This window comes from Sminthopsis crassicaudata, chromosome 2 (genome assembly GCF_048593235.1).
Source record: "Sminthopsis crassicaudata isolate SCR6 chromosome 2, ASM4859323v1, whole genome shotgun sequence".
Classification (NCBI taxonomy): domain Eukaryota; kingdom Metazoa; phylum Chordata; class Mammalia; order Dasyuromorphia; family Dasyuridae; genus Sminthopsis; species Sminthopsis crassicaudata.
In genome coordinates, this window is record NC_133618.1 from 660,542,005 (window position 1) to 660,664,416 (window position 122,412).

At 45.2% G+C, this 122,412-nt stretch overlaps 3 protein-coding genes across 5 annotated transcripts in view; all 3 read right to left on the reverse strand.

Annotated features, from left to right (window-relative positions):
- Window positions 1-8,502: 8,502 nt before the first annotated feature.
- On the reverse strand, window positions 8,503-25,638 carry LOC141553028 (protein ERGIC-53-like). The gene is made up of 7 exons (XM_074284883.1): window positions 21,390-25,638; window positions 12,684-12,838; window positions 12,250-12,357; window positions 12,092-12,150; window positions 10,103-10,202; window positions 9,164-9,287; window positions 8,503-8,558 (listed from the first exon to the last, which is right to left on the reverse strand). Exons 1-7 carry the CDS (start codon window positions 21,835-21,837, stop codon window positions 8,503-8,505), a joined length of 1,050 nt encoding a protein of 349 aa, XP_074140984.1. The 5' UTR covers window positions 21,838-25,638.
- A 120-nt stretch (window positions 25,639-25,758) lies between these two features.
- CSK (C-terminal Src kinase) lies at window positions 25,759-62,905 on the reverse strand. Of its 3 annotated transcripts, XM_074296974.1 has the most exons (14): window positions 62,233-62,905; window positions 59,751-59,848; window positions 41,504-41,575; window positions 40,007-40,120; window positions 39,555-39,667; window positions 36,987-37,206; window positions 29,704-29,797; window positions 29,376-29,441; window positions 29,140-29,239; window positions 28,934-29,024; window positions 28,482-28,555; window positions 27,336-27,531; window positions 26,918-27,004; window positions 25,759-26,789 (listed from the first exon to the last, which is right to left on the reverse strand). In XM_074296974.1, the coding sequence occupies exons 3-14, from the start codon at window positions 41,516-41,518 to the stop codon at window positions 26,607-26,609; spliced, it is 1,353 nt and encodes a 450-aa protein (XP_074153075.1). In that variant the 5' UTR covers window positions 41,519-41,575; window positions 59,751-59,848; window positions 62,233-62,905; the 3' UTR covers window positions 25,759-26,606. The 3 variants fall into 3 exon arrangements, with proteins under 3 accessions (XP_074153075.1, XP_074153074.1, XP_074153076.1); XM_074296973.1 differs by lacking the exon at window positions 59,751-59,848 and having other exon boundaries at window positions 62,233-62,904; XM_074296975.1 differs by lacking the exons at window positions 59,751-59,848; window positions 62,233-62,905 and adding an exon at window positions 42,277-42,297.
- A 49,752-nt stretch (window positions 62,906-112,657) lies between these two features.
- Window positions 112,658-122,412, reverse strand: part of CYP1A2 (cytochrome P450 family 1 subfamily A member 2) — a 10,171-nt gene continuing 416 nt past the window's right edge. The window contains 7 exon segments of the mRNA XM_074296977.1: window positions 112,658-113,384; window positions 113,811-113,897; window positions 115,587-115,710; window positions 116,368-116,457; window positions 117,618-117,741; window positions 121,102-121,371; window positions 121,373-121,939. Of these exon segments, the coding sequence (XP_074153078.1) occupies window positions 113,090-113,384; window positions 113,811-113,897; window positions 115,587-115,710; window positions 116,368-116,457; window positions 117,618-117,741; window positions 121,102-121,371; window positions 121,373-121,930 (1,548 nt within the window). The 5' untranslated portion in view covers window positions 121,931-121,939 and the 3' untranslated portion in view covers window positions 112,658-113,089.

Sequence of the window (122,412 nt, forward strand, 5' to 3'; positions counted from 1 at the left end):
TCCTCCTTCTTGGCAGAAGACTGCTTCATTCACTTTGCAGAGAAAATTATTACCCATGGCCAGCTCTCTCTTCCCTCCAAGGCAATATTTTAGATTCCTTCAATATCCTAACTTCCTATTCTCTCCTCCTATGAATATCTGAGTTACTCATGGTTGAACTCTCTGAACTTCCCCTTCTCATCAGCCACCTATGCAGGTACTCTTCCCTTCTGTCTTGTCCCACTAAAATGTGTGCTCCTTGAAGGTAATGACTATTTTGTGTTTGTATCCCTAGTATTTAGCACAGTGGCTAGTACATTCTAAGCATTTAATAAAAATTATCTCTCTCTATCATGAGTCAGACCTTCTTGGCAAAATAATTTCCCTATTCATGTCCTTGATTTTTCTCTCTTTTATCTTCCAGGACTTTGTCCCTTTGATCAATTCCCTCCTCCTAATTTTCAATCTTTCTTTATTCTTTATTTCTTTATTCATTGGCTTTTCCCAGTTATCTACAGACATTCCCAGATCTCTTCCATCCTTCAAAATTCTTCATTTGATCCTGCCATCCCCTCAAACTATCACCTTTAGCTCTTTTCCCATTTATAACAAAACTCCTTGAAAAAACTGTTTACATTCATTGTTTCTACTTCCTAATTCAGTTGCTTCTCTTCCCCTTGCAGTCCGGCTTCTGACCAAGGCACTCCACTAAAACGATTGTTTCCAAGGTAAAATTGCCAACATTTTACCAATGACCTCAAGTGCTTAATCTGGGTATTTTCTCAGTCCTCCTCCCCATTCTTGACCTCTCTGCCTGATATCATCCATCACCTGTTCCTTCCTCCTTAATATTCTTTTCTCCCTGACATGATTCTGTCTTGGTTCTCTTGCTATTTGTCTGACTAATCCTTCACAGTCTCCTTTATTGAATTATCCATGCCCCATGCATGGATATATCCTTGGCCCTTTTTTCCTATATACTCTCTCCCCGGCACCCTTGAATTTAATTATCTTATGTAGATGACTCCCAAACTATGATTCAGCCCTTATTTCATTTCTGAGCTCCAATTTCACATCACTAACTGCCTTTTGGACAGCTACAGCCAGTTTCATAGGAATCTCAAACTCAACATATTCAAAATGGAACTTATTATCTTTTCCCCTAAACCCACTCTGCTTCCTAACTTTCCTAAATTTTTTTTCTTTTTTCCCCTGAGGCTGGGGTTAAATAACTTGCCCAGGGTCACACAGCCAGGAAGTATTAAGTGTCTGAGGGCAGATTTGAACTCGGGTCCTTCTGAATTCAGAACTGTACTTTATCCACCGAACCACCTAGCTGCCCCTCTAACTTTTCTACTTTTATGATGGACTAAACTCTCCTTCTAATCAATTGGTTCAAAAACCTTGGAATCACCCTTAACTTTCCTTCAGCCCCTATAACCAGTTAGTTGCCAAGTCTTGTCCACTGCATGTCCTTTTCTTTCACATCTATTCTGGCTCTCCACCCTAGTTTTGCCCCTTTTCACCTCTTGCTTGGACTACAGCCAGAGCCTCTAATTGGTTTCACTGCTTTTGATCTCTTCCCTCTCCAATTCACACTCTGCTTAGCTGCTGAAGGATATTCTTAAAGTATAGGTCTGACCCTGTTACTCCTCTGTTCAAAAAGCTTCTGTGGTTCCCGGGATAAAAAACACACTCCTTCCTTTGGTGTTTGAAGTCCATCTCCGTGGGACTCCAGCCTGCCTTTCTGGGCTCCTGGCACATCACTCCAAATCCAGTCCAACTGATCTATTTCCTTTTCTCTGCTCCATCCGCCAACTTTGTGCCTTTGCCTGGACTGTCCTGCAGGCCGAAGCATTCTCCGAGCTCCCTTACCCCTCTTGCAATACCGAACTCCATTCAAGAATCAGTTCGTGTTCAACGTCCTGCACAAGGTCTTGCCTGATCTTCTCCCCACTCTGCCCCATTACATCATACTGCGTTTGTACAGATCTTCTATTTACTTATGTATGGATATAGTGGGTCTCCCAGGAGAATGGAAGCTTCTTGAGCGTAAGAGCTGTTTTTCTTTTCAGTCTGATATTCTTTGGGCCTAGCACTGGAAAATTAAGTTTTGACTCATCCTGTGATGTCATCCCTGTGAGGAATTCTCTTATCCGGGTAGATAGGATCCTGGTTTGAAATTTGCAATCTTGGAGAGCTGACTGAGACTCTGAGAAGTTTTGTTACTTATCCAGGGTCATTCAGCCAGTGTAAGTCAGAGACAGGACCTGAATGCAGACCTTCCCTCTCAGACTAGCCCTTTATCTTTATCTTGCTGCCTCTGTTGTTGAGTTGAATTGAACAGAATTCTCAAATCAGGAGCATCAGGAGGACTTTAGCATCTATTGGGAATCCACTTTCCATTTGTACTTTGCACTTGACCCATCCTATGAAAATGCTAGATACCTTATCTCTATAGTTGCTGGAGCTGTAACTAGAATAGGGTGAATGGGACTTTTACCAAGGGTATCAATATGGAGAGGGGAGTAGAGGGAATATCACAAATCCTTCCTGGGAAGGCTCGCTTCCAGACTTTTCCTCAGGGACTGGCATCCAAGTGTCTTACCACATGGTCTTCTGAAATAATAGAGAGAGTTTCCCCCCCTATAGGAGACTCTTTGGGGACTAGTTGCCTCCTGACCTGACAGATTTCTGAGCAGGGAGTGACGCAGACAGACACAGGCCTCAGGAAGATGATTATGGCAGCTGTGCAGGGAGGATGGTGGATGAAAAGAAGGAAATTAGGATAAATAAGAGCTTGTTAATGATGGAACGGGAATCCAAAGGGTGCCGTGGAAGGGGAGAAGAGAGGGAGTGGGGAAGGGCTGAGCTGGGTAGGAATGAGAAAGTAGAAAGAGCTGGCAGCACAAGGAGGTTTTCCCTTTGGCAGATGGTGTCTCTGAATTATAGGGATTATAGCAGGAAGAGGTAGGAGTTTGCTAGCCACAGGACAAGGAAGAATCAATTGAAAGGCATCCCCTTGTCCCTCTTTCTCTGTCTTTGTCTCTCTCACCTTTCCTTCCTCCTTCTATCTCTGTTTCTCTCTCTATGTATCTCTGTCTTTTCCTCTCTCCCTCTTTCTCCCTCTCTCTTTTGTCCCCCCTCTGTCTCCATCTGTCTCTCTCCCCCTTTCTCTGTCTCTCTTTATGTCTCTATGTTTCTGTCTTTCTATCTCTGCCTGTCTCTGTCTCTCCTTCTCTCTCTTTCTCTCCCCCCTTCTCTGTCTCTGTCTCTCTCTTTCTATCTGTCTGTCTGTCTGTCTCTCTCTCATACCATCCTGTGGTGAGAGAAGGCAGCATAAACTTGGCCTCTATCCAAACAGCAACCTGGTCTCTATCTGCCACCAGCAGGTGCTGGAGATCACTGGGCACCCAGGTGGCTGGTGGGTGCCCAGTGATCAGGTCACAGGGAGGTTGACTGGACTGTCATATTCAATACCAATTCCTCTGCCTCATCACCACACGGAGATGATAAGGTCCACACGGAAGGCACCCAGAATTCAGAGCTAGCTTTTGGCTTCTCTTGGGTCTGGTATCAAAGGGCCCAAGTTCTATGTGATATTCTAAAGAGGAGAAGCCTGGTGTTTGACTTCCCAACAGTGATGGAAGACTCATTCATTGAGAAGATCTGAGGTGGGAGCCTCTCCCTCCGAGTCCAGGGATGGAGAAAGCAGGGATAGGTGTGAGCTTCTCCCTCTGAAGTGGATAGAATATTGGACTTGAAGTCAGGAAGACCCAAATCTGAAGCCTGCCTCACACTGTTACTAGCTATGTGACTCTGAAGAAGGTGACCCATCCTTCACACATGACAACAAAATCTATAAAGAAAAGGAAACTACAGTCTTTGAGAGTTGACAGTCCATAAGAGCAGCAAGAGTTTGCCGAAGGATTGATTGCTTGATGTTCCTCATAGCTATAACTGAGAATTTTAGCATTTAGGGCAGGAGATATGAAGGTCAGCTTCAGATGATGGGAGGGGGAAGCAGAACACTACCCTATGGGACATCAGTACGAGACTTCTCTTGGAAAGGAGCTCACTCCAATGCACTATCTGATAGCTTCTTCTTTTAATTTACTGTTCTCATTAGTTTGATGCTCAGCTCTGTTGTTTGCGCTGCTGAAAGACTGCACTTTCTAAAGTTGCCCCATTTGCCCCATCCAGGTGGCAGCTCAGCATCAGCTACCTTTTTCCCACTTCAAACCCCGACTTGGGGTTGCTAGTGCTCTGTTAGAGAAGACCAAACTCAGATCAGAGTTTTCAGCTGATAGGTCACATCACTGATACCACTAAAACTATCCCAGTCTTTTTCACATGATTCCTCTAGTCATGTTTCCTTCATTTATTATTACACAGGTGTTTTCTTTAAATTTCATATAAATATAGGATTAAACCTCAAAGGGTTATAATAAATATTTTATCCCAAGTTCTTCATTTTACAAATGAGGAAATTGAGATACAGAATGAAGTGACTCTCTAGATGCCCCTGTGCATAAGTGACATTATATATATTGCATCAAATTCTAGAACATTAGTGGGTCTCTCCAGTGAGACCCATGGTCACTTAGAAGAGACTGGTCTAACAATCTATACGAGAAAAACCAAGTGGATGAAGAATGCCTCGTGCCCAGATTATGACACTCAATTGGGTGGGCAACCACTAAGTTAATCCATCAGTACATATTGAATCCATCAGTACATATCAGATAGCCAGGAATTGAATAGGAGGAAGAGAATAATGTAGATAATGCATCCAGCACTTTAGCAATCTCATGCTACTCCTAGATTCAAAATCCCACATTTAAAAATTTTAATCTAATTATGTTACGATTCTGTTGCTTCATGTATAGTGAGTGCCTCATGTGATCCGCTACATCTCAGCAAGCCTCAGCCGGGCTTCCCCTTTATACTCTGGACAACTTCTTGCTCACCAGTTCCCCTTGCCCCTGAACCCTATTTTATCTCTTTCCAGTTTGGGTACCATAATCAAATCAATACTGTCATCACTACTCAAAAGCGGCACCCCAATCAACTTTCCTGTGGCTCTGTCACCATCTCTATGACTTTCTAAACCATAACCACTCATCTGTCTTATTAGACACATTTTTTGCCTTATTAGAAGGTAAACACTTTGAAGGCCGGTCCTATCTTTGAATTTGTTTTTATATTCCCAGGGCTTAGCACAAAAGCTCAGTACATGGTATTCAATAAGTGATTTTACATTCATTCTTGAAACAACATAATGGTTAAGAATCAAAACCATGGGTGATCCTAAGGGCAACAGGGAGGCATAAGGTGGGTGTGAGCAGGCTACAGTATGTTATCAGGGCTGACTGGGCAAAAGAAAACAGCCCAAGAGCCATCATCATAGATGTGTATGACTGGAAGCAAAGCTGGGCTGGTCGTACAATAAGAACAAGAGATAATAGAAGGGCAGCTTGAATGCTGTATTTGTTTTCTTGAGCTATTAAAGCCTCCTCCCCAGGGATTTATGGAAATGCATGGACAAGCATCATACAGGAAAGGAGAATCAGGAAGGGCTGTCAGTGAAGGGAATATCCACTCCATTGAGGTCTTTGAAGGATTGGGAAGAGCAGAGTCATTTCTATTTGCGCCTATTAAAATCTGTCTTGATAGATTTAGCCTCTCATTCTGCGTGTTGAAATCCTCTCAGTTCCGGGTTCTATTGTCCCTTGTGTTTACCATCTCACTCAGCTTTGTGTCATTAACAACTTGGAAAAACATACCAATGTAATCATAGGATTAGAGGCACCTCAAGATCATCCATTCCAATGCCTCATTTTACAGGTGAGGAAACGGAGATCCAGAGAGTTTAAGTGCCTTGTCCAAGTCACAAAGCAATTAAATGTCTGTGGTGGGATTTGAACCCAGGTTTTCTGACTCCAAATCCAGTATCCTATCTGATATTCCATGCTGTCTCCAATGATGATGATGGATCTAGATCCATCTGAAGGCCCATGGCACATCTGGAACTTCATCCTGAAGGATAGAAAATAGGCCCAGCTGCATGAAGTCAGTTGCTTCCTCTCCGAGCCTTTGTTTTTCATTTGTGAAGGAGAGGGCCAGGGTGAGATGATCCATAAGGTGTTTTCCAGCTCTAAGTCCTACATTCACCATTTTACCTAAGTATTTATAAGCCAACTGATTAAAAATCTAGTTTTAGAATTTTGCTAATCATCAATGTCAAACTCACGTGTCCAAATTTGTAAACTCCCCTTCCCCTTGAGCCTTTCTAAAATGGGACCAATAAGAAATTCCATATGGTAACATCTCTCCAATTTTCCATGATTCTTCAGAGGGGGTAGATGAGCCAATGATTCCATCGACAAGTTCTTTCTATACTGTGGGATGTCATGTATTCAAGTCAGGAGACTTGAACTCAGAACAGTTTTATGTTTTCTTTCTATCTTCACACCTACTTTGGACCCCAACTTCTTCCAAACTACGTCTGACTAATCTTTCCAGTCTAAAGAATATTCTTCTTGATGGAGACAATATAGGAATTGAGTAGTTCTATCTTCTCTCTGTTATTTGTTAACATTACACCATTTGCTTTTAAGCACTTGGTCTTTTCTTTCCATGTTCTTTATTGTTTCACACATAGATCTTAAAAATCCTTTTTTGTTGTCCTTAACGTTATCCAAAAATCTCAGTTCCTGCTGGACTTGACTCTTTCCAACATTATTTTTATAAATGGCTTTCTTTTGTACACTTCAGAACATATACTCTGTTATGTACTGTATGCCAGAGTTTTCATTTTATTCTCTGCCTTTTTAAAACCTTCCCAAACTGGAAAGACTTCAAGTTTAGGCCTGGAAATGACCTTTGTGTTTGTTTCCTGAGGGCCAGAACAGCCAAGTGTAGAGATCTCTTCAACAAAATGATGGGAGTTTTTTTGATAGGGAAAATCATAACTCTTAACTACTAAAATATAAAAGGATTATAATCTGCAACCACTGAAGAGGAAACAACCATTTATTAAGCAGCTATTATATGCCAGACACGGGGCTAAGCATTTTACAAATATCTCATTTGATCCCCACAATCACCCTGAGCAATAGGTACTATTATAATCTTCTTCTTACAATTGAGGAAACTGAGAAAGAGAAGTTAAGTAACTTGCCTATGGTCACAAAGCTAGTATATATCTGAGGCTTTTTATTTAATTTTTCCTGACTCCAGATCCAACACCCTATCCACTAGGTCATCTAGTTGCTTTTAGGCACCCACCTTGATGAAATCATGGATCCTTGAAACTTTGAAGAAATGGAACCTATGTTTTAAAATAGCCTGGTTTTTTTCTTCAGCAATTTCCTAGCCATCAAAGCACCCAAGAAAAGCAAAAACACAAGAGGCTGGTCACTGTGTAAAGCAGAGTAATATCCTGCTCTACTTAAAAACAGTTTTAAAAAAGAGAGAGATTGTTAAAGATACCATGCTGAACTTTTTATAGTGGCAAGGAACTGAGTGGATGCCCATCATTGGGGAATGACTGAATAAGTGATGGTCTATAATGTTATGGAACATTATCGTTCCATAAGAAACGACCAGCAGGATGATTTCAGAAAGGTCTGAAGAGAACTATATGAATTGATGCTAAGTAAAATGAGTAAAATGAAGAGAACATTATACACAGTAACAACAAGACTCTGTGATGATCAACTGTCATGAACTTGGCTCTTTTCAACAATGAGGTGATTTAAGGCAATTCCAACAGACTTATGATGGAAAGAGCCATTTTATAGGATTATTGAGGCTCAAATCCAGTGAGAGAACTAGACACTGAATGTGGATGAAAACATAGTATTTTCATCTTTTTGTTGTTTGCTTTTTTTTTTCTTTCTTTCTTGTATTTTATTTTTTTCCTTTTTGATCTGATTTTTCTTGTGCAGCATGACGAATAGAAGAACTGCACATGTTTAACCTATATCAGATTACTTGCTGTCTAGGGGAGGGAGAAAAATTTGGAACACAAGGTTTTGCAAGGGTGAATGTTCAAAACTATCTTTGCATGTATTTTGAAAATAAAAAGCTATTCTTAAATTTTTTTTAAAGATATTGTGCTATTGTCATTCTACCCAGGTTACTTTTACCTTCGGAATCCAATTTTAGCGTGCAATAAGAAATTTGGTTTTACACACATATATTGTATCTAGGATATACGGTAATACATTTAACATGTATGGTATTGCCTGTCATCTAGGGGAGGGAGTAGAGGGAGGGAGGGGAAAATTTGTAAAAGAAGTGAATATAAGGGATAATGTAAAAAAAATTACCTATGAATATGTACTGTCAAAAATTATAATTATAAAATTAATTTAAAAATTTAAAAAAAGTAAGGATAATGTTAAACTTGTATAATATAAAAAATGAGATCTATTTAAAACTTTCTAAGTTAAAAATAAATAAATAAATAAATTTCCATCTTAAAAAAAAGAAAAGATATTGTGCTGAGAAGGGATTTCAGGTATATGTGGTGGTGGTGGAAGGATGGAGATGGGGCAGATGATGAGCAGTACCTGCTTTCAATGGGGAGAAGAAAAGGGGAACTTTCAGACCTTTACCAGAGGGACAGAGTTTCAAGGAGTTTAGTTTTATCATTTTTTATTTCCAATTGTCTTCAGCTAATGTATTATAATCTTTCATGCAAATATATATTTCTTTGGGTAATGGAAAGTTAATAGGAAGATCTTAATTTTAATGACAATGAGAGCTGAGACAAATTTGATAAATTCATGGAATATTGCATGATAATCTTCTTTGAACTTTTAACCACAGATTAAACAAAGTAATAGACCCAGGGCAATCTAGTTGCTGTTTGGAAAATACACTGGTGATTTCTTGCATGTACAGGATAGAGGAGATGAACTGGGCTCAGGGTTAGAGATTATGCTCTGAATAGATATTCCAGCTAGGCCCCAAGGAGGCAAGTAGGCCTAATCTGCTCTCCTACCTGTCTTTTTACTTTTAGAGCTCATATGAGGCAGGTATCTCTATAAAGAGTGAAATCAATAATATATTCCTCTATGGTTTCCCTTAATCTCTACTTCCCAACCAAGAATTGGTGGTGGTGGATGGTTTACCTCTTCTTGCCAGTCCCATCATGCTCAGCTGCAGGACTTACCTGCTAAGGTACCAGTGGCTGCTGAAACCCCAAAGTACCCCCCAGCGGGCAGAAGAAGGGGCCCTACTTCAGCGCAGACCTCATCTATTGCCCCTTGAGTGGTGAAGCCATTGCTCACAGATACCTGGGAAGGATAGATAAACAATAGAGATTGAGCTAGACCTTCCTCTGTGTCTTCACTGGAACTCAGAACCTCACTGACTTGACGGCAGGTGGGAAACCTGGACCATGTGCACACATAGGACTTGGCCAGCGTCCCTGTGGTCAATATTCAGAAGTGTAAGATGCTGGGTGTGTTCAGGGACACAAAATTGTTGGTTGTCTTGTTTTTAAAGCTTTGTATTTTAAAAGTAAAATTTAGCTTCTGATAAAATTAAGTTTAGCTGCTTTCTATAACTAATATAAGTAGAGGCTGATGCTGAGGTTTGGCTTTGCCAGTTACTCTTGTGTGAGTTTGGGCAGATCCTTCAACCTGCCTGGGCTTCAGATTTTTCATCTGTAAAATGAGGGGGTTGGACTTAAAATCTAATAAAAGAGGAGGGGAGCCACTCTGATTTGAGCTAAGCTGGTCCTCAAATGACCCGACTGGGCTATTGGACTGCACTAATGGGAGCTTCCAGAGCTCTCACTCTGACATAGAGTCTTTGAGGACCCTAGTGCTGTGATCTCTGTACCCCCAAAATGACTCAGGAGAAGCTTATACTTAGTGCACTGAGAAAGGGCGAAGAGAAGCTAAGAGTTCTGGGTGTTGAGCACAACCTTGCTGCTCAGTTTGCCAGATGGCTTGGCTAGTGAAGTGCACCTGTGCTCCCCGCCCCAGCCAAGCCCACACTTTCCTCCCTAAGGAGCCTGACAGAGTTGGGGCAGGAGGGTGGAGGCCCAGGTGTTGATGGGAGTGAACAAAGGACCCAGGGCAGGTCCCACTCCAGGGTTACTCACCTGAAGCTTCTCCTCCCAGTAGCTAATTCTAGCTCGGAATGGGTACGGTCGGTTCCGGAAGTCCCAGAGACATGAACCCAGCACCTGGCCCCCTCCATCCCTGGAAGACATCCATTCATGCACAGGTCTCATCATGTTGTTCCTTCCTTAAGCCTGTTAAGCTGCTCTCTACTACTTGTCAATTCCAAATCATATTAGTCTGACATTCAAGGTCTTCGTAATCTGGCTCCTATCTGCCAGACGAACTGGGCTACTCAATGTTCCCTGATCTCTTCCTACCCTCTCTTGATCATCTGTACAGTCTCCCCTGTGCCTAGAACATCTCAACCTGTCTGAAATCCTTTCCCTCCTTCAAAGTCTATCTTGAAGATGTCACTTCCTCCATGAAGCCTTCCCAGATTCCCCCATGTAGAAGTGAATCTTTTCAAGTCCTTTAGGAATTTCTATGTGTCCTCCATTACACTCTCAATCCAATTCTAGTCCATGTCCCACTATCTATGTACATGGATATGTATCCTAACAAAGTCAAGGTACCTACCCATATAGGTTTACATTTGTATTCATGTCTTCTTAGACACAACCTCTGTCTGTCCATCTGTCTCTTCCTTCCTTCCTTCCTCCCTCCCTCCCTCCTTCTTTCCTCCCTCCTTTTCTTCCTTCCTCCCTCCCTCCTTTCCTTCTTCCCTCCCTCCCTTCCTTCCTTCCTTCCTTCCTTCCTTCCTTCCTTCCTTCCTTCCTTCCTTCCTTCCTTCCTTCCTTCCTTCCTTCCTTCCTTCCTTTCTTCTTTCCTTCCTTCCTTCCTTTCTTCTTTCCTTCCTTCCTTCCTTTCCTTCCTTCTTTCCTTTCTTTCTTCCTCCCTCCCTCCCTCTCTTCTTCTTTCCCTCCCTCCCTCCCTCCTTCCTTTCCTCCCTCCTTTCCTTCCTTCCTCCCTCCCTCCTTTCCTTCTTCCCTCCCTCCCTCCTTTCCTTCCTTCCTTCCTTCCTTCTTTCCTTCCTTCCTTCCTTCCTTTCCTTCCTTCTTTCCTTTCTTTCTTCCTCCCTCCCTCCCTCTCTTCTTCCTTCCCTCCCTCCCTCCCTCCCTCCCTCCTTCCTTTCCTCCCTCCTTTTCTTCCTTCCTCCCTCCCTCCTTTCCTTCTTCCCTCCCTCCCTCCCTTCCTTCCTTCCTTCCTTCCTTCCTTCCTTTCTTCTTTCCTTCCTTCCTTTCTTCTTTCCTTCCTTCCTTCCTTTCCTTCCTTCTTTCCTTTCTTTCTTCCTCCCTCCCTCCCTCTCTTCTTCTTTCCCTTCCTCCCTCCCTCCTTCCTTTCCTCCCTCCTTTCCTTCCTTCCTCCCTCCCTCCTTTCCTTCTTCCCTCCCTCCCTCCTTTCCTTCCTTCCTTCCTTCCTTCTTTCCTTCCTTCCTTCCTTCCTTTCCTTCCTTCTTTCCTTTCTTTCTTCCTCCCTCCCTCCCTCTCTTCTTCCTTCCCTCCCTCCCTCCCTCCCTCCCTCCTTCCTTTCCTCCCTCCTTTCCTTCCTTCCTCCCTCCCTCCTTTCCTTCTTCCCTCCCTCCCTTCTTTCCTTCCTCCTTCCTTCATTCCTTTCTTTCTTCCTCCCTCCCTCCCTCCCTTCTTCCCTCCCTCCCTCCTTTCCTTCTTCCCTCCCTCCCTTCTTTCCTTCCTCCTTCCTTCTTTCCTTTCTTTCTTCCTCCCTCCCTCCCTCCCTTCTTCCTTCCCTCCTTCCCTCTCTCCTTCCCTCCCTCCCTCCCTTCCTTCCTTCAGAACTAGGAAGGGCCCCAGGTCACTAGTCCAACACCCTCATTTGAGAGATGAAGAAGCTGAGACAGACAGGTGTATGACTTGCTCAGTGCCACCTAGACAGAGAGTGCCCGAGATAGGATGTGAATCCAGAACACTAGTGCCTGAGTCCAACATTGACAAGGAGGAGAGGGAGCTAAACCAGTGGCTTCCTCCTGTTGAGTACAGGGACTGGGCTGAGATGGAAGGGCAAACCCTTACCTGAGGTGATCATATGGAACTTGGCCATCATTTGCCAAAATCTGAATGACAGGGTTGTTCTTCTGTGGGAGGAAGCAGTGAGTGAGTGGTCTGAGTCGTCCTGAGGCTCCAGGGGGGCTCTGGACAGACCAGGTCAGAGAGACTAAGGCACAACTCACCTGAGCGTCATTGTCAAAAGAATCAAAGAGGATCCCGACACCATCCCAGAATGCAGGAGCGCCCAGGGCTGGACCACTCTGACCTCTGTCCCGGGTGTACCACACCGCCTATGGGTAGTGGAAGTACAATCAGCCTGCCTGGCATCTGGAAGCCTCTAACAGCGAGCCTCGTGCCAAGAGACCTGTGCTATTTCAGCCAGCTAGGTGGAGGGGTATGGATTCCTGAGTGCCTCCATCCTGGGCATCCCACCTCCTCTGGTTGGTCAGCTTCAGCCCTTCCCTATCCCTGGCAGTTCCTTCTGGTTCTTTTTTCTATAATGTAACTCCTTCTAAAGTGAGATGCAGCTGCCCCTAGCAATCTAGGGAAACAGAAGCCCCTCAGACAAGGGAGACTCTCCTGGGATGGAAGACAGGGCAGGCCGTTGACTGCTTACCATCCCTTCAGCTCCCAGGTGGCCCAGCCCAGATACACGGAAGGCCACTTCCACCTCCCAGTTGGGAAAAGGGATGGCAGCCCGGGTCCACATGATTCCACTCTTGTTCCTCATGGATGGGGCCAGTCTCACCTCCTCCATCCCAGGAATGGCATCTGTGGGTATTCAGGGATTACTCAGAAACATGAGCTATCCTTCCTCCTCAGGACAGCTGCCCCCTGGGATCTCTGCACACCGCCTAACAAAGGTACATCATTCATTCATATGCCCAGGAATTCATTACAAGAACCATTCATTCACTATTTATTCATTCACTTCACCAATTTATTTATTCACTGAATAATTCATACATTCACTCATTCATTCACTTAGTAATTCATATTCTTCATTCATTCATTTATTCATTCACTCATTTCATTCATTATTATTTGAGGGCTTCCAGTGTGCCCAGCCTTGTACCAAATGCTATGGGAAAGGCAAAAAAAATTATCAAAGAACTTCAGAGCTGGAAGGGACCTCAAGAGCATTCCAACCCAACTCACACTTGAACACCTATCACTCTACCACAACAATCAATAGCATCATCCACCTAGGGGAACAGGGGACCCTGACGGCAGTGATTCATTCCTTTCGTTTTACAGATAAAGAAACTGAGGCTTGGGGAAGTGAACTGTCCAAAGTCAATTAAAAAACCACCTGCCCTTTTCCTTCAGCCGATCCCTGCAGGGGAGGAACTTGCTCTTAATTGCCCTCTTCTGGACCTGCTCCAGCTCCTTAATGCTCCCCCTAAAATATGATATCCCCAAACCGAATATAACTCTCCAGATGCGATCTGACAAAGCCAAACAATGCCTTGTTAACGCTTCCATGTTTTTAGATGTTCCATCTCTTTTATTGACGCTTAAGGTTCCATTCACTTTCTTGATTCCATACTGTGTTTATGGCTCAAATTGGCTTGTAGTTTACTAAAACTTCCAGATATTTTCATTCTCTCTCCCTCTTTTCCTCTTTCCTCTCTCCTCCTTTCCCCTTCTCTCTCTCTCTCTCTCTCTCTCTCTCTCTCTCTCTCTCTCTCTCTCTCTCTCTCTCTCTCTCTCTCTCTCTCTCTCTCTCTCTTTTCTTCCCTCTCTTCCTCCCTCCCCCCTTCTCTCTCTTCCTTCCTCCTTCACTCCCTCCCTCCCTACTTCTCTCATATTAGCTGATATCTATCCATTCTTTCCCTATCTTTCACTTGGGGCATTGCTTTTTTGAACCTAATGGTAAGAATTTACATTTGCTAGATTTGGCCCAGTGTTACAGCATGTCAAGATCTTTCTGAATCCTGGTTCTGTCACCCAGTGTGTTAACTACCCTTCCAAGCTTTGGGTATTCTATAAATAAGAAATCCACAGCACCTATTCCCTTTATTCAAATTGTCCCCTCTAATTTCTCTCTCTTATAGTCATTAAATTGGTATTTGTAAAACAAGAAATTTGACTGTGCTGCTTAGGGAAGCACAAACTCTTCAGTGGTTTCTTACCGTCTCAAGGGTGAAAACAGAAAATCATTAGCCTGCCATTCAAAGTCCTTTACCATTTATTTCCCACTTGTCTTATGGTTTGGTTTCTTCCCTTCATATATAGTCTGATCAAACTATTAATATACAATATTTCATTCTTTTTCCTGTAACTGCTCCAGCAATTGCTCACTCTAGAATACAGACTTGCTTCATCTCTGCCTTGGAAAATCCCAAACTTCTCCAAAGCACAGGTCAAAATCTTTACTGATCTCTACCCTGTCATTCCCCTGAGTCATTACTGTTCTCTCTTACTATTGGAATTACTTTAAATTTACCTTCCTCTGTACAGAATATAAGTTCCTTGAGGGTGGAGACAGTTTTGCATCCACTTTGTGTCTAGCACAACGTCTGGCACCTAATTTGTTGTTGTTCAGTGTTTTCAATGATGTCTGACTCTTTGTGGCCCCATTTGGGTTTTGGGGTGTGTGTGTGTTTTGTTTTGTTTTGTTTTGTTTTGTTTTTTTGGTAAAGAAACTACAGTAGAGAGCAGCTAGGTGGTGCAGTGGATAGAGCACCAGCCCTGAAGTCAGGAGGACCTGAGTTCAAATCTGTCACACTTAACACTTCCTGGATGTGTGACCTGGGTAAGTCACTTAACCCCAATTGCCTCCGGAGGGAAAAAAAAAAGACACTACGGTGGTTTGCCATTTTCTTCTCCAGCTCATTTGATAGATGAGGAAACTGGGGCAAACAGATTAAGTGACTTGTCCAGGGTCACACAGGTAGTGAGTATCTGAGGCCAGATCCTGTCTCCAGATCTGGCCCTTTATCCACTGTGCCTCTAAGCTGTTGCTCATAGTTGCCCATAGTAGGTGATTAATAAAATTCTCATTGTTGATATAATTGAGTAAAAAGTTAAACTGCAAAAAATTAAGCACAGATTCCTAGGTCACTCCACTGGAGACCTCCTTCCAAGTTGACAGTGAACCATTAATAACTGGTTTTTTTGAGACCAACCATTCAACTAGTTCCAAATCCATCTAATTATGCTACCAGTTAGGCTGCAAATCTATCTTTTCTTCAAGAACATGAGAGAGCTTGGCAAATGTTTTACTAACCAACAATACCCGGATCTACCAGTTTACAGCTCTGTCAAAAAAAAAAAAGAAACAAGAGGAGTCTGGAATAAGTTTCTCTCGATGAAACAGTGCTAGTGCTTTGTAATCACTGCTTCCTTCCCTGAGATGTGCGCCATCCATCTCTTTAATAACACGTTCTGGGATTTTGCTAAGAATCAAAGTCAAGCTCCCTGCCAAGCTCCAGTTTGCAGATTACATCTTTTCCCCCTTTTTGAGAATCGTGCCAACAGTTGTCCCCCATCCTTCATGATCTTTCCAAGATCATTAGCAGTGGCTCAGCCATTCATGGCATCTGCCCATTCAGTCAGTACCTCAGCACGCAGTTCACTTGGACCAGGTGACTTCAAGGACAGCTAAGTGCTTCCTTCCTAACTCCTTACTTCTCTCGGGTAACAACGCCTGATCGGCCATTTTTATTCTCTGCTTTCCTGTTCAAGGGTCATTCTCCCTGGCTAAGAAAGCAGGCAAGATAAATCAAATCGAGCAGTTCTACCATTTCTCCACCATCAGTCACTGTCATCCCCTATTCTCTAAGCAGCGGATCTTTCCTTTTTGTTTTTCTTTCTTCCCACAATAGAGCTTCAAAAACTGTGTGATTATTCTTAGCTGGTTTCTTTGCCAATCTCAGCTTATTCGTATTGCTAGTTTTCCTGAGATTATTATTACATCACACCTTTCATCAGGAGTTACCCAGCTTTGTTTCTATTTTGTGTACATGCCTCAAAAAAAAATCATAAAAGCATAAACTGATTAGTGAGTTCTCCGTACGTGGATATTTTCTGCAGACAACTCTCCTTTTCCCTCCCTATAAGGCTGGTTTCTGTATGTGACTTTAAATTCTCATCTGTAAGCCCTTGACTCTCCCACAGAAAGGAAGTTACCCTTGCCCTTCTCCAGACCCTCTGAAATCTCTTCCAATATCTATGATCCCCTCCCCTCTCACAGCTTCTAAGATGAAGAAGTCATTTTCTCCTCAAGGTTTCCATTTCTTTCTATTGCAGACACCGATTCCTCGGTATTAGTTACAATCAGATCCAGGATAGAATTTCCCTCTTGTTGGTTCTGGCACATTATGAAGGATGAAATTATCATTAAGGCCAGGCAAGAAAGGATTAACTGCTCCATTCTTGGCAGAGAATGCTCCAACAGATGTCTGGGAAATGGGAGGGCCCCCCCCCTCAAAGACATAGTTCCAGCTCTTGGGGAAGTCACAGCATAATTAGAGAGATGAGGCTTCCACATGAAATAATGAGGGCAGATCAGGGCTGGGAGGGACCTCGGAGGACATCTAGTCCAAACTCCTTTTACAGATGAGAAAACTTGAGGCTGAGAAAGGGCAAGGACTGTTCAAAGTCACAGGAGGTAGTGGTTCAGAGCAGGACTCAGTAGATCAAAGAAGCAAGGGAAAGAACCCCACTGGTTAGGGCAGGGGATAATTGAGGAGGACTTCCTAGAAGGGGCGGCCTTGAAGGGTGGGTAGATTTTCTGGAAGGGGAGATGAGAAAAGATAGCCTCGTTTGATGGGAATAGCTTGAGTAACGGTTGGTTCAGGGGTAAGAGTCAAACATGCATTTATTGAGATAATCTGTCCATTTCTGGTACTGTGGTCTAGAGTGGGAACATGGCGGCAACAATTAAACAACCTCTTCCCTCAAAGAGTTTACATTCTATTGGGAGGAAAGAATACAGATACAAATTATATACAAAGTGAATATAAAGGGATTGGGCAGGGCAGAAATGGAGGTGGGAGAGAGGATAAGTAATTGAGAGTTTCAGAAAAGTTCTCTTTGCAGGAGGTGACAGCTGACACGCACTTTGAAGGAAGCTAATATTCTGGGAGGCTAAGGATTCGATCTCAGTAGGAGATGGAATGTAGTATACAGGGTCAGGATGGAGGCCATTCTGCTGGAATGTAGTAGGAGAGTCTAGCCTGAAAATACAGCTGGAGTCAGGTTGTGAAGCGCTTTAAATGCCAGAGATTTATATTTCATCCTACAGGGAATAGGGAGCAATCGAAGCTTCTTGAGCAGGGAAGTAGAATCAGAACTGCACTATCGGAATATACATTTTGCAAATAGATTGGCGGGAATTACAGAATCGGCAAGACCAATTAGGGGGCTACTGTAATAATGCTGGTGAATGGATGGTGGGGAGTTTCTGATCTGGGATGGGGGCTGTGAATGGAAAAGAGAGGAGAGGGGAGGGGGAGGAGGTGATTAGAGACAGAATCATTAAGAATCCGATGGGTGAGGGCAGAACAGGATCACTGAAGTGTTGCGTCCCACCTTTATTCCTTCGCAGATGTCCCCCTACCCCACGCTCCACAGCCATATTGAAGTCCCATCCTTCCTCTGAAGCCCACCTGTGGTGACAGGTCCCCTGCAAAGGTGACCTCCCCTTCCTGGCCTTTCTTTTAGTGACGGCTTGGCTCTCCTCGGAATTTATCTCACACAGCCATTCACGAAGGGCTCCTTTTTCAGGGGCAGCCCACAATTAAGACAATTTTCATAAAACTACCAAGATGCTTCTGTTTTCCAACTGCATGTCTGTGTGAGGCTGGATTTCTTCATAAACTTTAATCAGAAGGACGTATTGCCACAAATTATCTATAGAAACAGAAAGGAATATCCCGCAATCTTCCATTAAGCAACTGATGAAAAATGTAAAAAAAATACTCTTCTCACTAATTGACAAAAAATATGGTATTTTAATGAACATATAATGGGCTTTTTCTTAAAATTAAAAAAGTATCCTTTATAATTTCTAAAATAGCAAATATAGATATAACCTACATAAGGAAGATTTTTAGAATATAATGAGATCCTGAGACCAAACATTTGAGAAGCACTGGTTTGGAGAACAGAAGGCTGGCCTTAATGCTGAGAAAAACATGGGTTTCCAGTCCCTGTTCTGACATATCCTGGCAAGACACTTAACCTCCGTGTTCTAGGCAGATGCAGAAAAGGCCCCAGCCTGCATTAGTGTAGGAAATTTCCTCACTTTTCTGTCATGCGATCATAGGTATTGTCCCTATCCCTGTTCTTGGTGTCATAATTATTTCTGCCCTTGTCACCTGCCTCCCCCAACCCTACCCCATCCCTGAGAGTGAAAGGCCCTCAGATCCTGAGCTGTCTAAACTAAGCATCTAACCAGAGCTGTAACTAAGGTGAGGGAGACTGGTTTTGTGCCAGGGAACCAGATTTAGAGGGCAAAAAACTTAAGAGAAGCTGATAACATTTATAGACTTTCAGCAGCAGAGACAATAGAGCTCAGCGCCTAGTTAGCCCAAGGAGTTAATTAAAATAGGAAAATACCAGATGAAGGACTGGAGTAAGCTCTTCCCTATAGTAGCAGCAGCAGCCTCCTTATTGCTGGAAAATATCATCAGTCCTGGATGGGTTAGCTCCCTCCTCCTTCCCCCAATTAAGTGACCTCTATTCTACTTCCTATGCTCTCCCCCTTTGTCACTTTTCTTAGCATAAAGTTCCTGACTGTAGTTCTGTACCTAACCCAGGGCTTTCTACATAGTAGCAACTTAATTAGCAATAACTATTAATTAATAATAATTGCTTGTTTGCTCGTGCAAAGTCTTTGTGGGCAAAGACTATTTATTTTTATCTTTGTATCTCCAGTGCCTAGCACTATGCCTGACACACAGTAAGTGCTTAATAAGTGCTCGTTTATTAATGGATTTTCCTTATGTAAAGCTTTGGTCCTTGTTAAAATATAAATTGCTCTGGGAATAGTAACATGTATGGGAGATACTAATTACATGCACCAAAACATGGTTTTTATGTGTGTGTGTATGTGGGGGGGTGTTTACTGTTTGCTGCTAAAAGAAGAAAAGGCTGGGGGCAGGCTGGCCCAGATCAGGGCACTGGGCCTGGCTCATTACACATTTAAAGAGGGCTAACCTTAGTTGGGAAAGGAGATGTTGCCAGCTGCCAGTGCAACCACAGTCCCCCCTTCCACTGCTCCCTCCTGCCCCCAGCCATGTGCCAACCTGGAAGCTGGCACAAGTCCCAGGTCTCTGTCATTAGTGTCTCCCCCTCCCCCTAGTCCCTGCCAGCCCTTCCTGGAGATCTTATTAATCCCTGTGTTTGCCCTTGGGAAAAGCTGCTGAGAACAAGGGAAAGAATGTCAGTCACCATCCTACAGATGGCTAGACCTGGGAAGAACTCTGAGATCCTGGGGCCCAGAGAGAGAAAGCAGTAAATGAGTGCCATAGCGAAACCAGAATTGGACGCCCAGTCCATGGTACCCCTCTCGGTCTTGGGGAACAGTTTTCAGGAGCTTCCCTGTCCCCTGGGATGGTCCCTGGGCTGCTCCAGCCCTTCCCCTCAATCCAGTAAGGACGCCCTCCTGAGACATCAGGACAGGTATAGAAATCTGGTCCCACTTGAGTCTCCCCCAAGTCAGAAGGGCCCCAAAATCAGATTTCCCTTCTCTTGTCTGGAGGAGAGGAAGAGACAAGAGTGCAATCTTTCTGGACCTCCGTTTCTTTAGTTGTAAAATTTGGATTAAATGATCTCCAAGATGATGTCCAGCTCTAAATCTGGGTGCTGTGTTCCTCTTTGGGGTTCCGTGGGAGCAGGAAGGCACCAACCACCCCAAGGAGGTCCTGTGCAGGACTGCTCTTACCCCTGCTGGAGGAAAAGGTTACTTTTTTAGGGACTCTGAGAAGGTCCTATCCCCGAATATATTCTTGCTCCACAGTTTCTGAAATCCCCCATTAGGGGGAGCCTGCTGGGAGGACGACTTAGTCCCTTACACCTCATCCAGGAGGAGTTCTTGGAGCTTGACCCAGACTGGGGAGAAGGCTGGGAATGAGCATCCCAGGGGGAGAAGGTTGTCAGACATTTCTCCCTGACCTGTGCATGGGGAGGAGGAAGCCAGGCTGGCCGACAGGAGAGATGGTAGCTGGAGACAACCGTGAATGAAACGGCTTTAGCATTACCAGGGGCTAAAGGTTCTAGGGTCCAGACTCCAGGGCTAGGATGTGATGTGATTGAGCCTTCCTAATTGTGGGGGAGCCAGGATTGGCAGGAGAGTAGGAGTTTGGGCCCCTCCAGAGTCCTCTGGGGAGCTGGGTCTCCCTAAAACAACCAGAGGAAGACCCGGACATTAGAGAAGGGGGTAGGGAGGCTGTCACTGGGAGAGGCCCAAGGCCCCGGACTACAAAGCAGCCCTAGAGAGAGGCTTCTGACAGGAAGGGTCTAGGACACAACATCTCCAGACTCCTCTTACAAGCCATCATTCTGTGATCATCAAACCACACTCACTCCTCGCAGGTACCAGAACAGGAAATTGAGGTAGAGGTAGAGGGTAGGGCAGCAGGGAAAGAGGCAGAAAGAAGGGATAAAAGGTGAACTTGAATCAAGAGACAGGTTGGAATCAGACTCTCCTGCATAATAGCTATATGACCTTGACAAGTCTTTTAAAACTCTCTGAGTATCAGCTTCAACCAGCTAAATTACATCAGGTCCCATGACAGCCTATCGGATTATGGATGACGTTGGGAATTGCCAAAGTGAAAAAGTAGAGGCAGGGGAAACTGAGGCTGAGAGTGAGAACGTGATGTGGTCAGCTGGACCTGCAGCTGGCTGGGCCCCAAGTGCATTATGGGTCAGTGGTACAAGCAATATTCCAAGTACGACCTGTAGCCCCTGCCCTATGTCATTTCCTGGTCAAATCACTTGGCTCTTGTAGGAGTCTAAAAAGCTAAGGTCTGGCCCTTGAACACAAAAATTCAGATAAACAAAGTTTGTTTCTGGCCCCTGGCACAGATTGGCAATGCCAGGTGAAAAGCCGAGTCCTGGAATGGCCTTTCACTGAGAATAGACAGCTCAATCCCCCATCCTCTGGCTTCCCCCACCCTTAAGTTAGAGGATTAGAATCCTTCAGAAGCAGAAAAGCCCCCCAAAATTTAGCTCTCGTGTCATGAGAGGAACTGGTGCCAAGTTGGGGAAGGGCTCCCAGGGAGGGGGATGGCCCTCTCAGCATCTTTTCCCACCCTCTCTGAGATTCAGGCCCGAACCCCCCCCCCATCCCTTCCCATCATCCCCTAACCTCCGTGGTGGCTCCAGAAGGGTATCTCTTGCCCGGTGATTGCCAGTCTCGGCCCTTTGAAACTGAATTTGTACTCAAACCTTCGGTGCCAAGGAGGCACAGCCGTGGTCTGGCTATAGGAGGACAGCAGCAGTAAGAGGAGGCAGAGGAGAGGAGAGGGCCCAGACTCCATGGACCCAGATGGAAGGGACCTGCTCTTGTCCTGATGTTCTCTCCAGCAGGCTGGGAGAGTGGATCCAGCATCAACGTGGAAGAAAGGGAGGGAGGGACTCCTGGGGGTTGGCCTGGCCTGGGAGGAAGAAGAGGGGAGGACCAGGAGGAGGCTGGGGAAGTACAGCCCAAGGAAAAGCCAGAACTTGTCTGGCACTGCCCAAGAGCTGGGCCCCTCCCTCTTTCCACAAGTTGTTTGCTCAGGTTGGGTGGGAGCAAATCTGAGCTCTCCTGACATTCAAGGCCCCCTGCCTCCCACCTGCCCACCGTGCCAGCCTCCTCTCCCTGCTCTCTCTGTACATGAAGACTCTGGCCAGGCTGGTCTCCTTGCTATGTTACCAGCACAAGCCTAGCCCCCCGGTCACACTATGTGATCGACTGGGATTTCCTCCAAGTCCTCATGGGGCACTCAGAGAGCTCCCCTCCGGGAACTCAGAGAGCTCATGGCCGCCGAGGGAGAATGGGCATCCGGCAAATTAACTATGAAATAAGGCCGTGGGTCAGTGGACCTTGCATGCTGATGATCATCCCCATTTTACAAATGAGAAATTGAGGCAAACAGGGTAAGGGTCACACAGCAACTAAATGTATGAGATTAGATTTAAGCTGATTCTGGGACTGGAACTTTATCATCTAGCTGCCTCACATTACTTCCTCCTCCTCTTCCTCCTCTTCCTTCTCTTCCTCTTCCCACCCCAAATACTACCCCTACTTCTACTACTATTACTACTACTAGTAACACTACCACCACCACCACTACCATTATTATTAGTACTACGATACTATTACCACTACTACTACTACTACTACTACTACTACTACTACCACCACCACCATTACTACCACTATTACTAGTACTATATTACCACCACATTACTAGTAGTACTACTACTAGTACTACATCACTACCACCATCACCACTATTACTAGTACTACTACACCACCACCATTATCATCACTACTACTAGTATTATTACTAGGACTACCACCACCACCATTGCTGCTGTCAGCAATATCTGTTCAGCGTCTCAGCACCACTCCGGGAAACTGAGTCACTTCCATTTGAATTGTAGAACCTGAAGCTCACCTGGCAGGCTGTTACCAGGCACCAGGTCCTTTCTTCAGCTCAGCGCCCAGCATTTGGACTCTGCTGCAGAAGGCACAACTCCACTGGTCTGGCCACAGTATTTGAACACCCAATGCACACTTGTCCATGAAGTCTAAAAGACTATTTTCCATGGGAAACCACACAGGGTAAGTGCTCATGCGGTGGTCAGGAAAAGGACCCTCTGGAGGTCTCTCTGAAGAACCTGATTGCCTGCCGTGGGAGACACCGGCCCGGGACGCCCGGCATGGCGCGCCCTCGTCAGAGAAGCTGCTCCATGAAGAAAGCAGAGCTGAAGCAGCTCAGGAGAAATGTGAGACGCTCCAATTATCCGCCCCAAGTGTGCACATGGACGGTTTGTCCCGGGCCTTTGGCAGGCCATTCCAAGCTCCTATTGGGCCGATCGGCCACAGTTGCACACACTGTCATTTGATTCTAATGGTGATGTCATTTTGGTCCTCTGAGAATGGACAACAATCACCCAGCACCACAGCAGAACCAGCACCAGCACCACTGAAAAGCATCTGGGTGGTACAATGGATAGTGTTGGGCCTAGAGTTAAGAAAATCTCAGTTCAAATTCAGCCTGTGACATTTAACTAGCAGTGTGACCCTGGGCAAGCCCTTAACCTGTCTGGCTCAGTTTTCTCAACTATAATATAGGGATAACAATAGCACCTCCCAGGTGGTTGTAAGGATCAAATGAGATATTTGTAAAGCATCCATCGCAGTGCTTGGGCACACGGAGGCATTTAATAAACACTATCTTTAGTGCCTCTTTGAAGTGCCAAACCAATTCCAACAGTTGCTATGGCCAGGAGGGGGCAGTTGAACGAGTAGTGATGGTCAGCCAGGGGCTCCCCTCACAATGACCCATTTTATGTCATGGTCCTTGGGTAGCAGCAGGCCCGGGAGCCCACGGATCTCTTCAGACTCATGTTGTAAAGGCACAAAACAAAATACATAGGATTACAAGAGAAACCGAAGGTTGATGAAAATAAAGATGTTATTTCCCCCCAAGGTTACAGACCCCCAAGAACTCCTGTTATAGAGGTACAGTAGGCACAAGATAGGCAGGCCCCGATTACAGGCTGAGCTGGGATTTTATTCAGCAGGCCAGAGGGAGCCACGGAAGGTTTGGGAGTATAAAACTGGCTTGGTTGTGAGAGGTAGGTGTTGGAAAAATCCTCCTGGCTCCCATGCGTAAGCAGGAACACTTGGTTTCTGAGTCCCAGATTTGATAAATAATCATGACATATGACCTCGCCCAGTCGCTTAACCTCGTGGTACCGTAATTAATTGCAGAGAAGGCGCCGCTCCGCCATGACGGAAAGAATGTGCCCACCTGGGAAGTCCCTATACCAGCCCTTATATCCTTACCATGGTTACAAAAAATAGAAGGCAGGCTGACCAGGTAGGAGGCTACTATAATAGGCTGTGCAGGAGGAGGAAGAATGGAGGGAAGTTTGGGAGCCGTCTCTGGAAGCAGCGATCTCCTCTACACCCAGAAGTTGGGTGACCGTTTGCTAGAGACAGCCTGGGGGGTGGGGAATTCCTATTAGGATGCTTAGTTGGCCCAGATTCCAATTTAAGTTTCTTTTGTGAACTCTGGGGTGAAGTCGGGAACCAGGGCGAATGTGCTTGGTATGATTACAATCAAGCCTCTCATCAGGTGTTCCCTAAGGAGAGAAAGGTTACTTATTGGGCTCAGGAGGCCATTGGATCGTGGGGGAATTGGATGAGTGAGCCAAGGTTCACGTGTCTGTGTGGGCTAAGTCCCCAAGCCACAAATAACGCTCCCGGGCAAACATCCCCATTCTCTGGGGGTCACAAACAAGCAGATGTGCTCCCCCTTGGGAATAAGCCCTGGGGAGCCTGTGTAGTGGCTGGGACAAAGAGAAAGGATCGGGCCCTAAAAAGGGGGAGATAACTGGGGCTTAGGTGTGGATGACCCCCAAATTCAAGGGCTGTGTGTGGCCTCTGGGACCCAAGTAAGAGTTACAAGGTCAGCAGTACGGAAATGCTGTGGGACCTAAGGGGTGTCCAGGGCCGTTCCCAATAGGAGCTGGTGTGTTAGCGAACTTCGCTGGTCAAGGGAGACCTTTCTCCACCCAGCCTTTCAGCCTGGACCCTTCAGAGGGGTGCACAGTGAGGCCCCTCCCTGCCCACCTATCCTCTACTTTTCCCAAATCCCATCAGTCTTTAGGACCCAGTTATGGTCACTCCTCCAGGAAGCCTTCCCTAGCTACACCAGTCTCTCCACTATGGGACACAGCATCCCTAAGACTCATGTCCGCATTTAAGCCCGTCGCCATTATATTCCAAGAGCCTTGTCTTCCTTCATGAATCCCCCCAGCCTGGGGCGGACACACGGGAGGGGCCCCATCCATGAACCCTCCAGCCTGTGAGTCTCTCCTAGGGCTTCTGCCTCCGTCCCTAGCCACCTACCAGGGAAACGGTCCCATCGCCAACCCGGCCCCAGAGAACATTAGCCCTCCTCTCCTTCCCCCGCTTTCCATACTCTACAGCCTCAAAATAAAGGGGGTTTGAAAGGTCCCAGACGGCTGACACCTTTTTCCATCTGCGCTAACTCTGACCAGTTCTGACCTGGGGCGGAGAAGGGGTGAGGGGCTGGGGGCAGGACAGGGGAGGTACACAGCAAAAGACACCCCCCACCCCCAAGCTACAGAGCCAACAGCACGAGAACTCGGGCACCCATCTGCGACTTCATCTTCACGGGCCCGACCCCCACGGAACGAGAGGTGGGCTTCCCACTGAAGCGGGAGGGAGGCCAGAGCTCGCTGATGGTGACGGACACGAGACACTCATGCAGGTAACAGAAGGCAGCTGACATCTCCCCACGAAGCCCCCCGCCGCTCCCCTCACTCGGTACAACGGGACAAGCACAGTCCTGCTCGTAGAGACAGGGGAATGGACAGGATGACAGGGAGAGTGGCGTGGGGGGGATCCTCTCAAGCCCCAGCTGGGTTCGGGAGGGGCCCCCCCGGGGTGGGGGTGTGGAGGGAGGCGGGCCCCCAGAGAGGACGCAGGGATGTTGGGTGTCCTCATGGAATGGTTTATTACAGTTTCATCTCACAGGGTGGGCAGCAATACATGAGATTAAAGCACCGGACAGAAACGCAAAGGCCTCTGGGATCGGCATGCAACATTGAGACAGGGTCAAGCGCAAACACGAGGCCCGAGGCTGGGAGACGGGCAGGGGAGGGCACGGGCTGCTTCTGACTAGGGCCGGAGGGGGAGAACCTGGGGAGAGGGGCGTTTCCTTTCTCTCCGTTCCCTTCCCCCTCTGCCCTTAATACATGAAGAATGAGATTCGTACTTCTTGTAAAATGCCCAACGTGGGGTATTTTTTTTTCTCCTCAACTTGAAAATTAAAAAAAACCACAAAAAAATTATAAAAAAAGGAGAAGGAAGAAAATGAGAAGGAGAGGCAGGCAGGAGCCAGGAGGACAGGGGGAGACAAGGGAGTCCGCCCCTTCCTCCCATTCAGTGCGGTCCCCCAAGCCCCTTTGGTCCCCGCTCGGCTGACCTGTGAGAGAGGGACAGGCCAACGTGGGCCTCCTGTGATGGAGAAGAGGTGGTGGGAGGCCGGGGGGGTATTGGGCGAGGGGAGCCAGGACAGGGCCGGAGGCCGCGTCACTTTGGGATGAAGGACCTGGCGGCTGCTCCCCCTCCCCCAGGACCGAGTCCCGCCCCCTGCCCCCCGCCTGTCCTGGGGGGAGGCCAGAAAGATGGGCACAGTCTTTCCCAGGATGGGGCTTCAGTCTGAGCTGGTCCAGTTCTCAACAGCACCTCAGTCTTTGTGTTGAGGATAGGGGAGAGAGGTGATTGAAGAGGGTGGCGGGGGACGCCCATGGGGTGCCCCCACCCCCAGCCCGGCGTTCACAGGTGCAGCTCGTGGGCTTTGATATGCTCTAGCTGTTCCCTAAGCTGCAGGAAGGTGGGCCGGTTGGCGGCGTCCAGATGCCAGCAGTTCCTCATCACTTCGTAGACGGCGGCTGGGCAGCCATCCGGAGCGTCCATTTTGTAGCCCTTCTCCACTCTTGGGACCACGTCCTTCAGAGGCTGGGGGGAGACCAGGGAACGCTGGAGCCTCCTCGAGTGCCCACCCTGCCCCTGAGGCCCCGACTCTCCTCCTGAGGCCCTGACCCTCCCCTGAGCCCCCAACCCGCTCCCTTCGCCCAGCAACTTACGATTCTCGGATAAGGCACTCGGCCGAAGGAGTAGATTTCCCAGAGGAGTATCCCAAAGCTCCACACGTCAGACTTGGTGGAGAATTTCTGAGTGGGAGGAAGGAGCAGAATCTCAAAGCCAGGCTGGGGGGGGACGGACCCCAACCACAGTGACCTGCTTGGGGGGGTGGGGGGCCCTGGGACTGAGCCGGGGGGAGGACTGAACAGAGGAGGGAGCTCGGGGCCCAGCACTCAGCCCGAATGGTCGTAGATGACCAAGGGAGCATCTGCTTGGAGCCAGAAGAGGCCCGGGGACCAGGGATGGAACCCCTTTATGGAGGCTGGGCTCGGGGAGAAGTGCCGTCTTACAGAAGGCCCCAGTCAACGAGCAGCCGCCCATGGGCCCCCGAGGCTGGCCTCCCGCTGCCTCCACTCGTACCTTTTCTCTCAGGGCCTCGGGGGCCGTCCACTTGACGGGCAGCTTCCCCGTGTCCTGGGTGCTGGAGGCCTCCTTGGTGAGGCCGAAGTCGCTGACCTTGGCGATGTTGTCTTCGGACACCAGCACGTTCCTGGCCGCCAAGTCCCGGTGCACAAAGTTGTTGGCCTCCAGGTACTCCATAGCCTCACACACGTCCCTGGGAGGGAAGGAGGTCAGGGGTGGCTCAGGCCGCTTCCCGTACAAGCGTCTCCCCCTCGTCAAGTCTGCAACAGACTCAGTCCCAGAGCCCTCCTCCTCGCCTCTGAGTGGGTTCCCCCCCCCCCCGGGCCTTGTGGAGCCTCGGCTTGGCTCAGACGCCACCTCCTATCCCAGCGCAGCCTTCCCCCCCCCCCCCCCCGAAGGGTGCTGACTTCCTATTCAGTCATGGTGGCCATCTCCTCCCCCCCCTCCCCAGAGCCCAAGCTCCTTGAGGACAGGGGCAGTTTCGTCTATTTTCCTTCCTGTTCCCCTGCCTAGCATGATGCCGAATCAATGAGTTTCCTTGAGAGCCTCCGTTACCCAACAAGCACTAGGATCATCCTCACCATAGCCTCGTACAGTGCTTTAGGGAAAAGGGTTATTGACCCATTGGCTCTCCCCCACTACCAAGGGAGATGAACGAGAGATATCGTTATCCCTGTTTTTCAAAGGAGGAAACGAAGTCTGAGTAAGACTGACTGGATTGCCTGGATTTTCAGCAGCTACAAGTGTCTGAGCTGAGGGTTCCACTTGGGTCTTTTCAAGGGGCAGCTGGGGGTTAGGGCAGTGGATAAAGCATTGGTCCTGGAGTCAGGAAGACTCCGAGTTCAAATCCAGTCTCAGAAACCAGCTGTGTGATCCTGACTCCGATTGATCCCAACCCCCCAACCCCCTCAACAATTGAGTCTTTTTGACTTAAAATCCATCCCTTTTACAACAAACCCTGTGTCCCCTCAGACAGGAAGCTCCCTGAGGAGGAGGTGGAGGACAGACCATGGTTTCTCTCCCTCCAAAGTGCCTAGTACTGGGCTCCACCCACACGGATTCAAGGCCTGCCCCATCTTTGCTTTAAAAAAGACAATCCTCGGGGATAAAAGCCCCCCTCCCCCTAGCTCTGAGGGTACTCACAGGGAGAACTTGAGGAGGCAGTCTCCGCCCAGCACCGACCTGCCCCTTGATCGCAAATAGTCCACGAGGCTGCCCTAGGACAGGGAAATAAATCCATGAAAATTCATCAATTAAGAGCTCTTGGAGACTGACCCCTCATTTGACAACCCAGGACACAGTGGGTGTCTTGCCCGAAGTCACAAAGGTAAGTAAAAGGGCTGGATTGAAACCCAGATCGATCCCATGTCTCTTTCTCAGAGACTGTCAGCTTCCTCCTTCCCCCAATATTTCTCTGGGTCATGGATTCTATTGGTGGAGTTGGGAAAATTCTGAAGTTCTTTGGGAAATGGGGAAGGGTTGGAAAATGTCACCGTCCCCTCCAAAACAAGACTGCGGATAAGGAGGAATGATAGAAATGAAGTGAAGAAAGGGGGAATGACATGGGAGCGAGAGGGTGGGAGAGGGCTGCTCACCTTGGCCATGTACTCTGTGACGATATAAAGGCCCCCCTTCTCCTCCACAATCACCCCGAGTAGCTGCACGAGGTTGCTATGCCGGAGTTGCCTGGGGAGAAGGAAACCATTGGGGCCGCTCAGACGCTGGCTCCCAAGTCTTCCCCCACCAGCCCCCCGCCCACTTGAGTTTCCTCCCCAGCCTCGGTGCCCCTTTCTCCACTCACGTCATGACTGAAGCTTCTGCCAGGAAGGCCTGAGCGGTGGCGTCGTTCTTAATGCACTTAACGGCGACTTTGTTCCCCCGGTAGTCCCCGAGCATCACATCTGGAGCATGACAGCTAGGGGTCAAGACCCCCACTCATCTCTCTCACCCCAGGGGTCCCCCACTACACTCTGGATCCAGCCTGGGATGCTCTCCCTCCCTAACCCCTCTGGATCCCAGCATGGTATCATCACTCACCCCCAAACTCGCCCTTGCCAATGGTTTGAAGCAGCTTGAGGTCTTTCATGTTGAGAGCCCAGCCACCTGTCAGAGGGAGGAAGCTGAGTGTAAGGGAGATGATGGACTGGAGGGGAAAGGGCACAGAAGTGGGCCCAAAGGACCAGGGTAAGCCTGGCAAGAGCTAGGAGCAATGAGAAAGAGCCACCCGTGGGTCCTCAGGGAGAAGGAGCAGGGCTGGGCCTGGGACTGGGGGAGGGAGCTCAGCGTGAGAAGTCGGGGATTGGGGCTTGGGCAACACCTCCAGAGGGCGGTGGGGAGGGTGGAGGCAGGAGCAGCAGGCACTCACTTCGGGAGAACTCGTCTTGGGCTGCAACAGTCCCCTCCATGACCTTTGGTTTGATGAGGCGAGTGCAGAGTCCATCGGCATCGGTGGTGTAGTGCTGAGGGGAGAAGGGGTGGGGGGACATGAGACAGGGCCCTTTGGCACCCCAGGCCTACACTCTCCCTGTGCCTAATTCTGTCAGTCGCAGCTCTCATCACACTCTCCAAACTTTGAATAAAGTTCTAACTTTTTAGTTCGGCACTCAAGGCTCTCCCCAGCCTGATGCTGTCCAGCCTCTGGCCTTCTTCATGTTATCTGCAGGATTACAGTGTTAAAGCTGGGGCAGACCTTAAAGCCCATCTTGTCCAACTGCCTTCGTTTTTATGGATGAGGATCTGAGATCCACACAAGTTAAATGACTTGCCAAGGTCAAACAAAGTATCTGAAGCAGGATTCAAATCCAAGTCTCACTACTGTAGGAAGTCACTAAGCCATTCTAGAGCTTCAGTTTTCTCATCTGTAAACAGGGGAAGATAAAGAGCCCTTATGTTGCAGAGCTCAGAGAGAATAAGGAAAAGCTATTTGCTCAACAGATCACAGATTTGGAGCCAGGAGGAACCCTGGAAGCCTTTCAGTTCAATCGTCTCACTTTCCAGATGAGGAAAGGAATGCTTTGCTTTACTAATACCTGAGGTGGAATTTCCACTCATTTCCTTGGAGCACAGAGCCAGTGTTCTTTCAACAGCTAGCATTTATACAGTGCTTCACAATTATTCTGTCCAGCACAAAATGATAATTTTGATTATATTAAATGAAAAAGTTTTTGCACAGACAAAACCAATGCAACCAATATGAGGAGGAAAGCAAAAAAAAAATTTTTTTACAGAAATTATCTGATAAAGGCTTCATTTCTCAAATGTATAGAGAACTGAGTTAAGTTTATAAGAATCAGTCATTCCCCAATTGATAAATGGTCAAAGGGTATAAATGGGCAGTTTTTAGCTATAAAATAAAATAAAGGAAATAAAGCTATCTCTAATCCAATGAGAAGTTACCTCAACCTCTTAACGTGGGAAATAGCTGCTATGAGGAGCCCCATTTTACAGGGGAGGAATATGTGGCAGAAAGTGATCAAATGCTGGCCCAGGCTCAGAGCTGGTAAATGAGTAAAGCTCAATTGGTCTTCCTGACTCCAGGCCCCGCACCCTGTCACCACCTAGTTTAAAACAACTATGTAAACCATAACAATATTATCAATAAGTGGTGAGCAAATGGCTGTCAAGTGTTCTGGGAATTTGCTGATGGAAACAGAGGGTGTACAAAAGCCTTCTGGGAGCAGGCTGTTGGGACCTGAAGGTACAGAGGAGGATTCGGGACCTGATGTCGGGAAGGTCTTAGCCCCCGATCCAACGTGTAAGTGCTAAGCCAGGCGTCAGGTTCAAAATGTCCTTGGGAAATGTTTTAACAAAATAAGTAAAAATATGATACAACATAGATAATGTTAATATGTGTTTTTCTAAATCAATATACTTTGTAGGGATCTGACCCTTTCTGAGTTTGAAACCACTTTGCCAGGGGATGAAGAGGATGCAGAGAAATGGGCGAACCTATGTAACAATGATAACAAAGATAACAATAACAGCTATATATATAAGCTATGTTAATTCGTGTGATCCTCACAACGTTTGTAAAAAAATGCCGCGCTAATTCTCTAGCAAGACATAACCTGGCCACTAGAATTATACCTCAAAAGGTCCCAATCTCTCATGGATCACATGATCTTGTCCTATAAATATGTTCTGTGCACCAATACCCTGGGCCGGACTTAACATCATCACAGACCGAACCAGGGCCCCACAATTACACAATTATACGATGACACTAATTGGGAAGAAACCTCTCTTCAATGTCATCCTACCAAACACGGAAAATGTCAGCTACAAGGGACGAAAAGCTTTTTAATAATATGAGAAGCCCACGGGAGGGTGTCTCGCCTGCTGGTTGAGCTGCATCAAACACACTCCCGGGGAGGACAGGAGGGACCTTCTTTCTAGTATTTTTATCCAATTTCAAAAAGCAGCTATTTTGTCCACTGGCACAGCAGGGTAGCCACTCGTCGCAGCGCCATGTCTACTGGAACTCCATAAAGAAAGGGAAAAGAATGAATGATGGTAATAATTGCTAGCTTTGCTCCCTGTTCTCTGTTCCTAGAATGGCTTCCCTCCCTGTCATCTCTTGGAGAAGCAGCAGCTTGATACGGTTTGGGATGCTGAATCTGGATTCGAATCCTGTCTCTGAAATTGACTAGTTGCGCCTCCACAATCAAGTGAGTCACTCAACTTTTCAAAGTCTCAGTTTCCTCATCTGTCAAATGGGGAGGATGCCTACAGTGCTTATTTCACAGGTAGTGGAAAAGGCTTTGCAAACCTTGTCAGTCACTATGGTTATCGTTTTAAAATCACTTTTTTATTTTTTAATATTCTTTTTTCTTAATGCTATTTTTAATCTTCCCCAATTACGTGAGAAAAAAAAAAAAAACTTTGGGTGAACATTCATTTTTTCCATATTTCCATAATGATCATGTTGAGGAAGAAAAATCAAAACAAAAGAGAAAGCCCATAAAAAAGAAGGGGAAAACAAGGTATTTACATTTTATACAACGACTATATTATATAACATAGTATGTGTTGATCTACCACAGTTCTCTCTCTGGTTGCAGATGGTGCTTTCCATGCAAAGTTTATCGGGACTGCCTTGGACCGCTGAACTGGTGAGAAGAACCAAGTCCATCATACTGTGGTTATTATTGTTATGGTCTTCCCCTTTTCCTCCCTGCCCCCTCACCCCCCATGCCGATAGTAACTTTTCTCACCTCAGACCACAAAAACACTGCTCTCTATTTCTGAGGCATCTCTGTATACCACAGAGTGAGTGAGTGTGTGCGAGACACAGAGAGAAGAGACAGAGACAAAGAGAAAGAGAGACAGAGAGAGAAACAGAGAGAGAGAGACACAGAGACAGAGAGAGAAGAGAGAGAGGAGAAAGAAAGAGAATAAGAGAGATAGAGAGAGAAACAGAGATAGAGAGAGACACAGAGACAGAGAGAGAAGAGAGACAGAGAGGAGAAAGAAAGAGAATAAGAGAGACAGAGAGAGAAACAGAGATAGAGAGAGACACAGAGACAGAGAGAGAAGAGAGACAGAGAGACAGAGAGGAGAAAGAAAGAGAATAAGAGAGACAGAGAGAGAAACAGAGATAGAGAGAGACACAGAGACAGAGAGAGAAGAGAGACAGAGAGACAGAGAGGAGAAAGAAAGAGAATAAGAGAGACAGAGAGAGAAACAGAGATAGAGAGAGACACAGAGACAGAGAGAGAAGAGACAGAGAGACAGAGAGGAGAAAGAAAGAGAATAAGAGAGACAGAGAGAGAAACAGAGATAGAGAGAGACACAGAGACAGAGAGAGAAGAGAGAGAGAGAGACAGAGAGGAGAAAGAAAGAGAATAAGAGAGACAGAGAGAGAAATAGAGAGAGAGACACAGAGACAGAGAGAGAAGAGAGACAGAGAGACAGAGAGGAGAAAGAAAGAGAATAAGAGAGACAGAGAGACAGAGAGAGAAACAGATAGAGAGAGACACAGAGACAGAGAGAGAAGAGAGACAGAGAGACAGAGAGGAGAAAGAAAGAGAATAAGAGAGACAGAGAGAGAAACAGATAGAGAGAGACACAGAGACAGAGAGAGAAGAGAGACAGAGAGACAGAGAAGAGAAAGAAAGAGAATAAGAGAGACAGAAAGAGAAACAGAGATAGAGAGAGACACAGAGACAGAGAGAGAAGAGAGACAGAGAGGAGAAAGAAAGAGAATAAGAGAGACAGAGAGAGAAACAGAGATAGAGACACAGAGACACAGAGAGAAGAGAGACAGAGAGGAGAAAGAAAGAGAATAAGAGAGACAGAGAGAGAAACAGAGATAGAGAGAGACACAGAGACAGAGAAAGAAGAGAGACAGAGAGGAGAAAGAAAGAGAATAAGAGAGACAGAGAGAGAAACAGAGATAGAGAGAGACACAGAGACACAGAGAGAAGAGAGACAGAGAGGAGAAAGAAAGAGAATAAGAGAGACAGAGAGAGAAATAGAGATAGAGAGACAGAGAGGAGAAAGAAAGAGAATAAGAGAGACAGAGAGAGAAACAGAGATAGAGAGAGACACAGAGACAGAGAGAGAAGAGAGACAGAGAGACAGAGAGGAGAAAGAAAGAGAATAAGAGAGACAGAGAGAGAAACAGAGATAGAGAGAGACACAGAGACAGAGAGAGAAGAGAGACAGAGAGACAGAGAGGAGAAAGAAAGAGAATAAGAGAGGGAGAGAGAAGGTAGGGACAGAGCTCAATCCGTGGGAGGGGCTGGGCCTAATTCCATCATTCTCCCAGGCCTTGCAGAGTGCTTCAGATACAGTTGGGGATTGGAGATGAAAGCTCCCAACTCCGAGGTGCACTCCCACTCTTGGCCACTAGAGGGTAGAAAAGGACCAGGCTGGTTTAGCCCTGGCTCCTTTTGTGAACATTTAAGCTCCAAGTGGTCTGAATTTTTTTTTTTTTTTTTTGGGGGGGGGAGGAAGGATATGATGGGGAAGCAAAGAGGGAGGAAAGTTAGGAGATAAATACTGGAGAAAGTTGGTCTCAGTTTTTGGAGTTCCTCAGCCGGTATCATTTCCCCCACTGTCCGAAACGAGGCAGAAAGGCTGGAACATCCGGGGGACCCCTTCCTTCTTGCCAGGGGATGCTGGGGGCTTCGCTGCCTGAGCTCATCCCCATGGCCCCCTCCCCCACTGTGGGTAATGGAATAAGTTACTCTGTGGGGGCGAGATGGGGAGCAGAGTTTCCTGCCTCAGCCGGAAATACTCCAGTCCCTATCAGGCTGAGGCAGCCACAGGCTTGGGGGGTTGTGGGTGGTATGGAGGAGGGGAAAGAAGAAGAGGCAGCAAAGATCCCCAAGTGACTGGGCTACAGCCACCGGAGGGGCTACAAGGCAGGGATGGAGAGCAGGGAGAGGGTTTCTGTAAACAAGGGATGCTGAGGAAGGCCCCGCGCTCCAGGGTCCGCCTCGGACCTCTTTACAGAGTTGTTACAGGGTTATTAATATTCACATGCTTTTATTTTGGCTTATACACCCTGGCTGAACTCACAGCCCTAAGAAGCAGGAAGTACAGTTATTCCCGTTTTACAGATGGGGAAACTGAGGGCCAGAGAGTAACTCAATAAACATTTACAAACATCTACTATGCGTCAGGCACCGAGTTAAGAGCCGGGGCTACAAAGAGACAAAAAGAAGCTCCTGCCCTCAGCAGCCGATGTAATGAGTGCCGGAGTAACCCTGACATTAAACCAGCCCCTGATTTCAAAGCCAGTATTCACGGGCGCGTTTGGAGTGGAGGGATGTGCCATATCATACCTGAGACTCTGGGGAAGGTACATGCGTGTCATGGGACTTCTTGGTAAGAGAACTCGGTCTCCCATGTGTCTGATGATGTTGCATATATAAATGTACACCGAAGAGGAAGACAGTGTACGGGACAAAGGGGGACTGGCCGGGAAGAGGGGGCATCCAGCTCTAAGCCCCAGCTCGGCCACGGAAACGCGAGACCACCGTGGGACTCTGGGGCGGGCGGTTTCCTCTCTCTCAGGCCTGTCTCTCCACATGTAAAGGTGGCAGCTGGACTGCCAGCTGCCAAAGCCTCCTCAGGCCTCCTGCACTTGCACACTCATCTGGTTTCCCACAAAAAAGGTGTGTCCCGGTGCAGAAGCTTCCAGCTGGGGGGAGGAGCAGGGCTGGCTCACCCACCCATGGGGCTGAACCAAAGCCCAGCCCAGCACACTCTGGGGTGTCAGTCAGAGAAAGGAGGCGGGTCAGGCTGGAGGAAATGCCTTTTGTTAAAATTTTATTTTTAACTCTGAACATTAACACCCAAAAGAGGTTCCTCATACACAGCAAAATACTGAAAGAGGGTTGTACGTGAAATTGTGCTTTAAAAAAAGTCTAATCAATTTCACCTATTACTTTCAAAACTGTCCTGTTTTTCTGTGCTTCCTTCTGTCCTCTCGTGCATTTAAAAAGGTTCCAAAGGCCTCTTTACTGACACAGCAGCCTGACTGATCATAAGGTACACTAAGAGAAACAGTGTGCAAAATGAGGCAGGGAGACCATCCTCCTGTCCCCCACCCTGGACACAGCATGTCTAGATTTTTTCATATTAAATCCTGTGAAGTGCCACTGAAAAACAGCCCCCAGAAGGAAGCCAAGATGGCATGGGGCAATAAACATGACAACAACAATTAAAAAAAAAAAATCAGGATTTTCAGCCGGAGAGGAGTTTCAATGACCACTGTCTTTAAAAAATAAAATCTATAGGGCTGTCTTGCAGAAAGAGGATGACTATTAGAGTAATAATACTATCAATATCTGTATGAATCTAAGGTTTACAAAACCATTTTACAAATATCTCATTTGATCCTCACAACAACTCTGAGAACCAGATGCTGTTACTACCCCCATTTTAAAGATGAAGAAACTGAGGTGAAATGACCTGGCTAGTCTAGTAAATCTAGTAAAATATCTGAGGTGGGATTCCAAATCCAGCCTGTTCCAATTCCCTCCTCTTCCACTGGAGCAGTAAAGTCCCCAAGCCTCAGACCACTCCCCTTGGAGGGGGTTTATGGGGTTATCGGGGGAGCCCAACACACCCCATGGGCCTCCTTAAGGAAGCAAACACACTTTCTGGGGACTCAATGTGTCACACACAGACCTGTTACTTTCAAATGTGCACAGATGCTGTTGTGCTTCTTGAAATACAAATTCAAATGTTACTGAATTATGGATTTTCCATATTATACGATCCTGCATTTCCCCCCTCCGTGACTGTTAAAAGCACAGCTCCTGTGCTCTGGCAGTCAGAGACATTCGGGAACTAACGAGGCGATCGTACTCACGATCGACAAAGGTGGGAACCTCAGCACCAGATCTGGGTCTTCCCCAAGGGTTCCACCTTAGACTCAAGGTTACAGAAATTTGATAACTGTGTTTCAATGTATTTGGTTTCTTCTGTATTTTATTTGATGCACCGAAGACCACAAAGGCGAGAAGGAGTCCTTGTCAGGTGGCCCCAAGAGGGTAAGTATCCCTGTGCTAGATCTAAGGGCAGCTTCTAGGGCTTCCAAAGAGAAAAACTAGAAGGGCCCCGAGTCCCCATCACTCCCAGGCCGGGCCAGACGGCATCCCGGAAGGCCAGGCCGGCCACGTGCCAGTCACTCACCTCTACCAGCTGCATGAGATTCTCAAAGTAGACCTCCTCATCGATGCTGAGTTTGCTGGCAGAATAGATGATTCGGTAGTGTTCCACCTTGCCCTCACAGCTCACGCACAGCGTGTAGTCCCCCGGGTAGTTGGTGCTCTCTCGGACCAGGAACAGGCCTGTCTCTGGGGGGTACAGCAGCCTCTCTGCCTGCTCCCGAGTGATCTTTCCATGGAACCACCTGGGGGAAAGGGTACGAGGCGGGGGAGTTAGGGCTGAGGTCTAACCCTGGTTTGGGGTGATCCCATCTCCCCTTCTATCACATTCTGAAGCCAGCCTTCCCTGCCAAAGCTGGGTCCCTAAGACACAATTTCTGTGAAGAAGGAGCATTCAAACAGACCTGATTTTGACATCTGTTGTGCCTCAGTTTTCTTAGGAGGGAGTGAATAAGAGATACCGATCTTACAGAGCTGATATGAGATGGGGGGCTTTTGTAAACTTCATAGGCTACAAAAAGGCCTAAAATCATTTGTTTTTATTTTTTCTTTTCATCTATATCATCCCCCCCACTTCATAACCTTCAATAGCTCCCTCCTGTCTAAAGGACAGAGTTCAGAGTCCTGAATTGGGATTAAGAGCCCTCACAGTCCTACTAAAAGCTGAGGATCAATGGAGAGGCGGAGGACCGCCAAGGATGGAGAGAGCCAAAACTACAGCGGGGAAGTTCTGACCCCTATTGGCTGCAAAGCTGGGAAAATTACCCTTTTTGGACTGCAGGCATTTCTCTAAGATTATTAATTGGAGAGAAGATGGTAACTTGTTCTGCTTGGTGGCATTTCCTTACCTGGAACTTCATCTGGTGCCAGTCAGGCTAGAGCTCCTTCCCCATCTCTGGGGCACACCCCAAACTTGTCCCTATCTCAGAGTCTCTAGTCACACTGTTCCTCAACAGCATGCTCCCTTTTCCCTCTGCCTCTCCAAATTCTGCCCATCCTTCAAGGACCTTTTGGGCCCGGGGCGCTGCCCCCCAAGCTCTCCATCTCACACTAACTCCCCTGCTCCTGACCCTTCCTAGACTCCCTAGAATCTAAGCATTAGTCCAAGTCATGGGATTCTACAAGGCTTAATAACAAGAAGCATTTATTAAGCACCCACTGCTTACCAGGTTCTGTGCTAGGGACTGAGGTCATAAAGACATCCCTACTCTCAAAGAGATTACATTCTATTGAGGGAAATAGTCATTGTTCATGAGTCAAGCAAACAGAAAGTTCATATGAGTAATTGGAGAATGGCCTGGGAGAACTCTAATTAAACGGGGAATTAGCAAAGGCCTCTTGGAAGAAGAGCTGAGCCTTGAGGGGAATGAGGGACACAAGGAGGCTGAGGATTCTAGGTATAACCAGCATGCAGACAATGTCTACACCTGCCATTACAACATCGCTCGTTCCACCAAGGGACCAGTTGCCCGTCTTCCAGCCTTCACTGCTTCCTAGCTGTGCAACTTTGGGCAATTACACCTCTCTCTGAACCTGCATCCTTGTCTGCAAAATCGAGACAAACCTGTACTGATGAGCTCATCTGTGAGTTACGTGGAAAAGTCCATGGAAACGGGAAAGAGTTCCAGAAATGTTATTATTACAAGCACTGTTGCCGACAAGGAGGGGACTGTGGTTTCATTACAGAAGGGAGCTCCAGGTGAAGAAACTCCCTTTCCAAAGCAGATCACCACCACCTTCTCCACCATTTACTCTCAGAGGGCTACCTGGGGTACTAAGAGTACATGTGCCTTGTCAAGGGTCACGGAGTCAGTGTGAGTCAGAAGCCATGTCTTGTGGGTTCCGAGGCCAGCTCTCTCTGAGCAGTCTATTATTTTTATTACTAAAAATTATTAATTCTAATTGTGTATGGCAACAATAATAATTGTTTTGTCTCCCTGAATAGACCTGGAGCTTCCAAGGACAAGGGCCATATTCCTTCCATCTTCTGCCTGCTAAGCTCTTGACCTCTCGGGCCCAAGTCCATCTAAGAAGGGCCTGAATGACTGCTGAATTAAGCATAGCATCACACCTCCCACCACTCCAACACAGGCTTTGTTGGGGACTGTCTCACTTCCTTCCACCCCTTTGCTCACCTGTTCCATGCCTTCTCTTCAAATGCCAGAATGACTATGTAGCTTTTAAGTCCAACTCCGGAGGTCTCCTCCTCCTCCTAGGACCTTCCTTCCCTGCCCCCTGACCCAACCCAAACACATGCATAAATAAACGAGCTGCCCTTGGGCCTCCCAGACAGCACTCTGGCCCACAACTCTCTAGTGTTTTGGGTTACAATTCTGTGCATCACTTCATCTGCCCATGTCCTTTTCCTGTGCTAAGATAATCAAAGTCACCCTGGAACTAAGTTGCAAACCATCATTAGCATCCAGTACAATCCTCTGCACCCAGCAGGTGCTTCTCAGTCTCTGCGACCTTCCTGGGGCATGGCAATATCTGGACGCAGAGACCACTCTGAGAATGGGCAATGGGGAATATGAGGTGGAGCGGGGCAGAGAATCAACTCCTCCCTTCCCAACGACCCCGTCTGGCTACTCACGGCATGAGGCTCAGCTTGGTGCCGGCTTTCACTCCTTCCCGCTTCTGCACATAGTTGGCTGGGATGATGCCTTCCCGGCCGACTTTGTTTTTGGCTTTGTACCAGTTGGGGTCCTGGGGAGGTAATAGAGGTATGCATGTGAATGGGGCGCCAGCTGCCAGTGCCACCCTGTCCTGATGATGAATGAGACTCCTACCCCTCACAAGAGGGTCCAAGACTGAGATGGAAGGGGACCAACATGACAATAGATGACCCCAAGAGCTACTAGGGGGAGGGACTGATATGCTAAGCATTGTGAAGGACCCAGAAGCCGCAGCTCTTAAACAGGCTCCTCCCTAGGGAAGATCCCCTGTCATAGTGGGGACCAAGCATCGGGGAAAAGAGGGAGAAGAAGGAAAGAAGGAGGCAGAAAGGAGAAAAAGAAGAGTCCACTGTTGCTGGGTGACTGTTACCTTGGTGACAGCAACTATGGTGAGCACATCCCCTTTGCTGAAGGGCAGGTCTTGCTCGGCTGTGCCGTGGAAGTTGTACTTGGCAATACATTCTGTACCGGATGGCCAGACGGCCTGTCAGGCAGAGGGACAACAGAGGGTCAGGCACCCGTCCCCAGAGGAGACCTGAAGAGGTCTCGGCCCACTCTCCCATCAGGAGGACCAACTCAGTACTCCCCCCCCCCCAATTGGAGGGCCAAGCCCAGCCCCCCCAATGGAGATCCCAGCCCAGCCCAGCCTCCATTGGAGATCCCAGCCCAGCCCCCACAATGGAGATCCCAGCTCAGCCTTCCAATGGAGATCCCAGCCTAGCTCTCCTAGTGGAGGGCCCAGCCCAGGCCAGCCTCCAAAGGAGATCCCAGCCTAGCTCCCCAAGTGGAGGGCCCAGCCCAGGCCAGCCTCCAATGGAGATCCCAGCCCAGCCCAGTTCTATCCCAGTGGAAAGCCCAGTCCAGCCCCTACAGTAGAGGTCTCACCCCAATCCTGTGTTGTCCCCCCCCCCCCCCACATGCCCAGTAAAGGGCCCAACCCAGCCTCCACCCCCAGGGGAGATCCCAGCCCAGTTCCTCCCCCACCCAGTGAAGAACCTAGCCCAGCCCAATCCTCTCAGTGGAGATCCCAGCCCAGCGTCCACAGTGGAGGTCCTAGCCCAGCCCAGGCCCCCTCCTCCCACCCTGCACCAAGTTTCACACATTAACACCACTGCAGGTTATAGAGGGAAGAACCTAGTTTTCTCCCTGGATTCCAGTTCTGGCTCTTTCTCTGGCATGGTGGGTGACCCAGGGAGTACTGTTTAATCCAGCTGGGCCTCCAGGACCAGATCATTTCTGAGGTCCCTTTCAGCTCTTAAGTCCCACCCTCGATTGTCAGTTCCCACATCCGGAGGGCTTCCCTGGCTCTACCTGAATTCTTCCCAATGAAATGAAGAAGATGAAGTGAGGGGACAGTTAGGAAGGGAACCAGGACTGGGGAGACCGAAGGAGAGATCTCCTTCCTGGGCAGGCCCCGAAGGAGGAGTACTCCAGAATCTCCGCACTGAAGTTTAGTTCCTGGGCCCCAATGGCCCCTGAAGGTATTCCTTCTATAGTATCCCTGGCCTGGGGCAGGGTGAGGTGCTCATTTTGCCTTGGAGATCTCCAGAGATCAAGAGGTATTAGTTAAAGGGACCTGGGATCACCTGGCCACCCATTTTACAGATAAGGAGAGACTCAGGGCCCCAAGAGACAGGCGGTAACTGGCTTCAGATCCCACAGTGGATACAAGAGGAGCTTGCACACAAAATGAGGTTCTCTGACCCCAGATTTTGGGCTTCTGACACTGCTGCCTCCAGGTGAGTGGAGCATCCATCAAGGGAGAGTGCCCAGTGCCCAATTCTCTTTGTCCCAAACTGGCCAAGGTGAAGAGGGGTTCTGTCCTCTCCACTCTTCCCCTTCCTCCCCCAGATGGTCTCCTCCTTACCTGGATTGCCGACATCTTGAGTTCTGACGTCCAACTCTCACAAGAAGGATCCGTCACTTGGTACCATTAGAGCTAGAAAGAAGACCAAGGAACAGTGTGAGGAGGTGGGCTGAAGCACTGCCTCCCTCCTCCTCCTCTCCCAGGGCTTGGCTTTCCCCACAGGCAAACTAAGTAGCCATTGCTGTCAGGAGAGACACGGGGGCCCCAGGGTGTGCCAAATGTCTCCCCTAACAGATGACTGAGAACTCTTTTCCTGAGGGCGGGTCCTTCGTTCCTCAGGGTGAGGGGAAGGGGATTTAGGCTTAGGATCCACATAGCCCGGGGAGAGTGAAGGCAGGAAGTGGATCTCAGTAAAGGCTCCTTGGTCCATCTCAGAGTCTCTCTGAGAGCAAGGCTGGTCAGAGTGAGGGGAGCTTCTCTAGAGGTCTGGGAGGTTAAGAAGGGCGTGGAAGAGGCCAGAACCAGACAGTGGAGCAAGTAGGGACATTTTGGGCCTGATGGGCCAGTAACACTGAGAGGTACAGCAACCAGTTTCCCCAGCTCAGAGAGAAGGTTTGCCTCGAGACCCCAGTAAAATATGTCCGGGCTGATAAAATCCAGTTAACCTTGGATAAAATCCAAGGCCCCCCAAAGGGCGAGCTTATCAGTGCTGGCAGCCTTCAACCAGCTCAGGGCCTTGATGGTGGGCAATGGCTGCCAAGAGTAGTGCCCGTTCCCCTCCCCCATTTCACCAAACTCTGCCTGGTCGGAAGAGCACCGTGGAGAGCTCCCACCTCTGCCAAAAGGGACTCTGTTCTCTGCCGAGCAGTGGAAAGAGCACCTGGAGTCAGAAAGACCTGAATTAAGATCTGGCCTCATATACTAGCTATGTGATTCTGAGTAAGTCACTTCACTCTGTCTGCTTCAGTTTCCTCATCTGTAAAATGAGCGAGAAGCAGATGACAAACCACTTCAAGATCTTTGCTAAGAAAACCTTAAAAGGTTTTCTTTAAACCCAAAGAACACACAAGCCTCAGTTTGTCTCTTCTATAAAATGGGCAGACCACTTGAATTCTCTGAAACTTAATTTCCTCACCCATAAAACAAGGGAGTTGGATCATGTGGACTCAAAGTTATCTTCTCATCTTAAATCTATGGTCCGAAGACCTTGAAAAGCCAAAGGAAGAATCATTAGGACTGAGCAACTGACGCTATCAGGGCAGAGGGAAATGTTTCCAACCTGGGTGGCCGAGGATGAGCTAAAAAGAGTCGGGCAAAGAGAAAGAGGGGGTGAGCAGAGCAGTTCCAGACTGTCTACCACTCCCTGAGCTGGCTGAGTTCTGACATCCAACTCTAATAGAAAGGATCTGTCACTTGGTACCATTAGAACTAGAAAAGCGGCCAAGTAACTGAGGGCAGTGTGAGGAGGTGAGCTGAAGCATGGCCTTCTTCCTCTCCCTCTCCCAAGACTTGGCTTTACCCACAGGCAAGTAAAATCACTTAACTGCCTGCCTCAGTTTCCTCATCTGTAAAATGAGCCAGAGAAGCAGAAAGCAGATCCATTGTCTTCAAAAGAAACAGTGACTAAAACAACTCTGATCAATGTCTTGAGCAGCTGTGACCAGTACAATGTCTGGTATACACCAGGGACTTCATAAATGCCTGCTCACTGACTACTTTCAATGGGCTGTCAGTAGAGTATAATTCTCATCTCCCTTTGGAGAGGTGGCAAACTATGGATACAGAAGAGAACATACTGATCACCACACATGGCCAACTTGGTTTGTTTTGCTTAGAGGTGGTACTTTATTCCAAGGGAAGATTCTGATTGTGGCACAGGGAGGAAAACATCATTTCGTCAAAGAGGGAAGGAATAATGGAGGTTAGGACCCCGGAGCTGAGGGGGACACCCAGGATGGATGTCTGTCACCCAGTAAAGGAAATGGGGAACAAAGAATCAGTCATCCAGTCCCTGGGTCGCTCAGTCTCACTCAGGGCTTCCAGGGAAAGTCCCCATGTTACCTGAAGCATCCCCACCCCAAGTGGCAGCTGAAAGGATACCATGGGTGGCCCAAGCAGATGTGTGGATGGGGTGCTCTGGGTATTAAGGCAACGCTCATCCATGCAAGCTGGGCTTCCAAAGGGTCAGGGACTCTCAAGAACACTCTCAAGGATGGACTTGTGATTTCACTGGCACAGGTAATCCCAGGTGAGCAAATCCTCCCACAGGGTGATGCTCTCTGCCTCTTATAGACACTTAGTGCACAAAGGCTTCACAGACCTAATCCCCCAGCTCTGCCCATTAGGAACCCTATTATTCTTAAACTTGTACCTAGTCATATGGCAGAGTGAGCATAGAACCAGATGTGAATTCGGTTACTTATTTGGATAATCTTAGGCAAAATTACTTCTCTGAGCCTCAGTTTCTCCAAGTTGCACCAGACAGATAGCTTCAAATTTTGCTCAGTGCTCTGGTGCATCTATGTCCAAAGCAGCGAGAAGACTGGTTGAGATGTGGGTCTCAGGGGGAGCTGGTTTCTTTAGTGCATCACTCGCATCCGCGCGCGTGTGCGTGCACACACACACACACACACACACACACACACACACACACTCACCCAAGCAGGAACCCCCATACAACATTCCTGACAAAGAGCCAGCTAGCCTCTTCTTGAATAGCTCTAATGTCAGGGAGCTCACCACCACCAAGGTATTATACTTTGGAACCCTTCAAATTGTTTCCTAATATCAGTATGCATTATGCCCTTTAAGGCAGTTAGGTTAGCACCATAGTGCATAGAGCTCTGGGTCTAGAGCCAGGAAGACTCAACTTCCTGAGTTCAAATCCCGTCTCAGACATTTATTAACTCTGGGATCCTGGGCGGTCACTTAACCATTTGCCTCAATTTTGTTATTGAATGAGCTGGAGCAGTAAATGGCCAACCAGTCCAATATCTTTCCCAAGAAAACTCCATTTGGAGTCACAACCAAACAACCACCCAGGGTCTTTATCTTCCTCTGCCATTTATAAGAATAAGAACAACAAAAGACCCTCAAATAATTTGAACCCTATTCTATCCACATTGAGTTCCCTTTTTTAGCCAAAATATTCCCGGTTCCTTCACCGCTCTGTAAGCCATCTTCCTGACCCTCTCCATGGTACTAAGGTCCTTCTCTACCTCAGGAGGAGATGTTTAGTTCCAGGATCACTCTAATTGTTAAGAGTCCCGATCCTCTGCAACTTCTCCCATTAGCCCCCAGTTTTACACTAGGACCAACTCCCTCCCCTTATCTAACCCAGTGACAGACCTTTTGTTAGCAATTATTCCTCCTTCCCTCCCCCTCCAGTCTTCTCCCAGGGAAGCATCATTCATTTCTTCTGCTGACTCTTCTGGTGGTCTCCAGACCCCTTACTCAACCTCCTCCTCCTCCCCTCTTCCAGTCCCTAAAATGTGGCACCCTCCACCGACAATATAGTCCCTACAGGATCTGGCTGGGGCCCGGCACAGGAAATTAAACTCCTTCACTCTGCAGACACTCGGCCTCTCTACAGGCAGCGGGGATTTTAAGCAGCCGCTCTCGCTGGATTGCCACGTCACACTGTTGAGTCATATCAGACTTGCGGCCCACTAAAAACCCCAGGTCTTTTTCCACATGACCTGTTATCTAATCACACCTCTCCCCCATCCTTTCCAGTTGCTGTATATCTGCTCTCTCAGTTAGGTGGCGGGTGGCACGCATCAAGGGCAGAGATGCTATCTCACCCGTCTGCTGTGTGCCCAGCAGGGCCCTGCTTGTGGAAGACACCCCATCCACCCTCACTCAATCAGTGGGCTATTCACTTACCCTTAAACCCATGTGACAAGGGCAGCGAGCTGGTGCAGGGGACAGAATGCCTGGCCTCTAGTCAAGAAGACCCAAGTTCAAAAAATGGCTCTGGCTGCAGACGCCAAGTAAGCCATTTCATCTGTTTGCCTCAGGTTACTCATCTGGAAAATGAATTGGAGAAAGAAATGGCAAGCCACACTGGGACCTTTGCCAAGAAAACCCCCAAATGGAGTCATGGAGAGTTGGCTGAAAGGATCTAACCATTTCACAGATGAGCAAATTGAGGCCCAAAGAGTTTAAGTGGTTTATTCAAGGTCACAGAGTTGGTCAGTGGCTGCACATTAATGCTCTGTTGACAGTAAGCCATCAAGATGGAAGTTGTGGGGCTATGGAGGAGAAAAAGCAGTTCTGTCACAACTAGGAGCCCCAGGGAGGTCACTTTTCCTCAACTTTTCCATCTGCAAAATGGTGGGGTCGATCCCACCATCAGTCAGGTTTAAAGTGAGTACTCAGTGGGCACATGGGACAGTTATTAACCCAAGTAAAGAAAGGAAGTCCAGAATCCCCTTCACTCACAGGCAAAGGAAAAGGGCTGCCCCTCCCCAGAGGTACAAGAACTGCTCAAATTAGCCCCAGCCTGCTGAGCTTTCTATTGGCAAATACTCTCACCAGCAGCTGTAGCTTCCTCTCTCTTCCCCTGACTCAGCTTCTAGGAATTTGGCTCCCAGGAAGGATTCAGTGAAAGTGGAGTCCCCACAATCACCAAGTCTCAATCACTGGGCAAGCCAACAATCCAAAATCCCGGATAGGAAACAATTCTAGGACACATCCCTGCCCTCAGGGGACTCCCAGACTGGCTGGGAAGACTTGGAACAGGAGTAACCAAAAAATTGGATTTGCTTCCGGATGAGAGTTTAGTGTTCAGCTCAGGGATTGGAGGAGGGGAATCTTTTTGGTCTCTCTGGAACACCAGATGTAATGGAAAGTAGTGTAAATTTGGACATTTACGTTACCTACCCCATTGGGTTATTGTGACCCTCCACTCACAGCCAACATCCTGCTTCAGCTCTCCACCTCTCCTGTGGCAATAGGAACCTCTTCATTATTAAATGCCAACTTACCATCAACCTACCCTCTATGGCTGCCATCAAAATGACTGTCCAAAATTGAAGATCTGACCATGTCATCCCTTGCCCTTATGGTCCCTCTATTACCTCCAGCATCACATAGAAAACCCTCTCTGTGTGAAAAGTAAAGCACCTCAAAGTCCAGCCCATGATCCTCTACACTGACCCATTCCTCCACCTGCCCTTTGTGGTCTAGGCAATGATAATGGTCCATACCTGGTATGTTCTCTTTTCCCTCTCCTCCTCTCTGCCTCTTAAAGTTTCCTTCAAGGCTCAGCTCAAATCTTACCTCCTGGAGGCCTTTCCTTGTCCAATACTGCCTATTTCTCATCCAGTTGCTATGAATCAATCAGCATTTATTAAGCATTTACTATGGCAGGCACTGCACTAAGTGCAGGAGATACAAAAAGAGGCAAAAAACAAGTTTACAATCTTTTGCAAACAAATACAAACTAAGCTAGAGAAAGGGTAAATAGGAAACAACAGAGGGCACGCATTAGAATTGAGAAGGGCTGAGAAGGCTTCTGTAGAAGATGGGATTTTAGTTAGCAGCTAAGTGGTGCTTTTACCTGAATTCAAATCTTGCCTCAGACATTGGAGGAAACACTATCCAAGACCAGGAGGCCTTGTCCAGTCCCTGCCTACTCCCCCTCCAGCTGCTATTAATCAATCAGCATTGATTTTGCAGGTAAGGAAAAAAAAGGAGAATTTGATAAATGAAGTAACCCTCCTAGGACAATTGAGGACAAAAGGAATAGAACCCAAGGCTTCCAAATCTCAATCCATTAGGTTCTTATTACTTAGTTCAAAATGATTTATTTTTAAGCAATTTCATTGACAAATCACCAAATATACCCCCACCCTCTTAGAGAGACATCTCATTAAAATAGTTTTTTAAATAAAGGGAAAGGGTTTGAATCAAAACCAAAAGCCAACATCAATAAGTGTGTCAGAAACTCTACTAAATTCTGAGGGTACAAATAAAGCTCCAAAACATGATCTTTCACCTAGAAAAGCTTCTGTCTGTGTGTTTATATTTAGTGGGAGTCTCAAAGCACTTACTAAGTCAGGCACTATGCTAAATGCAGGAGATACAAAGATGCAAAAAACAAGAACTTACTATCTAATGCAAACCAATAAATACATATCAAACTAGCTACAGAGTAAATAAATAGGAAACAATCAACAGAGGTAGGGCACTAGAACTGAGAAGGAAGAAGGCTTCTGTAGAAGATGGGATTTTAGTTAGCCGCTAGGTGGCGCGTTTACCTGAGTTCAAATCCCACCTCAGACATTGCATAGTGTGTGACTGGGCGAGGCACTAAAAGCCCTCTTTGCCTTAGTTTCTCCATTTGTAAAATGAGCTGGAGAAGGAGATGGCAAATCATTCTAGTATCTCTGCCAAGAAATCCCCAAACAGGGTCACCAAGAGTTGGATGGGACTGAGCAACAATAACCACGGCTTCTCCTGTGAGCTTACCTTCCTTGGAGTACAGAGCTACTTATTTGCTAGTTATTTTCCCTTTGTCTTCCTCATTAGGGTGGGAGCTCCTGGTCTTTGTAAAAGCCTCATGGCTTGGTACAAGGCCTGGGACACAGAGCGGGTACTACAAGATACTTGTTGACTGAATGAAAATTGTCATGGGTTATAGGACAGGAAGTGAAGATTACACCATAGCTATCTCTCACGACACTGACACTCTCAGTCTCATGGCCTGGCCCCTGGGAAGGGGCCCCCCCCACTCATTCAAGGGAAGTGTTTCCAAGCTGCTTCTCCTTTAAGCAGGTCAGCAATTTTTCTGCAGGTCAGAGAGGGAGAGGAGCTCCATCGGAAAGACTAGCACTGGAAGAGGAGACATATGGGAAGAGCTCCCAGCAATACCTTCTCATCCTCCTCCTCCTCCTCCTCCAGAGCCTCCATTCTGTGGTTGAACTGCTATATTTAATTCCTGGAAGCAGCTGTCACACCCCCCTGGGACCCACGGGAGGGGATGTGGGATGGGGTGGGCCCCCAAACTACAAGTCCCAGCAGGCCCTGGGAGCTCTTCCCTGAGGGGAGGGTGAAGTTGGGAATTGGGGCAGCCCCTGACTCAGAGAAGGGGCCTCTCTGTGTGTTGAGGTCCAGGGGAACAAGTCCGGCATTGTGCCGTCTGCTCTGAGGTCAGTGGCTACAGCATCAAGCAACCCTTTCTTGGAAGGTCTGGGCTCTTAGGGGAAGACGGATGACTGAAAGCAAAGAGTGTAGTTACAGGGGAGTGGAGGGGTGTGGTCCCAGCTACCCAGAGTGCCAGAGGAAGAGGGGCGAGCCAGAGACCCCAGAAAACCAGACATGCTGAAGGGAAGGGGGGAACACGAGGTCTCTAGCCCAGCTCCCTACCCCCTACTCCCCCACCCCAAGCTCAGCACTGTCTGGTGGGGCGTGGGAGCCACTGGGCGGCTGTTTACACGAGTCTAAAAATACCAGCTGAAAAGGGAAGTGAACAGAAGGGGGGTGGGGTGGGCACTTTGTAAATTCAGGCAGAGGCACCTAAGAGCAGGCATGGGGAGGAATTAGATCCAAAGGAGTCCCAGAAATAGGGAGCACCTCAGCATGAAGCTAAGAGTGCGGGGTCAGAGTCTTCAGGTAGGCTAATGCCTGTAACTTGGGCACCCTGTACTAAATAGTCCCCCCCCCCCAAAGCTTGCCATACTGTTAAGGCTGCCTCTTACAGCCAGTCTGGCAACAGAGGGGAGCTTTAAACAGTGTTCTTTCGCCATGAATCCTGCCCCCTCTCCTTACCGAGGGACATCACCCCCATTCTGCTGAACACGAAAGCACCCTGTCCTACTTCCTACCAGCCAACGTGGCTCCTGGATCAATTTTCTCCCCAATGAAAATGTCAGCTTCCTGAAGGCAACGTCAGGTCTGCTCATTAACTCAGCAGCAAGGTCTCACTGAACACTTAATGGTAAGCCCAACCATAATGGTGCGGCTGGAGAAGAATGTGTCATTTTTGCTTGGGGAAGTACACCAAACCTGAAGTTCAATCTATGTGATCCTGTCCAAGTCCTTTATCCTGGCTGGGCTGTAAAATGAAATAATAGCAGCATCCAGGATCGTTGTGAGGATCATAGGAGACGATATTTGTAAAGTACTTTGCAAACCTTATATATAAACCTTGCAAATCTTGCTATATAAACACACACCACTGTGATTATTATTAATCATTTTAAAGTGTCAGACTCTAGATACGGAAAAGATTCCTACTTCAGAGATAAGATTGGTAGATCTAAGTCACTTCTGTCTTCAAGTCTCAGTTTCCTCTTCTGAAAAATGAGCTGAACCTTAATGACATTTATGGTCTCTTCCAGATCCAATATTCTAAACGAAGATATTTTCTAGGTAGTGCAGGCCATGTTCTTAAGGTCCCTTCTAGTCGTCACTGTCAGGGAGGAGTTCTTAATCTGAAGTGTATAAAATGTCTTTTTTTTTTTTTAATCATATAGTAATATATTAAAAATATCTAACAATATAACGATTACTGCAATGTGATCTTTGGTTCCTTTGTAATCTATTTTATTTTATACATTTAAACTCATGATTCTGAGATCCACAGATTTCACTAGACATTGTCAGAGGGGTCCAAGGAGGGGAGAACTTCTATTCTGAGGTCCCTCGGGGCCCACTCCTATGATCTGTCCTGTTTAAGTCCCACTCCTGTAATCTGTTATTTGGAGCACTGTGTACACCAAGCACAAATGCTAAGGTGGGTTCTGAGAGACAGCACTCCCTCTCCCCCAGAAAAATCAGTGTGGGGCTGGGGAGGTCAGAGGAGGCTCCAGGGAGGTAGAGCTAGCCTGTAAAGAACAGGCAGAAATGGCGGGAGGGAGGGCATCCTCGGAAGAGGGAAACACAGGAGAACAAAGGCCACCGGGGAGCCGGGGATGGCCGGTTTGATCTCGGCAGTGATCAGAGATGGCTTGAGCTACTGGGTCAGACCGTGGAAGCAGACTGGATGAAACAAGAGTCTAGGGTTGTTCCCGTGGCCGTGGGGAGGGCTGCTTTAAGCAGTGGGGATAAGCAGGTGGGTCTCCAGCCCAGCACACCTGGCCCAGGGCTGGGCTTGCCAGGCCAGGTGAGTGCATAAGAAAGGTGCTCAAAAGCTGAACTGCATCTTGGAAACAGTAGCACGGAGGCCCCAGGGAAGGGTGCGCCAACCACTCCGTTCAGTTCAGCTAGTTCAACAGCAATCAAACAATCACAATAATAAGAGATGACTCGCCAGGCATTTATTTATACAAGGCACTTTTTCAGAGGTGGTTAAATGAACCTCCCAGATCTGGGTGTCTCTCACACTCTCACAGAAAAAGAAAAGGTGGCTGTTCTGCCCTTTGGCCTTGGGCCCTCCAGCCACTGGATAGCAGGGAAATAAAACCCTGGGCTCAGAGATGTGCAACTGCAGGAGACCTAAGAAGCCAACCATTTTACGACCTTGTGAGATGATCTCCAAATTATCCAGTAAACACAGTTTATTAGAGAGACTGGAAGCTTCTCTAAGGAAGGTGCTGGGCTTTGGCTTTCAGAGTCAGACACTTCAGGACTTGAGAAATGCTTATGGACTTGACTTGGATGAGGTAACTGAAACCCCAAGGAGGAGGTACCCAAACACGGTCCCAGAGGTAGGAAGTAACAAAGTCAACCTCGAAAGCTGAGATCTTTAAAAAAGAAAGAAATCACTAATGTATCTTAACATGCATAACATATATTGGATTGCTTGCTGTCTAGGGGAAGGGTGAGGGGAAGGAGGGGAAAATCTGGAACACAAAGGCTCTGCAAGGGTCACTGTTGAAAAATTATCCAAGCATATGTTTTGAAAATAAAAAGCTTAAAAAGAAAAAAAAAAAAAAAAAAAGAGGGGCAGCTAGATGGTGGAGTGGCTAAAGAGCTGGCCCTGAAGTCAGCAGGACCTGAATTCAAATCCGGCCTCAGACACCTAATACTTCCTAGCCATGTGACTGTGGACAAGTCACTTAACCTCATTGCCTCAGCAAAAAAAAAAAAAAGAAAAGAAAAAGAAAAAGAAAAAGAAAAAAAAGAAATCACATAGATGGATATGCTGAAAAAGGACACCAATTCTAAATTTTATTCCAGTCTTAATAACTTCAGGGCAGGCTTGGGATTTGGGGCTGGGGAATGTTCAATATTTGGTCCAGTTACTACCAGTCTGACACCGACAGTGAGAGGCCCTTTATCAGGTTCTCAGTTTTCCACAAGTGCTCCGTTAAAAGGCTCAGCAAGCATTAAGTACCTACTAAGGGAAATATAATTGCTTCATAAGTAATACTTGCCTTTTATAATAATGTTAAGTATCCAAAGTTCTTTACAGACAGTATCTCATCATACAGGGAGGCAAAAGCTACCAATAAAATTATTTCCATTTTTATAGAAGATGAGCCTGAGGTTCCAAGAGATTCCAAGAGTTGCCAGGATTACACAGAGGTATATTCTGAATTCTCAGAGCAGATCCTGGGAGGTGGAAATAGGGTTAATTATGGTCCACCCTTTTGCTAGAAGTAGAATCCAAGGAGGCCTGCCTTGGAGCAGAGGTCAGTTTGCCAAGTTCACAAATCAGTTTCAGAATAGGGGCTAAGACTCTTCCAGCTCCTTATCTTCAAGTTAGGCTCTATTATGCTAATGAGAGGGCTGAGGTTAATATTCTCTCTCCCACTTCCCATTTTACAGTTTGGCAAATTGAGGCCTGAGATGGGGAAATTCCAGGCTAGCTTCTTAGGCCAGCCAGCTCCCCAAAAGCTTTTCTTAAAATCTGCCAGCTACAAAAAAATCCCAAACAAACCATATAGATTTCTTTACATTCATTAAAAATAAAACACTTCCGAGGAACTACTTGTAAGCATGCACATGGCTTCAGTCAATCCCCGTCCCAAATTTGGAACTAGAAGCTCTTCCATCATCTCTCCCTTCCTTCCTTCCCCCAACTGGGCTGAGCAGCAACTCACAGCTCGGCCCTGCCGGCCCAGAAAGGTATTTAACTACTGCTACAGCGTCTAATTACCGAATGGGGGCCCCGGGGGAGCTCAGCTCCGCGCAGGGGCCGCTGGGTCCAGGCTAGTTGAGAGGGCAGCACGAGGGGCGCCCTAGGCCAAGTGGGCACCTAGTTACAATAGAAAACCCTGGGAGGGGAAGAAAGGAAATTGGGGGTTATGACCAAAACCAGTAGGAGATAGGGGTACTGCCTTCCTGTTCCTCCTTCTCTTTACCCTTACCCAGAAGCTGTGATCCCAGCCTCCAGATCACCTAGTGTCCAAACTTGATTTGCATCTCCATTTGCATATATTTTCATCCATCTTCCCAAGCTTGCAGAATAACCCAGCAACTAATTCCAGAATCTGGGAATGATTGGACTGGCCCAGAATCCCTTGGAATGCTACCTAACTAACCAGATCTCCTGGCCTCCTCAAGGACAGAATTGTATAGAGGGTGAGTGGAAAGGGTGCTGGCCTGGGAGTAGGAAAACCTGGGTTCCACATAGATCCCTGTAAAAGGGACCTACCAGGTCATTCTGATCAAGCCAGACCTCTGAATAGCCAATTCCTTCAAAGCTCAGCTCAAACCCCAGCTCTTATATGGAGCTGGGCTTTGGTGCCCCCACCCAGGTGTCCCTGTGATAATCCTATGCACATACTGTTTCCCCTCACAAATCAAAGGTAAGCACCACGAAGCCGGATCTTTTTGTGTTTGCCCTCAGCACCAGCTACACGAATGCTCGATGACCAATGAGGAAACCACTTGCCCGAGGTGTGAGACATCCGAATTGTCTTCCAGTTCTATTAATAATTCAGGCTACAAAGGGATGACCCAAGCCTAGTTTACCTGAGTCTGCCGTCAAACCTTCTTGCCACGAAGAACATTGCCTCTCCCACTAGAAAGAAGCAAGAGTGATTTATTCTCATTCAACTTAAGTTCCCGGAGGTAGCTAGACGGCACAACAGAGGCAGGAAGACCCGAGTTCAAATCCAGCCTCCAACACTTACACACTCCCTAGCTGTGTCACCCTAGACAATTAATCCCAAATCCTCGAAAAAATTAAGTCCCTGGTTCCAGCACCCTCTAAGATGCCTTGCTCTGCCCTCTCTTCTCCATCTCCAGTTTCTCTGGCTTCCTTCAAGACTTGGTTCAAGGCTCACCTTCTGCAAGAGGCATTTCCTGGTTTGTCCAGATGCTAGTACCTCCCTTTCAGATTACCATCTATACATCTTGGATATACCTAGAAACAGAGTTTTCTCCTCTACTGGCAATGTATGATTCTTAAAGAGACTTATTTTTCTCTGAATTTCTAGCTCAGTACAGTCCCTGACACATTTGAGTATTTAATAAAGGTTTGCCTATTGGATAGACTATTGACTTTCTTTCCCCACTTCTGCCTAAGCTCAGGAAAGGCAAGATATTATATACCTGAGCCAAGACGACTTCCAAAGTTAAAAATACTGCCCAACACATTTTAAGCTTATCCACTTCTTGCTAGCCTCAGCTCCTGGGCAGAGGCCTGCAAAGATCTCTAGTAGAATAGACATTCTTTGAAGGCTGGGGTTTTTGTTCAGTTTTAGACTCGGTGTTGTGCATACAGTAGGTACTTAAATCCCATTGGGCTGGATCTAAGGACTAGCTTGGTGAAGAGAGCACAGGATTTGGACACCTTGAACTGGATGACTGCCCCACACACATCTTAAAATCAACAATTCCTAAACTCAAGTCATCATGTCTCCTCTCCAAATCTTCCCCTCCTCCTCACCTGCCTAATTGAGGTTACCCACCACTGTCCCAGTCACCAAGGCTCACAACATACTATATGATCCTTGACCCACCACTCTCATCCCCATATCCATCCAATCAGTTGCTGAGTTCTATGTTTCCATCTCCATAATATCTTTCCTATATACCTGTGTCTACCCTGTCGCAGGCCTTGATTTTACCTCCTGCCTGGACTACTGAAATCGCTTTTGGAGGGGGTGAGGGTCTGGCTGCCTTAAATTTCTCCCCACCGTATTCCATCTTCCACTTAGCCATTACAGTGATCTTCCAGTGAAGCTCTGATCATGCTAACCTCTCCTTCAATAAATTCCAGTGATTCCCTACTATCTCTGGGATCAAATATAAATTCCTGTATAACCTCTGCAGTTCTTCACAAGCTGATCCTCCCCCCACCCTTTTCAGTCTTCTTACATCTTTCTCCCTTTTGTGATCCACGATACTCTAACTCCCCACTGGGAATATCTCACTGGCTGTTCCCCATACCCAGAATGCTCTCCTTCATCTGCATCTACTGCCTGCCTTCCAGTCTCACCCTAGAAGCCTCTTCCAGTCTTCCTGACTGTTACAGTTAAACCAAATTAATCTTCTGAGATTATCTCCTATCTATCCTGGCTACATCTCATACAGTTGTTTGAATGTTGTTTCTTCCATCAGACTGTGAATTCCTTGAGAGTGTCAACTGCTTGTAGCTTTCCCAGGGTTTAGCACAGTTCCTGGCACACAAGCATTGAGTACCTTAATAAATATTTAATAAAGTCCCCTATTCTAATCCTATCCTCAACACTAAATAACTGGGACTTTACTTGGCCTCAGTTTCCCTATCTGTAAAGAAAGTGGTAAGACTAGATGATGTCTAGATTTTCAGATATATATAAAGCCTCTTCAGTCTTCTAAAGCAGACCTCAAGGACCATCTCCTCCAGGGATCTTTGGAAGTTCATAGACCCCTGTCCCTTTTTTTGGAGAAGGAAGCACTAATCCACACAGCTCTCTCTCTAATTATTTTCTGTGTGAATCCCTAACTATGCTGAAATCCCCAGAGCCTCATCTAGCCTTTTCTTTTATTTCCCTTTCCAAACCTATCCCCACCCCCTCCAGGGCCTAACTGGGCCACGTGTTGAGTGAACACAACAATGGGAGAAAGCAGCACCCAGCTGGCTGGTAGGACCTAGGGAAACCCCAGGGGATTCAATGAACTGCCTCTAAATAGGGAAGGGCAGGGTGAAAGGGGAGAGGAGCCAGGCAGGATTTCCCCCTACCTTCACCCAGAGGTTGAGGTCTGGAAGGCCAGAATCTGGGCAGAGGGCTTGGCTTAAGTGGAAGCTGGAAAGCAGCAAGCTTTGGGTCACTTCCCTTCCCCCTCTCCCAGTTTTCTGGGCTGGAACTGGGGAAGGGATGGAGGCGGGAGCTTTGTTCATTAGCCCCAACAGGAGCAGAGCATCTAAGAGCCCAGAAATCAGTTTCACCTCCCCACCCATAGGACTTTGTGCCTTAAACTAGGAAGGGAAACTGCAGAGGGAGAAGAAAAAAGAGGTCAGGGCAAGAGGGCCCAAGCAGGAGAGCGGGGGCATTGTTGGTAGCAGCTCCCACCCGCCGGAGTTTATCCTCAGGGATCCTGCACAAGGGAGGGCGCTCCATCGGTCTGGCAGAGTTAGGGAGAGCCTGCTTTCCTACAGGAAGGAACTGCTCTGGTTCCAGGGCAGGGCCGTTCGCTCTCTCTTCCACCTTTGATCCTGCCCAGCAAGGCTATGCCCAGAGCTGGCAGGAAGATGGGGGGGACATTATCCAAGTCTTCATCTCACACAGGGGAAAACTTGGCCCAGGGCCAAGTCCTGGGCAAGGCTGGACAACTTCATTTCCGTGGTTCCCCACAGAGAGGGGCAAATGACACAGAGAAGTTAGCAGGAGGCCTCTCATCCCACAGGGAACCTCAGCCATAAGAACCCAGGGAAGACCACCCAATCTAACTTCCAAAGTTTAGTGGAAGGGCCCGAAGCCTAAACAAGTACAATAATCTAACAGGTCTGACAGGTACTGAGCAACAGAGTTGGGACTCTGATTTCAGAATCAGTGCTCTTGTCACTGAGCACTGACCCACCAATGCAGTGAAAAGATTCTTAAAGTTAGGGTTTGTGGACTTAAAAATCCCAAAACATACAGGGTCTAGATTCTGATTCAGCCATTAATCTATTATGTGACTAGGAGGTACTTCCTTTCTCTATCCCTGTGAAATGGGGAGAGCACCTGCCGTGTCTACCACATTGGGCTGCTTGGGAAGATCAAATGGGCCAATGAATGGGCAAGAAGTCTGGGAAATCTGAAGTGCATCAGATGGGCAGGCTGGTTGTTCCAAATTGCTGACGTTTGTGGTTTGGGTAGCCTTTGGAGGTTCCCTCCCTCCTTCCCTCTCCCTACACACAGATCCCAGGGGCCCCAGCTGGAGGCTCCACTTCTCCCTTTGGGCCCAAGCACATTCACACGTGCTCTCACTCTTCCTTCCCCAGTACTTTATTTTTAGGCCCGAATTTGACTTTAATCGTTACTTAGCGGATTCTATTTCCAGCTCACGGAGGGCAGACCAAGGCAGGCAGGCAGTGATCTGAGGGGTGGAGGATGGGATGGGAGAGCCAGCCAGCTCACATACTACCCCAAAGGGAATCAGGAAATCCCAAAAGAAAGGAGGCAGAGAGGCCACGGTGGAGGAAACTGAAGCTCCCCCTTAGGAAAAGGGGCATTATAGTCACAGGGACTGACAGAGAATTCAGAATTCAGCTCTACTCGCTTCACTTATGTAGAAAGTAGGGCTCGGGGACCAGAAATGACTTGTTCAAAGTCACAGTTAATAGAAGCACAATACCCTCTGACCCATCTAGTTCCAGATGACCTTACCCATCTACCCACCTCTTAGCCCAGTCAAAAAGCTGATCAGTGAATTAGTCAGAGCCTCAGAGGTGCCTCTTACCCTGATATGGGATAGCTTACCCCAGCGTTGTCCTGAATATTCTAAAAGAAGGAAGATGGGACCTGGGAAAATATCCAGAGGGAATATGCTTTAGCCAAAGTTCCAGAAACCAGGATATAAGGCCGTAATCTCACAGTCATAGCTCCACAAGCTGATCTAGCCCATCAATGCGGTCTCTTTAAAGGGTCAAGGAGAAAGAAGAAACCAAACTTAAATAGAATCAGAAGAGACTTGTACATCATCCAGCCTGTGGGTCACACAGCACATAAATACCAAACGTAAGATCTGACCCCCAAGATTAGAACTTTTATGCATTGGGCCAAGCTGCGTCCAGCCAGAGCCAGTCCTTTGGAGCCCCAAGTGGTCATGGGATTTCCTTGGGGATTGTAGCCCCCTTACTCAGTTCCTTAGAGACTGACCGCTACCCCCTGGGGGACTGGCAAGAAAAAGATGCTGGTGGCTGCTCTCCATGTTTATAGAGGGCACAAGGGAAGGCGCCTCTCCATGCAGCAAGGCGCACTCAGGCTAGAACTGACCTGGCCGATGGGATGAACGGCAGGGCCAAGTCCTGGGCAAGGCTGAACAATTTCATCTCCTTGGTTACAGATGGAGGGCCCCGGGTTGTCACATGTGGCTTAACTAAGAGAACCAACTTTTCGTGCCACAGAAGTGAAAAGCCAGAGTGAGGAGTACTGTTCTTTGAGTCCCTGCCCATGCTTTCTGCCCCATGTGGCCACCTGCCTTGCCCATCTCTAGAGCTGGCTCTTACAAGAGATACTGGAACATAGGCCAAGTTGGGTTACGTACTCGCCTTCTGGGGGATGACTTTTCAGGCTCGGGAGGAGTTGTTTCCTACTACAGACGGCGGAAGCAGTGAGTCCCTCCTTGGAGGCCAGAGAAAGTGGCTTTTTGTTGTTGCAGCACAATGCCCTGATTCGGGATCTGTATAGCCTAGTCCAGACAATCTCAAAACCACAATTCCCACCAAAACCCCCTATCCATAAAGAGATAGAAAAGCAGAAAAAACTGGGAGGGAGAAAAATAGAAGAGACCAGAGCTCTAGTCGAGTTGTCTGGGTCCCATCTTTTGAGCCTCTGAATCTCTTTCCATATAGCCCTGGGGATCTCTGCTAGTCAGGAAAAGAAACTGAGCTTGGGGCCCAGCATTAGCCTCCAAGGAAGGCCAAGACTGGCCCCAGTTTTGTGCCAAAGGTTCAGGGTTCAGATACTTTTATACCCTGCCTAAAAAAGAGCCAACAGCGTTCTATCTCCCCCTGATGCTTCCAGCCAAGAAACTTCTGGGATGGTGGGGAGAAAGAGCCTGAACATTTCTCAGAGAGAAAACTCTGCCTCCTGCTCCAAGGATGATAGGAAGAGGGATGAGTTACGTCAGGACCAGCCCCAGCACACAAGGCACATTCACAAGTCGAAAGGGTCAGAAGGAATCCCTGCTCTGATGTTTGCTGTATCATCCACCAAGTGACTTAACCAAATTACAAAAGATGGGGGTTGAAATCACCTCTAATCCTTCCTTAGGATTAGATTCCTAAGCAGGTTGTGATAAGGTTAATTGAGTCGCCCATGAAGATCTCTCCATCAAGAAAAGTGACTCGTTATGCCTCAGCTAAACTAAAATGACCCACTGTCAACAGGAGACACACACCGAGAATTCCAATAATGAGGACGGGTTGCACTGGACCCTCCACAATCCTTAGACTAGTTTCCCTTGTTTCTAATTGCAACGGAAAAGCAACCAGCTGGAGTTAAGTGCTCATTGCTACAGAAGAGAAGTGTCCTTTTGCCAGCCCACAGAGGGAACGATTTAGGTCTTTACTCCCCACTAGCTCTGAAGAAATAATCTAATAATGTCCAGAGTTCAGTTTATGTATTCCTAGGTTGTCTTATCAACAACACTCTCTTTAGGGATTTGTTTCAGCCTCGAATCTGGTCCCTCTGGATAGAGTAATCTTCCTGTGCCCCCTTTCAGGAGTTAATGGGAGGTGGACACTCTCCTTTCTCCCTAGTGCCAGATGGAGACCTTCTGAGCCTTGACAAGACTGATGGAGATTTCCCAAGATATCAAGTAAGCATCCCCTGGGGATGGTGTTGACCGGATGTAAAAGGCTCCAGCTGCTTCCAGCCCACCAGAGCTCCCTCCCTGTTTATCAGCTCCTCCCCTTCATTTTAGATCTCCCATCTTATTTGGTGGGCTGGTGGGGGGGGGGGGGAAGGAGAAGGGTGGGGCTTTCTCCATGCCTTTCCCAAAGCTAGGACTCATATTTTAAGCCAGCTTTCCATAAATTCCCAATGTGGCCACTTTAGGGGACAGGGAGATTGGCGGGATCAGAAGGGCAGAGGTCCATGAGGAGCTTCAGCTAGCAGAAGATGATGTTCTGGGAGCACAGGGCAGACGTATGGAATGCAGCCCAGGTGGAGACTGTATGTCCTAAATTGGCCTCAGGGGCTCCAGCATAGGTCTCATGGGATGGGGATGGGAGAAAGATGAGGACATGGCCCATGAGGGAAATTGGAAATGTTCCCACCTTTAAGCCCTTGAGCTTGGGAGTCTCATTCCCAAGTGTTGACAAAGCTGATGAAAGGAGGGAGGACCACAGTTTTAGGGAAGTTTCCAGCCATTATCCTGAAAGATGAGGAGAAGGAGAAGAGTTATGGAACAGACTTATAAGAACGGAGAGTGAGGAGTTTAAGTAACTTTGAACATGGATATTTGATTCTTCCCAATTCTCCTTTGAGGGAGAAACTGTGGCTTGGGATCAGCATCAGCGTCCTAGGAAGGCAAAGCTCTGTGCCAAAGCACCAGGATCCAGACACCTCTAAACCACACCTCAAAAAGAACTAGTAGTGTTCCTTCTCCCCTGGACACTCACCAGAGACGGAGACAAAAGGCTCTCAAGAGATAAATGCTCCACATCCCTTTATATTGCCCAAACTCTTCTTAGAGTTGGGTTTCCTTGTCAGGGAAATTTCCATATTTTTGTCTGACTCCACTATCCACTTCTCTAAGAGCTCTGAAATCCAGGTATTCTGAGGTGGTCATGGCAAAGGTACAAGGAATCCTTGTGTGGCTCTCTTACTGGCAGCATGCCCAGGGGCAGAAGCTTCCCGACTGAACAGTCAAGCATGAATATGACATTCAACTAGAAAGTTAGGAGCTCCCCAGCACTCCCCCAACCATATTTCCTGGCTCCCCTTACCATCCCAAATGAAGGAGAAAAGGGGTGGGGAGTGGAAATATGGAACACTAACAGCAATAATGAAGGAACTGAAGGAGCCAAGTCAGAGGGTTTTTAAGCAGCAAGAGCCCCTTGTTAGCTACACCACCCTACCCCTCTACCAGCTACCTCCTATATCCTGAACATGAAGATTTCTCCCCCAGCATGGCCAGGCCCATGGGCAACTCTTCCAGGCAAAGGTCTCTCCAAGGACTGCCAGGAGCAGCAAGGCTCACCTCAGCAATTACTCCCCTCTCCCCCCCAAAAAGCAAGATCTAATCACTACCTCCCCACATGGGCATCTTAACCCTGGTGACAGGATGGATGCTTTGGAGACTAAAACATGTAGGTCCCCAGAGCCCAGTACCCCAACAAGAAGAATACCCTGGCCCATATGCCAGGCTGAGCCAGCTGAACACACTCTCAAAACCGCCTTTCTCCCCATGCCTTGATCTGCAGCCTGGCTGAGCACATGGTAAGACTCTCAGGGCCTGGCTTAGTCCGGCTTGACTACTGCCATCTCAAGGCAGTTTTGGTTTTAATTAGTTGCCCAGCATGAGCAAGTAATTCAGAGTGTGACTGTGGCCAAGTCACTTTTGGACTTCAGTTGCTTCTGTGAAAAGCAGAAGATGGACTGGATTATCTCTGAATTGTTTCAGTTCTAAATTCTGGGAGCCCAACTTTGGTTGAACCCTCTTTCCTTTTTCCATGCCTCAGTTTACCCAAAAGTAAGATAAAGAGTTCACTCTAAATGTTTTCTAAGGCCCCCTTTTGCCCTAATTCAATAACCCCAGTCCTGGATATCTAACACAGGCCTAGGCAGATGGAAGGAATCCAGACAGAAGCGGGGTGGGGAAGGGGAGAAATACAATCCACACGTGCAAGACCAGCTCCCTCTAGGTGGTACAGGGGGCTTTGTTTCCAAGGCTGCTCTCTCTGCACACCCAGGGATGCAGTCAGGGAGGCCGGGAGGCCATAAAGAGCAGCCCCAGCCAGAGAAAGTGTCTCCACCTCTTCAGCCTGAGGTGGGTGGGGGGTGTCAGATCAAGGAAACCAACCAGAGTGCTCCGACCTGGGCTCCTGGCTGGGCAGCGAGGAGCATTGTCCCCAGGCCACCGTGAGCACCGCTGCTGTCAGGCGTCAGGCTCAGTGGGCAGGTTACGCTTATGGGGTAGAGGGTGGAGATTTGGGGGTGGTTGAAGGGGGAGGAGAAGACGGAGCTTTGGGCAGTTCTGGCAGCCCCCCAGAGGCGATGAAATGGCTTCTCTCTCCGCACACCACCCCCTCTGGTCCAGGCTGACCCCACCCCGCGCTGGAAGCTTAATTCTCCTCCCTCCCTCCATCAGCCACATGCCCATCCTGCCCAGTCCCACTAGAAGAAAAGCTGGCATTCCCCTGGGTCTCCGCCCCATTCCTGCTCCTCCGATCCCGGCCGAGGCTCCAAGCCCTTGGGTGGAGGGAGATAAAGGGTGGCGAGCAGGAGTTTGTCGGAGCCTCCTCGGGAGCCCTCACCCGAACCCCCGGCAGGCCCCGGGGCAGCTGAGGATCCACAAACTTGGCGCTCCCTCGCCGCCCCCAGGGCCCGGGGCCCATGTCGGAAGCCAGCTCATTCCCCGGGTCTAGACTGTGACAGCAACTCCCGGGAGAATTCAAACCATTTCTCGGTCCTCGGGTGGGGGAGGGGAGCGGACGCAGGGAGGGCGGGAGCGGGACAAGGACCAGGGGTTCCGGGCCGGCGATCTCCACCCAGCCTCGGCGGCCGGGCCACAGCCCCGGAACGTTGGGCACTCACCTCTCTCTGAGCGCTGCGGTCCGATCCAGCTCGCCGCCGGCGACATCAGTGGGCTGCGGGACAGTCCATGCGGCCGGGGGGGCTGGGGGGAAGCGGGGGGCGGGTGGGCGTCCCCGGGAGGAGGGCTACAAAGGAGCGCTGGAGAGGGGGAGGGAAGGAAAGAAGGAGCGGGAAGAGGGCAGGGGAGAGGAGCGCGCCGGGACGAGGCGGGGGGATCGCCGCGCGGCCCGGGTCGGGGAGGGAAGAAAGGAGCCGGAGGGAGGAGGAGGAAACAATGTAGCCGCCGCGGCCCCAGGAGAGTTCCGCTTCCGAACGCCGCCGCCGCCGCCGAGGTTCGATCTGGGGACGCGGCGCTCGCGGCCGGGGCAGCTCCGGCACAAAACGTTCGATTACGGAGCGTTGCGGCTCCCAGCGTCCCGGCCCTTCCGCGCACCGGCGGCCCAGGCTGCGAGGGGACTGGAGCGAGGGGGAGTGCGGGAGGAGGGACAGATCGACGGCTCCCCGGCCGGACTAGAGGGCCGGCGGCAGCGGCGCGGCGGCGGCTGCCCCCACCCCGGGAGCGCGGCGGGAGGGGTGGGGTGGGGCGGGGCGGGGCGGGGGGAGGGGGAAGGGTGGCGGCGCGCGCGCGCGTCCTCTGCAGCGGTGGCCGCCCCCTCCCCAGTCCTTCTCCGGCTCAGCTGGAAGGAAGCTCGCAGGCCTGGCCGGAGGAAGCGGAGCCCGGATCCATCCGCCTGCAGCAGCGCGCCTGCGCTAAATGGGCTTGACCCGTTCGCGGACCGGCCGCGAGCGGGGAGGTTGTGCCACCTACCGGACGCCACGGGCATGACGTGGGGGTGTGTCTAGGTCCCGGCTTCCCGACCCCCTGACGCGACTCTCTATGCCCAGCATCACGGCCTGGCTGCGGACCCATTGGTCGTGGGACGCTTGAAACGGGAGCCGCGCTGGACGTGGAGCGGGTGGCCGGAGGGGCGGCTCCGGAGGGAGGGGGTGTTTGCCCGGCGGCCGGTCCCGGACCGTGGCCCGGTCTCGGTCCTTGGCCTGCTGCAGGAGGTGAGTGGGCGTCCGTCCGAGTGTCCCGGAGAGAGCTCCAGGGCAGGTGCAGCTGGGCCTGGGGAGGGGCTTTCACGGGGGCAGACGGCGAGTGTTGAGAGTGAATGACCTGAGACCACCAGGACACGCTGGCGAGAGCCAGAGGGTAAAGGTCCAGAGTTCCAATGTACAAGCTGGCGTCCCTGCCCGTGCAGCCTGCGTGCGTCAGTCGGCAAACGTCCGTGAAATGTCCGCCCCGGGCCAGGCCTGGGCTGAGCCCGGGAGCGTAAAAGGCAAAAGTCAGGCCTTGCTCTCAAGGAACTCTGATGTTTCCGCCAGACTCAACCGTCCTGTGGTCTGGGGCAAGAGCAATTGCTTTGTGCTGTTTCACCCCAGAAACCAAATTAGGGACATGATTAGTTATTAGAAGGAAGAGAAACTTCTCCCTAATAACTGGGGGGGAAATCCAAAAGTGGAAGGCGACGAGGGCAGTCAGAGGGGGCTGCCTTGGGGAGAGGGCAGTTGATTTCCCCTCATTGGGGGGAGGGTACAATCAGGAACACCGGTTGACCACTTGTCCAATATGTCCTAGAAAGGACAATTCAGGGGGTCCAAGTGATCCCCCAAATCCTGTGGTTACATGGAGGAGATGAGATTCAATGTTAACACCACAGACAGGCTAAATTGGTCATAATCGTCCAAGGGAAGGAGCTGAGATTGAGGAGCTCTGGGAAAGGCTCCTGAAAGAAGGGGGGACTTTTGTTGAGACTTGAAGGAAGCCAGGAATAGAACAAAGAACTATATACACGGGATTCTTAGGACAGAATGAAATTGAGGAATAGCCTCAGGTTGACAGCAATGATACAATATGTTAAGAAGAGGATCCCTTTACCCCAGGATAAATAAACTGCAGAATTCTTGGGGGGTTCCCTGAACCTTAATAATCTAGAGGGTCACCAGACTTTATTAAGAGAAAGGGGTCTTCTCCTTTCTCCCTCCCAGGCCAGGAGAAAGTAGCCCTACCATAGATTACTTCCCTGTCTCCTCAGAAGATGACTTTCAGCAGCCAGGTGACACAGTAGGCAGAGCACCTGCCCTGGGTCAGGAGAACCTGATTCAAATTTGGCCTCAGACACTTACTAGCTGTGTGACCTCTGGCAAATCATTTAACCCCAATTGGAAGACGAAGATGATGATGATGATGATGAAGATTGCAACTCAGAGGCTCCAGGAGTCAAGGTGGAATCAACCCTGTTCTTCACCATTGCCATAGTAGCCATCCTTTTGTGTAGACCTGAGGAGTAACTCCCCTTTTCTGAAACCATCTTTGACCCCTTGTGACCACAGTCTCCTTAGCCTGCACAATCTGCCTCCAGCCTGTCTTTCTAGACTGGTTTTCTCCTTAATTTTCTTCACACACTACATTTTAGCCAAACTGACGATTAATTCTGATTTTGCCCCTGCTGTTTCCTGCTGTTTGTTCAGTTTCTTCTTGGAACATCCCTGCCTCTTCAAGACCCACTCAGGGACCACCTCTGCCAGGAGGTCCTTCTGTATCTTCCCTCAACTAACAGTGATCTCAAGCTTCAGATTTTCCTGAAGCACTGGTCTGGATTTTGCCTTTGTTCTATTCACTTTCTGTTCTAGGTTTTCTTTGTGTTTGTGGTTTGTTTGTTTGTTTTTTGCTGGAAGGAAGGGTAGATACCGAGGTGGAGTTAAGTGACTTGCCCGAGGTCACACAACTAATAAAAGTCAAGTATCTGAAGCTAGATTTGGGACCTCCTGACTCCAGAACCAGTGTCCTATACACTGCACCACCTCACCACCCTGTCCTGCTCGAATAATATCTACCTCTCCTCTGCCTACCTGGCACATTTTCCCCATAAATTACAACCTCTTTGAATTTGTTGGGATCAGTTTTTCATCTTTATTTTGTCAGCACTGAGCACTGTCTTTATATGATCAAGGAATGAGTATTATTATATTATCTTATATTATTATTTATTATTATTAAGAGTCCCCATGTGTTAGGCTGGGATAGAAAGGCAAAGGATGAAACGAACCATCCCTGCTTTCAAGGACCTCCCACATTCTAAGTGGAGAGACAAGTGAGTATTTATACACATATGTGTAGGTATCTATGTTTATATATAGAATAGATGTGAAGATAATAAAAACAAAGTTAAATAACTTTAAAGGCCTTTGGGAAAAACAGAACAAGAATCCAATATCCCAAGATATTAGAGCCGAATAAGAATATAGATTTATAGCTGGAAGGCCCCCTTTATTTACAGCTGGGGAAACTGAAGCCCAGAGAGATCGACTGACTTTCCCCAAATCACCCAGGTTCTAAGTAAAAAGCCAGGATTTGAGCTCCCCAAATTCAGATCATCATGCTGTATTCCACTGAGCTTCAGATCTTTTTAATTCTGTGTTTTGGAGATGAGGAATTCTCAGATGAAGTAAATATTCTGCTCATTGGCAGTTGAATGGAAAATTTTCTCTTGAAGCTGGAGGTAAAGCAGGACACTGGAGGATCCTTCAGAGCCACCTGTCTCCTGGATTCCTTACTGGTGGCAGCTGGGGTTGTGGGGATACCTAGCCAGAGTTAGACTGCCAGTTGATATTGGTAGAGGGTGAAAAGGAGGGAGGGATAGAGAAATAGGAGGGGAGAGGAGAGAGAGAGGGAAGAAGGAAGGAGGAGAGAAATAGAAGGGAGAGGGGAGAGAGAGAAGAAGGGAAAGGAGAGGAGAGGGAGAGGGATAGAGAAATAGAAGGGAGGGGAGAAGAGAGAAAGAGAAAGTACTGGGTGGGAGGAACAGGTATGGAAGATGATAGATAGATGTCCTTAAAGGGAACTGAATTTTTCCTTCCCCTGGCCTATTTAGGGACCAGCACTGTGCCTGGCTCATAGTAGGCAAATAATAAATACTAATTGACTGCTTCATTTATTCCTGTCCCTATTCTACAGAGTAGCCACTGGATACCTCAACTGATAATAATTTACCAGAAAATGAGACTTGAAGGAAGCCAGGAATAGAACAAAGAACTATATGAACTATATATAGAAAATGACAAGGAGTCAGAACAGAGTTAGAATGCTGGTTTGAGCACTGTGACCCCTGGTGAGTTACTTTACATTTCTGTGCCTCAGTTTCTCTTTCTGGAAAGCTGAGGTAATGCTGCCTCTTTCACATTTGTATAGAAAGTTAATATTTATGTGGCATTTTCCTTAAAGCAACACTATGTCTTTGATGTCATGCCATGTTATAATGGAACTACCTTGAGAGCAGGAGCTGTTTCATTTTTGACATTTGTATCCACAAGGTCCTTATTAAAAGCCTGTTGACTGTTTATACGTATATATGGTGTTTTATGCTTTATTTTTCTGCTTTTTAAATTACAATTTTATTATTTTTTTTATGAACCAAAATCTACCCACCATCCACTCCCAGGAAACAAAGGCAAACTTTTATTATAAATATTCATAATCAAGCAAAAACTAGATGTCTGAATTTGCAACCTGGATTTATCATTCCCTATCAAGAGGCAGCTTGCTCCATCATTGCTCCTCTAAACTATAGTTGATCATTATGTTGTTCAGAGTTCTGAGGACTCTCCTGACTGTTGGGCTTTACTGTATTGTTCTTATATAAACTGATCTCCTTGTTCTGCTCATTTTTAACTCTACCTTAGTTCACATAAGACTTCTTCGTACTTTGTAGAGTCAGTCAATTAACACTGATTTAGGTGTCCACTCATCACCAGGCACCATGCTAAGCTTTGGAGATACAAAGAAAAGCAAAAGATAGTCCCTGCTATCTAGCACAAATTGGAGACAGAGGTTTAGAGAGGGTGGAGAGGTCAGGAAACTCTTCCTGTAGAAAGTGGGATTTTTATCTGCTACTCAAAGAAAATTAGGAGACATAGTGGGGAGATGGAATGTCTTGTTTGGGAACCAATAAGGTGGTCTGAGTCAGTAGATCCCAGAGTAAGGGTGAGTGTATGAGTGTGGGGTGTAAGAAGACTAAAAAGGTATTGCAGGGATTAGGATGAGGGAGCTCAGGAATTTTATATAATCTTGGAGGTAATAGGGAGCCACTGGAGTTTCTTGAATGAGGTGGTGATGATTGTTGACTCCCTCACTTTGACAGTTGGGTGGAAGATGGACTGGAATGGGGAACACGAGGTGCTTTTATTGGTCCCATTGGATTCTCACAAAAGCCATCTGCCAGTAGAGGAAATTGAGACCCTGAGAGACCTGAAACTGCACAGCAAAATCATGATAGATCCAGAGCTAGAACTATTTACTTCCTAGTCTTAGGAATTCTATGGGGAGATTCTAGGAGATGAGGGAGGGGCCTAATGGAGTCTTGGCAAAGAAGACTCCTTATTGATTGTAGTAGAGGGTCTATCAGTTCAACCAACGGTAATAAGACTTGGCAACCAGACCTGGGATGTCTAGATGTTCTCTGCAGCTGCAGGTTTGGGGAAGGGGGAGGAGACACAGCTGGTATTCAGATATTGTTGGGTGAGGGGCGTGGTGGGGGGAGGGCAGGGGTGGTCTAGGAAAGCTTTGAGGAGCATCGGGTGACCCCCAGAGCTGAGCCTTGTAGGAAGCTCTGGCTTCTCGGAGGTGGGCCAGATGGGAGGCTTGGGGAGAAGCCCTGCTGGAGGCCCAGAGAAGAGAGTTGGGGAACAGCTGTTCGGCCAGTTGGACAGGCCTGGAGAGTTCCATTTCAGCAAGAGAGTATTATGGATTAACCTGGGCAGGTAGGCAGGCAACAGCAGGATTGTGGTGAATGTTCAGTGCCAGGATCAGGGATTACAACTTGGAGTATGAGAAGCTTGTCAAGTTGGGGGGCGGGGAGAGATAATTTTTCTTTATGAAAAATGAATCTCTTTACTTTGTTTTGATATAAATGGAGACCCAATAAACTCTAGGATGTATTTGAATAACGTATGTCTGGATCAGGAAGGTTTCCTGTGAGCTGGAAGGGTTTAAAAGATTGCCTCAAAACTAAAGGGAACCTTGGGAAGCTTTTGAGTGGACAGACCTGTACCTTGATGAGGTCATTCTAGTGGATGGTAGAAAGAGGTGCCCATGGAGCAGAGACCAGTTAGAGGGCTCCTACTGTTGGTCTCAGCCAGTTTGGCGGAACACCCTGGTTTACAAAAGGACTTACAGCCAGTTTTCAGGAAAGAGATGGAGGAAGTTGGCCTGAGAATCCGGTTTTAATAAGCAGTTTGGCCGGGAGTTCTTAAACCTTTTAACTTCATGGACACTTTGGACAGTCTCAAGCCCATGGAACCTCCTCTGAATAATGTATATTTTGAAAATTGATCCTGGAAGGAAGTGTTTGGTTTCAGTCAGAGGTTGGCAAAAATTAAGATATCCCCTTCCCCCACCCACCCACCCAGGATCTCAGATTCAGATTAAACTGATCTAGCTAGGTGGAAGCTCATCACTGACTGTTATTGTTGCTTGTGGGTTTTTCCTCTTGCCCTGGTGGGCCCATCTTATTGAATGGAGGAGTTAAGAACCCTTCCTGGCCTCATGACCTTGGCCAAGTGACTTCCCCCCTTCTGGCCTTCAACTTCCTCATGTGGTCAGTGAGGGGTGCAAACTGGCAGAGGATGCCAGGGTACCTTCCAGTTCTTCCATTATGGTTGGCAACCCACCAGAGGTCTTGAGAAAAGAAGAAGAATGGGAAAACCATGGGAGGAGAGGAAAAGGAAGAAGGACCCCAGGGGATTTCTTCTGAATGTAATTATTCCTGCTAAAGGCAAAATTGATGCAAATTAGGATGCATTTAGCTGTGGTCCAGAGCTGGTTCACCCTTGAGTATAGTGTAGTGGCAAACCCCGTGGTAGAGGAAAGCAGGGGGGGCCTCCTCCCCCATTCCCTTCTGCCCCCAGCCTAGGGGAGCAGAGATGACAGTTTAAAGAAGTTGGTGTGAAGTGGTTTGGAACTCTGACTGCAGTCAGCCCCCAGGGGCAGAAAACAGGAAGCTGAGATAAAAGACTGATTTGCAGCTGAGTTCTCATCTACTTCCTGCAGAGCAGGTGCTCAGGGCTGAGCTAGACATGGGAGGAAATAAGCAGGGCCCAGCTCTACCCTTATATAGCATTGTTCCCTGGGTGCATCTCCTTCCCTCTCTGCCTCCTTTGTCTTCCCCCTCCCTCCTTCCCCCATGAGCCCTTGTAGGCCCCTCCCAGGAGACTCCCCCAACAGGTGGATCAAGAGGCCTCGGCCAGGGAGGGACAGTCCCTAGCGGTTTCATTTGGGGCTCTTCATCACCACCACCATCACCCTCTTCATCACGTGTAGTAATACCATGATTGTTATCCATTTGCCATCAGCATATCTTAGTCATCAGCATTCAGCCGTTATAGTGGGCCTAGGGCTCAGTCCCGAGTCCCCAATGCTATTACTGATTTTCATCATCAGCCTAGGTTGAGGTCTTCATTTGGGGGGTGTGATGGGGAAAGGGGTTAAGGCCATGGCAAGACTACACTTCCTGGTGGGCTCAGCGACAGATAACCAAATGATTATTTTTCCAGGCTGATTCATGTGCTCTGTACTGTGGCCAAACTGCCCTGTTTGTTGTCTGCCCAAATTATATTCCAGATCCCATCTATGTGCATCCATTTGCTCAAATGCGCCCTATACATTGGATGCTGTTCTTCCACTCTGCTCCCCAAAAAGCACATCAGGATCCATCTCCTCCCAGACCTTTCCTAATATTCCCAATTGTTAGCGTCCTCCTTGTGCAAGTTTGTATTTATTCTATCTACAATATATGCATATTTCTATATATATATATATATATATTCTACAATATATACATATACAATGCATACTTGTAACATATTACTCCTTTTCATTCTCGGATGTAAGCTGCCTGAAGGCTTCTCTTTGTATCTTGCTTCATCTTGAGCTCTCAATAAATGCCTTTTGGATAAAACCTTGTTGCAGCCAGTCTGGCCAGCACTTCAGTTCTTAGGAGGGTGATGAATGGGCCCAGGAGAAATGTAATTACTGGAAATAAGAAAACCAGAGAACAAGGAGCAGCTGGAGGAAGAGGAATAAGCCCGGTTCTGAGCAGCTCTAGTGGCTCCAACTGGAACAAAAGCAAGGGTCAACTTCTGCACATAAAATTATTGGCCAAAATATGGCACGGAAAGTCAGGATCTCCTATCAGTGTGGATGGAGAGGCCAGCAAGTATTATGACATCATGACATCAGGAAAAAGTCTGAGAACCTTTAAGTGTTCTACAAATTCAGACTTATTATTTTAAATTTTAAATTATTTATTATTATATTACACAATGATAGTAACTAAAATTATTAATTTATGTAGAAGAGGGGAGTCTCTAGAATATATATTGTATATTGTATGTATATATGTATATACATATATATATGTATTGTATCTTCCTGTGTTGTAACTATATATATAATATATATATATATATATTAATTTGGACAATTGCTGAGAACATTTCTCTTTTTTTGGTTTCATTTTCTATTTCAACTAAAAATATTTGTGCTGATTCTGTACTTTTTTTCTTAGTTTAGAGTTCCATTATTAGCATAATAACTGAGTTTTAAGACTAGAGTTAAGAGGTTTTTTTTCCTTTCCCTGGATTGCTCAATTCAAAGGGTTGAACCCATAGGCTAAACCACATGCCTCCGATCCTCACAGGAATACCCTAATCCATACTGTGATAAGATCATAAACCCCCAAATCTCAGAAGGTTGGGGGGTACCCCAAGTCATTGGATCATAGATTTAGAGCCAGGAAATGCAGAAGTTAAGTCCAGTCGCCTCATTTGACAGATGAAGAAACTGAGACCCAGAAAAATGAAGATAAATTGAAAACTAGGAGAGAAACTTAGCAGAACATACACATTGCAAACATGAATTCGAGGACCTAAATGCTGGATGGATATTAAAATGAGAGACTTTCTTAGAGGTAAAGGACCATTGTAGAACCAATCAGGCCATCCCGATTTCCTCAGCACATTGTCATTCTTTGACTTGTTTCTCAAGCCTAAATTGAGTGTGGAGCCAGGCCCTAGAAGAGAGAAATTAATCCTTGAAGGCCAGATGCCCAATAGGCTTTAAAAGAGAGTTGTTTGGAGTTCAGGGAGGGGAGATGGTGAAGACACTAAGGAAGAATGCAGCTGCTTCCAGGAAGAATTGTTGCTAACTCTTAGGGACATTAGTGATATTCCCATAGTCTTTTACCCATGGGATAAATGCTTAAGTGGGATTAGTGAAGAAGGATGGGAAGGACCTGGCAAGGGGTCTTGCACACCCAAAGGTGTTTGATAAATTATCACTCAAATAAACTCTATAGACCAGATCAATGCATAGTGTCTGCTGAACTCCCCAAGTCAGAACCAAAGGGTCCAGTGTCTGGATAGTAAAGTTTTGGATTAAATTCTCAACTAAATCTGACCTGATAAGAGGTGGGGATTCAGCGCCACCTGGTGTCCTAAGTAGAAGTGAGCAATTGGCTATTTTACTCCCCAAGCAGAGAGCAGTCCTCTCTTCCAAAGTGCTTCCTCTGAAGTCTCCATATTTTTCCCTTGTGGTCATCAGATTTGGCTGGTCTAAGAAGCCAGTTATATTGAAATCTTCAATAGGCACAATCTGAGATCAAGAAAGAGAGTTTGCTTGTCCCCAAATATCTACCCCATCCCTGGTCCCTGACATTTCCCCCAGTGAAACATCTTTTGAGTTTCTCATTGTTTGCTCCAGGTTCCCCTCTTGCACCATGAAGTCCCTGGGGAGAGGGAACATGCTGAGTGTTTTTTCTCGGGAGAGGTGAGGGACTCTGGAAGAGACAGTAAGGGCTGCTTAGCTCAGTGCCTAGCAAACAGTAGGTGCTTATTATTTATTGGCTGTGGTAGAAACATCATGGAATTGGGCATTACAGGCCAACTGTGTGAACTTGGGGGAGTCCCAGGTTTTATGAAAGGAAGCAGCTCCTAAGCCCTTGTGATCTCCCAATTCTCCTTGACTATTAACTGATTCTCTTTACACTGTATGGAGCTTTCCCGTCACAAAAACAGCTATCGATATGAAACATACAAACTAGGATCTGATTCTTGGCGGTTTTACACAGGGGTGTGTGTGTGTGTGTGTGTGTGTGTGTGTGTGTGTGTGTGTGTGTGTTATGTGAACTCCCAAGTCTGAATGTGAGCCCTCAAAGTTTCTTCTAGCCTCTTTCACAACATAGCTAAGCCCATAGGAGTTTAGAAACATTTAATCACATATTTATGGCCCTTTTAAAGTTGAGAATATGGCTCCAAATTGACAGTAGATATCCCTGATTTCATATTCCAGTAAGGGTTTGAACTATAAAATGTGAGAAAATATACACAGACATCCACACACACACACACACACACACACACACACACACACACACACACACACACACACACACATATACAGACTCACACATATAACAGGAACCAGAAATCCTGGGAGATAGAAAATAAAAACAGTTCCTTCATCTATAAAACTGAGGCACTCCCTACTACATGGAATTGTAAGGACAAACCACTTTGTTAATCTTTAATGTTTTATTAAAATGTGAACAATTATTGGTCCTATTTTACAGATAAAGAAACTGAGCCTCAGAGAACTTAAGAGCTTTGCCTAGGGTCCTGTAGTGAGTGTGTTTTAGAGCAGGGACTTCAGCTAAGGTCTTCTCACTCCAAGCCCTGTTCTCTCCATGTCAGCCTGATGCTATTGATGGGAAAGGCTCAGACTCTCTATTCTAGGCTAGTCTGTCCTTTGGGTCAGGGTCCCTCTGTTCTCCTTGGGGCCCTTTTAATTCTTTCCTCCCCATCTCCTGTCGACCAGATGGAGTTTGGGTATGGAGACAGATAGGGACGGAAGTTTGTTTATTTGTAGTTGCTTTATTTGTGAGGCAGAACAGCCAGAAGGAAATTGGTTGTGGTTGGTTTTTCCCCCAAGTTAGCTAGCACTCTATGGGTGTAGGTGGAGATGAGAAGCTGGGGCAATGGTAAGGAGCATGTGGGGCTTGGGAGGGTTGTGGAAAATGCAGCTCCCAAGGCAAATGCCTATACTCAGTGGTCCTCAAACTTTTTAAATAGGGGGCCAGTTCACTGTCCCTCAGACTGTAGGAGGGCCGGACTATAGTAAAAACAAAACCTTACACTCTATCTCCCCCCCTCGGCCCATTTGCCATGACCCGGCAGGCCGCATAAACGTCCTCAGCCCTCCACATCTGGCCGGAGAGCCGTAGTTTGAGAACCCCTGGACAGGGTAAATATATGGTAGTAAGTATCTACCAACTTGCCTTGGGACATAGCTGGGACAAGAAAGATCCTCCCTGCCCAGACCAGTGCCCTAATCTGGTACTTCTCCACATCCCAAACAGTAGTGGAGCTTCTGGCCAGCCCCATCTTAGGACAGATGCATGGATGGCTAATAGCTAAGCTTACCTGTAGGAGAGGCTGCTGGGAATAGAGGGCAGGAGGAACTGTGTTCAGACCTTACATTTCTGAACCAGAAGGAGAAACCTGAGGTGACTACCCAGGGGTCTTAGGGCAGTAGCTTCTTCACTTAAAGGACTGATCCCATTGTCTAATCCCTCAGTCCCTCTAGTCCCCACAGATTCACCCAATCCCTACTTTTAGGGGGGGTCATAAGCCATTAAATCTCAGATCAGGGAGTATCTCAAGTCATTAGAGTTTAGATTTAGGGCCAGGAGGGGACTCAGAGTTCAAGTCCAACTCCCTCATTTGATGGATGAGGAAACTGAGGCACAGAGAAGTTAAAGTGAATGTTAGTGGTCACAGGCCATATAGGTAATAAAAGGCAGAGCCCTCTGATTCCAAATCCAGTCCAATCCAAACTTGAGCAGTAATTTCCCATAGAGGGTCCCTCCCCCATCATGAGTCTCTTGTAGGCCCTTGCCTAGACCCTTCCCCTTGAGCATCTTCAAACTGCTTCCATCCTGGAACCCTCCTATCTGCCCACAGATAGTCTCAGATGCTACTAAACCTAAAAAGCCTTGCATACACAATCACCCTCCCTCCTCTCTCCTCCCTTTCACTCCTTGAAAAAGCTTTCTCCACCAAATGTCTCCCCTTCCTCCTCACCCCCTCTCTCCTCCAACCCTCACAGCATGGCTTCTGCTCCCACCTACTGAATCTGCCCTCTCTGAGATCAGCGAGGACTTCCTAAATGACAAATTCAGCGGCTTTTTCCCAATCATATCCGTCACCTCCTGACTCCTTTGTGGCTCTGATCGCACACAAATACTTCCCCATTCTGCTTCATCACACTGTGCAGGACTTTCACTCCCTCCTAAGTTTTGACAGCTACCTCAATGTCAGGAAGTCCCGGCTCCCATCTCTGGCCTTAATCTCTGTTCCTCTGGGCTCCAGACCCTCCACCCAATCCCAGTTAGAGCTCAGACTTCTCCTCCATCCCAGCCTCCTCTTCCTGGCTTGGTTGCATCAGGGTTCCCACCACTCATCCCATATCTTTTTCAAAACCTTTGGGTTATTTTGGAATCTCTCCCGCTTCTCTTAGACAGTTACAAGTGTATTCCTTGACTTTGTGTATGTATTCCCATTACCTCCTTCCTAATACCAGAGCCTATTACCTGCCCTGATTATACCTCCTTAATAGGCCTTCTGTCCCCACTCTTTCCTCTCTCCCAACTACCCTTCATAGAAGCTTCCAGATTCTTCATCTCAAAAATCATCAGTGCAGGGGCAGCTAGGTGGTTCAGTAGATAGAGCACCAGCCCTGAGTTCAAATATGACCTCAGCCACTTAACACTTCCTGGCTGTGTGACTCTAGGCAAGTCACTTAACCCCAATTGTATCAGGGGGGAAAAATCATCAGTGCAACCTCCAATTGTTTTTTGCTCAAAATTCAAACCTTGCCAATGTAATGTCACCCTATATTTTCACTTTAATCTTATCCCTGCTATGGCCTTCATGCTGCTTACAAACAAGCCGAACTGGATCATTACTTACCTCCCACTCTGTGCTTTGCCCCCTCTATGCCTTTGCTCAGGCTTATGACCTTCTTCCACCTCTCTGTCTGTGTTGAGTTACTATCTTTCTCTTCAAGTCCCACACAAATACAAATGCTGTCTCCTCCAATTGCGCTCTTCTGAGCATACAATGAACTTTGCTTTAATTTTGTGATGCCTTTCACTTATTACACCTCCTCCTCCTCTTTTTTCTTCCTTTCTCCCTCCCTCTCTCTCCTCTTTTTCTTCTCTCTATCCCTCCCCCTCTTTCTCCTCTCTCTCTCTCCCCCTTCTTTCTCTTCCTTCTCCTTCTTATTTTCCCTTTTTTCCTTCTTCTGCACCTCCTTCTCTTTCTCCTCCTTTCTCTTTCTGTTTCCCTCCCCCTCTCTCCCTTTCTCCCCTCTTTCTCTTCTCTCCATCCCTCCCTCTCTTAATCCTGTCTCTTTGTCTTTGTCTTTGTCTCTCCCTCCTCTTTCTCTTCCTCTTTCTCCTCTTCTTCCTTCTTTTTCTCCTCCTCTTCCTTCTCTTCCTCTTTCTCTTCTTTTCCCTTCCTTTCTCTCCCTCTCTCCCCTCTTTCTCTTTTCACCATCCCTCCTTTTCTTTCTTTTTGTCTCCTTCTCTCTCTCTCTCTATTTCTGTCTCTCCCTCCTCTTCTTCCTCTTCCTTATCCTCCTCCTCTTCTTCCTTTTTTCCTCCTCTTCCTCTTTACCCTTCCTCTCTCTCCCTCTCTTCCCTTTTTCTCTTCTCTCCATCCCTCCCCCTCTTTCTCCTCTCTGTTTCTGTCTGTCTCTCTTGTTCTCTGTTCTTGGTTTCTCTCTTTCTCTGTGTATCTCTCTTTTTTCTTTCTCTTTCCCTCTCTTCCCCTTCCCCCACTTTCTTTTCCTTCTCCCTCTCCTCTCTGTTTCTGTCTGTCTCTTTCTCTTCATTTTCCCCTTCCTCCATATCCCATTACATTCTTCTTCATTACAAAGAATGGCTCATTACATAGGAGAAGAGGGAGACAGATTAGCAACTGAAAGTTCTGGAAAAACAAGATATCAGTTATATATAAAACTGTAACTATAACTATATATTTAAGCATCTAGTCTCCAATGAGTGGGGAACTTAATTACCACCCAAAGTTGTTGTCTATCCTACTTTTCAAAAGCTCTGATTGTTGAGCAGTTTTTTTTTTTTTTTTTTTTTTTAATGGTAACTGGAAACTCACTTCTCTATAAAACCACTGATTGCACTGCCTTTTAGGGCCTAAACCTGCCCCATCTAATCCTTATTCCTTTGTTCTCTTTTCAGTTCCTTTAATCATTTCTGGACTGATTCGGCTGTTCTCCCACATTATGTCTCCCTTTCCCTTCTTTAGACTCTGCAATTTGTGGCTATTCTCTCAAAGAACACTATCCAGCATTTATATAACTCCTTAAAGTCTATAAGAGCAATTTATGTTATTTCATTTGGTCCTTACACCAGCTTTGTGAGATAGCTGAAATTTGTATCCCCACCTTACAGATGGAGAAATTGAGGTAGAAAGAGGGGAGGTGAATGACCAGGGTTCCACGGGTAGCAAGTTTCTGAGGCAGGATATAAACCAGATCTTTGTGACTCCCAAGGCCAGCAATCTATTCATTGCATCGCCAATTGTCCTGTGGCTAGAGTTGGACCCCATCCAGATGTCAACCCTGAGCTCCATCTTCATTCAATCACCGGTGTTTTTTGTTTTGTTTTGTTTTGCTTTTTTTGATGTGGGTCCCATAGGGTGATATAGTGGGGAAAGACTGCAAAACCACTGCACAAAACATCTGCTGGTGAGGGAGACTCTTAAATTTGGCCTTGACCCTTTGGGCCAATGAGGGGACATTAAGACTCCTCTGAACATTATCCTAAGGTAAGTACAAATTCCTTTTTGTCCTTAGTCTGATTTAGTGAGAGAGTAGGAAGGGTGGAGAACTGGGAGGAGTGGAGTCCCTGCTCTCCCTGCCCAAGATGGCCTAATACAATATGTGCCCAAAGTCTAGCTTAAAACCTGCACTAAGACTTTTGGGACATGCTATACATAAACCACCCTGGAAGTGTGGTAAGCTGCAGTAAGATCAGAATCCGATACCCTCCCCCTTCCCACTTCTTCCCAGTTTAACTTCCCACCACTCAGATTTCTACCCCTCTATACATTCATTCCTTTGCTAACCCCCCCCTTTTACCCACACCCTTCAATTCAGCTCAATTAAACAAACATTTCTGAAGCACCTACTATGTGCCAGCTTAAGGAAATACAGATAAAACAGAAGCCCTTCCAGCTTAAGTAACCTTACTCATATGCTCTATATATCTGCTGTCATCCTTTGGTCTCTGACACATTCCTGGGTTCACCAATGTCCCCACCCCCTCCTCTTCTTCCTCTTTCTCTTCCTTCTGCTCCTCCTCCTTTTTCTTCTCTTCCTTTTTTTCCCTCTTCCTCCTCCTCCTCCTCACCTCTATTCCTCCTCCCCACCCCCATCTCTATTCAGACAGCCCCCCAGATATACTCTCACATGAGAATGAATTTTTTGCTTGGTAAGACATCTCAGGTTAAGTGACTTTCCCAGAATCATACATCTAGGAAGTATTGTCCGAGGCCACATTTGAACTCAGGTGCTCTTGATTTCAGGGCCAACAGTCTATCTGCTGGCTGTCTGGCCCCACATGAAGATGCATTTACACACATTTGGATCAATGATGATAGGGACTTGACCAGCAAGACCCTGTCTTCCTGTCCGCCTCTGATTTTTCTTCTTCTTTGACAGCTTTCACAGATCATCCCAAACTATCTTCCACTCCCTGACTCCCTCCCATATCCCATAGTATCTTTATTGAATGGGCTTTCCCAAATAGTCTAGTCAGTGGAGAGCAGGATTTTATTGTTTTGAATGACACCCTCTTCACACCTCCATATTCTATCCCTGTGCCTCTCTGGAGCACCATTCCACCCCCACCCTTGCTGCCTTTGGTCATAGGTCCACTGACCATCTAATCTTTTCCATGACTTGAGCAGGCCCTTAAAAATGGCACGTCCCCCTAGACAAGAGTATAAGCTCCCTGAGGACAGAGGGATTGTCTTTTGCCATAGGTCTGGGGGCCCTTTGATGGGGAAATATTTCAATCAGATATTCTCATTTCTTGCCTATGAAGTGACACAACATTTGTGCCACAAAGGGACTAGAACTACCTCAGAGGATATTTTCCCTTTCCTCTGCTGTAGTCTCCAAATGAATGTATGTGCCTTTCCATGGGGAGACCAACTCCCTACCTAAATATATTACAGAGGAAACAAAGAGTTGCTAAGGCACCAGCTGTCAGCTACACCGCAGAGATGGGCTCTAAGTGAATACTAGTCATCCTCTTGGCTGAGTACCTTTCCTAAGTCTTCTCTTAGCCTTGTTGCTCCCTGGATGGCCTCTGCCATTTGAAGGGAGATAGAATTGGGAGGATGACATTCCCCCCCTTTTCTCTCTCTGTCTCTTTTCTGTCTTTCTTTACATTGTATCATGGCCAAACTCATTGGGCCAGATCAGGATAAATCATGGAATCCTCTTATTGCTCAACACCATCTCCCTAAGGCTTCATCTTTTTGTAAATCCCAGGCAAAGGAGCAGAGGATATTTCCTTCTCCCACCTGTTTCATTAGTCCTCGGTTCCCAGCCTCACCCGCTCCCATGTGTATGCCTGGGGACAGATAGGATTTATTTTCTCAATTAGGGAAATGAGAAAGGAAAGAGGATCCCCAGATGCTGGAGTTTAGGTCATAGCTAACTTGGCTTCTGTTTTTACCAGCTCATTCTTTGAGAACTGACCCATAGGTCTTTCCTTGCCTTTTGATCTCAGAACTCTCAATTGTTTTTACATTGAGAGTTCCCACACTGAACAGTGTGCATTGTGTGTTGAACCTACTGACTTTGCTGGGTCCCTGACTTTGCTTAGCAACTTGGGTTCAGAAATCTGCTGCTTTGGATTCCACCATCCCATGAAACCTTGCCTGATACCTATTCTGGCCCACCTCCTTTTCTTTTCATAATGACTTTTTCTCATTTAGACCCCATAGAATACTTTGCTTACCTCTTTAGTTTAATTAATTTAAATCTTAATTTAATTTAAATAAATGAACAAGCCTTTATTCTATGCAGGCCATTGTGTAGACACTGGGAAACAATGGCAAAAAAGGAATATAGTCCTTGCCTCTTTATCTTGTCTTAACCCAGGCTTCTATCTCACTTCCCAACCATATCCAAACTAGGCAAATATGCTTCTGACCTCATCCTCTCACCTTCTCTGGACCTCATTTCTGCTGAAAACTTGGACTCCACCTTGGAACCAACCTGGCTTTTGGCAAGTGAATTTTTTCCTGTATTCTACCTGGATCCCTCTCTTCCTCTCTTCCTTCTTTCCTTCCCTTTCTTCTTCCTTCCTTCCCTTCTTCCCTCTCTCACTCCCTTTCTTCCTTCTTTCCTTAATTAGAATTAAATGACTTGCACAGGGTCACACAGTTTGTAAATGTCAAGTATCTGAGGTCAAATTTGAACTTAAAAGTCTTCCTGGATCCAGGGCCAGTATTCTAGCCACTGTGCCACCTACCTGGCTCTCTTTCTTCTTTTCAGAATATGTATTTATTGATATTTTCTGTTTCTTACATCATCATAGTTACCCCAGATATCTCTCCTTCCCCCTTAGAGTCATTCTATACAACATATACTATTTTTAAGAGGCAAAAAAAAAAAAAAAAAAAAGTCTACACAACTGATGAATACATTGAAAAAAAAATCTGAAAACTGGTATAGTCTGTAACTATTGTGGACCTCCCGCATACATGGCAGGGGGGGTGGCGGTGTCCTCTCATGTCTCTTCATTGAAGTCCTCTTTGATCTTTGTAATTTTGTGACATTTACTTTTGACTTTTTGGTGAGGAGCCTTCCTTCCTTTTACATTGTTGCAGTTATTGTGTATATTGTTTTCTTGGCCCTGCTTGCTTTACCCTTCATCAGTTCATGGAGATATTGCATGCTATTCTGTATTTATCACATTCATCATTTCTTACAGGACGGGAATATTCCATTACAATAACGTACCACGATTTGTCTAGCCATTGTCGTCAGTGAGCATCTACTTTGTTTCTAATTCTTACCTTTCATGAAAAATGTTGTTATAAAATCTTTTGGAATATGTGAGTCTACCTCTCTTTCCAGGCATCCCCCACACTGTGATCTTTCCACCCTCTCTTTAGCTCCCTTAGATATTACTTTGTTTGCTTTGCATATGTATATCTATCTAGCACTTAACACAATATCTGTACTAGTAAACCTTGATATTCTGTCTGTCCTTTCCCTCCAGAAACTTGTCTACCTTGTTTCATCACCATGGATATACCTCTTATGATGCAAATTAAACCCATTTATGTTATCCCATGAGGTATGACTCTCATTCATGTCCTCCCCCCACTGTCTATTTGACATGAGAAGGATCTTCCAATAGAGATTCAGAGATAATACCAGAAATTACAAGTGCATAAAAAAGAAAGCATTCTAATGTCAGGCCTAGATTCTAGATTTCTCAAAATATTCTTTGTGGTTAAGGTTCTGTAGGTTCAGCGTGACCCATACTCATTTGCCCTTAAATGGAAATATTCTCAGAACACTTCCTGGAGCTATATTTAAGATTTTTTTTTTCTCACCTGGATGAATTCATTGACCAGTTCTATAATCTTTGGTTTCCTCTCAGCCCATCAGGAAACTCTTGGTGGCTCAACCACAGTTTTTCAGTATTTTATGTATAGAACCACCAAGTTGCTATGCTCTCCGGAGCATATGCCTAGAACTAGAAGGGACCCTAGAAATCATCTCCAGGGTTTTAGGGGGGCCTGTGAATATAGATTTTTTCTTTGTATATATTTTGATATCTGCATTCAATATAATTATTTTCCTTTGTGATCATGTGTGTTTTGTTTATTTAAAAACACGATTTGGGGAAATAGTCCATATGCTTTACCCAAAGATCCAAGGGCTTCATGACATAGGTTCGAAGCCCTGATCTAGCCCAATCCCTTCATTTTTATAGATGAGAGAACTCATACCCAGAGGGAAAATGACTTGGTTAAAGACACACCCAGTTTCTCTGAATTCCAATCCAACACCCTTTCCATTACATCATTCTTCCTCTATTTTGAGCAATGTCAGCTTGCCTAGAATTGGGGTGTCATATCAAGGGAAGGAGCATTCTCACTTCAACCCAGGGCTTTTGTTCTATAATTAGGAAACCAAGCAAGCACAACTCATCAATGCAACAATCACCTGTTTGACTGGAGAGAGACAATCTCAGACCAGTGAAGAATACCCAGACCCAAGGCTGAGCTTATGTTTCAGCAGAGGTTCTGGGAATGTGTTCTGCTGGAAGTTCCTCAGTTTCTTCAGAAAAGAAGGCTGGAATTTGAGTGTAATCCCATATGGTCAAGAGACAAAAGAAATGGATCATGGCCTCAATGACTCAAAGCTCCCCTACTCTCCCCCTATCCCTCCTGGCCCCAAAAGTCCCCAAAAAGATCCAAGAGAAAATAAAGATCTCTGGATCTCACAGGCTTGTGTGCTGGATTATGCCTCACCAAAACAATATTTGGGGGAAATCTAGAGGCTAGGACTGGGATTAGGATGTTTTCTTTTCTATGCTTCAAATGGCCTCCTGATTCTTTTTGCTTCCTTTAAGCCACAGCTAAATCCCACAAGCTCCAAGAAGCCTTTTCAGAACTCCTCTAATGTGAGTGTCTTTTGGCTTTTCATTTTCTGCACTTTATCCTGCACATGTTTTATTTGTAGTTATTTGCATGTGACCTCCCCCATAGACTGTGAGTTCTTGGAGAACTGGAGCTGTCCTTTGCCTTTCTTAATATCCTTAATATGCTGCCTCAAGACAGCATTGTTATTTGTATCCGGGATTATTAAAGTTGTTATTGAAAGCTGTAATTTTCATTACATTGTTTTCTCAGTAGATTATTCATACAAAACTAGGTGGTTTTTCCATCAAGGTCCTTTTCTGATACTTCATCGTAGCACAGAGAACTTGAGGTCCAGGAATGCTAATGCTGGAAGAGATGTCCTGACATGTGGGGAAACTGAGTCACAGAAAAAGGAAAATTATAGAAACAGTCCCCAGAGGAACTATAAATTATTTTTAACACAAGTCCAATTCTAGATGACATCCAAAGTCCTAGACTTTCTTTAGTGGTACGTTTCTCACCTCAGCCTAGAGCTATTCCCCCCATTTCCATTATTCTTCCTCCCCCATCACCACTCATGAGATCCTCCTCTGTAGGACCACAGGAACAGGAAGTGGCTTCATTTCTTTGGGATTGCTTTAGAGCAAAATGAAAAGAGCCTGAACATAGAGGGCTCATTTTCTATTACTTGTTTCCTAGCCAGGTGACTCAAGGCAATAATATTGACAATGATAATAGCTAGCATTTATATGTCACTTAAATATTTGTATAATATTTTACATATGTTCAAGCAGCTAGGTAGCCTGGATAGAGTGACTGGACTGGGGTCAGGAAAACTCATCTCTATGAATTCAAATCTGCTCTCAGGCACTTACTAGCTGTGTGATCCTGGGCAAGTCACTAAACCCTGTTTGCCTCAGTTTCCTCATCTGTAAAATAAGCTGCAGAAGGAAATGAATCTTTGCCAAGAATACCCCAAGTAGAGTGAAAGAGTCAGACATGACTGAAAAAACCTGAACAACAATTAACATGTGTTAACTCACAATCCTCAGAATGACCCTGTATAGTAGGTGCTATTATTATCTCCATTTTCCAGATGAAGAAACTGAGGCTAATAAACTATTAGTTACTTCAGCTCAAATCTCTCTTCATTCCAGTTCAATTAAAGTACAGATCTTTTTATATCACCTCCTCCTTACCATTCAATAAGTTCCTGTCATTTTTGAGATCAAATAGAAAATCTGCTTGGCATTCAAAGCCTTTCATAACTTAACCCTCCTCCAACCTTTCCAGTCTTCTTATGCATTACTCTTTTTCACCACCTCCATTATTCATAGACCTAGTAACAATGACCCTCACTGTTTTCTGAAGAAGACCCAAGGGTCCAAGATAATTTTCACTGACCATCATGCTTCAAACAGTCTCCTGGCTCTCTTCACTTCCTTTAAGCCACAGTTAAAATCCCACAAAGTCCAAGAAGAACACCTCTAATGTGAATGCCTTCTGCCCTTTCATTTTCTGCACTTTATATTGTGCACATTTTGTCATTAGCTTTCATTTGCTCAACTCTATTTTTTAAGGAATTATTTTCTTCAGTGAACTTTTGTACCTCCTTTCCCAAGTGACCAATTGTGATCTTTAAGGCATTTTTCCCATTAACTTTTTGTATTTCCTTTTGTACCTCTCTCAATTCTTTCCTTAATTTTCCCTCTATCTTTCTTACTTGATTTTCAAGGTTCCTTTTGAGCTCTTCCATGGCTTGAGTCCAATTTTTATTTTTCTTAGAGGCTTAGGATGTAGGGGCTTTGATTTTGTTATCTTCTGAGTGTGTATTTTGAACTTTCTTGTCACCATAATAACTTTCAATGGTCAGAAACTTTTTCTGTTGTCTGCTCATTTTCCTAATTTATTACTCTGTTTTTAATTCTTTGTTAAAGTAGGGGTCCATTTCCATGGTGGAGGATGCACTGTCTCAAGCTTCAGGGATTTTGTGTAGTTGTTTTCAGGAATCCTTTTAGGAATCTGACCACAAGCATTCTTTCCTGCTCTGTAGCTGTTAGGCTGTGTCCCTACCCCACTGTAGTTGTAAGATCTAGTGTGCTGGCCTGGGCTGGGACTCTGCTGTCTCCACCAGACTCCCATCCTGTTGCCACAGACCCTCTTCACTGACCTTACGAGTCCTTCCTGGTATCCCCAGACTGAGAGTCCAGAAGCCTCCAGCACTGCTGCTAATTCAGAGGCCCCCCTCCCTGACCCTGAGGATTTGGTACACATTTTGTTTGTAGTTGTTTGCATGTGATATCCCCCATTAGACTGTGAGTTCCCAGAGAGCCTGGAGAGCTGTCTTTTGCCTTTCTTTGAATCCTCAGTATTTAGCACTGGTACTTAATGCTACTTAGTACCTGGTACTTAGTAGTTACTTAATAACTGACTAACTGACTGACTGATAAGTGACTTGGGCAAGATCTCACAGCTAGTGATAGGATCTGAGGTAGGATTTGAACCAGAAGACCCCCAAGTACTACTCATTGAGCCACATAATTGCCTCTAACTCAATAATTATGTCATCTTCTTGATCCTCATTTTGCATTGTATAATCAGAGGGTTGGACTAGCTTTTTTTTCTAACGTTCTTTTCATCTCTAAACTCTGATGCTCTGACTTCTCCAAGTGGTTAAAGAAGCCATGATTCTATCTTGTTAGTAGTCACAAGGGGGCAGCACATGTCTAGTTTATCCCCACACAGATCCCATAACTCAAGGTCTATCTCATCTTTTCTGGGCTGGCAGAACGAGCAGGGATGGATTACAAATGCATCCTTGAGGACTATTCCCTTTCCTCAGAGAAGCTCTTTAGTGGAGGGTTAGGCACTGGGGGAGGACATCTCTCAGCCTGGATCTCATGGAAACATCTGCTGAGTTGTAGGAAAGTCATAGTTTCAGGGATGGGTTGGAGGGGGAGGTAATGGGTAGATAGGAGACGGGATTGTCGGTCAATTAACACACGTGGATTATATTTCAGCATTAGCTATAATGCTTCTCAAAAAACCATATGTGCAACATGTAAATATACATATATACACAAACATATGTGGTGGGTGGTTGTTGTCCATTTTTGAAGAGGACCAAAATGACATCACTTTCTTAGAGTCAAGTTATAATCTGTCCAACTGTGGCCGATCAGATCAGTATGAACTCAGAATGTTGTGCCACAGGTTGGTCACAAATAGACCCTAGGAACATTTGGGATGTCCTCTCTAACTTTATCCATCTTGCTTTTCTTTTGAGCTAATTCAGTTCTGCTTTGCCCATAGAGCACATCACCTTCCTGATGAGGGCACGCCATGCTGTGTGGTCTTATACCAGTGTCGCCCATGGCATGAAATCAATTCTAAAGTTCTGGAGAGAGACCATGAGAAAGTCCTTGTACTGTTTTTTTTGACTATCTTGTGAACATCTGTCTTGTGTGAATTTTCCATAAAAATATATTTATTTTTTGCAAGTGTACCTTTGGGATTCTTTTAAACACTGCAGCCAGCCCAATGGAGTTGCAGGAGAGTTTGAATGCTTGGCAATTCAAGAAAAGAGCTCAATATCTGGTTTCTTATCCTACCAGGTGATCTTCAGAATCTTCCTAAGATAATTCAAATGGAAGTGACTCAGTTTCCTGGCATGGTGCTGGTATATTGTCCAGATTTCATAGGCATATAACGATGAGATCAGCACAATGGCTCTGTAGACCTTCCGTTTGCTAGTCAGTCTGATATCTCTTTTCTCCCACCCTTTCTTTTGGAGCCTCCCAGGGAGCTAGCTCCAGTGATGCAAGTATCAATCTCATGATCAATGTGGACATCCCTGGAAAGTATACTGCCAAGGTAAGTAAACTTATCCACAGTATTCAAAACTTCTCCATTTGCTATAACTGAACCAGAAAAGGCCTCGCGGAGGAAGTTAGCACTTGAGGAAAGCTCTGAAAAAAGCCAGGAATTCTAAGAAGTCGAGTTGGGGAGGGAGTGAATTCCAGGTTCAGGGAAAGAGCTTATGGAAAGTCAAGGAGGATAGAAATGAAATGTGATGCCTGAAGAACAAGTGGGCATGTTTAACTGGATCATGGAATGTGTAAAAAGAGATTCATGGACCACAACCCTGAAAGAGCTAGGATGGGACCAGATTGTAAAAGGATTCAAGTCAAACAGTGGAATTTGTACGTTTGTCTTAGAGGCATTAGGGAGCCATTGAAGGTTTTTGAGTGACAGAACTGTGACTTAAGAATATCTCTCTGGAAGCTGAATCCTGCCAGAGAAGAATGGAGAACCAAGAATCAGACCTCTGGCACCAGTCCCTCTTACCGTTCCTTTTTCCTCCCTCTTGCCCCAAAGCGATACCCCAGACACATGCTACTTTCAGGGTGAGGAGGAAGGATCCCCTCAGACATATGCTCCACATGTTCTAGCTTCTGATGCTTGGATGCAGGGATGTGCTCTGGTCAAGAGCACAGTATTGGCCCATGCTGGGTAAAGTCTGTCTATGGGCCTCTGCCTCCCTTTTCTGTGCCTCCTTTCCTTTCTGTCATAGAATTTCAGTATTGAAAGAGATCTCAAGGCAATCTAGGGTCATAGAACTCGAAGACACTGTATATTTCTAGGAATCTAAACCCCTCATTTGACAGATAGGGAAACAGAGGTCCATAGAGAGACTTGATCAAAGCCTTCCAGATCTGATTGGCAGAGCCAGGGTTCATCCTAAGGCCTTCTACCTATGCTCAGGGCATTAAACTTGCTCTTCTCTTTGGATAGAACTCCTCCAACAAGCCAGTCATCCAGCCTTCAGTGGAAACCCTCGGTAGTCATCCTTTCCCTCCCCATACTTAAACCACTCCTCACCTTCCTGTTTTCCCAGTTTTTTCTTCCTTACTCTCTAGTCAGGGAGGAAATGGCTGATTCAAACACTAGCTCTGCAATCAACTCATCAAGTCTTTTCCCCCTCTTAGCCTCTGTTTCCCTATCTGTCAAAAGTGGGGCTATCCCAGATGGTCTGGATGGCCTCTGCTGGCTCTGCAATCAGCTGCGTGGTTAGGAGGGACTCCGGGCAGGGACTCATGTTCTGAGCTCAGTTAGAAGGCCTTAGGATGCATCTTGGCTCTGCTGATCAGATCTTAGGTGGCTTTGATCAAGTCACTCTGTGGGCCTCTGTTTCCCTATCTGTCAAATGAGGAGTTTAGCCTTCCAGAAGTCTAAAATGCCTTCAAGTTCTATGACTGTAAATTGCCTTGAGGTCACTATCAATACTGGAATTCTGTGAGAGACGCTTCCCTGGGCTGGGAGGGACTAAAGGTGCTCCCCTTCTCAGGGGCTTTTAGTCTCCAGGCAAAGAAGAGGCCAAAAGGAAGAGGCTTTTGTGGAGACATTTTCCACTCTGGGACAACTGATGACCTTCTTGACATCATTACATCACATTAGAGTTAGTTGCTGCTTACTTGGTTATGCCTTTGAACCCAGAACTCTTTTTCTCACCTTTTCTTTTCTGAGGAGCTGGGTACAAGGAGAATTTTCTTCAAAAGAAGAGGTCTCTGATCCCATCCCTGTGCCATGGTATGTATATATATATATATATATATATATATATATATATATATATATATACATATATGTGTGTGTGTGTGTGTGATATATATATATATATATATGTGTGTGTTATATATAAATATATATGTGTGTGTGTTACATATATAAATATCACACACACACACACACACACACACCCCTTTCTTCTCTGGGTTTCTGTTTTTCCATTTATAAGATGGAGAGACGTCCCTTCCAGATTTGACTTGGTTCTACCTGGACTTAGAAGCATATGAGTAGATTAGATTTCCTGGGCCATTGTGGGCAAACATTTCCCAGGCAGGGGCACAAAGATTCCACAAGTCAGAATGTGTACATATTTGTAGAGAAGGACAATTGTCTTTCAGCCACGGGGTACACAGCAAAGAACCTGTGAAGTTAGATCTGGTTTGAAATTCTAGCTCTGTTCTATACCTGGTGCTGGAAGAATCACCAAATCTGAGCTTTGGCTTCCTCCTTGGTAACATGAGAGGGCTGGACTTAGTGATCCCCAAAGTCCAACGTCAAAATACTAGGATCCTTATAATCTTTGCACCTATTAGGAAAAAAAATCTGATCTGGAACATGGGAAGTAAATACAAATCTTTGTCATCCCCATTCTCCAGCTGTAAGAAGGGATCCGATATTTTCTCTTGTTCTTGTTCTCAGCTATTTACTACCCCCTAATGAGAAAGACACTATTCAGGGTTGGCCCTGGAGTAGCAAATGGGTACAATGTAGAGCCAGTCAGGCTGATCCCATCACTCTGCAATGTTCCTTCTCTGATTCCTCCTTCCCAATTGGACCTTGCATCCAGGAGAGGCTCCAAGATCAGCCATTGATGCCTTGGTGCGCTCCAGCTCCACGTTCTCTCAGGGATAGGCAACCTCTCAGCATCCCTCTACCTGCACTGCTCTTTGTCCTCTACCCCAGAAATGAAAGGATCTGTTCCATACTGCCCCCAAGGGATCTTGGGTTTAGCCACTGAGAGGTGGACAGTGTGCTTTCTTGGAAGACCCCTGAAAATGACATCATGAAGGTGGTCCCACCTGTTTTGCCTCCAGATACTCAGGGCTCCTGAGTTCCTCCATATAGTCAGGGTCCCAGCATCCCCGAGGCACCTGTTTTGAGCTGCCCCAACTACCTGCCAAGGAGACTGTTCCTTAATCAATCCTGACGGGTGTGTCTCCCAGGGGCTTCCAAGGGAGGGGCGAGGTAGGAGCCTCCTCTGCGATCAGAATAGGGGAAAACATTTGATTATGAGGCCCCCAGCACAGAGCCTCACCTCTCCCCAGGGTGTTCTAGGCTGGCTGGGGCACCTGCTAGGGGAAGGGAAGGTATACTTACTAAACTTGACAGATGCTAAACTCTGAGGAGACGCAAATGGGTGGTGTTAATATCTTTTATTTGGTTGGGACCTGTTCTTTCATGTTGAAGAAAGCTCCCACTGAGGAAACACCCATTAAATGAAGACCACCCCCTACTTTCAGTGTTTAGCACAATGTCTAGCTATAGCAGGTGCTTAATAAATGTTTATTGACTGACTGCTCTGAGAGTTATAGTATTAGAGGGCTGTTAAATTCATTGAGAGCAATTTTGGAGGAATGCCATCAGTATGTGTCAGAAGTGGAATTTGAATCCAGATCTTTTTATTAGTAGTCCACTCCCTTGTGACTTGTTTGTGATCACAGGGCTATTAGTCCACTCCCTACTTTTAGTAGAGACAATGTCTAGATATAGTAGGTACTTAATAAATATTTATTAACTAATTGCTCTAGGAGTTATAGTCTTAGAGGGTTGTTAAAGACATTAAGAACAATTTGTGGAGGAATATCATCAGTAGTAACAGAAGTAGAATTTGAATCCAAATCTTTCTATTGGTCCACCTCCTACTTTTAATGTTTAGCACAATGTATAGATATAATAGGTGCTTAATAAATGCTTATTGACTGACTGCTCTGAAAGTTATAGTCTTAGTTGTTGAGAGCAATTTGTGGAGGAAACCACCAGTATTTATCAGAAGTGGAATTTGAATCCAGATCTTTCTATTTCTGTGGCCAGCTCTTTATCCATTGTACCACATTGTCTCTCAATGCTTCTTACCCCGAGATAATGATCAATATTTCAATACATGTTAAAATTTGCAAACTACATTATTTCATTTTTGTGAAATAGTTACTATAGTTACTAAATAAATATCCCTGTTTGACCGCTGAGAAAGCTTAAGCTGAAGAAGCCAAATGACTTGTTGGTGGTCACAGAGCTAGGTAAGAATATCAGGGGCGGATTTGGACTGTTGTGGGTGTCAGATTGGTGTGTGGTGAGGGAATTTTAAGGGTCCCTCCAAGCTCTCAATTCCATGAATTAGGAACTGGAGAGTTAAGGCTGGAAAGGATCTCATTGATCGTCTCATCTGAAACATGAAATCATGGATGCTGGGAGAGGATGGGACTCATTTGTCCAGGATCACAAGGGTAATAAGCAGCCCAGGTGCTCTCATGTCTAGATGCTGAATTTTTGCTCTGTATTTTCAAGCTGGATTTTTCAAACTTGATAGTAGTTCCCAACAAATGGGAAAAAGACTAGTGATCAGAGCTGAAATTCTACTCTATACCATTCAATAAAGGCCGCTTCAGAAACATTCCCTGAGCACTTCTGGATAAGTCCCAGTGCTATGGACTAAGAGACTGGTCTCTGCCCTCTTGGAATTGCCATTCTATCTTGGAAGACAAGAAAGGAGCACCAATGATTATAATAACAGCAGAATGTGACAACAATAGGAAGGAAGGATGAACAAGGGCGTTCAGAGGAAGGAGGAATCACATCTATTGGAAGAACAGCAAAAAAAAAAAAAAAGGGCAGTTATTAAGCACTAACTATATGCTGGGCATTCTGTTAAAATCTTTACAAATCTTATCTCATTTAATGATAATAAAAGAGGTATTACTTGAGCTGGACTTTTAGGACCTTGGTAGAAAGAGGGAGAGGAAAAACTAAGAAAAGTAGATAGGAAAGCACAAGAAATGTTTATGATTTGATTGAATATGAAATATGTTTCAGAAAGGTGTAGATTGGAAAAAATAGATTGGGGCAAGAACACACAAAGTCTTAGATGCCAACTGAGGAAACTGGACTTTGCCTTATAGGTTTTGGGAGGTTTTTGAGCAGAGCAGTAGCATCCTAAAAAATGAGACACTTGTATAGTGACTTAAGGTTTACTTTCTAATACTTTCTAAACATGTATGTGTGTGTTATTTCATTTAAACCTTACCACAACCTTGTAAAGTGGGTAATTTAGATATGACATGATCTGACTTGTGTATAAGAAATATTCAGCAGGCAGCAGGTGATGCTCTGGAAAGAAACTCAAAATGAGGAGACCAGGGAGGAGGTTGTTCCACTAAGCTAAGCAGGAGGTGAGGAGGACTTGGACTAAGGTGGTGACCATAGAAATAAAGAGGAGGGGATGGAGTTGAAAGATGGAGCAGAAGCAGAATCCAAACACATGGTAGTTCTAGAGGCTAAGGGAGAGGGCAAAAGCAGAAGCAATGATGAGATCTCAAGCCCAGGTGAACAGGAAGATGAAGGGGTCATCTGCCAAAATGTGGAAGTTGGAAGGAGGGGGTGGTTTCAGGAGGAAATAGATATTTCAGATGAATCCATTTTGAGGCACTGGTCAGATATCCAAGAAAAGATAACCAGCAAGCAATTGAAAATTATTCTTAGGTTGATGAGAGAGGTCAAACAGAGCTAGAACTAGTCCTGGGAGAATGGAGCTTTGACCAAGGGAATCTACATCCTGGAGCAGGCACTTCCTGCTTTGTACTTCTTTCACAGCAACTCTAGTCCATGAACTCTCTTCCAGTCTCTGCAATTAGTCAATCAGCCAATACGCATTTATTAAGCATTTACTATAAGCTAGGCACTGTGCTAAACAGGGAAGATACAAAGAAAAGAAAAAAAAAAACTTTGAAGTGGGGAAACAACGTGAAAATTTCTAGGTACATACAAGTTAAATTTGAAGTAGATGCAGGAAATAGAAAAGGGGACAAAATGGCAACTGGGAAGATCTGGAAAGGCCTCTTTTAGAGGATGATATTGAGCTGGATTTTGAAAGGAGTTATGGAAGGAAGTTATGGAAAAGAGGAGAAGGGGAGGAAGTGACCCAGATTGGATTAGTGAGAATGTAGAGTTGAAGAGGACACTTAGGTGGCCAGTCTGGAAGGACTGGGAGGATAATGTCATCTTCTTTAGTAAAATGGAAATTATGAGGAAGGGTTTGGGTGGAAAGATCACGAGTTCAGTTGAATTTAAGTTGAACATCAGTTGAGTCACTGGTAATGATCCCTGACAGAGGACAGTTTCAGTGGGTTGAAATCAGAAGCTGGATTGCAGAGGATTTAAAAGACAGGGGAGGAAGTGCAGACATCCATTATAAATGGCTTTCTTAATGCTGAGCTGAGAAAGAGGGGAGAGAGATACAATAATAGTTTGCTGAGATGTCATTGGTTAGATCAAGAGATTTTTTTTTTTTTTTAAGGAAGAAAGAACATACGGACAGTGGGAAAGGAGCACGTAGATAAGGAAGAGAAGATAGAGAATGGGGATTACAGACAATTTGATGGAGAAATCAGGAGAGGTTAGGATCAAGAGCAGAAGTAGTCAATTAATAAGCATTTATTAAGTGTCTACTATGAACTAAGCACTGGGGGTTAAGGAGACTGGCTTTACCATTGAAGGAGAAAGGCCACCTCTGCTTCTGAGACTGGAGTAAAGAAAGAGACAGTGTAGGACTGGAAGACATTCAACTGAGGTGAAAAGAGCTGCAGATTTGTTTTTTTCCAGCTTAAAATTGATGATCCTTTGCTCTCTAAGTCTCCTCCAGATCTGATATTCTCTTTTTCCACTCTCACCCATGTCCGCAACCTAACATATAAGTTCACATTCACATTCATATGCTGATGCACATATGCATATTCATACAAGGACATACAAATCCACATGTGCAGACTCCCATTTATAGACACATCCACACACAGAGAGGAGAATCTCAGTGCTTTGGGGCTGGGGTTTTTGACTTCTCTGAAAAGAAGATCTACTCTCCGAGCAGAGGAAATGTGGCCATTTGCTATGTCTGGAACATGCTCTTGTCTTCTGCCTATGTCTTAGAGCACTTGGCTTCTTTCAAGGCTCATATCAGAGCTCCTCTTCCATGAAGCTTTCTTTGATTCCCTCCCCCAGTTTTTAGTTCTCTCAACCTTGCCCTTCTCCCTATCATAGGCTCAAAGATTTAGCTCTTAAAAAGACCTTAGGAGTCATCCAGTCCAACACGCTCATTCTACACAGGAGGTAGCATAGATAGCAAGTACTACACTTTGTATCATGTCCCATAGACTGGAAGTTCCCAGAGGGCAAGGGGAGGTTTCCTTTTTGTCTTTGTATCTTCGGTGCTTAATATAGTGCCTGGAATTTAAAAGACACTTAATGAATGCCAGTTGAATTAAACTGAATTATTTAATTATTGCAGTGGATTTGCTATCTTGTCAATGTGGACACTCCCTCTTAACAACAAACCTGACTTCTATCCACACCTTCTTATCCTTTGTGAGTCTTGCCCAGGGCCTCCCAGAGGACAGAAAGGAGCTGCCCATGAAGCTTCTTAAAAACTCTCCTCTAGTACCTGTGTATCTTTTAATCTTTTCTTTTACCAAAGAATGCCAAACTTATTTGATTCCTCTATTTCCTGGATGATATTTTTAAGAAAGTCATGCTTGGCAATATGTTGCATTCTACTTTTAACCCACTGTGCATTTCTCTTTTGTTGTTTGGGTTGCTTAAATTTCTGATTCTTTTAAAACAAAGACAGCAAACAAAACTTCCTCCCTCCCTCTGTCTTTCCCTGTCTTCTCCCTTTTTCCTTACCTTTCACTTCCCTCCCTCTCTTCTTCCTCCCTTCTTTTTTTTTCTCTTCCTTTTATCTTTCCCTCCCTCCCTCCCTCCTTCCTTTCTTCCTTCCTTCCTTCATTAAGTTATCCAAGAAGCCTTTTCTGAGATCTCCTGTGTGCCAGGCTTATTAATGAACATGTGCAGGAGAATGAGAAGTACCTGCTCTCTGGATGTCCAGTCAGCTGACCATGACAAGTGATATTGGCCTCAGAGTTTTCCAGGGTTTAAAGAGTATATTCCTCTTACCTCTATGAAGTGAGGAGGGTACAAGCACGTGCCCACCAACCAGATGACAATCAAAGAAATGAGCTCCCCAAAGACAGCCAGCTGGCAGCTGCAGAGATGGGCTTTGTGCCCACTTCTGTCACACTGCACCAGGGAAAATGAGAACAGAATATGAGGTATGAGTCATCTTTTACTAGTTCTACCAAAGGTGGGGGGAGATGTGGCTGGGGATGGCTTCCCAGAGGTTTTCAGCTGGGGTCTGAAGGATGCTTGGCAGATTGTTAGGGCAAAATGCCTGGCATATAGTAGGTGCTTAATAAATGTTTATTGCTTGATTGACATTCTCTCCCCTACTAGAATGCTAGCTCCCAGAGGAGAAGAAATTCTGCTTTAATCACATTTTAAAGTAACATGATTTTTCAAATATATTTTGTTGATATTGCCAGTGGCACAGTGGATAGAGTGGAGGACCTGAACTCAAGAAGATCTGAATTCAAATTCTGCTTCAGTAACTTACTAGCTGTGTAATCCTGGACCAATCACTTAATCTTTCTCAGCTTCTGTTTTCTTATTCTCAAAATGGGGGTAATAACATCCATTTCTTAGGCTTATGAATCACATGAGATTTTATATATGTATATATATTATATAAATGTTAAAAGCTTTGTAATTCATAGTGTTATATAAATGTTAGCTATTATCCTGAGTTTTATTTTTTTTAATTAAATTTTTGTTACATTTTACGTTGAAACTGTCTCTCCCCTCCTTTCTCATCCTACCCTAGAAATGGCCACCATTTGACACAGATATATAAATATATACAAAACCATACTATGCATATGCGGTTTATCAGTTCTTTCTTTGAAGTTAGCTGACATCTTCTTTCATAGGTCTGGCAGAGTAGATTTGAATATTTATAATACTCATAATACCTTAGTCATTTATATTCTTTTTTATTTTTGAAATTCTTTTTGTTTTCCTTCCTCTTGGTAAGGCAATTGGGATTAAATGATTTGCTGAGGGTGAGTATTGTGTTAAGTGTCTGAGGCTGAAACTGAACTCATACACTACTCATTGTGCCATCTAGGGGCCCTGTTTACACTTATTATTCAAACAATATTGCTGTAACTGTATGTAACATTCTCTTGATTATAGTTATTTCACTTTTTGTAATTTCCATGTTTTTCTAAGATGAATCTGCTTATCATTTCTTTCTCTTTCTCTTTTTTTTAAATTGTATTTTATTTTCCAAAATACATGCAAAGACAGTTTTCAACATTTACCTCTGCAAAACCTTGTATTCCAAATTTCCTTCCCACCTCCCACTCCCCTAGAGAGTAAGCAATCTGATATAGGATAAACATGCTCATCATTTTTTATAGCTCAGTAGTATTCTATTATTTATTTACTTACTTCCTTACTTGTTGACAAACATCCTTTCAATTTCCAGTTCTTTGTCACCCCAAAGAGCCACTATAAATATTTTAAAATATCCAAGTTCTTTTTCTTTTTCCATGACCATCTTGTAAACGAGATCTAATATTGGTATTGTAGAGTCAATTTTATAACTCTTTGGGCATAATTCCAGATTGTTCTTCAAAATGGTTGGATAGTTTCACAGTACTATCAGCAGTACATTGATGTCTCAAATTTTCCACATCCCCTCCAACATTTGTCATTTTCCCCTTCTATCATTTTAGTCAATCTGATAGGTGAGATATATGAAAATTATTTTAATTTATATTTCTTTAATAAATAAATAAATTTAAAAAAATATATATATATATAAAGAGAGAGAGAGAGAGAGAGAGAGAGAGAGAGAGAGAGAGAGAGAGAGCGCGCTTTGATTTCTTCATCCAGAAACTGCCTTTTCATGTCTCTTGGCCATTTATCAATTGAGGAATGACTCATATTCATATAAATTTGATAAAGTTCTCTATTCTCTCTATATTTGAAATATGAGACTTTTATCTGAGAAATTATCTATAAAAATTTATTGTCTTTTATATTACAGTCATTCCAACTGCTCCAACCTCTTAGATTGAATGTCTCGTGAGAAACAAAAAACAGCCAAACAAAAATATTCCATTGTGACTGACTCTGACAATGTGTATACATCCTGTCCTAAACAGTATCCCCTCCCTCTAGCCTCTCTGTAGGATCCAAGGAGGTAAGATTCCTTATCTGTTCTCTTGACCTTCATGCCATCTCCTATCTCTTTGCTTTTGTACACAGCCTCTCTCCTACACCTGGACTGCTTCCCCCACCCTCCCCTCAGCCTCACAAAATCCCCTACTTCTTTCTTTACTCATATCAAACACTACCTTCAACATAAAGCTTCTTCTGACTTTTCCTCTTCCCAAGTCCACCTGTATTTATTTTGTATATTTTTTATACGTGATGTCTAAAGTTCAGGGCTGGCTTCATAGTCCCCACCACACTGATTTCTTTGACCACTGGCTTTGTTTCCCCTTTACAAATTGCCCTGATTTATTTCCCTTCTTTTTCCCACTGCAGGCAACCTCTTCCCTCAGCTCATTTCAAACCTGTTTCTCTCTACCTGCCTCCTTCTCTCCTCCCCTCCACACACCTGCCTGTCCTGAGACTAATGATAATATTTCATGTATGTGTGATGTTTTCTCCTTAAGTACGGCTTCCATCCAGTATTGAAGTATTTGAGGTATTCAGTTATTTGTGAAGTATTTAGGGGCAGCTTTTATCAGCCTCATTTTACAGATGAGGACTTCTGAGAAGTGAAGGAATTTATCCAAGATCAGACTCATCAGGTAGTGGGAAACAGAACCCTTGTTGACATCTGGTTCAGGGGTCCTCAAACTTTTTAAATAGGGGGCCAGTTCACTGTCCCTCAGACTGTTTTACTATAGTAAAAGCTCACACTGTCTCAGTCCCTCAGCCCATTTGCCATAACCTGGTGGGCGCATAAACATCCTCGGTGGGCCGCATCTGGCCTTAATTTGAGAACCCCTGATCTGGTTTATTGCAGCTCCAAACTTCCTTGTCCTATAGGGAAGGGGAGCTTTTGACTTGACAAGTAAAAATAGGGAGCCCTGATCTGAAAGATTATGGGAGCCATCATTCTATATGAAGCTATGGACTCACCAATGAATAACAATAGTAATAAAAATCAATGATTTTTAGGGGGCAACTGAGTGGGACAATGGATAGAGCACCAGCCATGAAATCAGAGTTTAAATCTGGGTCTCTGGAAGGAATAACCATTTGGATCATCTGAGGAAATGTAGACAAATCACTTTGAGCATATGAGGGACTGGACTGGTCATTTCATTGGTGTAGCTGGTGAATTTCCTCATGAATTTCTTCTCTCTTTGGGAAGAGGAAATTCCTCCTGCTTTGTACTATTTATAAATAATATAGTATAAATGTATATATATAATATAAATAAATTAATATATTATATATAAATATATAAAGTGTATATCTAAATATAGAAGAAATAGTCTTTGAGAATTAATGGGGGCAACTGAGACATGACAACTTACCCAGTGTCACATAGTGCATACATGTCACACTTCAAAAACTAGCTCTCTATATTACCATTGAATGATGATGAAGATGATGTCAAACAATCAACAAGCATATATTAAACACATACTATGTTCCAGGCACTGTGCTAAGTGATGTAGAAAGAAAGATTGACAAAAAAGAAGTAATCCAGGCTCTTTGGAGGCTTACATTTTATCGGAGGAAACAAAATATACAAATAGAAATTCATAATAATTTGGGTGATGGGGCATGAAAAATGGGGAGATTGGGAAAGGTTACATGTTGGGAGTGATATTGGGGGTCCTAGCAAATACTCTTGAATAGATTCCAGATGTCTTCCTCATGTCCTCATGGGGAGGGATAGGCTAGCTACTTAGAGTATATACTTATAGACTGACCAGGTGTGGATTTGTAGGTATGCAACATGTTATCGTGTGTGTGTGTGTGTGTGTGTGTGTGTGTGTGTGTGAGAGACCTGGCCAGATATGTGGACTTCTTAGACACCTGTGGTTATACCTTGACTGTTTTAAAAACTTCTTGACTCACATGGATTGTCAGGTGTGGTTTGCATGTGTGTTTGCGTGTGTGTGTGTGTATGTGTGTGTGTGTGTGTGTGTGTGTGAATGAGCCACCTTCTAACACAGATGTTTTGACCGTGAGACTTGGATTATGTGGAAGTTTTCTCCCATGTCTGCCCCAGGGGCTGGGAGCCAGCTTGCGTGCCTTGGAGTTAATGTTGCCGTGAGAAGGGCCAAGTCTCTCCTCCCTGAAGAGATTAGAATTTCCTTCCAGGTTGGGGGTGGGAGGTTGGGTGGGGGAGTCCTCCCGAACCTGCCCCACCCTAAATCCAGAGAACCTCTGCTGCTTTTCGGGTGCGTGCGTGTGTGCGTGCGAGGTCTTGTGATAAAACCAAAGAATAAGTCACAGCTCAGGGGCATCCCTAGAGGGACAGCTCCCACGAAGAGACCCCACCCATTTGCTTTTCCCATTAGGTCTACCTTCTCCTGGACAGATCCCACAGGGTTCCATCCAAGTTAGGACGCATTATGGGATGTGGAGCCAGCTGCTACACTTTTTGTTCAGTGGGGTCAGTGATCTCTGGCCTTAGGTTAAGAACTCGGAGGTTGAGGGCAGATGAGGGAGGAAACATCTGTGGGTGTGCCTTTCGTTCTTGGGAAGACTTGGGCAGGGCTAAGTTTGGTGGGATCTTTCTGTCCCAAAACTTTCCTCTGGTACATGCACTCCCTAAGGCCTAACCCTAAATTCCACACCCTCAACGTGGTGCTGTGTGCCAGATGTGTGCTGGGCACAAGGAAAGAATTCAGGAGAAGCAGAAGACATGGTATTGCTCTAGGACCTGGCCCAGCCTTCCCCACTCCCCCAAATCTGAGCCAGGTGAGGGAGGTCAGGAATGAATGAGACTTTGGGAACACTTATCTCAGAAGGATGAAAATCTCTGCTTCTTTAACATATTGTTCTACAGCCTCCCTACACCACCTGTTTCTGCCCAAGTGACCTACACCAAAGCTTCTTAAACTGTGGGTCACAACCCCATATAGAGCCCAGTAACTGAATGTGGGGATTGTGAAAAATTTAGCAATAGTAAAAGGTATCATACATTCCACCAAGATTTAATTCTTTATGCAAAAATAAACAAGCACATCTATCTTAGTAGAATGCAAATTTGCTCTCATCTTTAATAAATGATAAAATTGTATTTAAACCAAAGAATTGTTTTAAAATAAATTTGTTTTATTATCAGTTAATGTTTAATTTGCTTACCCATTTTATATACCTATGTAGTGGGAGTCTTGTAAACGCTTTTCCAGGGAAAAGGGATCAGTTGAAAATGGGAAAAGTTTAAGAACCTCTGACCTACACTATTCTTGGAAATGTCTACAAGTCTGGCTTAAAGCCCTCATGATGTTGCCCAAATCTGGAATTTGATGAGAACATAAGCTCCTCTAGGGCAGAAAGTGTTTCAATTTGCCTTTGAATTCCTACCATGTAGCACTAGGTTCTTAATAAAAAGCTTCTTAATTTCTTAGTTTTCTTAATTCAAAGATATAATTTATAAATTATATATATACACACTTGATATATTTATATATAATTAGTTCTTAATTTAATTTTAAGTGATAGAAATAGGTGATGAGTCCCAAATTCCTCCCCATCACCACCCACATAAGCTGCCTATGTTTCTCAATCATTCCCCTCTAGCAGTCTCCAGACCCAGGAAGATGTCCATTACATCAGTCTTCTCATCTGCTAAGTGAGGTAGCCAAGGCTGAGGCTCTTGCTTTCTACCATACCCCTCTTCTGGTGGGCTCTCTCTGCTGCCATGTCTGGATACAGAGAAAAGGGAAGGATACTAGAAGGAAAGCTAAGATTCCAACCGACCCCCCACAGTTATCCTAGGCTCCAAAGCCTTGAAGGTGAGGCAGGCCAGACGCCTGCCCCCAAGCTTCCTAAGAAATGTGATGTAGGGGCAGCTAGGTGGCGCAGTGGATAGAGCACCAGCCTTGAATTCGGGAGGACCCAAGTTCAAATCTGGTCTCAGACACTTAACACCTCCTAGCTGTGTGACCCTGGGCAAGTCACTTAACCCCAGCCTCAGGAAAAAAAAAAAAAAAGAAAAAGAGAAGTGTGATGTGAGAGGCTGAAGAAAGGATCTTCTACCCAGAGATCTCTCCATCATCTTCCAGGAAGCCACACATTATCCCCCCATTAGACCTTCATCCTTTGGATTTAACTGTCTCTCCTTAACAGGTTTTTTCTGTCATGACACTAACACCCCAGAAAAGGAGACTGGTTCACTCCAGCCCCTCCAAAAGAGAGTGAGCTTATCAGACACTCTGCTCCTGTCAGAAACAATTACAAAATGATATATATTTAAAAAACCAAAAAACAAATCTGGGTGTATGGTTTCATTGACATAGGAAGTTAGGATTTCTCTTTCTACCAATGGAGATAAGCACTAGCTTTGCAACTTTGAGTTCTAGAAGCTGGGAGGGATGAAGGATTCCTCCACAATCACACAACCAGGACACCTGAACCATGTCTTCCTGATTCCAAGCTGATGCTATACTTTCTATTCCAAGTTACCTTTGGATAATACTTTTATTATTTCAATTAATTATATACATACATAAAACATATACACATATATACAAATATATTAGATTTAGGGTATCCCCAAAGACTTTTGGGATGCATATGTTTGTAAACAAACAAGACTTTATTAAGCACTTGCCAAGTGCCCAGCACTGTGCTAGAAGCTGGAAATACAAATTCAAAGAATGGAACAATCTTTATTCTCTCTCTGTCTCTCTGTCTCTGTCTTTCTCTCTCTCTCTCTCTGTCTCTCTCTCTGTCTCTCTCTCTCTCTCTCTCTCTCTCTCTCTCTCTCTCTCTCTCTCTCTCTCTCTTTTGTTTTCAAAACATATCCATGGGTAATTTTTCAACACTGACCCCTGCAAAACCTTGTGTTCAAAATTTTCCCCTCCTCCCCCTTCCCCTAAATGACAAGTAAATGTTAAACATATTAAAATATATGTTAAATCCAATGTATGTATGTATATTTATACAGTAATCTTACTGCACAAGAAAAATCAGATCAAAAGTGAAAAAAAAATGCAAGCAAACAATAACAACAAAAAGAGTGAAAATGCTACATCGTGGTGCACACTCAGCTCCCACAGTCCTCTCAGAGTGTAGATGGCTCTCTCCATCCCAAGACCATTCACAAGATCATTGGAACTGACCTCAGTCATCTCATAACAATCCCTACTCTCAAGGAGTTTCCACATTTTACCCGGGGAGACAAATAAAAATAAGTATTTGCAGAATAAATATAAAAAGAATAAATACAAAGTATTTAAAGCCAAGCGTTTGAGAAGATGTGGGCAGGAGGCTGCCAAAGGTAATGCGGTGTCTTTATAACCTGAGTCTTTGGGACACCCCGGCATTCTGGTGTGTGTGCACGGAGGCGTTGGTGCATGCAGGTGCGGACGTGTGGATGGATCTCCGTTTACACGCCCTTTTATTTGTTCTTTGGCTCTTGGGAAGGCTCAGGAGCAGGGCCGGGCCCAGTGGCATCTGTCAGTCCTCTGACCTTCTGGCCATCCTAACTGGAGGTAGAGGGCCCGATGTGCCCATTGCTGGGTTGGGCACTGTGAGGAAATGCGGAGAAATGAGGAAACATAATGACCCTGAGAAGTAAGTTTTAGCATTATTTCTGGTTTCAACAGATGAGGAAACTGAGACTCCCATCGGAAGGGGAAGCAGGAAGGCAGAGCCCCAGGCCGCTTAAGTCAGGGCCTCGCTGCCCTACGGGCCGGGAGGCTCGGACTGGGGGAGCTCAGAGAGCAGAGGAGGCGAGCCCCGGGGCTGAAAACCAGCCCTCTGCCCTAGGGCTGCCATCCCGGCCCCTAAGCCGCGGAGCTCCGCGGGAGACACCCGCACCCGCACCTCACACCCAGCACTCCGCACCCCTCAGAAACACGGGAGCCTTCGCTCCCCCGGCTGGCTGCAGAGCGGGGAGGGGGAGGGGGCTCCTCCAGCCGCCCCTGACTCTTGGCCCAGAGAAGGCGGGGGAGGTGGAGGTGCCGGCTGGGGCCCCACCCAATTCTAGCCCGGGGATGGGTTTCCGGCAGCTCTCACGCGATGGAGATCGGAGGAGGGGCCGGGGGTGCTCCTCATTGTTCGCTGGCACGCCAACCCCCACCCAACCGCCCCCTCCCCCCACTCCGGCTCCTTGGCGGCCTTCCAGTCCTTCCGGGCTAACGGCGGTGGGCAATGGAGTGTCGTCCGGAGCCTGGACGGCTGACCTGGGCGAGGGGTCAGGTCGGCCCTCACCCTCGGGTGGAAGTTGAGGAGTCCTAGGCTTGAGGTCCTGGCGGATGGGGGAAGGGCAGGGGGCCAGGAGATGAGGCCATTGGCCTAGCCAAGCTTCCCAAGAGGCTGCAGAGGGCACGGGGTGTGTATGGGAAGGGAACCCCGAAATCTGCTCGAAGAGGATTCTGGGAGCATCTCTGCCCTTGGTCTAATAATAATAATAGCAATAAACATAACTAGTATTCACACAGTACTTTAAGGCTAACAAAATAACATATTAGCTATTTCGATTCTGGTGACAACCTTATGAGGGAAGTAATCAAGTATTATCCCCATTTTCCTGATAAGAAAAATGAGACTTCCTGAGTGAGTGGCTTAAGGTCACTGAGAAGTACCAGCTCAATGTACATAATGCACATTACTTGCTGATATGCACTAATGATGATAAAACAACAAACATGAAAGAATCAACTGACTTAACAAATACAGGGCAAAAAGACCACTGGGGTTCGGTTTTGTTTTTTTTTTTTTTTTTTTTTTTTTTGCCTGCAATGTATATTGGCTGTGTGAACTGGAGTATTTAATCTCTTAAACTCCTAGTCCTCAAGAGCAGTTTCTTAAACTTTTCCCACATGTAACTCTTTTTCACCTGAGAAATTTTTATGCAACCCCAAACACATAAGCATATAAAATAGGTATACAAGCCAAACATTTAATGATAATAAACCATACTTTTTTGACCCCCCCACCCATTCAGTTTACATCACCCACAGTTTAAGAAGCTTTGTTCCAGATGTAAACAGCTCTAACACGGTAAGAGAAGGTGGCAGCCTGCACTGATGGAGGGAGCTTCCTCACCCAGATGTTCCCAAATCCATGAAATCACAGGTTTAGCCTCTGTCCTAATAATCTCATACTGTATAACACTTGAAAGTGTTTCCCCCACTACAACCTGACCACTTAGAGAATGCAAGTTTATTTTCCTCCATTTTCCAGAAGAAATTGAGGTGAGTCAGAAAGGTTAAGTGAAGTGTTCCAGAGTCACAAGATGCAGAGGAAGGAATCAGCCTGCTTTCAAGGTTAGGGAACCTTCCATTACATCAGGGTACCAAAAAACAGAAACATGGGCATGCCCCCAGGGACAAATCCACAGATCAATCTGCACACACATGGAGGTACATATTCACCTTGCTACAGACTTTCATCTGCTGCCCAGCCCCTTCCCCCAAGACTTTTTAGAGGAGAGGGCAGTCTGGAACTGGAATTCATTGTTGTTATTGTTCAGTCATTTCAACCATGACTTTTTGTGACCCCATTTGGAGTTTTCTTGGCAAAGATACAGGAGTGGTTTTCCGTTTCCTTCTCCAGCTCATTTTACAGATGAGGAAACTGAGGGGAAAAAGAGTGAAAAGGTTTGCCAGCGTCATTCAGCTAAGATGTATCTGAGGCTGCATTTGAACTCGGTTATTCCTGATTCTATCAACATATATCTAGCTGCCTCTTCATTGGACTAGGAAGTTCCTGGGGAGGATTTTTCTATTTCATTGCAGATCAACACCTTTTCCTTCACTTAGAAATCCCAGAGAGTTACCCGGATTACTGACTTAATCAGGTGATTCGCCCAGGGTCCCACAGTTACATAGTCAGAAATTGAACCCAGACCTGACTGAGGCCAGTTTTCTCTCTGTTATGCAGCCTCTCAGCCAGATGCAGCCAGTCCCATCCATTACTCAGGTTAGTCCCATTATATTTCTGCCTACATTGTGGTGGTCATGGCCCCTGGCAGGCTGAGAGTTCAGAGTACTTCTGGTTCCCTGAGTGCCCAGATATCCCTGAGAATTCTGGGCTTGAGGTCCCTCCTTCCCTTCCTCCTCACCCTGAGGTACCCGTGCCAAGTCTTTTCCTTACAGGACCATAAGACCAAAGGAGATTTTAGGAAATCCAGCTCAACTCCCTCATTTTACAATTATTCATAGCTTATTTCTATTTCTAAGGCAACCTAGTGAGTTTACAAGCCACTTTTTCTCAAACATGCTTCCTGAAGCAGGGGTGCAAATAGTACAATTCATGATACAAATAACACTGACCTTTTCTGCTTCTGATATGGATTATTGGTGACCCTGAAGTCACTTTCCTTCTGTTGGTCTCAGTTTTCTACCTCTCTCCATCCCAGCATGAACTTCCAACATGCTACAGCATAGAGCTCATGATAGGCTTGACATGGTTTTTGTTTTTGATTTCGTTTTTCCGGAGGCAATTGGGGCTAAGTGACTTGCCCAGGGTCACAAGGCTAGGATATGTTAAGTGTCTGAAATCAAATTTGAACTCAGGTCTTCCTGAATTAAGACTGGTGCTCTATCCACTGCGCCACCTAGTTGCCCAGTGCTTTCTACAAGTATTTTTAAATTTGACTTCAGATTCGGATTTTCAGTCCAATGCTGAAGCCAAATTAAAAAAAAAATCACTTGTGTAAATACAGATCCCATATTTGTGGTCAGGTCCCATTATGAGCTCTGTGCTACTGCATATTGGAAGTACATGCTGAGATGGGGAGGGATGGAAAACTGAGCCATCGAGGATCAGTTGGGGACATTTAGCCAGGCAAAGAAGGGGGGAGCCCACATCATCCTAGCTGACCTCAAACATTAGAAAGGCTAGTGCATGGAAGATGATTTGAATTTGGTTTGTTCAGCCCCAGAGGAACACTGAGCAGAAAATGGGATGATCATAGACTTGGAACTAGAAAGGCTCGAGAGGGTGTGGAGTTCAATCCCCTAACTTTACATATGGGGAAATTGAGGCACACAAAAGCTGAGAGGCTTACTCAGGATTCCACAACTTATAAGTGCCTGAGGCAGGATTTGAACTCAGGTTTCTTAACTCAGAGTTTCTTAACTCAGATTTCTTAACTCAGAGTTTCTTAACTCTACCCACTATTCCACACTGCCTCAGCAAGGAGAAGAAAGGCAATTTTTATAGGACTTCAGAGTTTTGATGTCATTTAGGCTAACCTAGCCTAAATAGAAATTCCCAGAGAAAGTTCCATGCCATATATTCCAGAGAGAAGAGAATGAAGATGGAAATTTTCTCTTTTAAAAGTCTACTAGTAGAACCTGGGAAATATTGTATGCAGCAAGATTGTGTGATGATCAACTAGGATAGAATCGGTTCTTCTCAGCAGTTCAGTGATCCAAGGCATCCAGAGACAGAACTATGGAGACTGAATGTAGATCAAGGCATACTATTTTTACCTTTTTTCCCTTGTATTTTTTCTCGTGGTTTTCCCTTTTGTTCTGATTTTTCTCTCTCAACATGACTTATATGGAAATATGTAAAAAAATTAATGTATATGTATAACATAAGTTTAAAAAAAAAAGCCTATTCAACACATTGAAACTTTTTGGGTTTCAATGTAAGAATTTGCTTTATTTGACTATATGTGCTTGTAAGAGGGGTTACCTGATGTTCCCTCCCACCTTTAGTTGGGTGGGGAGGTAGGAGAGAGAAAAGGTAGATTTTCATTGTTTTAAAGAGTAAAATAAAATGAACCTATTGAATTCTGGGCATGATTAAGGTAGGGCCAATTGTGGAAGGCCTTGAATGCAATGTTCAGGAGTTTGACCTTTATCCTGTAAGTAATGGGGAGCCACTGAAGAAAGCTCTTGAGCGGGTGAGTAGAAAAATAAAAGTCTTATATGAGAAAACTATGTCTCAAAGAAGACTTAGGAGTTAGTAAAGAAGGAGAAAGGGAAACCTAGAACTGATTAGAGACAGTCTCTGTTATGGTCATGAAAAAGAGAGGGATCCTTATGGCTCTCCCCATTGGCCATTCCATTCAGTGAATAAACTACCCACCTTAGAAGAGTTTTCCTACCATGGATCCAGGGATTCTAGGAAAAAGTGGGATATCAGGCAGCTGGGAGGTTCAATGGATAGAGTGCTGGCCTGAGTTCAAATCTAACCTCAGACTTAGTTATGTCTTAGGTTAGTAGACTCTTAGTAGATCACTTCATCTCTGCTTGCTTCAATTTTACCAACTGTAAAAAGGGGATAATAGTAACACCCATCTCAAAGGGCTGTTGTCAGAGTCAAATGAGATAATATTTATAAAGTTCTCAGCAGAGTCCAGCATGTAGCAGGCGCTTAATAAATGCTTATTCCCTTCTCTTTTACACTAGACCTCAGAGACCATTACCTTCCTGTTCATATGTCCCCACTCAACCATAAGTCATTCTCAGGGACATCCTATCCTGCCTAACCTTTCACCTCCACAGTATTCAATCAGAGAATTAGTATTAATTCTCACTAAATAGTGCCTGGGGTTTAGAATGGAGGAAGAGGAAAGGGGGTTAAGGAGCAGATCAAATGACATTATCCCTAAGAAACCAGAAAAACTTGCCTTGGACAGGGAAATGGCCTGTTGGCAGAGAAGTGACCATGTGTGTGTGTGTGTGTGTGTGTGTGTAGACTTAAGGGGCCCCAATGCCCCCATCATCTTTCCCATACCATGGTCTGCCCTGGTGCCCCAAATTCTCCCAACCCTTGGGATATGAAAATGCAAGTACAATGGCCCTCTAATCTAGAGAACACAGGATGGAGGAAGGCAGGTGAGTCTACTTTAAGAGGGTAGGAGGGAGTCTGGGACCCCCCCCCCATGTTGTCCGAGGAGTAACATTCTCTGAATGGGCCAACATTCAATGGGTGAAGCTACAAAGAAGATGAACACTGAGTATCTAGGGAAAGAGTAGGACAGCTAGGGAATATCGTCTTTCACAGAGCCCCAGGTCTGGAATCAGGAAGAATCATCATCCCGAGACACTAACTAACAGTGTGACCCTGAGAAAGACACTCAGTATCTTTGTCAAAAAACTCCAAGTGGGAGCAATGGAGAGTCAGACATGACCTCAAAATCATATATGTTACTTGATTCTCACAGCAATTCTAGTCTCCTTATTTTACAATTGGGAAAACCGAGGCAGATAGAGCTTAAGTGACTTGTCCAAATTCATACAACTAGTAAGCATCTGGGGCTATCTGAACGGAGGTCTTCCTGATGTCAGGCTAGGTCTCTAACCACTGCACCTCATGTATGTCCCGCCTCACCAGCCCGTAAATGAGTAAGCTGCCTAAGTAGACTGTAAGCTATTTGAGGGCAGGGACCCATGTCTTAAGTTTCATAAAACCTGATGTCTGTGAAACTGGAAGGGGCCACACCCTTTTTTTTTGATCATCACCATGATTCAGCTCCATTCCCTGTTCCTCTTACCTTCTATGTCAGTTGCATTAGATTGTAAACTCCTTGAAGGCAGCAACTGTCTTTTACCTCCCTTGTATCCCTTGGCACTTAGCCTTGTGACTGGGACACATTTGCCTGGGAGATGCTGCCTGCCAAAGGTTCTCTCCGTTCTTCCCCCATTTTTATTTGATTACAATGTTGTTTGTTATTTGCCTGAAGAATGGAGATGGGCCAAGGTGACATTGGACACTGGTGACATAATGCCAGAGTGGGAGAGAACATTGAGTCCAATCATATCATTTTTCAGAGGATGACCCTAAGTCCCAGAGGTGACCCAAGATCACAGAGTGGATCAGCAATGGGCAGGGTTGGGTTCAGCTATTCTGACTCACAGTAGGTGCAAACCATAGTCTTGTATGTGTGTTTGTCCAGAAGTATGGTTCAGTCTGGGGGACTGAAACGGGCTATAGAGGAGAAGAACAGCTGAGAAAGAGATCACTGGGTTGTGAGGTTTCCCTTGTGCCCCCAGACGTCCCATCTCCAATGCTTCCTTCTCTCCCACCATGTCATAGGAGCCAGGAGGGAGAACAAAGTCCCAGCTACAGTGCCACAATCGCCTGTACTCCTCCTCTGCCTCTTGGCCTCCGGATCAGCAGCCGTGACAGTCTGGGTTAAAGATTGGCCAGGTATTCGTGAGAAGCCAGTTGGCTGGGATTCTGGTGTCTTCTGTACAAATAGACATAATGAGACAAAATATACATGCCAGGATGGGGGGGGGCAGCTGAATGATCACGGGGCTACTTTCACCAAGGAAAAAATCAAGGAGCATCCGAGGGCACCATGCCCCAGAAATATTCAGCTCTCTTTCACTTCTGCCCATGTAATATGGTGTTTTGTTTTGTTTTGTTTTTTTTGGGGGGGAGGTTTATTCTGATCCTGGTTTCACTAGAACAAGGCTCTCTTTCCAGCATCCAAATTGCAGATACCTGTGGGTGGAAGTCTGTGTTTTCCTTCTCCCTCTTCCTCCAAACATCTAGAATTCCCTAAGGGAGAAGCTGTGTCTTTCCAGGCAAAACTATCCTGGAGATTTGCACCTCCCTGCCCCTCAGTTGTGTTTCTCCCTCTGGGAAAAGCAGAATCCCCTTGAGAATGGGATCTGTCTGTCACCCCCATCAGCACAGATTATTATTATTATTATTAAATTATAGGATTTGGAATAGGGTAAACTCTCCCTCTCATATACTCATGGGACGCCTTCCCTATAGGATTCACAAACAGATCCCTCCTTTTCTGAAGTCCTTCATTTTCCTCTTACTCAGCATGATTACTCAGTTGATCCTTTCCCAGGCCTTAGCCAGCTCTCCCAGCTCTCCTTTTATACTGGAAGAATCCTTAAGTCTGAGCACTTTTCAGGGCCTGTGAATTAGACCAGTGGTTCTCAAAATGTGGTCCAAAGAATCCTGACAATCACTGAAACCCTTTCAGAGAGTCTACGAATCAAAATTAGTTTTTATTTCTAATATAGTAAATATCTATAAATACATAATCCACAAGCAAAAACTTTGGACAGATCCTCAATAATTTTTTAATAACATAAAGATATTGAGAACAAAAGTTTGAGAACCACTGGATTATATTACTCTTTCCAGCTCACCTAAATTACTTTTGCCAGAGATATCCTCTGAAAATACACAGAGCACCATGCTTAGAATTAGGAAGCCCTGAGTTCAAATCTAGTTTCAAACACTTACTAGCTATGTAACTCTAAGTTTGATTATAAAATGAGGTAATTATATCATTTAGCTCGCAGGGTTGTTGTGAGGATAAAATAGGATAATATTTGTAAAACATTTAAATATAGTATCTAACATATAGTGAGGGCATAATAAACACTTGTTCCCTTTCCTTATAATAGGAGGGAACCAAAAAAAACAGGACTCCTTTTTCATAAATCCCTCCACAACCGAAATTTGTAGCATGTCTGAATTCTAAGCAACAAGGCAGTTTCTCTGTCTCCCAACCCCTTTAATCCTCACACTGGTTTCCCCGTCTTTCTTTACTTCTTTCTAAAGATGAATGACAATTGTCTCTGCTGTCTCCAGGTGCCCGAAGGAGCTCAAGACCCTCCTTTCCTAAGCATTAACTCCAGAGCAGTAGCAAGGGTCTGAGGAGGACCTGGCAATGGAAGGAGAGGCTTATTATGGGAAGAGGGGAAGGAGGAGAAGGTGGTCATCTCTCCTTGAGATCATATTCCTCATCTTAATCATGATTTTTTTTCCAAATTTAATTTTATCATGCTGAATTATCCTTAGCAATACAATGATTTAAAAATATAAATGGTGTTCCCTTTAAATCTTGGGCACTTACATGATAATTGTGGAAATATGTATAGAATTATTGCACATATTTAACATATTGGATTACTAGCCATCTAGGGAATGGATGGGGGGAATAGAAGGGGAAAAAATTAGAACACAGAGTTTTGCAGGGGTAAATGTTGAGAATTATCTAGGCACATGTTTTGAAAATAAACAGCCGTAATAAAAATAAAATTTTATAAAGGAAAAAATAGCAAAGTGCCATTGGCTCAGAAAAAAATAATAAATCTTGTGCACACAAGATATGTTTTCAATTTTTTTCTCTCTTTCTACAAGGTAATTGGGGTTAAATGACTTGTCCAGGTCACACAGCTAGTAAGTGGCAAGTGTCCAAGGTTAAATTTGAACTCAGGTCCTCCTGACTCTAGGGCTAGTGCTCTGTTCACTGTGCCACCTACCTGCCTTGTTATTATACATTCCTCATTGACAGTGGAGCTCAATGGCTGAGTTTTAGTTCAGAGCAGTACCACTTCAAAGCAATAAATAATATTAAAATGAATGTGACATATGGCATAAATATTTTAAAAAGAAAAGAAAATGCAGCCCTGAACAAATAGCTGCCTAGTCCAGCAAAAACAAATTCCCACACGTTTTACTATCCTTCTTTTGGACTCTTTCGTGACATTGACCAGAGTTTTAAAGTCTCTCAAAGTTGTTTTTCTCTATAAAGTCGTTGTCATTGTATAAGTTGTTTTCCTAGTTCTACTCACTTTGGTCTGTATCATATTATATTGGTCTTCTCAGTTTCCTCTGAAACCATCCATTTTGTAACTTCTTGGGTATAATAGGGTTCGTGTGTCTTTACATATCACAATTTAGTTAGACATTCCCCAGTAAGAGGATCATCCCTTAGTTTCTAATTTTTGACTTCCACAAAAAAAGCTACCATAAATATTTTTGTATACAAAAATTATTTGTTTCTTTCTTTGGGTATTGTCCTAGTGGGTTTAGCTTGGGCCAAAGGGTATAGTTTTGGAGGCATAGATCCAAATTACTTTCCAGCAATCATTATAAATTTAGGATTTAAAAAATGCAAGAGCTAGGAAAAATCTTTAAAAAGAGCATGTTAGAGATGAAAGGGAGCTTAAAATGTAGAATGCGACTCTGACACATTTTAAGAACTATCATAAATATAGCTAATTAACCATGATAACAGAGGACCAATAATGAGGAAAGAAAGAGTAAAAAGTGCTTATTATGTGAAAAGCACTAGTGTTAATAACAGAAAAGTAAGGCAGCCCCTGCTTTCCAGGAGCTCACATTCTGTAGAGGAGATAGAGCATACAGGAGATTTCAGCACAAGGCAGATGGAAAGCTCCCATGGGGCTTACATACAGCAGCAAGGAAGAGGAAACATCCCTTCTTTAATGCCATTTCCACTAACAGCATGTCATGTTTTCTGATATTGAAACATTTGACAATGCTAGGGACTTTGATAGTAAGAACTTTCTTTTCTGGGTCTCCAGTAGTTGTGATTGCTGAGAAGGGATGGGCTGTAGAGCTGCTTTCTCTAGATCAAAGCTTCAGCTATTGTGTTATATGACCTTACATGGGGTCATATAATTGAAGGGGGGAGTCATGAAATTATGATTTATTATATTATACAATTTGATTTGTATACTTTTTTTTTTTTATAAACCTATATATCCAGGAACATGTAAAAATTTCTTGGGTAGGAAGGCATTGTAAGTGGAAGAAGTTTAAGAAGCTTTGCCCTAGATGATGGCTGCAGGGGCTGGGCCAGGATGTGCTGCTATTCCTCTGGTTAACATGACAGTTGGTGGCACTTGGTCTGTGTTATATGTTAGTGCTGGTGAGAATGGTGGGCTCCTTCTCCATGGGGATTACTCTCCTTCATGATATCCATGGTCCCTAGGCTGAAATCAGGGTTGGTAATTTAGGAAAACAGTTATTTCCAAGAATATTCAGTTCAGGGTCCTTGGCTGTTTTTGTTGAGGTCTAAGAGGAAGTGGAGTGGGTTTGATGTGATTAACATATATATATATACACATATATATATATATGATTTCTATACATAACACACATATATTCTTCTATTATTCCCTCAGGGTGCTCCATTTTGTTTACCACCTCTTATTTACTACATTACCAATTTTATTTTTTTTTATTTATAGTTAATTCTTTATTACCTATGTCAATGAAAAAGAACAAGGACATAAATTATATAAACAGCAAATAATTTTTAAAAAATTGACTTGGCTCCCAAAGCCAAATCTGTATGATAACTTTTTAAAATCTCAGTCTGATTTTTTGATAGGATTTCTAACAAGGAACATCAAGGGAATTTCTGTAGATAATGTTTGCCTAGATTTTTTTTTTTTTTTTTTTTTTTTTAGCAAATAATTTGAGAAGGTTTTTCATGTTATTTTTTCTAAAGACAGAGAGATGCAGAATTGATGCAAGGGTGTGGTGGAACCAAATTGCACCAGAAGAGCTTATGCAAAATATTCAGTGTGAGCATTTACAACTCAAAAATTGTCAAATATTATAAACCAGGACTTGATTTATTGTTTTGCTGATTGTTTAGACTTAACAGAGTGATGGAGAGAATGGTCTTAATGTAGATTAAACTTGGAAATGTAATATGCATATACCATGCCCTACTTCCCATCCAGGAGCTGGTTGGAACACATTTACCAGCTCATCCCTGGGTACATGGGGGGATTTGGCTAGATCCAAAAACCAGTCATTAGAGGTTCCATGGCATCTTGGAAGGATCTCCAAGAGAGCATATAATGGATCAATGTATGACTTCATATTATATAATATTTATCTCAGTGACTTGGATAAAAGCTTATTGAATCTGCAGATACACAAAATTGAGAAGAAGTTTTTACAATTGTTGATGGACAAGAACATCAGACTAAACTGAATAAAGTGAAATTTAATAGAAAGAATGCACAGTCTTACACATGAATTCAAAACCAGTTTCACAAGTACAAGGCTGGGAAGACATGGCAAGAGAGTAGATTGTAAATGAACAATCAGGTGATCTTAGTGAATTATAAGTTCAGTATAAATCAACATTTGATCCCATAGCTAAATTGGAGCATTTCTAGCAGAGATTTGATGACTACTTGTCAGGTATGTTATAAAGGTTTTGGGGGAAAGTAGTGATCCCTCTCCTTTTCTTTTAGGAATTAATAGGTTTGAAAAATAGAAGAAATGAAAATAAGCTAGAGAAGCAATGTATATAACTCCCAGGGACTTGACTCCTTAGCCTATTCCCAATAATATAGACTGAGGGTAAGTCAAAGGAAAGGAGGAAGGAGCCGGTACCCCAGCCCTGGTCAATGGCTGTTCAATGGCTGGAGAAGCGTCGCCGAACATGGAAGTGCTCACAACGGGGATGCTTCATGGTCAACCCATAGGTTGGGGTCAGATCCACCTTCACTCCAGATGGAACACTGAACTCCAACTGCTGCAGCAGAATGGCCAGGAAGAGGAAAATTTCCCAACGGGCAATAGTTTCCCCAATGCATCGCCTCTTCCCCATGCCAAATAAAAGCATCTTCTCACTCAGGGTCTTACTGATAGTGCCATCTGCACCAAGGAATCGCTCTGGTCGAAATGCTGATGGATCCCCCCATAGTTTCCTATTACAGGAAGAGAAACAGGAATTGAGGAGATATGATAGGGCCTCCAAACATCTGTCAGAACCTCAGATCCAGATTGAGGTCTGGGGAATGGGGAGCAAGGGCAGTAGGGTATGTGGGATATGAGTGGGCACTCTCCTTTGGAGACCTTTCAGTTTCCCCAGGAGATCAGCTCACCAGGGGCCTCAGCTCCATAGTCCAGCCTTCTGAGGCCAGACTAGTTGGGTCTTGACAGATATCTTCCACGTGGCCAAAAGCAGGCTCCATATTTCCCACATGGTGGACAGAAGCTAGAAGGGTTTCTTCAAGCAGGCCTCTGTTTAGATGATCCTCTCAACTACACTCACTCTTGACTTGGCTGATGGACGTAGTCAGACAAACCAGAGCCTCCCTGCCCAGACCCCACCAGCTCCCAAAGAGACTCACTGGTCGTGGTTAACCTGCCACTGGTTCACGAAAACGCAGATCCCCTTGGGAATGTAGAAATTGTTTAAGGTCGTGGCTCTTGTGGTGCTAAAAGAGACAAAAGACTTCTGTCAGATAAAACCAGGGCAGGGATAGTCCTGCGGCCCTTAGCCCTTCCCTTAGCCCTTTGCCTGCCACCTTTCCCCGTCTCTGTAGTGAAAGGTGCTCCCTCCTCTTCTAGTAACAAATACCTTGTTACTGCATGCCCTGCTCCTGGCCACAAATCTTCCCTGGATATAGAACACTGTCCTAGTGCCAGAGTAGATAGAGTTTAGACAGGACATGGTCCCTTCTCCTCATAGGGCATGTATCCTAACAGATGAGACACCAGTACAAATGCTGTGTGACCCTGGGCAAGTTATTTAACCTGTTTGCCTCAGTTTTCCTTCTCTATAAAACCATTTAGAGAAGGAAATTGTAAACCACTCCAGTATCTTTGCCAAGAAAACTCCAAATGAGGTCTTGGAGAGTTGAACATGATTAAATCAACTCAACAACAATAGACTAATATAATTCATAGCACCATATAGTATGTCAATGTTCCAAAAACAAAGTCCCTTCCATCTTCTCTGAAAATATCTGCTATTTATCTAATTATTTTCATATCATTTCCTTCATTAGAATGTAAGCTTCTTGAGGGCAGGGATTCTTTTTTGTTTTTGTGCCCACAGTACTTAAGTACAAGGTCTGGTGAATAGTAAATACTTTAAATAAAATGCTTATGGAATGACTGATTGACTAGGTGAAATCTTAGTGGGAAGGTCACTGCCATCTGTGGAGGTGGAGGAGATATCACCTTTGTGGAAAAAGTAACATTTATTTTGGTGTTTATTTATTGTAACAGACAGACAGACAGACAGATGGATAGATGTTTAAATAGAGAGACAGACAGATAGCTAGATAGAAAGAAAGACAGATAGATGGATAGATGTTTAAATAGGTAGATAAACAGGAAGACAGATAGACATGGATAAATATTTAAATAGAGTGACAGACAGGTAAATAGATATATAGATAAACAGACAGATGAATGGATGGTTAGATAGATAACAGACAAGTAGACAGACAAACTAGTAGATAGACAGATGGATGAATAGATAGATAACAGAGAAGTAGACAGACAGGCAGACAGGTAGATAGATAGATGGATAGATAGTCAACTCAACAAGAATTTATTAAGAATTTATTATATGCCAGTCATTGTGCTAAGCATTAGGAATACCACATAGCCCCCGACTTCAACGAGTTTGTGTTCTAATGGGAGAGGAAAGGAAACACATAAAGGGAAGGTAGAAAGTGGGGGGGTGGGGGGATGGGCACACCAAGGCAAGGTTGGCCATGTCCAGGAAGTTTAGCTGTGGAGATGGCCTAGAATTCAGCCAGATAAGACCACCAAGCCACAGTTGAGTTGTTTTAGTCATATTCAACTGTCCATGACCCCATTTGGAGTTTTCTTCCACAGGAGTCACAGGGGACGGGAGCTCCTTCCTAGGTGAAGAGGGAGTGGAGATGGTGGCCAGAACTTGTGTAGATCATAGCAATGGTATGAAGGAAAGAAGAGGATGAAATCTATCCTAGTCTAGCAAGGTGGCATCGAGGGCAGATATGAGGAGAACTTTTCAAAGTCTTGGTCAGGACTTGAACTAGAGAAGGAGAGATGCAGCCAAAGGAGATGAGGGCTGGTGGCAGTGGGGGTAGAGAGGAGGGAGGGATGCAGGAAGACTTAGGGGCCCTTACCTGTGGGGGATGGTGAAAGGGACAAAGGAGGTGTGCCTGAACATCTCCAGGATAAAGGCTTCCAGGTAAGACAGCTGAGGTCTGTCTGTGAGCCGGGGTCTGCGCTCTCTTCCAACCACAGTGTCTATTGAAGGGAGGCGAGAAAGAGGGAGAAGGAAGCTGTCCTACCCTTACCCTTAGAGCCTTTGTGCCCCCCCTCCAGTGAATCATGAAGAGTCTCAAGAAGCCCTCTTGATACTAGTGCCTTCCCACTAAAATTATTAATTTTTTCTCTCTCCCTCCTCCCTCTCTTTCTCTCTCTTCTCTTCTCTTTCTTTCTCTCAGTCCCTCCTTCTTTTCCTCTTCCTCCTTCTCTCTCCACTCCTCCCTCCCTGACTCCCCCCATCTCTCTCTGTCTCTGTCTGTTTCTCTCTGTGTGTCTCTGTCTCTGTCTCTGTCTCTGTCTCTGTCTCTCCCCCTCCCTATCTTCCTTTCTCCCCCTCTGGCTCCACTCACCATCCATCCCTTGTTTTTAGGCAGTTATTTATATATTGTCTTCCCTATTAGAATGGAAACTCCTTGAGTGCAGGGACCGTTTTTGTCTTTCTTTGCACAATCCCTGACACATAATAGACACTTAAATGCTTGTTGACTTCACAACTGCAAAATTACTTTCTTCTCGATAAAGAGAGGCAACAGCCTGGCTCTCACAGGCTCACTGGGACAACAATATGAGAAAATATATAAAATACTTTGCAAAGTTTAAAGTGCTGTGTATACTGTCAGTATTTTATTCACATACCCAACTCCTTCTGGATCTTTTTTTGAACATCAGGGTTTACCACAAGGTACAAGAGGCTCCAGGAAATGGCCGTCGTGACTGTGTCAAAACCTGGACAGAATGGATCAACGGGGAGGGCATGGTAAGAGAATGAAGTGAGGAAGATTCATGCTTAGAGCACGTGGTCTTCTGGCTTTTTCTGTCCTCCTAGGCAATATACAAGGAACAAATCCCCCATTTCCTGATTCTGTTCTTTTAATGGTGTTCAGATCCTGGTGAGCCCCATCAGTTCCTATAATTGTAGTGTGTTATGGGAGTGTAATATTAAGGAGCTTTGAGGTTTCACCTTTTATCCATTAGACTGGCAAAAATGGGGAGGGGGAAGATGGATGTATACTAGGGTATAGTAAAGCTGTGAAATTGTCATTCTCAAATACAGTTGGAATTATGCCTCCTAAACTATACAGCTCCTTTTACTTTGCTATATTGTTAGTAGCCTATGTCCCAAGGACATCAAAGAAAAAAGAAAAAGAACTTTAAGTTCAAAAATATTTATAGTATTTCTTTTTGTATTCTAAAATTTGTATTCTAAATTGTACTCTAAAAATTGGAAACTGAGGGTTGGGCTTCCTATTGGAGAGTTGCATGGAAAGTATATGAATGTAATGGGACCATTATTATGTCATGAGAAATGACAAAATGGTCATTTTCAGAAAAAATTGTAAAGACTTCTGTGAACAGATGCATATTTAAGTGGGCAGAACTAAAAGAACAATTTACAAAATGACCACATTATAGAGAAAAGCAACTTTGAAAAATGTTAAAATTCTCATCAATGCCATGAAAAACTCTTAAATCCAAAGGTTCACCTTCTGACACACAAAATGAACTTTCAATATACAGAGAAAACTATATTTCCAGACATGGCCAATGTAGTGATTTGTTTTGATGGACTATGCATTTTTTATTTTATTATGAAGGGTTTCTTTTCAGGTTTTCGTTGTTATTGTTCAGTGGAGAATATTAAGAGGGATAGATAATAAATCAGTATAAAATAATTCTTTAAAAGTAAACATTTAAGGGGAATTTATAAGCTGTGGTTTTTTTTTTGTTTGTTTTTGTTTTGTGGATATAGGACACACATGTGAATACCATGAATTTAAGGTAATCTCTACCAGGAGATCTGCATTCAGATTAGGATACCACACTATGAAATGCTTCGAATTTAAACAAGGACATCAAATAATAAGGAAGAAAAAGCTGGTTCCTACCAGCTCCAAAGATGTCATTGATGAGATTGGTGATCAATATCTTTGGTACACTGGTGCCGGTGTTCCCTTGAGCCTTGTCCTGGCTGTGTTTGAACAGAGCACCAGTGATATCTTGAATATTATTCTGAAAAAAAAAAAGGAGAGACAAAGCAACTATATTATGATCATTCCAAGCTTGGTGACCACCAATTGTCCTGGGAATATTGGAGCCAGAGACAATTTTGGGAACCTAAGTCATACCAGTAATGCATTCTACAGGATACAGTGCCCAAGAAGTCCATTAATAGAGAATGTCACAAGGCAGCTCACATCTAAGTCAGATAAAGGGACCTTATGTATGCTCTAGAAATCCACTGGCATTTGTTTCTGGGATGTACTTTTGTGTAGTTATTCTATAGGGATTCTGTTTCAAGACCAAGAAAAGGTTGCTGAAAACTAACACTCATTTCCTCCTTTACCTCCCAAAGAAAACAATTAGCCTTTTGGATATAGAGTTTCAGTGGGTAAACAATGACCATTCATAATCACCCCTGATATGTATACATGAGTATACACTTCTTCAAAGCACTTTCACCTTGTTAACTCATTTAATTCTCAAAACTGTCCTGTAAAGTAGATAGGGCAGGAGTTTGTAAATTCAGTTTTTAGATAAGAAAAATGAGGCTTAGAGATGGGATGTGAGGTACAGTTAGGTCACAGAACTAGTCAGTGGGAGAGAGAACAGAGTGCTGTGAATAGAGTGCTGGAAGATAAAGAGGAAAAAAGGGCCTCAATAAAGTTAGACTGTTCATATTCCTATATGGAATTCCTATCATTATTATATAATTTATTATTATTAGGGCAGGGAAAGGAGTTTAGGTAGACAGAGTATGAATGTGAGTTATTATGTTGGAATAATATCCCCCCAAAAAATGAAAGGGGGAGAAAGAGGGATGTTCTGGGGAAAGGAGGAAAAGAAAGGACAATGGAGAAAATTTTCTCAAATAAAGGAGGATTTCAAGAGTTGGAGGGGGGAAATGGGAGAGAGATGGCAGGAAATGCTTGAATTTTACTCTCATTTGAATTGGTTCAAAGAGAGAAGAATATATATGCACTCTCAGTTGTGTATTGAAATATAAGTTACCCAAAAGGTAAATAAGAAAGGAAAGGGAAAAGAGAAAGGACAGATGATAAAAAAGGAGGACAGATTAGGGGAAACAATGGATAGACACAAAATAAACATTTGAGGAGGGATGGGGGAAGAGAAAGGGAGGAAGGGGAGAAGAGAGAGAAGAAAATGAAATGGAAAATACACAGTAATCATAACTGTGAATGTAAATGGTCACTCATAGTAAAGTAAATAGAAGAATAGATTAGAAACCAGAATCCAACAATATATTATTTATAAGAGACGTACTTGAGATAAAAAAGACATGTACAGAGTTAAAATAAAGGACTGTGGTAGGATCTAATATGCTTCAGCTGAAGTAAAAATGACAGTGTTGGCAATCATGATCTCAGATAAAGCAAAGGTAAAAATAGATCCAATAAAGGAGATAATCAGGGAAGCTGCATTTTCCTAAAAGGTATCATAGGCACTGAAGTAATATCAAAAAATGTTACAGCAATTTCTCTAATAAAGATAAGAATAAAGAAAGATAAATTTCTTAAATATAGAACTCTCAAAGGATAGTCCTGAGTCAGGTTTATAAAAATAAGAGCCATTCCCTGATTGATAAATGGTTAAAGGATATAAACAGTTTTCAGAAGAAGAATTCAAAGCTATCTATAATTATATGAAAAAAATGCTCTAAAATTTCTGAGGTACCACCTCAAAGCTATTATAAATGACAGATGTTGAAGGAGAGGGATGAAAAATATTACAGAAATTTCTCTAATAAAGAAAGATAAGCTTCTCACATTTATAGAATTGAATCAGATTTATAAAAATAAGAACCATTCCCTGACTGATAAATTAAGTTAGAGAGAGAGAGAGAGAGAAAGAAAGAGAGACAGAGACAGAGAGAGAAAGAAAGAGAGAATGCTTCAATCTGTATTCAGACACAACCAGTTCTTTCTCTGAGTAGGGATAAAATTTTTCATCATGAATCCTTTAGAGTAGATCATGAATCATTACATTGCTAAGAATAACAATCATTTACAGCTGAACATCCCAGAACATTGCTATTACTTTGTATATGGTAGATTCCAGTTTGCTTGAATTCAGAGAGAGCTTTTGGGCTTTTCTGGAAACATCTTGCTCATTATTTCCCATAGAACAATAACATTTCATCACAATCATATACCACAATTTATCTGGCCATTCTTCACTTGATGAACATTTCCTCAATTTTGAATTTTTTTGCCCTCAGAAGAGAACTGCTATAAATCTTTTTGTATACATATGTTCCTTTTCCATTAAAAAAATCTATTTTGGTATTCATGTAGAGTAGTGATATTAAGTCAAAGGATATACGTGAATTTATAGCCCTTTGGGCATAGATCATAACTTTTGATCATTTGTCAACCAGGGTATAGCTTTTATTTTTTTATACATTTGACTCAGTTCTCTATAGCCAAACTTTATCCTTTAACCCAGCAATACAATTGCTAGGTCTATATCCTAGAGAAAGCAAAGAAAAAGGAAAAGAATCTAAAGGTACCAAAATATTTATTGCAGATCTTTTTGTGGTGGCAAAGAATGAGAAAGCAAAGGAATACTTAACAATGGAGGAATGGTTGAGCAAGTTGTGGCATATATTTGTGGATGGAATATTATTGAAATAATAAGTAGGAGTTTCAGAAAAACATGGCAAAACCTATATGAATTGATGTAAAGTGAAGTGAAGAAGAGCCTTGTGCACAGAAACAGCAATGTTGTAATGGTGATCAGTTGTACAAATGATAGCTGCTCCAAGACAATCCCAATAGACTTTGTACAGAAAATGCTATCTGCATCCAGGAAAAGAGTTATGGAGATTGAATGTAAATCAACCATGCTTAATTTTTTTTTTCTGTTTCTTTTGCCCTCCTGTGGTTTTTCCCTTGTGTCCTGATTTTTTTTCTCCCAACATGATTCATAAAGAATGTGTATTGGGGGGGCTAGGTAGCGCAGTGGATAGAGCACCAGCCTTGAATTCAGGAGGACCCGAGTTCAAATCTGATCTCAGACACTTAACACTTCCTAGCTGTGTGACCCTGGGCAAGTCACTTAACCCCAGCCTCGGGGGGGGGGGGAAGAATGTGTATTAAAATTTAATTAATTAATTAATTAAAAGAAAATGAAAGATAGCTGCTCTGATCCATACAATGACTAATGATTGCTGTCTACTTCTAAAGAGAGAGTTGATGAACTCTGAGTAAAACTGAAGTATAATTTGTTTACCTTCTCTTTTTTTCTTGCTTCTTTTTTTTTTTTTTTTGGTTTGTGGTTAACAAAAATGTTTAACATGATTTCTCATATACAATTGATATTATATTGTTTGCCTTCTCAGGGCTGCATTACCTGGTCAAAGTCTTTGTAATGCTCCTGGACAGTTTTCTGCATGAATTTTAAGAACTTCTGGTTGAATTCCTTGAACCTCTGCAACTTGGGGTTTGGGAAGTAGCGGAGGATGGGAATGAAGTCCACTGGGTTGCCTGAGGAGGCACTCTCAACAAATTCATGGCTCTTGGTAATGATGCTCATTAGTTCTTGATTCTCGTTGGCACGACATTGGCCAAAACACATGGCGCCTATGACGTTGGCCACGGATACCACCACGTGATTGTAGGGGGTCAAAGCGCCCGACCTTGTCCATCAGTTCTTGGAACTTCTGGATCAAGCACTCAGCTTCTTTCTTGACATGCTCCTCCAGGTAGCAGGAGGAAGAGGATGGTGAGGAGGACACGGAGAAGGTATTGAGAGCATTCTGGGCTAGTTTCCTTCGGGCTGCCCACACCTCACTTGAGTCAGGGTTGAAGCTCATGCTATAGCCGTCTGTGACAAGGGTGGAGCTGTAGAGGTCAGGTCTGCCCTTGAAGTCCTCCCCCTGCCTCACCAGGGCCTGACGGATGGTTTCCAGGCCACTCAGCACAAGCACTGGGGTGGAACCGATCTGAATCTGCATCACATCGCCATACTTCTCTCTCAACTGGGCCAGGACCAAGTGGGGATTCTTCCCTAGTGTCAGGATGTTGCCAATCAGGGGCCAAGCCCAGGGTCCGGGTGGAGGTTTGAGTCCCTTGGGGACTTTTTGAGAGTGAGACTTAATGATCCAGAAGATCAGGCAGAAGACAACAGAGGCCAAAAGAAGCTCTGTAGTAGAAATGGAAGCCAACAGGCCCACTCCCATCTTCACTGTCTAAATGGAAATGAAAGGAAGAGTGAGTTTTGGGGGAGTCGAGATCAGGGATAGGGCTCTCCAGAAGATAACTCACAGGACGTCTATAGAAAGATCTCCCAAGAGAGATTGGTGCCAAATATTATGGTGATTCCTTTTCAGTATTGAGAGAATGAGGACCTGGGAGTGTGGGAGCATGGAGTCCTGAGCACAACCAAGGGCAGGGTGGACAGGGTAAATTTTCCCCAGGATTCAAACCTCCTCAGCCTCTGGGGAAGGGCTCAGACTAGTGCTAATATCAGGCAGGAGGACTCCAAGACAAATGGGCAATGACTTTTAATTCTGTACTTAGTCCAGCGTTTCCTAGCTTCGTGGGCGGGTAGAGAGGTTCTCAGATACCACCCCTCCCTTCCATTTCATGGCTACAGACAAATCATGGAATATTAGATCTAGAAAGGGAATCAAAAATCAGCTCCAGAGATTCTTACCTTTTT

Coding starts and splice junctions, on each gene's coding strand:
- LOC141553028 (XM_074284883.1), bottom strand. CDS start 21,837: ATGTCAGGAGAGCTCAGATTTGCTCCCACCCAACCTGAGCAAACAACT. Junction 10,203..12,091: donor GTTCCATATGATCACCTCAG/GTAAGGGTTTGC, acceptor GATGTCTTCCAG/GGATGGAGGGGGCCAGGTGC. Junction 8,559..9,163: donor AGCCACTGGTACCTTAGCAG/GTAAGTCCTGCA, acceptor CATTGAAAGCAG/GTACTGCTCATCATCTGCCC.
- CSK (XM_074296974.1), bottom strand. Junction 29,442..29,703: donor CCAAGACGAGTTCTCCCGAA/GTGAGTGCCTGC, acceptor TCCCTCTGACAG/GTGGCTGGGCTCTCAACATG. Junction 27,532..28,481: donor TGCCTCCTCAAGTTCTCCCT/GTGAGTACCCTC, acceptor CTTCCCTCCCAG/GGACGTGTGTGAGGCTATGG.